The sequence below is a fragment of the Saccopteryx leptura genome, chromosome 2 (assembly GCF_036850995.1).
Source record: "Saccopteryx leptura isolate mSacLep1 chromosome 2, mSacLep1_pri_phased_curated, whole genome shotgun sequence".
Classification (NCBI taxonomy): domain Eukaryota; kingdom Metazoa; phylum Chordata; class Mammalia; order Chiroptera; family Emballonuridae; genus Saccopteryx; species Saccopteryx leptura.
Window position 1 is genome coordinate 254,827,796 of NC_089504.1, and position 141,377 is coordinate 254,969,172.

Here is a 141,377-nt window from a genome sequence, read left to right on the forward strand (position 1 = left end):
GGCCGTTCTCTCCACAAGCCTCCCTGGCCCCCACTCCTCGCCGGCCATCTGCACACCTGTGCTTCCCCCTGCCCATCCCCATGTGTCCCGACCGCAGCCTGTGCTGTGTCCTCTCAGACGATGTGGCTGAAACCAGGGACCAAGTGTCAAGCCCCTAACTCTGTGACAACAAATGACACTTCTTTCTCTTCCCCCTTAGCCTGCCCTGTGCCGGTCACAGCACAGCTGCTGTTGGGGCACAGCTGTTGGATGGCCTGGCTACCCTGAGGCCTGGGCACTGATGGGGCGCCTCCTCTCCCTGAGACACTGCGCACTGTGACACGTGGGCCTGGCAGAGGTGCCTGTCACTCCTGTCGATGTCCTGGACACTCAGGACTTTTAATAGCCGTGACCAGGGACTTCTTTTCTGAACAAGGTAAGGTACTGGCTCTGAAGCCCTCACCAGCGTTCATTGGGTGGGGGTCACTGCTGAGGGAGGGAGGGCAACTGGGACAGGTCCCTTTGTGAGTGAACCTGGCCTCTGGGCCTCCATCGCCCTCTGCCCTCCCCAGACCCTGCAGCCGGTGCTACGTCGGCACTGCTCACATCCCAGATGCCCTTGGCAGGCGGGCTGCCTGTCCCCACTGCCTGTGCACAGGGGGCCGCTGCTGCTTGTCACCAACCCCTATAGCTGGCGCCATGCTGAGCCAGCCAGCCTGCCTGCCTGCCAGGCACCCTTCCTGCACCCCCGGGCCACGCCGCCCACCCCACTGGGTGGCACAGAGCACTGAACCCCTGGCCCCCAGCATGGCCCCTGACAGCCTCCCGGTGTACAGGGAGCTAGCTGCCCTGTCCTGACAGCGGGCTGTCGTCCCGGGGACCGAGTGCCCAGCCCAGGCCTGATGGCTGACACACAGTCTGAAGCAGTGTCTACACTGAAGCTTTATTATGCAGAGAGCAAGGCTTAGCACAACAGCCTGAGTCACCCTCGCACCTCAGACGGGGTCTCACCCGGCCACTGGATCACACAGCTGGAGTTTCCCATCATGCTGCTGCCCTCCAGGGTCCGCACAGGTCCGGGTGCGGTGGGGTCTTCCCACAAGGCCTTCACGGGGAGGGGTTGGTGCTGAACTCCGTGTGACACGAACAAGAGCCTGAGACCCCGTGGCCTCGGTCCGTGCTCAGTGCCGACAGTTTATACCAGTCTGTTCCCAACATGCTTCCCCTGTAGGAGTGTGAGCCCCACGAAGGCAGGGGCGGGCGTGTCCACCCTCAGGCCCCGCAGTGTCTGGCACCCAGACTTCTGCGTGGATGGGGCGCTGGTGAAGAGGCTTGTGCTGCCCTCTGGGGCCTCCCCAAGGCTCCCACCCCTGCCCACGGCTACGCTATAGCCACCAGGGCTCTCGCCTTGGACGAGTACAAGCTACTGAGTGGTGGGGGTGGGAGACAGGGGGTGGCAAGAGAAGCCATATTTACAGCAGGAGCAAAGCCACTCAGGTACCGAGAGCAGAACAGACCATTAGGGTAGTCACTGACGTGAGGGCTCCCTCTGGGACTTTACAAACCAGACTGAACAGCTCGGCTCTAAGACATGTGCTCACGCCCCAGGTCCCCAATGGACAGAAGACCAAGGACTGGACAGACCACGGCCCCAGGGACGTACTCCCTCAAAGCATGCAGGGTGACATTCTGTACATTGAGGTTTGGGACCGGCTAGGACCAAATACGGCAATGTGGATCTCCCTGTTCCGAAAGAGGAAGACTCGGATGGTGAGTCATGTGAGCGAACTGGGTTGTAACTGCTTTTTCCTGTCTCTGACAGTCGGGGCGTCTGCAGGTCTGGCCTGTGAGTGGTGCAGTCGGTCCTGAGCGGCTAGCGAGGGGGCAGCGCCTGCATGTGCAGGGCATCATAGGTGTCCTTGGTGGCCGTGCTGAGCCCCTGGTGACAGGAAATTAAGACAGACAGTGGGTCAGGAGCCTCATCTGAGCACAGGCCCACCAGAGGTCGACAGGTGTCGTAGCATGGCCTCCGGCCATCCACCCACTTCCAGAGGCCCAGGGATGAGCCTCTTGTGCCACAGGGAGATAGGTTCTGTCCCTGCTGGGCATGGCTTGGGGGCCATTCCTTTCCTGCTGAATTCCCTGTTTCCTGGGTGCTGGGCCCACAGTGCTGGTGCCTGTCCAGCCTCCTGTCAACCACAGGGACAGTCACAGGAAGGGTTCATCTGAGACCTCGCCACTGAGGTGCCAAGCTGTCAGGGACTGGCAGGCGGTCCCAGCCTCCCTCCCGGGTCCGTCAGGCCAGTCAGCAGCAGCCACACACGGCCACACTCGGGGCCCCTGTGACATCACCGTGAACTCAGCCCGGCCGGGCGGCCCGCGTGCCGAAAGACCTGGTGAGACTGGGGACGCTTAGAGGGGCCTGTGGTCAGCCACACTGTCCCCACTGCGCCGCACACCAGGCTGCTGGCCAGCATTATCTTTTCAGACCTGTTCCTGGTCTTGGTTATTTTTTCCTTCCCTCTTCCTGCTGTCTCATTAGGGCTGAGGCTCCGGGTGGAGCGAGGCCTCTGCAGGGCCCAGAGCCATGGGGGAGAGCCGCTTGGGCTCTGCTGTGTGCCGGCCCTCAGGCCAGCGGCACAGCTCCAGGCTGCAGCCGTTCGGTGCTGAGGACAGTGCCCAGGGCTCACCCGGCCCCCTGACAGAACCCACCCTGTGCCTGGATGGTGCCCGGGCTTGTCCTGCCCCATTGTCGGCAAGACTGTGTGGGAGCCCGACCCAGCCTCTGGTCAGTGGTGGCACCAGGGAGGGGGCCTGCAGCGGAGGCTGCGCGCAGCGCCCTCTTACCTGGTAGAGGCCGTCTGTCCCCTTGCCTCTCCGGCGCTGCTTCTGTGGGTGAGACAAGAGAGGGGGACCGGTCAGGCAGTCTGCCCAGTCTTCCTGCTCCGTCAGGGCCCCCAGGAACCAGCAGAGACTGTCCCACGGCCAGTGGCCCTGCCCAGGGAGGGTAGGGGGCTGCAGGCCCTGGCCAGACCTCAGCCGCTGCAGAGTGGGGGGCCTGGCTGTGACAGGCCGATTGCTCTGACCACACAGGCCCCAGATTTCAGCTGCTGGGATGGACGGGTCTCCCTGTGGCCCCTGGACTGCCTGGCTGCTTATCGAGGCCGCTGGGGATGGCTGCCCCACTGTGACATGAGCTCCGGCCGCCGGGTCCCTTCAGAGTGTGTCTGGACTAGGGTGCCGCAGTGCTGGGCCCTGGATGCAGGGTACATACAGGAAGCAGGGGTCGTGATTGTTACTAAAGGTGACAGGTCTGAGCTGCTTTGGGAGGGCTCAGGCTAGCCCAGCATCTGGGCTTGGCTTTAACTCCTCAAAGAGCATCATCCTTCATCACTTTTTTGTGTGGCCTTGTGGGCAGGATCTGGTTGCCCTTCGCCTCCGCCAGTGCCCACGGGGCTTCTGCAGGCATGTGAGTGGATGGGATAGAGGCCCAGGTAGGTGTACGTGGGAGAGCACAAGGACCTGGGAGCAGCACTCACCTCGCCTTTCACCCCGATCTCACTGTAAGCCTCCGCCATCTTTTCTCTCTGCAGCGCCTGCAGAGGGGGCACATGGGACATATCACCAGTGAGGCAGAGCCGGCAGCTTCCCCCACAAGGAAGCTTCTTGTTGCCCAGGTAGGTGGGGCTCCAGGCTGCACATGGCCTACCCTCACCTGCAGCCCCCCAGGGCTGTCCCTGGCCTGCCAGCCCCACCTGAGCCGAGGCGCTCAGGTCAGGCACAAGAAAGCCAGATGGGCATTCCAGCCACAGGACACCAATGGTGGACAGCCCAGGGAGTGACCGGAGCCTGGAGAGCCCTCCTCTAGGCCTCTCCTTCCTCCCACCGTCTGAGGACACGCCCCCCCCCCCCCCCCCACTCACATTGTACACGCCTTCCTGTGGGTTCTTCCGCCGCTGCTGGGAGAAAAGGGAAGAGTCAGAGATGGGGCGGTAGGGTCCAGGTCAGGGAGCGGGGCACCCCTCCCCACACTCTCTGTGGGCACCTCATCGGTCTGTCCCCTCCCCCAGCTCTGCAGCCTGGCTCGGGCACACGGGGGCCCTCACAGCTGGGTGACGTGTCCTCCTCTGGGCACCCTGCACAGTGCCCTGCTCACAGGCTTCCCTCCCCACAGGACCTCAGCCCAGCAGCTTGGGACGTTGGCTGATGGCTCGTCTGGCTCCCCTGTCACCAGCTTACAGGTGAGATTTTTGCTGAGGATGAGAGGCCCTGAGGACCCTCATCTGGAGCAGGGCCAGCCTCTGCCCAAGAGGTCCTACTGCCCCTCCTAGCCCAGTTAAGGAGGGGAGAGAGGGCTCCAGGCGGGGGCAGAGAGGTTCAAGACCGATGGTCTTCACCCCCATTCACTCTCATAGCACCCCCTGCACATGTCAGAGGGCCTGGGGTTATGGGGAATGCTGCATGGACAGACGTGAGCAGGAACGCCAGGGCCGCTGGTGCGGTCAGGCAGGACAGCCCTGGCCCAGGCAGCTGCTCCCCTGGTGCAGGGTGTGGAGTCTTTAGCCAGGGGACAGCTGCCTGGCCACCATGCTCACAGAGGACCCCTCGTCCAGCAGCCTTGGGGCCTTCCTGCATGGACCTAACCAGGCCTGTCCTGGGGCCAGTAATGCCCCTGTGAGCGCCTCTCCAGCGGCCATGGGGCAGGCGGGTGGGGTGAGCTTGCACACGAGGGCCGGCCCCGTGGGGAGATGGGTGCCACAGGAAGTGGGGCCACCCCCTGTTCTCAGGGCCCAGGCCCTTCCCATGGGGGCTGTAGGGGTGAGAGCAGAGCGCTGGCCCTGCCGGGCTCACCCTGCCACTTGCACACACAGTGACAGGCAGAGAGAGGAATGTCCCACCTGTTTCCCTCCGATCTCAGGGTCACGGCCACGTCTCTTATCCAGAATGTCATACTCCTCTCTCCGTCCTAGGTTGAGCTCCTGAAACAGACAGGAAGGTGTTGGAGGACGGCCTGCTGGGCTGGGAGTTCCCCGGGGTAGCAGCTGGTCCATCAGAGACCAGCCTCTTCAAGCACACCTCTGGGGACACGTAACCACAGGGTGGGGGTAAGGATCACTCCTGTGCATAGGGAGTCCCAGGGCGAGGAACCTGCCACCCCCCCACACTTCCACCTCCCCACTCCCCCCACCCCTACCATCCTCTGTACCAGCCTCAGGCGCTTTCCAGACACCCAGTCCTGAAAGTGTGTTGGCCTCACAGCGCCCCCACCAGGCAGGTGCAGTCACTGTCCCTGAGCGACCCCTGTGCCCAGCAGGGGGCGCCCCTTCCTGGGGCTGCGAGACGGAGCCAACTTACATTGTACAGCTGGTTGGGGCCCTGCAGGTGCTCCGTGGTGTCTGCACTCCGGCTGAACTGGAAGAAGGGACAGCAGAGCGTAAGTGCCCAGGCAGGGGGCCCCCACCACCACCCACAGCCTCACTGTGCCCAATGGGGTGGCCCTGGTCTGAGCTTGACTGTGCCCTACCCCCTGGCGGGGACGCATGCAGCTCTGCGCTGGCCCAGGCAGACTTTAGGTCACTCCTAGGGCAGTGACCTCCCTGGCTCGGAGTCCAGGAGAAGATTCTCAGGCTCTTCACCAGAAGACTCTAGAACAGCGGTTCTCAACCTGTGGGTCGCGACCCCGGCGGGGGTCGAACGACCAAAACGCTTTAGGCAACCCCTGTGTTTTGGTCGTTCGACCCCCGCCAGGGTCGCGACCCACAGGTTGAGAACCGCTGCTCTAGGAGGACAACCCCAGCTTGGCAGGTGACTGCTCAAGGTCCTACTCCTACATGTCCCCCTCCCCACAGCAGGTGGCTGCCTGTGTCCTGCCCAAGGCACATACCAGCCCGCACTTTCTCGGTTCTGCTGCCTCAGCCAGAGAACCTGCCAGGCCCGACAGATCAGAGCACCAGGCTCCATCCGGGAGACCTGGGCCTGCATTCCTCGGGCCTTAAGAAGGATGGAGCATTTTCCCAGCACCCCGAGGGCGCAGGTTCGATCCCCGGTCAAGGCCCATCCAAGAAGCAGCAACTGAATGTACAACTAAGTGGAACAAACAGTTGATGCTTCTCTCTCTCCCTCTCTCAAATCAAATCAATGGAAAAATTAAAGTCAATTTTATGTGCCACATGTGAGAGAAATGGAGTTCCTAAAACTGAAACTCAGACAAGAGTATGGTGATTACTAGAGGGAAGGTGTGGGACAAAGGGGTCACATAGACCGTGACGGAAGATGGTTTGACTTTGGGTGGTGGGTGCACAATGCGATGTCAGCTCATGTATCAGAAACGTATACTTGAAACCCATATAATCCTCTTAACTGATGTCACCCCAATAAATTTAATTTAAAAAATTTTTTAAATAAAAAATGTTTGGCTTGGCTTTTTGAAGAAAATCTCTTACCAAAGTGTCAACTCCAGCACAGGCATAGGTTGAAGAGCTAAAGTGAGAGCAGAGCTGGCCAGAGCCTTGGTCCCCACCCCCTCGGTCGCCCTCGGCTCACACCAGGGCCACCCCAGCCCCTCTGAGAGACCCAGGCCCTGCAAGGCACCAACCGAAACCCTGCTCTGGCCAACTCTCCCACTTCCTGCTGGGGGACCGGCACCAGAAGCTGGGCAGTGATCTGAGGCTACCTCAGGTCCCCTTCCTCCCTGCTCCTAACTGCCTGAGGCATAAGCCTGTTTGCTGCCAGCAGTACTTCTGCCCTGGGGCACTGAGGACAGTGGCACTCATCACAGCTCCTCCTGAAAGTGCCCAACACTAGGATCCCTGTCCAGTCTGTCGGCTCAGTGCCTTCCCTCCCCTCCCACCTGCCCAGCCCCCAGTGTGCACACTGGGCTGGTCCCTGTTTTGCTCGTGGACACCAAGCCACAAGTGCCACCCGTGCTTGTGACTTTCCAAGACCAAGGCCCCTTTAACTGTCTACCGAATGGGGGACGGCACCCACCTTTGCTCTCAGGAACAGGGCAGTAATGATGACGCCGTAGATGAACAGGATCCCATCCAGCAGGTAGCAGAGTTTGGGGTCCAGCAAGCCATAGCTCTGTGCCTCTGCCAAGAGATGAGACTGGTCAGCCAGCCCAGGGTGACAGACCTGTCCCCACCACCCCAGGGTGGCCCCATGACTGGTCAAGAAAATCACTCCCCACCCCCCACCTGACCCCAACCTCCCTCGCCTTGGACCAGCTCCTGGGGAAACCTCACCCGCCCCAGGTGGGCATGATGCCTAGTGGGGCCACACAACCTGGACAGCGAGGAGGGAGGCAGAAACCAGGGCAGGGAGAGCTGTCCCCTGTGCTTGGGACAGCTGCCTCGGCCACGGGAGCCCAGTTGTGTGCGAGCCCCATGGGAACCACGCTCTCTGGAAGCCTCTGGAACATGCCCACATCTGGAGAGATGGCACCACCTGAATTCAGGTGTGTGGCTCCCGGAGTCCTCACTACGGGCACAAAACAGGATGGGTGGTGGGATGTGATCGTTCCAGTCTCTAACTTAATTAGATCTGCCAGAATTTGGGTGCCTCTTCTCCCTTCCTGACTCCTGTGTTCTTGGCGCCAGGCACCAAGCAGGGCCCCCAACCCAGGGAAGTGGGGTCTGGTACAGGCTTCACACCCCTGGACCCAACAAGTCTCACAAGCAGCAAAGGAACCCTTGGTAATCCCTCTTCCCCACCTGGCAGCCTCCTGCTCACAGTCCTGGTTCATGGCCTCAGAACACACACCCCACCCCCTGTACCACTCCCAGACTGTTGGCCTCAGTGCCTTTGCACGTGCTATACCCTCTATGTGTTCTCTCCTTGTCATTCCCTGCAACCCCGCCATCCTCTGGTGACAATTGGAAGCGGCTGCACCATGCAGCTCAGAGGTCCAGCTGTTGAAGCTCCCCCCACCTCACGTTACCAAGGGGCCTCTATCCCTTTATCCCACATTAACTTTATCTAGCAGGAGGAATGCAGACTTAGCTGGCCTGGCCCTGGAGTCCAATAAGGCCAGAGAAGGAGATACAGTGAATATTCTGCTTAAATAAAAGATGTTATTTGAAAGCTCACTGAACTGTGACTGAGAAGGCACAGATGGTAGCCTCCCTAGACTGTGTCCTTCCTACTCGGTATGTGTGTGGAGACTCACGCCACACCACTGGGCACCGTGCCTTTCTGTCCGGCCAGCCACCCTGCTGGTGTTAGCGAAGTGGAGGGGGGGGGGGGCTATGCTCCTGAGGTCAGGGCGCCCTCTGGTGGCCGCTGCGGAGGTGGCCGGTGTGCCTGTAAGGGCCACCTTAGCACTACTGACTGGGACCTGGGCAAGTTACTCACCCTCGTTCAGCTAGCTGCCTCTTTTGTGCAATGGGGTGAAAATGATAACATCTTTCAGACCCCGCTTTTCATGCAGCACCAGCGCCCCACGAACACTGAGGCACAGTGAACTTCAGGTTCACCCAGGGAGTGTGCACAGCAGGTGCGGGCTGCCCGGATACCCCCACCCACAGTGCATTCCCCTCCCCTCCCTCTCCCACACCACCCTGCCCACGGGAGCAGGAGATTCAAGGCTACCCCACCCCTGAATAGCTGTCTTCAAACCTTTCACTCCCGTCCCTAATTCAAGGCCACTCCTGGCCCAGACAGCTGATGTCCTTGTCAACTGCCCGAAGTCCCTGCTCAGAAACCATGGACCAGCCTGTTACTGTGAGCAAAGCCCAGAATCCTCCACAAGGCCACACCAGGGTGCTGACCAACCAGCCCAGGCTGGGTGCCCACCACAGCGGGCCCCTCTCTGCCCCTCTGGGAACATGACGGTCCGTTCCTCCCTGCCTGCTATAGCAAGCACCACCCCTGAGCCCAACATCTACTCAAGGGGGGCTCCTCCAGCAGCCTGTCCCCTTGAGAACATTCAGTGCAAGAGCCTGCCCCCCCCCAAAGTGCTCTACAGACACATGAATGGGGTTAGGAGGCTCCTTCCATCTGGGCTGTAGCCCTGCAGCCCAATGGCTGCATGCTCTTAGGCACTTGCCCTCCGTCCCAGCCTGAGCTCAGGCGCGGGGTAGTAGCCAGCCAGCAGGTGTTTTCAGGGGAGAAGCCCACCCCCTGCCCAAGGTCAGGCTGCTCTTTGGTCCAACGGCAACACCAAAAGCCCCCACTGACCAAAGGTGGGTGTCTGTGAAGGTCTTTAGGGGACAAGCCAGTCCTCCTCCAACCTTGCAAAGGCCCCTAAGGTGGGGTGATTTTTTTTTCCTTTTAGGACTGGAGAGGGGTCTCAGCAGCGATTTATGGGGTTGGTTGAGATTCAGGGAAAGGGTTGGGAGAAAAATCATTTGGCTGCCTGTCACATAAAATGAGAACAGAAAACGCAGTGGACAGTAAATTCAGAACAAATAAAAAGAAATATTTCTTCATGTTGTGCAGAGCCAGCGAAGTGGAGGGACGGATTTGGGTGCCTCCCCAGAGATAAGGAAGAAGGGCAGGTTCTCTTTCTTTTTCAAGAGCAGCTGGATTTTATGACCAGTGACAAGTGTGTGGTTTGGCCCAGGGCGGGGTGGGGGGGACCCTCCTGGGAGGGACCCTCCCTCCCCCTTCCTCTTTCAGTCCAGCTGTGACCATGCTGGGGGGGGAGTCTAAGGAAGGCAGGGATAGCCCAAAAGTTCCACAAGAAGCCCAGGGCCGAGTTCAAGTACACTGCTCACAAAAATCAGATCAGGGACCGTGCAGACACTCCAGTACTTTCAGCCTTTTGCACAGTGCATTTTCACCAATGAAATAAAAAGTTGGTTTTGCTTCTCATTTGCATCATCTAACAACTTTCTTTGACCTGTCCTTTGCTTTTCTGATGTTCTTATTTAATAAAAATAAAATCAAATGCTTTTTTTTTTATCACTTCCTATTCATGTTGAAGTATCCCCTAATTTTTGTGAGCAGTATACATCATTGATTACTTACTGAGCATTTCTGCTCAATGCTGGGGATATTGAAATAGAGCCCAGGACTGGGTGGCAGCTGAGTTCTGTTTCTTCCCCTCCCTCTAAGTAGCAGTGTGGTCCTGGGTGAGTCACCCCAAGTCTCTGAGCCTCAGTTTCCCCATCTGTCCAATGGAGGGCGATCCTCTCCACCCTAATAAGGGTTGTGAGAATCGACGAGACAGGGCTGTCGGTACTGGAAGCCATGCGCCCAGCTGAGCTGTAGAGCAAGGCCCGACCCCAGGAGCCTGTTCCCACCCGGCCCTGGGCCTCCACAACCATGCTGTGGGCCCTGCACTAGGCAGACTCAGCAAACCTGGGAAAGTAAGAGGATTTAGCCCAGTTTCCCGTGCCCGCCCCATCTCACCCAGGTCTAATGGGTGACGTACCCCCGGGGTGCAGCCCCATGGTCAGTGTGGGTACTGAGGCCTCACTGGGCCTCCCGCGGGTGCCCAGGCAGAATCAGGCCTCCCCCCGTGTGTTTGCAGGCCATTCGGGTTCGTCCAGGGCAGAGCACAACCCTAATGACCCTGCGGGTGAGCAGGCCTATGCCGCAGAGGGGCTGGCCCTGAACACTCAGGCTAACTGCCCCAGTGGAGCGGGATTTGCACCCTGGGGGGGAAGGGGCCCTGCCTGCACCCGCTGTGGGTTGCAGCCATGAAATCGCTGGCCAGCCTGCTCGCTGGTCCCCCTCGCAAAATTGGGGGGAGCCCCAGTGGCTGGTGCCTGGCTGACGTAGGAGCCTGAGTCTTGGTCACTGCCCAGTCCCCAGTCACTCCCACAGCCATGCACCAGGCAGGCACCGATGCAGGGGGCCAGCAGGCCGCAGCCCCCCAAGGGCCCCATCTCCCAGGAAGTGAGGGAGTCAGCTGACAACTAGCAGCCCCTCCTCTTTGAAAATCTTCCAAGTGGGGTGCAGCACAGGGCTGTGCTTGGCTCCTGTCACACCGCGAATAGAGATGACCAACAGGCGGGCAGGGGCCAGCCCGCGGGCACTGCTGCACCGGGATCTGCAGGGTCTCCTACCCCACTGCCCTCCACAAGTCCCCACCCCCTCCCTGCGGAAACCTTCCCACTGCCTGGGGTACAGACACAGTCCATTCTGCCCTTGGCCTCCCTGCCTTCAGCCCAGGGCATCACTTCCAGCCCCCCATGGTGTCACCCCAATTTTCACTTTCAGCCTAATAAGCTGGGGGACACCCAGAGGAGCCTCCAGGGGCAACAGAGACCATTAAAGTGCCTCTTAGAGCACCTCTCCAGACGGATCCTTGCATCGCATCTGGAAACGTCATGCTTTATCAGTGAGAGCGAGCCCGGCCCTCTCTGAACTACACCCTTTGGTCATCGTCCTAAAAGCCCCAAGTTCAGAAAGCTGCACAGACTGACCACCCCAGGAGGACTGTGGGGCCCACGGGCAGCCTCAGAGAGGCACTGCCCTGTGGAATCTGGGTTCTCTGGGGGGCTGTCTCTCTGTGAGCTGTGTTGTCTGTCTGGCTCCCAGCCGGACTGTGGTTTTCCAGAGCAGGGAGAACAGGTCTCACTCAGCCTGGTCCTGCTGCTGCCTGAGGCGGCAGACACAGCCCAGTGACCGTCTCCCCTCCAGCACGGACTCCCTCACACCCCACTGGAAAGGGTGCCTCTCGTTTGAACCCCAATTTGCACTTTTAAAATGACTTCCTGTGCCTGATCGAGTTTGATTTTTCTGAGAGCCCACAAAAGGCGGTGGGTTGTTGGCCTGCTGGCCTTCCTTGTTGGCTGAGAAACAGAGACCAGAGGGGCTCCCCCAGGATACCTGCCGGACGGACTCACAGGGTCTCCTGACTCCAGGTGGTCTCTTACCTCTGTGCCACAGGTGTCCCTCACCTTTGGGGACAGCACACTGAGGCTTCACCTCGCTCCAAATTCACAGACAGCTTTTGATAGTCACAACCGCTTGTGAAGTGTTTATTCAGGTATCCCCCTGTCCTCATAAGCCTGGAATGCACAAGTGAAGCATTCGGGTCTGTTTACAGAGAGAGGCCTGAGAGCCAGAAAGACTGCGGTTCAAACTCGGAATCTGCTTCTTCCTAGCTCTGTGTCTTGGGGCAACTTGCTTAACCTCTCTGAGCTTGGGTTTCCCTTCTGCAAACAAGACTGACCTCACGGGACAGTGACCCGAGGCAACATTGATTGTGGAGAAGCCACCTGGTGGCACATGCTGAGCCCACAGGTCTCAAGTGGCCCTCTTTGCCACCCTAGGGCTCTGTGGGTACAAGCAGCGGCCAGCGGGCCGAGGGATGTCTCTGTACTGTACCCCAGTGCTCTGGGGGTACTCACACCCAGACAGCAACCCACCTTTTGTAAGAATTTCTTCTCTAGCACCTCCAGTCTCTGCTTGAATACCTTGGGTGACAGAGAGCTCACCACCTATCCATCACTGATGGAGAGCTCTGATCTTCAGGGGTTTTTTTGTTTTGTTTTGTTTTTACACAGACAGAGAGACAGAGAGAGGGATAGATAGGGACAGACAGACAGGAACGGAGAGAGATGAGAAGCACCAATCATCAGTTTTTCATTGCGACACCTTAGTTGTTCATTGATTGCTTCTCATACGTGCCTTGACCGTGGGGCTATAGCAGACCAACTAACCCCTTGCTTGAGCCAGTGACCTTGGGTCCAAGCTGGTGAGCTTATGCTCAAACCAGATGAGCCCATGCTTAAGCTGGCGACCTCGGGGTATCAAACCTGGGTCCTCTGCATCCCAGTCCAACACTCTATCCACTGTGCCACCTGGCCAGGCTGATCTTCAGTTTTTAAAAAGCAACTTTGGTCCTAATTCTGCTTCCAGAAGCACCGGAGAGCACGGGTTCCCCCACTTCCGCTGGCAGCCTTTACAACTTTACAACCCCTCCCGCCCATGTCCAGTCTCCCTCCCCCTTATCAGGGAGCTCTGTGGGATCAAAGCAAGAAAAAACCCTTTGAAGGGAGAGAACCTGAGTCCCCCGCCTCCCCCCCTTGCCACTTAACTAGCCGGGTGATCATGGAGCAGCCCCTGCCCCGTGGGGCACTGTCATGGGTTGGGCTTTCTGCCCAGCATGCTCTCAGCGCACAGGCCCTGGGGGCATCAGAGCTGACCACGGAGCCCACAGCTCGGGTAGGATCAGCCACTGCCAAGCCCCTGACCCCCTCTTGCACCCCCAACCGTGAGGCCAGAGTCCTGCTGCTAGCCAGTTGCACCCTCAGGCTCAGGCACCGCTGGTGATGACACTGCCACCTAAGACTAGAAAACAGGAAGTCACATGTTCTCAGGAAGGCAGTGGCAGCCTCTACAGGTGCCCGTGCTGAGTGTGATGCCCGGCCCGCTGATCACACAGCAGAGGTGCCTGGGCCTCCCCCTCGCGGGGGGGGGGGGTGATCCACTTCATGGAGCAGCTAACTTTCTTTGCAGCGGTAAAGGCAGAGGCTAGACATGCAGGACAATGATGCCAAGCACAAGCTGAAGATTTACTCTGTGCCAGGAAGCGCTTGGGAGTTTTCTCATTCAGTCCTCACAGCGATGGTGACCTTACATCCAGGGAAGCTGGCTTCAGAGGTCAATACTCCAGGTCTGGAGCCAGGGCTGAGCCCAGACCTGTCAGGATCTGTGGTCCCAGTGTCACTGCGTCCAGAGTCCTTCCTACCCACGTTTGGTCCTCAGGGCTGGGGGAGGGGCTTCCTCACCAGGCTGTGGAGTCCTTCCTTCTCCAAGGGTCCAAGTGTCACAGCAAACAATATCCTGACTCTGCAATCAGCCTTGTTTCTTTGAGGGGGCTGGGGCAGTGTTAACAGGCTGCTGTTGCCTGTGAGGCCAAGACTCCCACTGGCCAGGGCACTCAGAGGCGGACCCACCTGGAGACCCTCATCCCCTCCACCTGCAGAACAACTCCACATAATTGCTGCTACTCAGGGAACAGTCTCCCTCCACCCCTCCTCGGTGTTGGATTCCAAACACTGGGGTTCCATTAGAGGGACGCCCATTGGGTCACAACTCCCTACAGCTCCCACAGACACGTGTGCCCCGGTAAGGACGGGAGCTGTCTGATTTCTTAGGGGAACAGAATTATGAGCAAGTATTTCCCTTCCTGTATTTTTATTTTTGTTAAACTTGTACGGTTTGTGCAATGATTTTTTAAAAACTCTCTGTGGTCACATTTTACTTACAACAACTCATTATAACTATGCAGGAAAGTTGGGGAAAAAACCCAAAATCACCCATAATACTACATTCCAACACAGCCACTGTGAACATCGGGGCGGACTGCCTTCCAAGGTGTCTCTTTATAAATCATAATCGTGCTACATAAAAAGTGTCCCTAAAAAGGCAATTTTAAAATTGATATTATAATTTAATGTTCTATTTTAGCCTTATTTCATAGTTTTACCGACAACCCCTCTCGATGCCTGCCGAATCATCCTTCCACCATTTGTTTAACCATCATCAGACATTTGTGTCCAACTTCTCACCACTGTAAATAACTTTGTGATCAATAGCTTCACTCCGAAAGCCTTTTACAGGTTAAGAGTCTGCTCAATAACACTTTGAAAAATGAAAGCTAAGATGGCGAGTCCAAGAGAAAAATCAGCCAAAGATACGAACAGGCACTTCTTAGAGGAGGGAAAACCAATTGCTTTTATAAACCTATAAAAAAGATCCTCAATCTCACTAATGGTCAGAGAACGGAAAGTACAAAATGACAGGGTGATGGGTTGCAGTGTTCATGGCTGAGCAGAAGGCCTCCACTGTGAGGATAAGTGGGAAAAGGGTAGAGAAAGAGCAGGTGCAAAGGGCCTGTGGCAGAGCCAGGCCTGGGGTCTGAACCGCAAGGAGGTAGGTGCAGCCAGCGTGGCAGAGTGAGAGACTGTGTTAGAAGATGTGGTGAGAGGGGGAATCAGAGGATGGGACATTAGTGAGTGCCTCCTCAGCCAGGGGACTGTATTCTGAATAAGATGGGTTTCAAGGGCTTCTCTTTTTACAACTAATTCATGTGACTTTTGTCATTTGAACAACATACATAAAATTTTAAAGAAAAAAATAATTTAAGCCAATTGAAATCATTTGGTTCACAGTTGCCTTGGGCCCCCTGGGTTGGCTGGAGGTGCCCGGTGAGCCGCAGAAGAAGCCTAAAGTCTGGCCACTCTGCCGGGCGTTCGCCTGCTCCTCAGGGCTCCATGCTCCGTCCGTCTGCAGTCACACGAGTACAGTGGTGTTTGTCTCTTCCTGCCCTCGCCCTAAGCCGAGCTTGGCTTCCACGCAGAAAATGCTTTTCATTTCCAACCCGTTCATCCTTCTGCTCCTGAATGAACACATATCGGTCACCGACCCTTTGTTTCAATGATGGGCTGAGCCACGCCTCGCCCTCCTAACCCTATCCCCCCATAGATTTTCATGTCATAGTTCTAACTCCCCGGACCTCAAAATGGGACTGCACTTGGAGATGGGGGATCTTTAAAGAGGCAGTTATGTTAAAACAAGGTGATTAGGGTGGGCCGTCACCCCATATCATCGCTGTCCTTACAAGAACAGGTCATGAGGACACGGACACCTAGAGTGACCACCGTGTGAGGACACAGGGAGAGGACAGTCACCTACAAGCCCAGGAGAGAGGTCTCAGGAGAAGCCAGCCCCGCCAACCCCTGATCTCAGGCTTCTGGCCACCAGGACTGTAAGAAAGTGAGCTCCTGTTTCCGCCGCGCCGTCTGCAGTCCTTTCTATGGCGGCCCTGGCACCCGGATCTCGTCTCCTTCCCTGGGAACGGCCACCAGAACCTCTACCTGGGAGGGACGGGCGTGGTCCATGGAAGGGAACGGCCACCAGAACCTCTACCTGGGAGGGACGGGCGTGGTCCACGTGAGCAGGAACCTGGCACCGTGCCCGGCGCATGGTGTGTGCCTGCAGCACAGTGGTGGCCAGTGTCACCGGCAGGAGGTGTCAGGCACCGTGCCAGGCACTGAGGAGCGAGTGAAAAATGGCTCCAGCCTCACTGTTGAGCAGGGAGGGGACACGTCAGCAGCCACCCCGACAAGAGGTGCCCCGGGGAACAGGCGGGAGACGCCGCCTGCTGCAGCCACGGTCCGGGAGGGAGCCACACTTATGCTTTAGTCCCTCGTCCTCATTCGCCTCCCGGCCGGCGGGCGGACAGCTCAAACACGTGGCCCTCGCGGCAGACCACAGGGTCTGACCCGGGAAGATTCCTGGCCGCACCCAACATTGGCTCCTCACTCTCAGTTTACAAAACGCTTTGACAGTCCCGGTTTTGTCTGATGCTGACAACAGTGCAGGGCAGAAACTTGCACGTGTCCCGTTAGCTCAGCTCCGCAGGTACAGAGACCGGAGGTCTGGGGGTGAGGGGTGAAGTGAATCTCCTGAGGTCCCGGGTGCATCTGTAGCGGGGCCTGGACGAGCAGCTGGGCCTGCCGGGCCTTTGTTCTCCCTCACACAGCACAGCCTGCAGCCCTCACCTCGGGCCGTGAACTCTATCTAGCACCATGGAAAAGAAGTCCTCTCTAGACCCAACCCCTTTGTGTAAAAATTCCAGGCAGGACGTTGCCACTTCTCTGAGACCGTATTTATTCTGCCGGTACACCCACCCTCACAGTACACAGAGATGCGGGCACAAGGATGTTTACTGCATCATTATCTGGCTCAGTGGTCGAGTGTTGGCCCAGTGTGTGGAAGTCCTGGATTCGATTCCCAGTCAGGGCACACAGGAGAAGCGCCCATCTGCTTCTCTACCCCTACCCCCTTTTCTCTCTCCCCCCCTTCTCTCTCTCCTTCTTTCTCTCTCTCCTCAGCTCCCACAGCCATGGCTCAAATGGTTCGAGCAAGTTGACCCGGACACCAAGGATGGCTCCATGGCCTTGCCTCAGGCGTTGAGATGGCTTGGTTGCTGAGCAACCGAGAAGCAGGTCCAGATGGGCAGAGCATCGCCCCCTGGTGGGCATGCCGGGTGGATCCCGGTTGGGGTACATACGGCAGTCTGTCTGTCTGCCGCCCTGCCTCTCACTTCACTAAAATAAAATATTTTTAAATAAAAAGAAAAACAACATACATTTCTACCAACTGGGCACCTGATAAGTAAGGTTTGGTATATTCCTATACAGCAGTTAAACAGACATACGCAACATAGGTAGTTCTGTACGTGCTATGATGGAAAGATCCTCAAGACACTCAAGTGAAAGCAAGCTCTACAACTGTGTGTGCAATATCTGTGTGTGAAGAGAAAGGTGTGCACACTTGTATACACAGAAAAACGTGTCTGCAGGGAGCTTGTCTGGGATGATGAGAAAGTTCTAAAACGATGGTGCGGATGGTTGTGTGACTTTGGGAATGTATTCCATGCCACCGAACTGCACACTAACTACAGGTAAAATGGTAAACATCATAGTATGTATATTTTTATCACAAAAACCCATATATGTGTGAGTATAGCTATACCTGGATGGCTACATACACAAACAGCGTCACCCACCCCGGACAGGAGCCAGGGGACAGGGAGGTTGGGAGGATTTTTCTTATTTTCCACTTTGCACATTTTCTTTACTCTCTGACACACAACGATCACCTATCACACTGGTAATTCCAAACAATGCAAACTACAACGAATGGTGTGAATCCTTCCATAGAACAAGGCGTGTGAGACACAGTTCTAGGAACGGTGGAACGTGGAGAGACAGAGACTTGTCCATCTAGCCGAGCGCCTTGAACTTGGCTGTGTCCCAGTGCCTTTCTGCTTGATGACCTGTTGGGGTCTGGAAGTATCTCAAACACGCAGAAAATGTCCCTCGAGTGCTATTACGGGAACATGATCACATCTGTGTGTGGCCACAGCTGGAGAGCACGTGCCCCGTCGGGAACGCAGCTTGTGCGCAAGCACCTCCTCCCGCCAGCCCGGACTTGCGTGCCATCCCCACCAGGCAGGAGGAATGACTCATAACAGGTTCTGACCCACAGCTTGCCCCGGCCAATGCCACAGCATGCTGGAAGTTGGGGCCTGTCCTGGCAACCCAAGGGACCCCCATGGCGTGGAAGGGAGCCACAGGCCACCTACAGCCCTCACTGGCCCTCGGGGAAACTTGTGCTTGGCCCAGGTTGTTGAGGGCGCACCTCCTGGAGGCTCCCCAGTACCTAGAGCAGAAACCTGAGCATCTACCCGCTCTCCTGATGTCCCCTCCAGCGGGACTCCCAAGCCTGGGGCCATACCTCCCACCTTGTAGGCCCCTGGGACACCCCACAGACCCCTGGACGACAGGGACAAGGGACAAGGCTCAGGGTGAGGCCCTCCCACTGCACCAGCTTCCCGAAGGTAGTAGGGGAGGAAATGCTATTTTGATGTCAAGCCAGACACAGATGTCTCACAGGGGCACGCGGTAAACAACACGCTGGGATTTTAAGAGGTGGCCTGAGGCTCCCGAGGGCACAGGGCTCCCTCCCTCATGAACAAGGGAGAGGAAGGAGACTCCTGGATTCTCAACAGGGGACGTGTTCATGGCACCCCTGGGCTCGGGCCACCCTCCATCTGACACGGGTCGAGTCCTGCCCAGCCTGTCACAGCCCCCCGAGGTGCACTGGGGTGCTGTGCTCTGCTCTGAGGCTCAGCCAATGTCCCCAAGTCACCGAGCAGATTCAGGAAGGATAGCCCTCCCCAGGAGGGAGCCAGTGGGGCCCAGAAAGGGGGCCTCAAGGCCCTTCCTCCCCATGCGGCCAGGGTGGGCTCCGGGGGTCTCACTGTCCCACGGCGCTCGGGGTGCGGTTACTGGGAGCACAGCCCCTCCCTCTGGCCCACAGCTGTCTCCCCGCTCGAGGTTTCCTGTCAGCACTGCCACCAGGGCCTGGGTTATCTGTCCCTCGAGATCTGCCATCTGCAGCACGCGCGCACACACACACTCACACACACACACTCACACACGCAAGCACACGCCCCCACGTGCGGTCCCCTTCCGCAAACCGCACGCCCCCGGCCCTCTGCCTGGGGAGGGTGGCCAGCCCAGAGCTCAAGGGCTGCATGGATCTGTGGCCAGGCTGGGAGCTTGGGCCTGGAGGGGCTTTTCCCCACGGGTCCCCCTGAGAGGCCCCAGGGCCTGCGTCGAGAAGGGACAGTGACCAGGAGCCTGCCTGTCTCTGGGCTGCGGGGTCTACACACCCGGGCCCGCAGCTGGACCACTGTAAGGACAGGTGCTGCCTCCCTGCCTGCAGGCCCAGGAAGCGTGCACTTCCAGGCTGGCTCCCCACCCCCTGCCTTGCACCCCTCCACACAGGGCACAGGGAGGAAGCACCGGGGTCTCTCTGTTCTCACACAGGGGGACCCCAAATGTCGTCAAAGCCGCCACTCTCAGAACTGCCAGCTGCTTTCGCTTTGGCGCCCGCCAGCTCGCAGTTCAGGCACCCCGGCACCCAGCATGCCAAGTTCAGGGCAGGAGGCTTCACTGCCTGCCCTCTGGGGGGAGGGCATTTCTGTGTGGCGCTCCGGGGTCACACACGGGACTGCCTGTGTGTCCGAGGCTGTGTCTCCTCCCGCCCAGCCCAGGAGTGAGGGGACACCATGGGAATGACGTGGCCGTGGAAGGGAGCCACTGCCGGCTTCTTCCGGTTTGCTCTGACTCAACGGGTCCCGTGACCAGGTGTTGATGAAAAATGCAGGTGCAGAGACTTTTGACTTAGAAGGACAGAAAAAATGGGAGGAGCTCTTTCCTGGGTGAGGAGGGTCTCTGTGCCCCTCTTGGCTGCCCACAGGACCAGTGTCCTCGGAAGGGGTTCCTGGTTTGGCCTGGGGACCAGTCTTCACCGCCCTGAGCCGCCAGATCAGCCTGTGCAGGTGGCCCGAGGCTGTTCCTTTTAACACACGCCCCGCGCTTCCATGCACACCATGCTTTGGGAACCGCTGCCACCCGGGCTGGTTGGGTCTGGAAAGTCTGTGACTGCGTCCAGCCCCACCCAGCATCTGCGGACAGGGCAGCCCCTAGTGCTGGCTCGGACAGGCCCCAGGGACTGGCACACACACGCCACCTCTTTTGTCAGAGAAATACCCAAGAGGGTCCCGATGTTGACATGAGGTCCATCCTGTGCCATTGGCATGTGTCGGCATGTTGTCATGCCGCCTCCTGCAGACATCATGCCATACCCCACGTGGCCACCTGAGGAGTGACTCTGTTTAACATACACTAGTGAGGACAGTCCTGGAACTTCTCTCCTCCTCTGGCTCCACTTTCTTCCTGTCCAATGGGACAGGAAGACCGTGGCGAGACAGACCCGCCTGTGTCTCGGGAGACTCTGAGCAGTGGGTGAGGTGCTGGAGAGGTAGGGTCCAGAGCTGGGTGAGCATCCCCTGCGGCCTCAGCACTGGCTCACAGGGTCCTTGGCTCCCGGCATGGAGCCACAAGCTGCTCTGGGCAGTGTAGGGACTTCTGTGGTTTGCTCGGGGCTGTGTGGAAATGGCACAGGGGGCCTGGGTGCTCGAAGTGTGCATTAGTCCCCCTTGCAGGGCTCAGTGACCAAAGAGAACAAGTCCAGTTCCCAAGCAGACCGGAATAGCCAGCGAAGGAGAGGAGAACAGAGAAATACTGCAGGCCCCATGAAGCTGGCATCCTGTCCCTAGTTCTTCCTGGATGGAGGAGGAGCAGAGGCACCTGCCCACCCTGGACGATGAGAACCCCTGTGCACGGAAGCCAGTGACCCTGCGAGCAAAGGAGCGAGCGTGTGCTTGCGTGTCAACTGTGCCCTTGGGTTTTCCTAACGTGGCCCCCAGTGCTCTCTCCACACATACACCCCGCTTGTCCCTTTCTACACCCCGCTTGTCCCTTTCTCTCTCCAAGCTGTCCTCAGCCCGCACTTCTCTAGGCCTCCTTCCCAGATTTCCAGCCAACACCAATTGCCATCGAACTCAACCACTTTCAGTGCCAAGGGCACTGGGTTGCTCATTGGGTCTAAGGGGCTCTCTCCTGCTTGGCTGGGCTGCGGGTTGCCTGAGGGCAAAGCCCTGCCCTGTCCAAAGCCCTAGGGCGGCAATCCTAGGACTCGTTAACCCCATAATCGCTTGGATGACTGAGGGGCTGATGGGTGGTGATTAATCAGCGGTCATAAATGGCGGAGGTGAAATAGATGAATCTGGCCCCTTGCATTCCAACTTGAATACGAGCTGGAAGAGGCCTGTGTTTATGGGAGCCTTGGCCAATGCAATCACCCAAAGCGTGCCCGTAGGGTAGTGACTTCACCCTGGTTTCTTCACCTCCAAAAATCAGGGTGACAAATAATATGAGTGTCACTGTGGTTTCTCCCAGCTGTGCCTGCTCCCATGATCCTGAGCTCAAGCTGGTCGGCAGGAAGAAAACGCCTTACGATATCTCAGTGGGCAGAGGTCACAAAGCATCAGACTCCTAAATGTGCCCCCTGCCCTGTTGTCCCGACACGCCGGTGCGTCAGGAAGACCTTCGGCTTGGCAACCTCTTTGCTCAGCTTTCGAGGCTGAGCACAGAGGTGACCTCCTCTGGGCAAACGCCTGAGCGCCCTTCAGGCTTCAGACCGAGGTCCCTTCCCCGACACTGGGCGACGGTGTCTATCCTGCAGGGTGCCCCAAAAGTCAGGGACCATCACCAGGGACCAGGTGGGATGCTTATCACGAAGAGGAATACTAGGTGCCTTGTCAAATCACACATTCAAATATGTTTCCTTCCACCTTCAATCTTTGGGTACCTGTTTGGGTGACACAACTCTAAAGAAACAGGTTCAGTTACTACCCTTGTAAAAAAAAAAAAAAAAGAAGGTCCAAAAAATACAGAACTTTCTCTGTGTTTTCAGGCTTTAGGAACACTCTGTACTGTATTTCTTGCACTTCTTTTTTTCTTCTTCATATTTTAACCATTGAACTAGTTGCTTCACATTTAGACGAACTTCCTGATAAGGTGTCCGGAGGTTGAAGAAAGCCACATGGAGCATGCTGTTCAAAAATGTAGCTCACAGTCTGTTTATAAATAAGTTCACAGTTACATTTCAGACTCTGTTTGTGGCACATCTCTCACTAATTTTTTGATGACATGTCTATCCCCGTTAGGAATTAAACCCCACAAGGTCTGGGATACATCTGATCGGTTCTTTTTTGCCTCTCCAGGCCCTAGCTAGTGCTGACCCAAAAGGGTTTGATGAGTAAATAAATGACACAGTCAGGTGGGTTGCACTCGAACCCTTGCTCTGGGGCTGATCCTAGAGTGGGCTGCCTCCCTCGTTCCCACATTGTCTTCTCTCTCTCTCCCTAGTCCCCCCAAAAGTCAGACAAGAAGCAGCAACAGTAAGACTGGGGGGCTGGACGTCTCAAGCGTAGAAGAGAAATATAAGGGGGGATCAGGAGATCTGCCCCAAGGGTGTGGGGGGGTCGCAGGAGGGTGCAGGGGGGTGCAGGGGGATGGGAGGGCACGGGAGGAGGAGGCACAGAGGGGGCGCACGGGAGGTGCGGGAGGGTGCGTGGGGGGGGGGGGGAAGACCAGCTTCCCGAGCAAGGTCGCTCTGAGCTCTTGCGTCCGGGGAAAGGCTACAGCGGGTCCCAGTGTCCCACGCAGGCCACCCTGTGCCAGTGGTGCCGCCCGCACAGTAGGGGTGGGAGCAAGCCAGCGCTGGAAGGCTTTCCTGGAGATGTTTGTCAGTTTGGCAACCCTCCATGCGCCCAGCCCACGCCTGCGAGAGCTCGCCTGTGACGTACTTGGCTCGCCGGGATCAAAGGCCCCACAAGCCTGCCACCCCTGCAGCTGCGGTGTTGGGGACGCGCTGGGGATGTGGGCACAGAGGACGGGCTGAGAGCCAGCCAGCCGGCCGGGCTGCCACCTCCAGCCTGCCAGCTCCCAGGGGAGGGAACTCGCCCTGCTGCTTCCAAAGGCAGCCTGGCCCCCTTCTCAGGAAGGGGTGACGGGGGAGCCTAGGGCAAGTCCCCTCCCCTCTCACTTATCCCACAGTGTGGTCCTCAGGACACTCAGCAGGACCCCCAGGGGTCAGTGAGGCCCACCGGGTGTCTCACCCACCCCTACTTGATTCTCAACCTCGACCCATATAGAAGCGGAGACAGACGGAGATAGTGCTATCACTCTCAGGAAGCTACCGGCAGAAAACAGCACAATGTTTACAAGTGGTTTCATCTCTCTGGCGTGTGACATTATGGGTTGATTTTTGGTCTTTTTCTTTCTTTCCTTTTCTTTCTTTTATCTTTCTGTATTTTTCCAAGTTCTGCCATGTATTATACAAACACATAAAATTTTGAATCGAGAGAAATGAGTGGAAGTATGTTTTTGACGCCTTGTATGCACCTGCTGAACCGCACCCCCTCACCCCACCCTGGCCACCCTTCAGGCCAATGACTGTTGGGTTGGTCTGCCTTCGACCGGCTCGTGGAGGCAGGTGGGATGGCAGAGTTAAAGGTTGTTCTGACTGGTCCCAGCAGAGCAGAGCCCGCAGTAGGGAGGCTGGAAGCGTAACTGGCCAGGCAGTACTGAGCCCGCTTGGAGGAGCCCAGGTCCCCTCCCCCTCCCAGGTCACTTCAAGCCCAGAGGGCAGGTGGGAGCACACGTTTCTGTCCCTCTCAGAGCTCCAAATTCCCCTCTCACATCTTAGGACAAGGACTAGGTTGTGGCTCAGGATCGCTCTGGGGTCGGGTCAGAGTCTCCTCCCAAAACGCAGCTCTGGCCCTGTGATCACAGAAGGGGGTCTGTGTGCGCCAGGCCCTGTGTCCGGCCAGACGGGCGGACCAGAAACATGGCTCAGGGACAGAGCCCTGGTGATGGGCAGGGGTGCTGGCAATGCAGCTATGCTGTAGGTGTCCTGACCAGAGGCAGCGTGACCCGGCCTGGGACCTGGGAGTGTGTCTGCCACAGACACACCCGCCCTTAGCAGTGTCTCCACCAGAGGAGGGGAGCGCTCCTCTGCCCGAGGAGGTGGCCTGCTGGGAGAGGTCTGCTGGGTCCCTCCGAGGGCAGTCTGTGCTCAGACCCATGTCCTGGCCGAGGTCCCCTCTGTGACGTCAGAAAAGTGGGGCTGGCTGTGGAAGGGGCTCCCCGAGTGTCCACCCCTGGGAAGGGCTGCCCCAGCCCCCCAGGCCTCTGCCGGCTTCCTGTCCTCAGGCTGACCAATGTACCCCTTCCCTCGGGGTTTTCTCTCCGTGACTCCTCCCCAAATTCTCCTCCCTCCTGTCTGACCAGTGTTGCATTTCTCTGCTGTCTGCTCCTGCTTCTCCCCCTGCTTTCCTCAGACGGCCTTTCCTGAGGTAGCATCACTGTCACCTCCATGGCCTTGGGGGACATGTTCTGGGCGACCCTAACACTGTGGACGCTCCTTCTTCGCCAGCTGCAGCTCTCTCTGGAGGACAGGCAGTCGCTGGCCACCCTTCCTGCCATCTGTGGCTGACTTGCCATGTTGACCACCACGTGTGAGCTGCCCTGGGCTATTTAGCACCGGGGTTACACTGTCCGCTCAGGTATATCACTCATCCTGGGAACTGCAGCCTGACCTGTGGCCTGGGGCCAGCAGGCCTTCTTATCTGGGCAGGCCAGGTGCGGGCGGCAGGCCCGCGGCCCCAGTCCCACTGGCTGTGCGTTTTGTTCTCCCACTGGGGTGCCCAATTAGCCAGACTCGTCCTGCCTCCCTACAGACTTCAAACGCCCAACGCCTTCGCATCTGGAAGCAGAGCCCTGAAAAAGTCACCGCTTATTTTTAAAAAAAAAAATGGAGACGGGAGAGGGAGGGTAACATACATACGCTTATTCACAAAAAATAAAAGCCATTCTGTGGCATTCGTCTGCTGGGGTGTTTAGAATCTAGGTTTGGGACTCACCTCTCTTTTCTCTTGAGCCTGCATTTGAGCTCCCCACGTAGTGGGAATGTGAACTACCGAGTGCTAATTTATTCGTTGAATGCCAGATCCAAAGATTCACTTTTTAAAACAAAAACTAAGCTTTCAAACTTAAAAGAAAAAAAAGTAGACCCCATTGAAATGAATGGTTGGCATATGATCTGAATCGACATGAATTTATTCCCTAAAATTATTAAACGGAGGAGCCTGTCCACCTACCCTGATTGTGACTTTAAAACTAGTGAGTCCTTTCGGCTAAAGAAGCGTCCCTCTCCTGAGACGCCTATGCTCACATGTTGAGAAGGGGGCAGTCAGGGAAACAGTGGAGAAGAGAGGAAGGCCATTTTGTTTCCAGTGTTTTGTTCGCTGACCTGAGAAAGCACCGCCGCCCTGGAGGTGCTCTCCACTCCATGAGGCCAGACGTCCCCCAAACCCTGCAACTAGCTGGTCAGACACGTGCCTTTAATGACAGCTTCAGGAAGAAGCCCCTGTGGTTGAGAGAGACACAGAGAGAGACAGAAAGAGAGAGACAGAGGTAGAAACAGAGACAGAGAGACAGAAAGAGACAGAGATAGAGAGATGAAAGAGACAGAGATGAAGATAGAAAAGAGACAGAGACAGAGATAGATGGAAAGAGAAAGAGAGAGAGAGAGAGATAGTGCGAGGTTGTGCGCTGTTTTTCTCCACAATGCGCCCCCTGTGGCCGGGAGCAGTGGCCTGGCCTGTTCATGGGGCAGTAACAGAGCTGGTTTTAACTTCCCCTCCTAGGAGAAGTTTCCTTAATAAACAGAAACACGATGTTCTAATTTCCCAGCAGTAGCTCTTTCCTTGCCCCAGACTCTATGTCTGGCTTCTTACGGCTGCTTAGCTGCCACCCCGGGTTTTCTCCAGGGCAAGAGAAACTCAGTTCTGGTCCTGGACAGCTCGAGGGGTGGCTTCCTCCAGGGACGGTGCGGTGAACCCTGGGAGCCGCTGCCCTGGGGCTCTGGCTTCAGCTGGGGCTCTGGCCGGTGGCCTCCAGTGTGGGGCCGGGGTGCTGGCTCCCCAGGCGCCCATCAGGTCTGAACGCCTTGCTTTCTGCCTCAGTGTCCCTCTCACGGGAGCGGGAAGGTGGGAGGAGGGAAGAAGAAGGCTGGGGACAAAGGGAACAGTTCTGTCTGTTGCCGTCCCAGCTCAGAAACACCGGGAAACAGAGCCAGCCACCACTGACCTGAAACCTCCATCATCTCTGTGTCTTCTAAAGGCAAAACATGGAAAGTAAAAAAAAAGAAAGAAGGGGGGGGGGGGGAAGCAAAGGGAGAGAAGAATAGAAGAAATAGAGGAAGTCCAGTTTCTAGAGAGAGCCCCGAGGAGGCTCCGAGATTGCAACATTTATCTTCAGTGTGTGCCCGGGAAGAAAGGTGTTCCTCCCTCTCCCCTTGTCTCCTCTCTCCCCCCTTCTTTTATTTCCTTTTCATCGATTTCACTGCCTCTTGCCTTTCTCTCCTGTCTCCCACCTTCAATCTCCCTCCCCATACATCTTCCTCCCTCCCCTCCCTACACAGAGAGCCAGGTGTTTACAAGCCTCGCGCACAGTTCCTGGAAGAACGACCCCCCTCTCCCCGTGTGCACCATCCCTGGAGCGGCCAGCTCTCATGCACCAGGGGTGGAGGGCGTGCAGGGCCCCAGGTGGCAAGCCTCGAGAGCCCCCCAACCTGGTATTGCTCTCCTGCTGCTCCCAGCGCGGGTTACCCCTGACCAATTTCAGGGGATTTGTGGACCCCACAACAGGAGTTACTCTTTCAGCCCAGGCTGCTGGAAGATTCTGAGCCACCACCATCATCCGGAGGTCACCGGTGACAGGCATGCCCTCATAGGCATTTCTCCAGCCACAGTTAGAGGCGCTTTCAGAGAAGCCGGCAGGGCGGTGTTGGCTCACTATTCTTCCCCTCTGCTCATCGGAGTGTTGGGATGCTACACGGCCAGGTGCAGGCTCACTCCGGACAGCAGTGCCAGGAAACACTGCTTTCCCTCGGACGCCAGCCCCAACTATGAGAGAAATTGAAGTGTTCTTTATGACAGAGAATGTCCTCACCAGAGCTCTGCTGACCATGCGTTCGATTTGTTCTGACATCAAGGGGCCCGAGACGTGGGCTCAGTGACCCCGATCTGGGGATCGGGTCGCAGCTTTGGAGCGTGGGGCTGGGCACAGCTCGCACGCGGGGTACCGACCGTGCCCTGGGGAGTCCCTCCAGGCCAACACACCAACCACAGAAAGAACCCTCTGCCTCGCCCGTGCTTCTGACCGTTTGCCAGCTTAACTTGGACTCCCTTTTAGGAAGAAAAATAAAGTGTTTGTCTTTGGACTGACCCAAGTGCCAGGCAGGTTTGTGTATTAAGGTGAAGTCCATCCTTATGTGTGGACTACCTCAGATTATTATTGTTTTTAAATAGTAGAATTTGGAACTGATGATTTTGGGGAAATTTCACGTAGACACAGAACCTATAGGATAATTAGGCCCAGCCCTGCTTTTTAACCCCCACTTTCTCCTTTGGAGACACCCAACTACTGAAACCCAATTTTAATTTGTATGGACACATACATATACACGTAGCCACATGGGGATGCGTGTACACATATATTTACACATAAGTATACATGCATGTAGGGTGTGCTGTGCAGGAATTCCCATTTTCAAAGGTGGGGACGGGGGCACCGGGGTTGGCTAGGTCGGCAGCAGAGACAATGGAGGGCCGGCCTCTCATTCCCAAAGCTCTTCATCCTTCTTGGCTTCCAGGCCTGAATGCAGCAGCCACCGGAGATTTATTCTGAATGCTCCTCGTGGTGCCTTTCCCCGTGTTAATAAAACTGACCATGGACGATGCCACACTCATTACCGATGACTGGCCATTTGCTCCTGGCTAATTTCGGGCAGCCCTGCAGGAAATGCAGTCCTAGATAGAGCCCAGAGGAGGGTCCAGCCCACGGGCCGTGTCTGGCCATCTCCACCCGTCTGCACCACCTGAAAACCCCCGTCTCCCATCAGCACTGCTCAAAGGACAGGAGTTCAATCAGGGAACTTTCCGTTCGACAACCAGTCCTGTTGCATGGGGTTGTGGCTGCCTCCAGCCTGCTTCTCAGCCTCAGTGATGCAGAGGGACAGGCAAAGAGGACCGGTGGCATTTACAACCCCTTCTCGGGGACCCTGCAGCGGGCCGGAGCTCGGTCTAGTTGTTGCCAGGGTGCAGCGCACCGACCAACTGTCTGACCAGCCTCACCTTGGCCTTGTCCGGTTTTCAGTGATAGTTCTGGCCAACCCTGCAGTCTTGCTTTATTCTGAGAGTCATGTGTCTGCCGGTACACCCCCAGCACCCCCCGCCCCCCACCCCTAACCACCCAGGGGGAACCCAGTGACCCTGGCTGGCGGGTTTAATATCTGTGCGGTAGGTACACCCGTGGGCTCTTCCCCACCCGGGCACTTCCTCATTCCAGACGTTTGGTAACAAACAGAAGTCTCAGGAGCCATATTACATGCCACTGTTCTGCACTCCCCTTAGCCAGCTCATAATTGACTTTTAAATCATTTAGGTATAAAAGCAAATAATAACGGTCCCCATTGTTTGGTAGCTAATAAATTCTAGCTCATGAAAACCGAAGGAGAAGGCTTAGACCATAAAAATTAAATATTTATATAGATACCACACCCCCATAGACATAAATGCACATGCACACACAGTGTAGGCATCCCTATTCATTTTTCATATCTTATATGATGGCCAAGAAGAAAAGGGAACCGGTGGAAGGAAAAAAAATAAATGGAAAATTTATTGCCCCCAGATTGATAGGAGAAAACACCCCTCTGATAGCTAGTCTCCTCTAACAGTCCAGGGGAAAGAAAAGAAAGGGTACACAAATATTGAACTGACAAAATTATCTTTCCTCTGCCGTGAGAAAGGTGAGTTAATATCCATAAAGAGTTTAGAGCTCCCTGGGTTGAAGGGGGCTCTATAACTACAAAGCATTATTATAATTTATTATTGAACAGAGACCATTTTTTCATCGAAACCATTTTTCAAACCTCTCCTAAGCACAGGCCTGTCTGATGGGCGCTCAGACATGGAGCCAAAACACCTCTCCTGGCATGGCACGGAGAGGCCATCAATCATGTTAATGCAAAGACTCCTCCCAGCCGGCAAGCCAGCCGGTAACCCAGCTCCTGGTAACCCAGCAGGGCTGTCTCAGAACTGCTTTTCCTTCCATTAGGTCTAGTGACTTACCCAGGGACCCCACGTTAGGGCCTGATGCTGAGCAAGGGCTAGAATTTCCACCCTCACTGCCTTGTTCCCAAGAAGGGGAAACTGAGGCTGCAGAATCCTCACTCGCCTTGCCAGCCCTGCCGTCTACTAAACCGTGACCCACCACACATCTACGCGCTGAGCACCTCTGTTTCCCGGGCGACCTCTCGCCCACCTCGCTCCTCCTCACTGTGCACGAAGGTGTCGAACAGCAACATGTCCTCTTTCCTCCCACAGAAGATACGCTTCCAGGAGCAAACTGCCCCTAAAAACAGGTGTGCCTAACACCGAGAAGATGTGGTCGTTTTTGAAGTCAGTCTTTAAAAATAAAAGTCTGGCCAACAAAATTTACACATTTTCAATCGTCTAAGTGTACTGCCTGGCCAGTTGAATTGGAAGGTGGCGAACCACCTGATTTTGGGTGTAAGAGCAAGGGGGTCCCAGAAGGAGGGGCTCCTGTCTTGCCTGTCCTCCCAGCTGGGGTGATCTCGCAGCTTGCCGAGGTGGGTGTATTATTGGTGCTGATAGACATACAGGCTTCTGAAGATGGTCACCAATGTTGAGTCAGCACTTTTGAACCAGACATTTTTTGTTATCCAAACATGATTATATTCTCAGGAATGATGTATGTCCTCCCCTCTCCCCCCCCCCTTTTCTTTAAGAAAGGAGAGGGACACCCTGGCTGGTGGTGGTGCAGTGGAGATAGAGCAGGGGTCGGGAAACTTTTTGGCTGAGAGAGCCATGAACACCACATATTTTAAAATGTAATTCCATGACAGCCATACAACGACCCGTGTACATTACGCATTATCCAATAAAAATTGGTGTTGTCCTGGAGGACAGCTGTGTTTGGCTCCAGCCACCCGCAACCATGAACATGAGCGGTAGGAAATGAATTGTAATACATGTAAATGGATTGTAATACATGAGAATGTTTTATATTTTTAACGTTATTATTTTTTTTATTAAAGATTTGTCTGCAAGCCAGATGCAGCTATCAAAAGAGCCACATCCAGCTCACAAGCCATAGGTTCCCAACCCCTGGGATAGAGTGTCAACCTGGGACGCTGAGGTCCCAGGTTCAAAACCCTGAGGTGGCCGGCTTGAGCCCAAAGGTTGCTGGCTTGAAACCCAAGGTCTCTGGCTAGAGCAAGGGGTCACTGGCTCTGCTAGAGCCCCCCAGTCTAGGCACATGTAAGAAAGCAATCAATAAACAACTAAGGAGCTGTAACTATGAGTTGATGTTTCTTATCTCCCTTCCTTCCTGTCTCTCTCTCACTAAAAAAAAAAGAAAAGAAAAAGAAAGGTGAGAAGGAGAGGGAGAGATCAAAAGATCAGGAAAGTATGCTGGCAAATGGTCTGAGGTTTCAGAATAAATCAACCCTGGTTTGTAGCCCTTGCAGACTGTTTGCCGAGTGCCTGCCGTGTGCACCGGGGTGGTTACGGGGGCACCGGTCGCTCCCTTGCTGATGCCTCTGTCTCATGGAGACACTCAGGGTCAAGCCCTGGGTCTCTTCTCTGATCTTAACTTCACTCCTCTTGTGAGCTCTTCCATTCATTCTCCGAGCTTTAAAATACTGTCCATCTGCTGCTGACCCCCAACATTCATCCCTACGGCCCCAGGTGCCCCTGGGGTTCCAGACTCGAACATCCACCGGCTCCCCAATGACCCACTGAGTGCCAGCGTGTCAATAAACAGGACTCCTTCCTTCTCCCCACCAAACCCACTTTTCTGGGGCCACTGGGCAACGTTAGGATGAACTTGATCTCTCAATTCAAAACTGAGGGGAAAGAATTTTTATATCCTATACAACTCTTCTGATTACAGGGGTAAAAATGTTATCAATAGAGAAATATAGAAAAGCATAAAAAAGAAAATAAAAATTACTCCCAATCCTGGCCCGCAAACATAATCACTGTTAATATTTTGCTATATTTTCTTTCAATGTTTTTTCTAATGCACTTTTTCCCCCAAAATTGGGCAAGTATCCTTAATGAATTGTGTGGGGATGGCTTATTTTTTTTTACTTGGGACTACCTATTCTTTTTTTTACTCTTTCTAGGTATTGCTTTATATAATTATTGAGCCCCTCCCCTTGTTAGAAATGTTGGCTATTGTTGAGTCTTACAATGGTGCAGTCAACATCCCTGAACATAGATATTTTTAGCCCTCTAATTCTTTCTTAAGAAATAAATGAAGGCACATAGAAATTCATGCTCAAAGGGAATACATGTTTTTGAGACTCTAAGACTAGGGCTGAATTACTTTCTGGAAAGATGGTGCCAATTTACCCTCAACTGTCTTTGAGAGACTCTTAATTATTGTATTCTCATCGACACTGGGTATTACCATTAAACAAACAAAAACAAAAACAAAAAACCCCAAACAACCTGCTCCTACTCAGCAAGCAAAACACAGAATCTAATTTTAAAATGTGCATTTCTCTGGTTCTGAGTGACGTGAACATTTTTCACACTACCACTTCAGCACGTGTTTCTTGCTTTGTGAATTGTGTGGGGATGACTTCTTTTTCACACTGAAAAGACAACACCTTTATCATCTTGAAAATACTATGTACAACCAAATAAATAACTAAAGAGAAAAGCCTCATGGGCACAGAGAGCAGTGTGGTGAGTACGGGGTGGGGGTGTAGTGGGGGGGGAGGGTAGAGGGGGATAAATGGTGACGGACAGAGACTTGACTGGTGGGGGTAAACACAGTACAGCGTACGGAAGATGTATTGTAGCACTGTGCACCGGAAACCTATATAATTTTGTAAGCCAGTGTCACCCCAATAAAAAATAAAAATAATAAAATTGAGCTAGCCAAAAATAAAATAAAATACATAAAATACTATGTACACTTCCAGGACAGCTATGTCTACGTCAGGTGCAAACATCCTTTGATTTTCTCAAACTGCCTGCCTTTAGTGTGGTGTGAGTGACTTCTGCTTTTTCTGTTTGTTTGGATGTGACTTCTTAAGACGTGATTTCTAGGAGCACGTTACCTACTGGGGACATTCACTCTTCCCTGTCATAGATTTTGTGAACATTTTCCAACTCTGCCACCCACCTGTCACGTAAGTAGTCAAGTTTTTGTATTTGCTCACACGCTTAGAAAATATTTCCTCATTTAGAGCGCAAATATATATTCAGTTCTATTTTGTTGGGGAGGTACTATTTTCAATGATGTCCTGAAAAGCATTCACACACAAAAAAATTAAGAGGTGTTTTAGATAGCAGCCCAGGTTAGCAAAATTATACTTATTGCTAAATGTGTGTGTCCACCCTCACACACACACTCTCACACACACTCACACACACTCACACAGTGTGCGTAGAGGGTAGTGAGTCCAGAAAAATTAATTTCATCTATTGAATTGCAGCCAAATGGAGAAGGCACCATTGTGGATTTTTTCAAGGGGATCATGACAATACAAACAAGATCCCTGTTCGTTTGTTTTTATTCTTTTAAATAATTGTTAATTTTTCGATTACAGCCATGTTAAGGACAGTATTACTGTACTTGTTAGGATTTAGCTGCCTTCAGAATCAGGTCCCCCTGGCCACTTATGTGTTTAACTTGTCACCATCGTCTTTAAAGAAATGAAAACCAGAGAAGCAGAGGCCTGTGCAGGAAACACTTGAAATGGGTCCATAATATGAGTGAGACGGCGGCCCGTCTCCTGCATGATCATGCCCTCCTCACACGTAGGGAGGGCCTGTCGGGCTTGGGTGGCCCAGTGGCCTAGTGACTTCCGTGCCTGGCCCATGCCCTCCGCAGCCAGGCGCTTGGGGTCCCGGGACACTGGCTGGTGCCCGTAAACCCTTGGCTCTGGCCTGGCCTCCCCGCAGGGCCATCTAGCCTGACCCCTTCATCCTCCAGCACCACCAATATTCTAGAGCTCAGTCCAGGTGTGGCTGGCTCAGGTGTCGGCCACCATTTGTTTGCCCAAAATTTTACAAACACACACACACTCACACACCTTACAGAGATGGCTATTTGGAGACCTGCCCTCGAAAAGCACTAGTTCTACAGTTAAGACTCACTCTTGAGCCCCTGGGTGCGTCCATTCCCCGCAGTAACCGCCCACGGCCAGGGACACACATGGCCCCTTCCTCCCTCCGCCCGCCATCTCCTGCACAGTCACCCCGCTTCCGCCCGAGAGCAGCTCGACCTGGACTTGCTTTGGAAGCAAGCGGGGCTGCTCCTTGGGATCACAGAAGAGGTGACAGGGACGCATAGTCACATTTGCATCCAGTGAGTCACAGGCTCCTCGCACCCCACAGCAATGGCGCGAGGGTGAGGTACACAACAGGGGAGGACTGCCCTGGCCAGGTTCACACAGGGTGTCACTGTGAAGCTGGGTCCTCACTGCTCTGCCACAGGGGGTCCGTGTCCCTCCGTGAGCCTGTGTCCAGTCATCACACTGGAGTGTCCACCCCTTCCCCAGCGTTCCTGACCGACATCTCCAAGGCTTTGGGAGCTCTCCCTGTGAAGGGGACAGCCCTGCTCCCTCGCGGCATCGCTGGACCCTGGATGGCCTTACTGGTCACCAGCCTCCTTGTCACACTGTCCCCAGAGTCCAGCTCTGCCCTCGGAGGTTAACCCTCAGGGATCTGTCTTCTCCCCTCTGGTCTCAACACTAAAGGGGCTTCCAGGCCGACACCCCTTTCAACTCTGTGCCCTGACTGTCCGTCCTCCGCTTGTCCCTGAGGGCTCTGCCTGCTCTGTGCCCCCACCCTCACCCGGCCCCCTTTCCCTGGCAGATCAGGTCAAGCCATGTCAAGGGAGGTAACCCTGCCCCTCCCCCAGTGCTACTCTCTGATCTTGTTTGCCCGATAAATCTGCCCAAATATAGGTGGACAGAAATACGGAGCACTGCCACTGGCCTCCCTTCCTTCTCCCTGGTTCTGAGGCTGGGGGGCTGGGGCTGGGGAGGGGAGCCAGCCTCCAGCAAGTGACTGAGGGAGCCTTTAAAGTCAGATTGTAATCTCCTTCCCCTCCACCCACCCACCAGCTCATCAACCGGCAGCAAAGACACCTGCTCCTGGGGATGGGCGTGGGGGAGGGGACAGATGGGGGGAGCGTGTGGGGGTGGGGGTAGACCTGGGCAGGGCAGAAGCACACTTGCTCGGCGGGCAGGCGGGGGTGGGACAGTTCAGCTCTGGCTGCAGCGTCTAACTGGAGCCCAGAGACCTTGTTAGGTAGCTGTGGTCAGGCACAAAGACCCTTCGTGCAGACAGCAGCCCTGCCCTAGAGAACAGCCCTGGTCCGGGTAGGAAACGCACAAGTGGGACTCTGTCACTGAAAGCAAGGACACTACCAAAGGCCGCTGGGCTCCAGTCAGAAAGAACTCAGAAGCCAACCTGAAGAGGTGCTCACTGGGGCATCAGGAAGGGAACAGCCACAGCGGACGAGAGCACTTCAACACGGTCGAGTCCACGCCGTCAGCACAACGCCAAAACCAACCGACAGCCCCTCGTGCTCCTTTGGAAGATGTTAGGGAACAAATCACTACTTAACTTTTTACTGAAAATAAAAAACAAAAAACAAAAACCTTGCTCATTGTTGTTGTTGTTGTTGTTATAAAATATGTCAACTACACACAAACGTGGCATGAACCCCACGCACCTGTCACTGGACCTCAACAACGACCAGCTCTCGGCTCTTCCGTTTGTCCACCATGTGACCTTGACCAGGCAGGTCCTTCCCTTCTGTGTACCTCACCCAGGACTTCTTTTGAATGAAATTACGGGCATCAGAGCCTTCATTTAATCTAAAAATAGCCAATCGTTGTCAATAAGGGGAAGGAACCATGCATTTATTCTGGGTATTCATCAGGTTAACCAGATAATAGATGAGGAGGTATCTCTGTATAGAGACAGTCCACCAGATAAATGGAAGAAGAGCTAACCCCTCGTTTAACAGCGGCTCTAGGCCACAAAGCCCTCGAAACATCAGCCGCCTCCTGGACCAGATACGCAAAACGTCCAGATCCAGCCGCCACGTAACAGAAAGACGAGGCAGACGAACGTGTCACACACCACCACCGGGATGCGACAGGCGAAGTCCAGACTGCGGGATACTCTTGGGGACAAGCAACCTGGCTTCCTCAACAAAAATAAGAACCGATGGGGGGGGGGGGGGCGGTAGGTGCGGGGCAGGGGGAGGGGGGAAGGAAACTTCAGATGTAAGAGACTACCAACCATGCAAACCAGTCGGCTCCTCACTCAAACACACACTGTAAAGTAAAATAAAACCAAAAAATAAAAATAAAGAGGTGATTGGAAAAATTCAGACAGGGACTAGATATTTGATGATGTTGTTAAGGGATTATTGCAAATTGTGTAGTCGGGATCATGGTATGGTGGTTGTTTTTTTAAAAAAATAAAGAGTCCCTATCTTTTATTTATTTTTTATTTTTTTCAGATTTTTATTTTTTATTTATTTTAGAGAGGAGAGAGAGAGAGTCAGAGAGAGAGAGAGGAGAGAGAGACAGGGGGGAGGAGCTGGAAGCATCAACTCCCATATGTGCCTTGACCAGGTAAGCCCAGGGTTTCGAACCAGCGACCTCAGCATTTCCAAGTCGACGCTTTATCCACTGCGCCACCACAGGTCAGGCTAAAGAGTCCCTATCTTTTAGAAACACATACTGAAATATATGTAATGTGCTTTTTGTTTTAAAATTTATTTTATAATAAATGTATATTCATTGTATTATTTCATGATATGAATTTTTTTTCTCTTCTTGAATGTGTTTGGAACAGAAAGACCCTTCCTTCGGAAGACAGGGAGTTGGTTAGAAATTAGGGTTCACGACCACTACAACACTGTAGAGTAAAATGACACATGTTGAAGGCGAACCCTGACCCTGACTCTGACCATGACTTAACTGGAAGAGCTGTCTGTGGATTGAATCACCCGGGTGCATACAGCACGCAGAGAAGGCTGACTCTGTCCCTGACTTACTGCTAAGAGCTCTGTAGGCATCACCTCATTTAATTCTCATAAGACCCTGTGAGGTGTGTGCTACCTTAGCCTCGTCTCACAGATGGGGAGGTTGAGGCACAGAGGTGTAGAGGGTACAGTGCCAGGCTTGTCGTGTTGGCTCCTGTTGCTCACAGATGGAAGAGGCTGTCGGCCACCCCTTTGTAATGGGAAGGGGCAGCAGAGAATCCCCTCTGTCGGAGATACCTTGCGACGGAGGCATTTTGGTCTCTAAGAGGCCTCCCACCCGTCACTGTCACCATGGGAACTACCCAGGCCCGAGACCACATGAAGCTTCCACACACCACTAACGCCTTAGTGTGAGATGAGCTCTCAGATTACCTGGCCTCCTCCTTCAGGACCCTGAGAGAAAGAAAATAGGACAGGTCAGGCCAGGAGACCCCCAAACGGCAGAAGGTACTAAGGACAAAGTCCACGGCCTCGGCAATTTTACCTGAAACCGGCCTTGAACTCAACCTCAAGGAGTCAGGGCCCGATGACAAGTCAACAAAGCCACCTTTCTTGGTGACAGACAGACCTAGGGATGACCCTTTCCTCGTGGACCCCTCCCACCTGTGCAGACTCTTGCAGGCTGGCCCCTGTGACTGCTGATGACTTCTCAGTGCAAACTTGGACGGTCACCTGGAGACACACAGGTGCCCCAGGGAGGGCTGCCAGCCCTGCTGTCAGATTGGGTCCCTACCAGGGTGTCATGGAAGTTCTCAGCCCAGCCACGCTAACTAAGGCCTGGAAACTAAGAACTTCCCATCTACAGGCTGCGCTCTGCAGGACCAGGCAAAGAATCAAAGTCATCAAAGTCTGGACAGGCCAGGCCGGGAGCTGTGAGGGCTGGAGCCATGTGGGGAAGGCTCTTATAAGCCAATGGCAGGCTGACAGGTGCCAACAGCCCAGAGCACACAGGGGGAGAGGCTGGCGTCAACCATCCTGGGGCACGTTTCCTCACAGTGGGCTTCTAGCTGCTCAGTTAAAGAACCAGACCAGCCTGGGTGTAGGTCAGCATGGCCAAGGGGCTTCGGGCCATGAAGAACGGCTGAGATGAGGTGTTAAGCCTGGGAAAGGCAAGACTCAGGGACCTCAGAGGTGCTCAGTATTGGAAAGGCTGTCTCAGGGAAAAGAGCTTGAGTGTGTGTGTGTGTACTTGAGATCAGCGGAAGCTTCGCTAAGACCTGGCCGGAGAAGCAGCGTGGTGGATGGCAGGGCAGGTTCCAGAGTCAGAATGTCTAGCTTCAAATCCCCCCTTCTCTGACTCAGTTATCTTGTCTGTGATGTGGGAATAAAAAAGAGTGCCGATAACACAGTACAGTGTACAGAGATGTGTTGTAGAACTGGGCACCAAAAATGTTAACCAGTGTCACCCCAATAAATTCAATTTTTAAAAACAGTAGTGCTTACATCCGAGGGAGGGCTGTTGTGAAGAGCGAATGAGTTCACATATGTAAGATGCTTTGCATGGCTTGGTTCATGCTAAGGGCTCGGTAAATGTTAACACAATGGTCACAGCTGCCAGAGGAAATGGAAATGTCTAGGCTATGGTAAACCAAAGACAGCAAGCTCCAAATTGTACAATGTGCGATTATAATTTTTGTTGATAAAGTGCATGTTATTTCGGAAGACTACTAGAAGAGATTAGGAAACATGCCAACAATAGACTAGATGGTTTCAGGACAGTCGGGTTCGAATGTTTTTTATTTTTACATTTTAAAGTATTGCATATTTTTTAGATGAGTGTGTTATTTCATTAACGGGAAAACATTTTACCTAGGTTGTTTTTTTTTTTAAATATGTGTCTAATGCTATCTCTATTTTTAGAAAGCATAGTATGCCTAAAAGTGTGGTGAGATCCCGATCACTACAGGGATTTAAACCACTCTGCCACTAAATGTCAGTCACACCCACGTGGCTAATGGACAGTCGGGTTATTTCTACTGTTCAATCCCAGTCACGTAAGGAGGCCGGCACCCCAAAGTCCAGACAGGGAGGGAGCAGGGGACAAGGCAAAGGGGTCACTCTACAGAGATGGACGATGAAGAGGGTTGGTTGGTTTCTTTGTTCTTCTCAGCACTTTTTAAATTTTCTAAATTAAATATTTTTATGTATGACTTTGAAAGTGGGGGAGTGTGAGATTAACTGGAAATGCAAACTAACTTGAACAAAAAAAAGCTGAAGGAAAAGGAGGCAGGTCGAGGCTAGCTCGATGGCCCCCACAGACCTGCGGCCACAGTGCTGTGACCATACGACGGTGGCAATTACATGATCTGATACATCCGCTATGAGGCACAGTGCTGCACCCCAAGGTGGTCACACCGTCCCCTGCTGCCCCTCCCTTCAAAGCCAGCCTGGGAGCTCCAGCAGGTTTTGCATCACATTGCAAACCCTCCCCACCACCATGTGGCTTCTGCATCTCCTATTCTGGTCACCCAACTTTCCACCGAGGCCCCGTCCACATCTTTCCCACCCCGCCAGGTGCGCCTTCGTGCGGCCTTGCTAACACCAGCCCTCCCCACGCCTGGACGGCCGCTGATTTCTTACCTGGGACCCACCACCCTCTTGTCAACCCACACCCAACCCACTGACCAAGGCCTCCCCTTCCCCGCCAGGTGCACGGAGCTCCCCCTGCAAATGCTGTCTCTTTCCCTCCACGACCATTTATCACGGCGGCACTCGACTCTGCTTCTTGACCCCGTGTCCTGTCTCTCTCACTTGGGTGTGAGCTTCTTGACTATGGAGCCTCTTTCTGCTACTTCTCTCTGCTCATGCCCCAAACCACACGGTCTAGCTCCACGCCCAGGGGTCCGCAGGGTGCAGAATACCACCGGCTGGACCACGTTTTGCAATGGCCGCTGCCCATCGTCTGACACCCAGGCCCAGCTGAGGCCGAGACCCAGCGAGGCAGATAGTCAAGGGGTCAGAAAGGACAGTAGACCTGCAGGTCGAAGGCGATCTGTCAGAGCAGGCCTATAGGGGCCATGCAGCGCTGCCCGGAGTGAGAGAAACACGGCTTTGCTGTTCTTTCCCTGGGCAGGCCGTGTCTGGTTTACAGCTGCCCACATGAGCCAGCGGGAGGCGGACCGGGCAGGTCTCGGTAGGTTGTGGGAATGGGAACTGGCTTAGAAAGTGGAACAGGAAGTCAAGGAAAAAGAGTTGCCAGGAGCCCACACTAGTGTTTATATACAAATAGAGACTGTGGCAGCCACATCATCTTCCAGAGACCGCCCCTGTCCCCAACTCAGTCTGCGACACCCCAGAAGGGCTCTTCCTACCCAACTGGCCCTTGAGTCAGCACTGCCTTCTCTCCCAGTTCTGAAAGTTCTGTCCAGAGACTCTGAACCCTCAGACCACAGGCTTGGAGCCTGGGCACACAGGGTCACTGGGGAATAGGCTTCTCAGGGTGATTTTAAAGAAAACAGAGACATAGTTCAGAGGGTGGTTATGCAGAACCTTTGTAAACCATTCAACGCTTCTGGATCAAACGGGAACACACACGCACATTCCACTTAATATACTGTTGTTTATAAAAGACACACAAGTTTCTTTATAATTTTGCTTCTGAGATTATTCAGTTAGGAATGACCTATTTAATTTGAGATTGGCTATGATTTCTTGGATTTTATAGGACTCATTCCTATAAATTATTTCCACTCATTCGCTTTCCAAACGCTTTCGTGACTGGGGTGGGGGAAGGCTGGGAGCAGCGTGAGCGTGGGGCTTTGTGGTCACAGGGGACGCACACATTTTGGCTCCATCCACAGTGCGGGTTGAAGCTGAAGGGAAAATTCAGAGTGACTGCTCTAATCATTTTGTGGGAAATGTCCTATTTCTTTTAAAAAAACATACATTTCTCGAGAATACAGATGAAATACGTTTGTGATACAATCCAGGCCTGAGACCCAGGGCCTTGAGTTGTTGATACTGAACACTTCCGGTGGAGCCACATTGTAAATGACACCACTGTCCCAGCTTCCTCCAGGAAGAGCAGGGGGATCATAGCAGCATCACTTCAGGGAGTCCCGTGAGAGAGTGGCTGGGAGTTCCTGTTTGCCCCATTCACAGGGGACACAGTGAGGCACAGGGCAGGCGGGGACAAAACCCAGTGAGGGTGTGCGGGGGACCCCCAGCCTCTGCTGAAGTTGGTTGTGGGTCTTGTGCGGCCGGCTGTCTGTCCCTTTCCTTGGGTGTGACACCTGCCTAAGTTGCCTGTTCTCTCCCTTCCCTGCCTCTCAACCAAGACTTCCTGGGGACCTGTTCTTGTCACCCCCTGGACAACTCTTCTAAGGAGTCTCAACTCTCTGAAACTATCTCATAAGGAATCAGACAGCACTGTCTCCCGCCACTCTGAGATAAAGGGGTCCAATGATATCTCCTTCGCTTTCTTGCGACCTTCCAGAGCCCAGTGCTCACAAAACACTGAGCTCCTACGGGTGCTGATGACACAGAATGGCCAGTAGGTCTTCCCACCCGACTTCTTCTTGCTGATGCCAACAGGCTGCAAGACAGTTGAGGCATCAACTTTTGGTATGTGCCGGTGTGTGTGTGTGAGAGAGAGAAGAAGAAGAAAAAGGGAAAGAGAGAAGCATCAACTTGTAGTCACATCACTTTAGTTGTTCATTGATTGCTTTCTCATATGTGCCTTGACCAGGGGGTTCCAACCAAGCCAGTGACCCCTTGCTCTTGCCAGAGACCTTGGGCTCAAGCCAGCGACCATGGGGTCATGTCAATGCTCCCATACTCAAGCCGGCGACCCCATGCTCGAGCTAACAAGCCTGCGCTTGAAGCTGGTGACATTGGGGTTTCGAACCTGGGACCTCAGCGTCCCAGATCGACTCCCTACCCACTGCACCACCACCAGTCAGGCTGCGCCCAAGGTTTGTTTTGAACTTCATCGCACCTCTCTTCTGTCCAGTGTCTCCCAGACGACTTCTGCACCAGGGGTTGGCATTCCCTTCCCCTCCACTGTCCACATCCCCCTCCTACCTCTTGCCCTCACCAGAAGCAAAGACCTACAGGCTGGGCCAGGTGTGATCTCTAAGAGCACGGAGCTGTGACCAGACAGAATATGAACGCAGCAGCCCTGGGGAGGCCCACGCCTTGTCCCCCAGCAATGTAGACAACTGGACTCTCCTGTCTCAGGAGAGAGCCTGAAGCTGCTCTGCCTTGGCAAAGGGCTAGTGCCTCCTGCTTACTCTCCCCAGCCCACTAGGACAGAGCCCAAGGGTGCTGAGGAGCTAACATGGGGGCACGAGAGGCCTGGGCGCACACTTGTTCAGCTCCAGGCTTTGGCCCTTTCTGAGCTGCCCGACCTGACCCAGTGACCTGGTGCTGTACCCACAGAGCGCCCAACTTGAGCTTACAAATTACAGTGCCCAGGAGAGAGTCAAGCCCAGCCCTGGGATTTGGAACCTAGACCCTAAAACTAGCCCCTCCCTCCTCCTCCTCCTCTGCTTCGTGCATGTCCTCACACCCTTTAACCACCCATCCGCGCTGGTTTCTCCCCACCAGGAGATTTACTAGCATTTATTACAATCCTCTATGTTCCTGGCACTGGTTAGAAATATTTATCTCATTTAATTCTCAGAGCCCACTCAGGCAGATGGGTCATACTCTCCCATTGTATAGATAGGAGGCAGAGGCTCAGAGAGGTTAAGTTACTTGCCCAAGGTCACACAGCTACCAGGGAGGCAACCTTCTGTGAGGTGGCAAAACCCACGTCACCCATAGTGTAGCACCCAATGCTGGAGACCAGCTTGGGGGGACACAGTTATGACAATGAGACAGTTCATATTTGCACAGCACTCGGCAGCCACGCTCCGGGGCTCTGAATTTGGGGCATGAACTGAGGCTGAGCAGAAGTGCCATCCCCTTCCCTCCTCCAGCACAGAGTTACCTCCACCACCTCCTGAGGGGTGTGAGACATCGCTTCTCCACTGGGCTGGCCATAGCGACGGCAGGTTTTCAGGACAGAGGCTGCCCAGACAGATAGCGGTGTCCAGGCCACTGCCGACCGCTGTTGTGAGTCGGGGCTGGGGACAGGAGACCCTCACGTCCTAGTTCTGCCTGAGTGGTGGGATTGGGAGGCAGAGTTCAGGATGTGACACAGAAGGTCAGCATGCAGGCCACAGCCCCTGTCATCCTCACACGTCACTCCTCGTGCTCTGGCACAGAAGCAGTGACCCCTTCTTGTTTCCCTGGGAGTAACTGGGCTATCAGAGACCGACTCCTTTGCCGGCGATCGTCAGACAGATCCCCCTGCCCACCTTCGGTCCTGCCCCCTTCCCTGCGGGCTGCCTGGGCTCATGGAGCAGCTCAAGGCTCCCCCTCAGACCCAGGACATCCCTGGCTCGCCCAGCCGTCTTCCGTGGCTCAGAGGCCAAGGTAGACTTCCTGGAGGAGGAGGTACCGTCTGCAGCAGCCCTCTGGCCAGAGCCCACTGCCAGCCTGTCCTGCATCTGGGTCCATCTTTACCACTTTGTGGAAACAGAGGCAAGCAGAGTGCTGAAGGGAGGCTGTCCTGCCTGAGCCCCTGCATGGTGAGGTGGGGGCCGGGGCCCCAGGGTGCTGTTGCGGGCCCCGCCCCTTCCCACCTGCTGCCAGCCCCTCACCTGACAGCTCCCAGCAGCAGCAGCAGGGGCTGAGTCCAGGGTGAGAACCTCTGGGGACAGGAGCTGTCCATACACCTGCTTCCCCGTGTCCCTGCGCACCCCCGTGGTCCGGGCCCGTCTCACTCCTATAGTACTCGGTGGGCTGGGACAGGAAGGGGGGGCAGAGCTTGAGTCTCTCTCCAGCCCCAAATCCCCAAGGACCCTGTGGGTGTGGGGTGGCTCCTCTTAGCGATTTCTCTCCCAGGACAAGAGGAATTGTACACCTGTTGCCCTCTGCTGAGCCCCAGAGGGGCCCAGTGTGGCCGGAGGGCAGGGGTGGGGGTGCGGGGGTGGGGAGGAAGCCATGTGCTGACTAGAAGGTTGCACAACCAGGTCACTAACCCCAAAAGAAAATGACAAGAGGGCTGTAGGGGAGAGGAGGGACAAGAGTTGTCCTTGGCCAACTTATTTCCCCCTTGGCCTCCTCCCCTTTCTGTTTCCCCTGTCCTACACCCCCCCCCCCCCCCCCGCCAGGACACACCTGAGCTCCTCCTAGGGCAGCGGCCTCAGTTCTGCAGCTCCAAGGCTCAGCAAGAACAGAGGCACCTCAGGGGAGAGTCAGTGGGAAGAAAACACGTTTTCAGCACCGCAAGGTCAAGAGGCTGGCTCGGTTCTCTCACCAGCCCCCTCGCCATGTGTACTAGAAAACAGATTCAGAAGGGACACCTGTCCCAGTCACCGCGGCTCCAGAGAGAGAACTTGGGGAGGCAGAAAGTTAGGGACCCCTTTGCTTCTCTGAGGATCAGAGCAACACAGGCCAGGCCGGCTCCAGAGGGTCACGCTGGGGGCCCACGGAGATGGACTGGGTGAACCTACTTGTCAACCAGGAAACCGACATAAAACGATAGGAGTCAGTGGCAGGACTGAGATCCGAGCCCAGACCTCCCCGGGCACAAGCCCCCTCCAGCACCCACGCGGGCTGGGCGCTGAGCGTCCGATGTGGCAGGCACGCCCCACGGCACAACTGAGCTCCACCGCACGACAAGGCTGGGCTCAGCGACCACTTCCTCTCCTTCTGGCCACGGAGTCAGAGAAACACCCCCTCGCACCCTGTGAAGGGCTCTGACCACGGACTCCAGGCACTGCGAGCCACCCTGGTGCCCCTGTGGGAACCAGAGGAAGGTGTCTCTGCCCCCACCCCCTCCAGCTGGGTGCTCTGGGCCCCAGCGTCAGGACCACAGTGGGGCAGCCTCAGCCTGGCCACCACACCGGGAGGTGCTGACCCACATGGTTGCTAAGCTCACTTAATGTTTTAACCGGTGTCTTTTTAAAGATATTTATTGATTTTAGAGAGAGGAGAGAGGGAAAGAAGAGGGGAGGAGCAGGAAGCATCAACTCCCATATGCGCCTTGACTGGGCAAGCTTGGGGATTTGAACCAGCGACCTCAGCGTTCCAGGTCGACACTTTATTTACTGCACCACCATAGGTTAGGCTAGCCAGTGTCTTTCTGCGACAGGCAGCATGGCCAAACAAGGGGGGACGTTCAGACTGGAAGTTAGAAGATGTGGTCCTAGTCCCACAATATTATGTTCTAGCTGTGGTCCCTTGAGGAACTCACTTGGCCTCCCAGAACCTCAGTGTCCCTATCTGTCAAATGGGAACACAATCGCTTTCTGAGGGAGGGTGCCTGCTGTGGCGCAGACCAGGGGGCACGGTGAGGGCACTCAGTGAGGGGCGGATGGGAACCCGGCCATGAGACGCTCTTCCCAGGCAGCCTGAAGGGCAGGTTGGGAAGCACAGAATGGATTTGTGAGGTTTGGATACCCAACAGCCTGCAAGAGCCTAGTAAAAAACCCCACGACCGGGTTTTCCTAAGGGGGATGTGTCACTGCGGAATAATAAAAAAGAAGAGATAGAGGGAAGTTTCTAGAAGGACACCCCCTCACCCAATACTCTGTGTTTGAAGGGACAGGTTTTGTTGTTCCTGTATGATAGGTTAAAACCTATCTACCGGGTGTTAGGTTAGTATCCCAGTAACAAAAATAAAAGGGCTCCCCCCTCACCTTCTTTGAAAATGTGTATTCAAATGGGAGGGAATGTTCTCATGGGCTTTTGTGTCCGGGGAAACAGGGTTAATTAAAGATTTCCTGCCTGCTTTGGGAATGGTCCCCATTGGCATTGAGATGCCAGCATGCTGGGTGTGCTTAGTGGGCTCTGTTCATTTTCTTCCTGTCATCGGTTTGGCCGCGGAAGTCCATCAAGGTCTAACCTCATTCAGGGATGAGAGGAGCAAGATGCTACCCTTCACCTCCAGGCTGGGTTTCCCGGGAACCACGTCCATCAGGGATGCTGGGGCGCAAGCCCCCAGCGACGCAGGACAGGCATTTGGGTGTCCCACTCCAAGACCTGTAAAATGGGTTGTGACCGGCCTGCAGGGAGGGGCGGGAGAGGGGGCCTCCTGGGCCCCAGGGCTCCACAGGGCCAGAGCCCAGCTGCTAAGGAGAGGTCTGAGCCCAGGGTGGCCCCTTTGGGATCCCCCTTTCACACAGGAGGTTTTCCCCAAAAGAAAGAACTGAGATGCATTTGCTTCTTTAAAAGGAGATTTTTAAATGCACGCAACAGTGCTGAATGCTCCCAGCCCCCCGCCTCTGACCCGCCAGGCCCAGAGAAAGTGAACTTTCCTGCTGGTTTAGCTGCCGAATGTCCCCCTGTCTCCACCCCTTGCTCCAACCTTCTGTCCCAAGTCAGGAACAGGGGCTTTTTCCTCTTTGTGTCCCCTCAGCCCAGGATACACTGTAGGGAGCGGTCAGTGTCCTGTGACCACACAGACACACAGGACCTATGGCTGGGGTATCGGGGCATCAGGCCAGCAGCCGCCAGATTCCAAAAAGTTATCCTTGATGCCGCCTTCCAAGTTTTCATGTTTTGTATTTTTTGTTTGTTTGTTTTCATTTTGTCCCATTCCATTTAATTATTCTTCCCCCATTCTTTCTATTTCCCCCTCTCCTTCTCTCTCTCTTCCCTCTGAGCTCTCTGAAGAAACTTCGATGAGCAGTTATACATATATGTTTATGTGTGCACCAAAATCACGAATTTGTTAAATATTAACTTTTCACATTCAAAAGAGTATGTTTTATTCTCTATGTATAAATTCTGAGATCCTAGTTTGGTTGTTTCTTCCTCTTAAAAATTTTAAATGACAGCATGATCAAAAAAACAGAAAATAAGTCTCGGGGAGGGTGGAGGGATGGGACCCCGCGGTTGTGGAAGGGGCACGGTGGAAATGGGCGGGAGCGGTGGGAAACACTCAGAAACTACAGTCAGCACGGGGCCCAGCAGCTCTGTTTCTACATCTAGACCCCAAAGAACTGCAGGCAGGGGCTTGAAGAAAAATGTGTCTCCTACTGTTCCCAGCAGCATAGTCCCAACAGCCAAAACGTAGGGGGAGCAGCCACCCAAGTGTCCGTCGCAGACAAAGGCATCAACAAACTGATCTGTCCATACAATGCCATATTACTCAGCTTTTAAGGAAAAGGAGGAAGTCCTGACACATGCTACAAGCATCATGGATGGACCCGGAGGATACTATGCTGAGTAAAATAAGCACATACCAAAAGACCCATACGGTATGATTCCACTTAGGTGAGGTCCCTAGAGGAGTCAAGTTCACAGAGACAAAAGCTAGAACAGTGGTTGGGGGGGGGGGGCGTGGGGAGGGGGCGGGCGTTAGTGTTTGACAGGGACGTCTCAGCTTTGCAAGCTGAGAAGAGGTCTGGAGACGGATGGTGGTGATGGGATCACGACCGTGTGGACGTACTTTTGCCACTAAGAGTGATTTACAGATGGTTACTGTATGGCCAGTAGCCGTGGCCGTCGTGGCCATGCACATGCAGGTTCCCATTAGATTCGGGTAGATGGTAAAGAAACAGTGGAGCCAAAGAATGGCGGGCCGTTCCTTTATTCAAGTTTCATACCAGCCGACGAGCAAACACACAGGGAAAACACTTCCCTTTCACTCAGGGCTCCCAAAGCCCTGACACATTCTCCGGTTCCACAACCAGGAAAATCTTCTCCAGTTTTTCCTAGAATCAAAGGCCCCACCAGTCTCAGCAGAGCTCACAGAAGCCCCTCAGCTCTGGTTCCCCATCTCCTTCTCTCTGTCCAAACTCTGCAAACACATGGCTCCCCACTCTCTGCAAAACTGCCTTCTTCCTCTCCCTTCCTGCCCTTTTGGCTGCTTCTCCTTCTCCTCCTTCCTCTCCTTTCTTTTTAAAACTTTGCAGGCGCAAAAAAACCCTCCTCCAGCAACTACTAGCATAACAATGGCCCTTCCCAAGCAGGAAGGTAATGAGCAATTTCACAGATCACATATACCTCCCATTGCTCGGTGCCATTTTTAACAATAAAAGTGAGCAAACTCAAAAATCATATTTTACAAAGTCATTTGCTCAACAGTTACCATGGTCCATTTTATGTGTATTTTACCATGATAACAAATTGTGTGCCCGGAGGTGGGGGGGTGGATTTAGAAGCACATACTAATAAAATTGTCTTACATATTTAACACTGTGTTGTCTGCAGGTTCACGCTGAGCATGGTGGAGGAGGAGGAGGAGGGGCTGAGAGGGGCGGGGCTGGGAGAGGCCGAACCTTGGAGCACACGGTAAGGAAGGAGACCTGGCCTCTAAGTATTATTCTATCATTTTTCCGCTGGCCTTTACTTGTTTCTGTGAGTCCAACATTTTCCCACTGGTTTCAGAGGATCAGGGTAAGCAGCAGCTTGTAAGATCTAGAAGCTGATGTGTACAAAGGGGAAAAAAAAAGACAACAAGAGGCTGGTGGGTGTCTGTGAAGCCTCCAAGCAAGCAGGGAGGGGAGTTTCCTCTGCTGGGCGTAGGCCGTTGTCTTCAGCTTCACATCATAAGCAACCTCGCCGGCCAGGGGGCGTTCCGGGAGGGGGACCCTCCGTTCCCCCAAACCTCCTTCTTGAGCTGACAGCTCATCCCTCGGGGGAGGGGGGAAACCACTCAGATCCATCTCAAAGGGACCCCTCCAGGGGTTGGGTGTGTGGGATGGAGGCTTTAACGAGGTGGCCTTGTCCAGCCAGCCCCACTGTTCTAGAAGGCTCTGTTCTTGAGGTGCCTGGGTCTGTGGGGGCAGAGAGGGAGGCTGTGGGGGAGGGGTGAGAAATTTTCAGAGTCCATAGGTGTCATTCAGCCTCTGGGCAGGGGAAAATGATTCCACCGCCACCCTCAAACCTTTCTTGCCCCCTCCCCACCTTCTTCATTAATTTCCTCTTCTCCTCCCCTCTCTCCCTTCTCTTTTCTCTCTTCCCCCTCTCTCTGTCCCCCAGAGGAGGTGTCAGCACGTTAGAAACAGCTGCTACCCAGCTGTTCCTCAGGGTCGCCTGTGATGGGGTGACCGTGGCCTATCTCTTTGGGTCCTCACAACAGCCACCTGAGGTCAGTGTCAGTGTGCCCATTTTACAGGTGGGGAGGCTGAAGCTGAGAGAGGTTAAATAATGTGTCCCAGGTCACACAGCCAGACCACGGGCAGAGCAGGAATTTGAACCTCGGCCGTCGGCCTTCAGAGCCCAGGCCTGTGATTGCATTGCTGTAATTTTTGCAAGTTCTCTTCCCACCTCCTTCTCTCAGTCCTCTCCCACAGTTCCTTCTTTTCCTTCCTTCAGCTAAGGCGGGGTCTGATTACAGTGTGTCAGCAGGGAACAGGGAGACGGGTGACTGATAACGAGGAAGAAGGGTCTGATCACAACAGGAATGTAGGGTTATTTCCAGAATGGCTGAGCTCCGGTGTGAGATGGGCCCTCACTGATCACTTCTGTCCCAACTTCGTATAACATGGAGAAGGAACAGAGACCTCAAGTGCTGTGCCCAATTAAGGACTGGTTCCATTCTTCCAAAAGGGTCAGGTGTTCTCTTGCAACATGGGGGATGGCTAGGTGTTTGGAATATTCTAGAGACGGCGTTGGGTTGGCTTGAGGATTTGGAGTTCAATAAACATACAGGCTTCTCTACACAGGTGTGGGCAGGATTTTGGGAGAAATCACATCGCTTGCTGGACTGCACTTGGGCCATGTAGGACATGGGAGTGATTTCCTCACCCCTTCGACCTCTCGGGTCTGCTGGGAGGGTCACATGAGAAAATGTGTGGGGCGACAGTGATCAGTGGGGAGCGCTGGTCACGGAAATGGAGGTCTTGTTGCATTGTCTCAGTGTTATTATGGACTATGGCTTAACCCTGCTCCTGTCATTGGATTGTTTGAGGATCAGGTAAGGCCAGCAATGACTTACATGTCCGTCGGAAGGCAGGGGCGTCACCCTGCAGAGAAACAGTTACTAAAGCAATGGGTGCTGAGTGTGAAGGTCTCGTCAAAACCCAGCCGAGGAGGGCAAGGCCATGAGCAGGTCAGATCACCTGCTGGACGGTGAGGTGGGAGAGAGGCCTGTCTACAGCAGGGACAGCTGGCGTCCATAGTGCTCCAATGGCTTGTCCCCATGGGGCCAGAACTTAGTTCTTTCCCGTTGGGTTTTTGTGTCCTCAGAGCAGCGTGGGGACCTGCCATTCAGGACAGATCCTGAGGAGAGAGGACAGGGCTCCGGTGGCCACTTGAAAGACTTCAGTGGACTTCCCATGCTCAGAGGAACTGTCCAAGTCCAGTGTAAGGAAGTTTCTCCAGCAACACAGTGGTCAGGTTCGCAGGCTTTGGTGTAAGACAGTGCCGGTTTAAACCCAGGTTGGCCACTTACTAGCTGTGTGGCCTCTCTGAGCCTCAGTGTCTGTTTGTAAAATGGGGACATCACTGGGGTTGTTGCCTACTGGGTTTTTGAGAGGAATGATTGTGATCGTGGGTGAGGTGTGCTCAGCCTGGGTGACGGAGGTGGGGGAGTCGGCGCACTGACCCTAGAACTGTTCCTGGCGTGGAATAGATACTCGATGAATACTTGTTGAATAAATGAATTCATAAATAGCATCGCTGGTAGGTATTTTGTTTGTTTGTTTGTTTGTTTGTTTGTTTTTCTGGCAAGAATGGTGCAATAAAGCAGAAAGTAGTTAGGCAGTGAGCTGTTCATCGTGGAAGAATTCCTGGCAGTCTGGGTTTCCACCCATCTGTGACACTACCGAGCAAGAGCTGCGTTAGAAACGTGTGGCCTTTGTGACCTTGACGTTAGTTACCTCCAACGCTCTGACTGCTGCCCCTGGGCTCAGCCTGCACCAGCTGTGGCGGGATCACAGGGGCCCTGTGCACCCCCCAAGCCGCCTGGGCATCTGTCCATCACAGTCAGTACAGGTCTTCTCAAAAGCAATCAATTGCCACCAAATCCTAAAGTGACAAGGGTTTGACACCACTTTGGCCCTGAATCAGTGCCATCCTGCGGCGGGTCCGACTCTCTCTGCCGAGTAGGGACCTGGGAGGAGGCTGTGGGTCTCAGAGGCGCTGGGCAGAGAGAGATGGTCATGAGGCCAGCTGACAAGCAGGGGCGTCCTGGGAGGACCGAGAAGTGGACAAGAGGTGGGAGGAGGAAGAAGGACAAGCAGGGACACCGCGAGGCAGGGCACGAGTCCAACCAGGGACTGGGCCGCTCAGGGGGTTGACCTTTGGGGACTGTTCCTAAACATTTCCCTGGCTTCCTGAGATGAGAACCCTGTGCCCACTGTGGTCCACTGTCACCATCATAAATGCCAGGGAGAAACGACATCAGAAATCCTGCTCTGTCTTGACCACCACGGCTACCAACGGCCATCAGCCCTGTCCTCTGGAGAGCAGCCATCATCACAGGGAGGTGGCCCCGGAGTTCAGGAAGGTCCTCGAGGAAGATGGGGGTGCGAAGCTTGGGCCACACGGGCACTGGAGGTCGGACCCAGGGATCAGGGGCTGACTGGGACAGGGAGGGCAGACCTAGCAATTCTCCTGGCAGGAATTCATTCCAAGGAAATAACCCTAATGTGGACACAGATTTATGCATGGGGACATCCACCACGGCCCTTATGCATAATGTGCCACAGCGTGAAGCCGTCTAAATATCCCACAACAGGCAGCGGTGGGATGAAATACGGCACTCCCTCGGCACAAAAATTGATGTGGAGACGTATTTAACAACAGGCAGAGATGGCCATGGTAAATCGCTGTGTGAAAAGCACAGGCCTGGAATTGAATGCACATATTCAAACCCAGAAGAAGAGTTATCGACATGCCAATGACTCTTGGTGGCCAAAGTTTTAAGAATAATTTGTTTTCTCTCTTTTGTTTTTTAAATATACTCCAAGTTTTCCACAAGAAGCATGCTCTGACCTTGCAATCATTAAAATATGAAAGGTGGTATTGTCTTAAAGTGCGTGTTTTCAGTTAGAAAAGCAGAAAATGCACCCCATCTAAGAGTTTGGAACCGGGTGCAGTGGAATTGCTGACGTTGGGGCAATCTTTTGCTCATTTCTTACTTTCTTTGGTATTCGCGGGCAGGGGAACCATCCTTAGTGGTAAATTACCATATTTTGCCATGTGTAAGACAATCCCATGTATAAGATGCACATTAATTTGGGGGGCCCGAAATTTGAAAAAAAATATGTATTACATAAAGTTATTGAACTCAAGTTTTTTTCAACATAAAGTTCATACAACTCCTCATCACTGTTAAAACTCCCATCCATTAGTTTATCCTCATCTGTATCTGATAACAAATCACTGTCTTCAACTATGAGTGCAAAAACAAGTGCAAAAAAGCAGGAAATGCAAGTAAAAAAACTACAACCACTATATAAGACGCACCCAGTTTTTAGACCCCAAATTTTTCAAAAAACGTTGCATCTTATACATGGCAAAATACGGTGCTAGTTTTAGGGGCAGCATTAAATAAGTTAGGACACACAGGTTGTAAAGGTTGCCAGTATTTGATCTGGAAATAGCACTGGTCTCCGAATGCCTGTCATCCTTGAACTTAGAGTTAAAATACCACAGAGTGAGCGGTGCCCGGCCCTGGCAGAAAGAGCCCGGGGCTGAGAGCCAGGCCTGGGGTGCAGACTGGAATTACCAGCTCTCAGCACAGCCAGCTGAGATCCCCCCACTGAAGAGGCACCCGGCCCCACCCGAGGCCTGAATGCCACCAGCACGTCTTCTGGCTCAGCCCCTGGCCGCGTGGGTTTGCCACCTCCTTTCTCAGAGCCAGAAAAATCAAGGGATTGGGACCAAAGCGATCACCTAGGTCCTTTACCAAGCACAGGCCCACACTGCCAAAAACGCCGCCTTCTTCTTTCTTCCCAGGCTGCCTTGGCCAAGCAGTGCACCGAGGTCTGGCCCCCTCGTCTTCGTGTCTGGTGTAGACCCTGCTGCAGACGGGCAGCGGGTGACAGCAGAGTCAGGCGATGGGCACGAGCACAGATGGGCAGCGGGTGCCCAGGACTTATTCCTGCTTGTCCTGGGCTGTGGCAGCTCTCTGCCACCCTCCTGTCCTTCCCCCTGTCCCTGCCCTTGCCGAGGGAGTGGCTCCCGCACCACTCAGATCAAGGACTGCCTCCCTATCCCATCCCCCGTTGGTTCATATTTCTAGCTCTCCATGGCTCGGTGACCTTGGTGTTCTTCACACCCCAGATCCGCTGCTAAAAGCAACCATGCTTTGGCATCTTCCTCCATGAGCTCATGTATTTCCAACCTTCTGTCTGGAAGACTCGGGTCCCTTAAGAGTCAGAGGAGCGGGGACATCAGGGTGAGGTCAGGTGCAGAGGACCTCGAGGGAGGTGGAGATGAGCGCATGCTTCAGGGATCAACAGAAGGCCCGAGACCGGCCGCAGAGGGACATGGTCACTGGCGTCTCCCATGGAGACGCCTCAGGCAATCCGTTCTTCTTTATTCATAGTAACTGAAGACATTTACCGCAGGCTAACCCATGCTTAGCCCCAGCTGGCTCTTCACACACATCCTCATTCATTCTCCCAGCTCTTCAAAAAGGGTAGAGCTACCTCTATTTTATAAAGGAGATGAGCATGTCAGGGAGGCCTACTCCCTTGCACAGGGGACATAGCTAGGTGGTGGTAAAGCCAGAATCTCACTTTAGGTCTGGTCGCCTCGTCCGTCTACGCTCTTTCTGTTTCCAGTGGAAACTGACCTACCTCAATCCCACCATCCAGATGCACATGCAGATGGGAGACAGGAGGAGGCAGTTGTCACGACCACGGACACCCAGAGTCCAGCGGCTGTCTTCCGTGGTAACGGCAATTCCCCCTGGGAAGAGCCACTCCAAAAGCCATGTAGCCCCAAGGCCGCCATTTCAAATAATATTGGGGAACGTGATTAGCAACGGATTGATTGCGTGCCAGTCAGTCAGCTTAACGACCAAAATGAAGTCGGACAGGAGAGTCCATTGTGGCCTAGCCCATTACTCAGCAGTTGACCAACAAAAATCCTGACTTCAATTCCCTGGCTCTCAACTACGGGTACACTTTGACCCCTGTGATTTTTGCAATGTCTAAAGACACTTTGGGTGGTCATAACTTGGAAGCGCTATGAGGATCTAATGGGTGGAGGTCAGGGAAGCTGAACTTCCTATAGTGCACAGGACACCCCCCATCCCACAGCAAAGAATCATCCAACCCAATATTATAGTGCAGAGTTGAAAAACCCTACTTCATAGCCCTGGCCAGTTGGTTTAGTGATAGAGCATCGACCTGGCGTGTGGAAGTCCCGGGTTTGATTCCCAGTCAGGGCACACAGGAGAGGTGACCATCTGCTTCTCCACTCCTCCCCCTTTCACCTCTCTCTTTCTTTCTCTCTCTCTCTCTCTTCCCCTCTTGCAGTCATGGCTCCATTGGAGAGAGCTGGCCCTAGACACTGAGGATGGTTTCATGTCTTCTGCCTCAGGTGCTAGGAAGAGCTATGTTGCTGAGCAACAAAGCAATGCCCCAGATGGGCAGAGCACCCCCACCATAGGGGGTTTGCCAGGTAGATCCCAGTTGGGGTGCATGCGAGAGTTTGTCTCTGCCTCCCCTCAATAAAAAAAGAAAAGAAAAGAAAAACTCTGCTCCAAGCACTCAATGCAAAGTTATTTGACATGACTAGAGACTAAACAAATACCAGAGAGAGCCACCATTATTCCTGGAACATGGTCCCTGGGCTGAAACCGTGCAAGAGTTGGCTGTGACCAAAGGCGGGCGCATCCTGTTGAGCTAGTCTGTGGACGTTGTATATATTTTTTTCGATTTGCCTTACTGGAGAGTGGCCCCTGGAATTTATTTAGCCTTTCTTTGGTTTAACATCAGGAATGGAACATTTAACCTCTAAGTGGAAACCAAACAGAAAATGAGAAAGGTGTGTGTAATAGTGGAAGCTCATGGGCAGATTTTAGTTGAGTGTCTTTTTTCTGTAAGGCTACTCACACCCCCGCACGGCCCCCCTCCGGGCCACAGGAATGTACGTGACCTACCCACATGTGACGGGAGGAGCCGTGCTTAGATTGAGATCCTGAAGGACGGAATTAGAAGTCCAGCTCTACCAATCACCACCCTTGAGTGAGCCACTGACCTGTAAACTTTCCCTTGTCCACCAGAAAATGGGGGGGGAGACAGTTACACCTCCCTGAGGACTATGGATTTTCAAAGAGTGATTTACGTAAAAGCCCCCAGCAAGATTGCCAAGTGTGGTCTAACTGCTCCCACTACGTAGGTCCCACATGCTCAGGGCTTCTCCCCCATGCAGCACGTGGGTCCCCTGTCTTAGGTGGTCCCACATCATTGCTGCCTCTTTAACAATCTGTAGCTTATGCTGCCCTGGAGAAAGGCTCTGTCTCATGAAGTGGAAACGTGGGCTCCAACTTATTCTACTCATGACCCAAAAAGAAGATGACTGAGAAGACAACACTTCCCATTGCCACAGTTGAGCAGACAACATTCAGGACAAAGCTGCTTCCCTCTCAACAGGTGATGAAATTGTGACGTCACCCAGTGCTTTCTGGTCCCACAATGATTCTTGACACTTTGAGCCAGACTCTCACGGCTCTTGAAGGCTCATGTTTTTGTCCTTCCTCAACTATCAGGGTGTTGCTGGGTTTTTATTTTCAAAATCAACAAAATTTCAAGGGTGATTTAAAAACACAAACAAACAAGAAAAGCTTAAAATAGAAAATGCCACCATCTTGTTACGACCTGTGTGAGTGAGAATGTCCAGCTACCGGGGCTGTTCGTTTACTGTTACCTGCTGATCTCAAAGCTCTGGGAGCAATGCTGACGTGAGGCTTCTCATAATCGCCGCCTCTTGCCTGTAAGGGCTTGTTGTGAGAGCAGTTCTCTTCTGAGGGTGAGAGAGCGACCTGTTGTGATGTGCTGTGAGTTCCCGAGAACAGAAACTTCTATGACTAAACTCTCCATTAACAAGAGCAAGTCAGAACAATAACAAAGGCTTGTATTGACCGGGCCAGCCAACGCACACTGGGTTTTCCATTTCTCTTTAGCGAGGGGGTTCTACCCTTGAAGGTGCTCCCCCAACAAAGGTGTCGTTTTTGTTTTAGGCTTGACACCTGTGATGTCTGCTCACTGAAGCCAAGCCCCCACTCCAGCCCCGCAGCTGCTAAGGAGGGTGCGGCAGGTGTCGCCCGGGGGCTGTGGATGGGAACAGGCCCTCAAACACAGAAATAGAAAACTGGGCGTAAGAGTCGTGGAAAGGCCTGACCCGTGGTGGCGCAGTGGACCAAGGGCTGATCTGGAATGCTGAGGTCACTGGTTCAAAACCCTGGGCTTGCCTGGTCAAGGCACATAGGGGAGTTAATGCTTCCTGCTCCTCTCTCTTCTCTCTCTCTCTGCCTCTCTCTCTCCCCTCTCTCTAAAAATGAATAAATAACACCTAAAAAAAAAAAAGGAGTTGTGGAGATAGAGTTGGACCCAAGCATCTGACATCTGACCCTGTTGCTCTTAACCAGGGGTTGGCAGCTGCCTGTTTTATAAATAAAGTTTTATTGGCACGTCACCGTGCTCCCTGGTTGCACGTCACCCAGAGCAGTTTTTGAGCTACATGGGCAACATTGGGTAGTTGCAAAGGAGACCGCATGGCCTGGAAAGACTGAGATGTTTACTGTTTGTCCCTCTGGAGAAGAAGGTTGCTGACCACTGCCAGCCCCTGGGTTTTGTTGGAGGGGGCGCGGTGGTGAACACTTCAGGCACAGAGAGCACAAGAAACAAATGTCAGGAACACTTGCATAGGAAAAGCAGAGTATAACTACACACAAAGTTAATGATGCAGGAGTTGGATAATGACAGCACACGGTGATGTCATGAGCCTGCGCAGACCAGGCACATCTGTGCTGGGTACCAAGCCAAACCCTTCCCGAGCATTTGAGGTGATCATTCCCCGCATTCAGCTGATGAACAGCCCAAACCCCAGAGCGCCTCTGTTTGCCCCAAGGACGGACGCACAAGCTCGGGTACTGAAGGGAGGAACCCAGTATGTGCGACCCTGGAACCATGTTCTCACCATTGGTTGAGAGGGCCAATGGTGAACGGCTCAGGGGCTCAGTGAAGGGGGCATCATGGTGGGCTGGGCTGGGCGGTGAAGACATCCACGCAGTGTGTGTGTGTGTGGGGGGGGGGGGGAGTCTGAGCAATGCCAAGAAGGGAAGAGAAGAGTCTGAGAAGCCATCCTCCCGTGGGAGTCATGACCAGCTACCCCTGGGGAGGGGGCGTGGCCCAAGGACTGGTCTGTCCTAGGACTAACCCCTCCCAGACCAATTCAGAGCCCCCCGTAAGTGTTTCCAGACAGTCACCAGACATCAGTGGTGCAAGCAGGCGATGCTGGCTGTGGGTGGCTTGGCGGTGATCCCTGTGTCACTGGGGAGTGGGGGTGGCCTGAGGCCATCTGTTGGAGACCCTGTCAGGGAGACATGTGGTCAGGAACACCTGAGTCCCCCGGAGAAGAGACCCAGATCCAGTCTTAGCATCCGGCGCCAGCGCCGACCCCTCTGACAGTCCCTCTTCCTGCAGCCATCTGAGTGGCGGGGCTCAGCACGGCCAGGCCCCCGGGAGAGACAGACCTCAGAGGCTCTCGGCCCAAACCTGGACTGCCCTACTTCCCGGTGACACATCCTGAGGCAGACCTCCTAGCTGCTGAGAGCTTAGGTTTTTCCACCCAAAACATGGAGTCCTGATGCTGACCTCGCTGGGTCGTCATGAGAGTGAACGAGCTCTGAGATGTGTGTGGCAAGGCCAGGTGGCCTTCTGCCAGAAAAGAAGGGGCCATTTCCTAGCAGTGGACAAAAGCAGTGTCCCTGCTGGTCAGCACAACCTCCCTCACCTGCAGGCCAGAGCTCAGCTGAGTGAGCAAAGTCATCAGAGAAATGATATTCTTTCCCAGGGATACATCTTCCTGTTCCTTCTCTCTCTCTCTCTCTCTCTCTCTCTCTCTCTCTCTCTCTCTCTCACACACACACACACACACACACACACACACACACACGTGCAGTGTGCAATGGCAGAGGAAAATCAAGGTCATCTCTAGTCCCGGCTTATACATCTGTTTTGTAAACAAGCAGGTCCCACTAGAATTAAACTCTATTCTTAACTCAAAGGGGCACACACACAGTCTTTCTCCACAAATGCAGGCTGGAACCTTGTCCAGCGTCTCAAAGGCTCCCTGACCGCAGAAAGTTCCAGAGGGAAATGGTCAGTTCCTGGTGCCCCGTCCCACAGAGGACATGTCTGGCGCACTCAGCCAGAGCTGAGCTGCGACCACCCCTCCTCATCGCTGCAGCTGTGACCTGGAAACCTAGCTTTGTTCTTCGTCACCAGCCAAGAAGACCGGCAGGAGTCAGGAGGGGCCAGCAGGTGTCACTTGGTCCCCCTGTAGGGTCCCTCTGCCGGGGCAGACCTGCTGGGTGGGCTGCAGCAGAGGGAAAGGGGACCGGGAGCAGGCAGGGGGAACCTTCTAAAATCCAGAACCAGCCCCGCTGAGCAAATCACCACTCAGATTCATTTCGAGATTGCAGAATGTGCTGGTGATGTTTTTCTAAAGGGCAACCCTGGTGTTCCCGAGCTGCGGGGCCCCTCCCTTCTGACATACTTATTCCATCTTCCGCAGGCAGGGAGGGGACCGGGTTGGTTCAGCACATCTGCGCCTAGGCCACTCAGGCTCTGGGTAATGATGCCTCTGCCTCAGCCGGAAGTGCCCTCCCCTCAGTGACACCAGGCAGTAAAGACCCCTGTGCACTTATTTATACTAACATGCCTCTTCCCTTTCTTTGCTGAGCCACGTCACGTGGACCGGCAGTGTGCAGAACAAACACACTGAGCCACCATGGAAGAGACTTTGCCAAATGGTGTTAGGAAAATGGAGAAGTATGTTCTTCCACAACAAATGAACAGGGTGACTTAAATCACGGTTTCTGCGAGAAACCCGTTGCAGGGTACTGGGACACCTGGCACAGTCTCTCTGTCCCTCTGGGGGACCCTCTTTGACAGGGTGTCTCGGTGCAGGCTCTCCCAGAAGTGGACCTCCTGAGACAAAGGGAGGCTGATTCATAAGATGGCCCCAAGGAGCATCAGTGGGTGTTGTGGGCTGAACAGTGCCCCATAAAAAGATACTGGAGTCCTGAGCCCCAGGACCTAGCAAGGGGGACTTGTCTGGAAATAGGGTGTGTGCTGGTGATCAAGTTGAGATGAGGTCATTAGAGTGCGCCCTAATCTGATCTGTGTCCTTAGAAAATGGAGAAATTTGGACACAGAGATGGATACACATACAGGGGAGGGCCACATGAGGGTGAAGGCAGAGATTGGGGTGATGCATCTAAGAGTCAAGGGGTGCTGAAATGGCCAGCAAACAAACCACCAGAGGCTGGGAAATGCCTGGAGCAGATGCTCCTTAGACCTGTGGAAACCTTGACTTTGGGCCTCTGGCCTTCAGAATGGCCAGCCAATAATTATCCATATCCACACCTCCTGGGCAGTGTCACATGCACAGAGCAAGCCGCCAGGGTAGGCACCAAGCTGCTCTCGAATTCTGCTCCTGGTGTCTGCCCCTGCGCTCCAGCCTGCAGGTCCACAGGGCAGAGCCAGCTGCAGGGCCAGAGGCAGGCCACGGGCACGGACAAGCCATGACGGCCTCAGATGGACAGCACACGCTAAATCCTCCCCAGGCTGCTGGGAGGCGTGGTGGCAGAGTTTAACACATGGGTTACCTGAGAAGGATAAAATATCATTAACCCCTCTCCTTGTGGGGACAATTCTGCCCATCGGTGCCCCTGAAAGAACCCTCAATTGTGAGCCATCCTGACTGCATGGGCACATGAGGGGATCTACCAGCATGAGGCACACAGTTCAGAAGGCCGTGCTCCAGGGCAGATGGCTGTCACTGTCCTAGGGCAGATGGCCGTTACCTGGACCTGTGCACACACACGGCTGCCACGCCTCTGCTCATAGAGCATCCCCTCCCCGGGTGTCCCCCTCTCCTCTTTGCATGAAATCCTGCTCATTCTAATCTCTCTCCCATGATGCACCCACCCATCACCCCTCCAGCCTGCCTGCTTAGGGTCCTCCTAGAGGTTTTCTATGGGACCCCTTCGTATAGTTCTCCACCAAGCCTCCTTCTCAAACTGCATCCTGCAGGCCATTTAATAAGGGTTTTCCCAAGAAAAACAAATGCCAGATGGGACTGAATAAATCTGCACGGCACCGCCATAGAGAGAAGGTTCTGACAAGTCCTGCAAGGAATGACAAACAAAACCTTCTTTAAGCCAGTGTTCCCCAATACGCGTCCCCTCCTCTTGCGGAACGGTATTCCCATTTTGCAGAACCGTGTGGGGACCAGTGCCTTTGTTATCGACAGCAGTGAGCAAGTCCTTGGGGAGTCAGCTGTCTAGACAGGGAAGGGCGGATCATGTGAGCAGCTGGCCCATGGAGGCAGGGCAGGACCAGGCCTGGATGAGGTGAGTGGGAAAGGGGGGAAGGGCTCCATGTCAGGGACCGAGGACCATGGTGGGAGGTGCCTCCCGCCTCTCCATCCCAGAACTCCCCTGAAGGCAGGAAGTGAGGTTCCAAGGATGAGGTGGGGAACTCCCAAGAGCCCTAGCTGGTGTTCTATGGTTTCCTGAGGTTAGACACCCCATTCCCTCCACCCGATCTGCCCTTTTCCAACCCCCTTCTCCACGTGGCACACAAACCTCCACCCCTTCCCCAAATTTATGACCACTGTCAGGCCCTTATCTCCACCCAGAAGCAATGTGGTTCACGGTGGGGGCCAGGATGCCTGGGGTCAAAGCCCGGCTCTGGTTCCTGCTGGTACATGCCCCAAGGGCTCAGTCCCCCATCTGCAGAATGAGGACGCCAACCCCAGTGCCCCAGGATGAGTCAGCATAATGCCTGTAAACAGCGTACAGAACAGGCTCCTCTCAACAGGTGGTAGCTGTCCCTGCTGCTTGGGTCACTAGCCCAGACCAGCCAGATACCCATGGGCCCTCAGAGCATGGCTTCTCTGAGCACAGCCCCTGCCACACTGAGGAGCCCGCTCAGAAAATGCACAGAGGACAAGCAAAGGCGTGGCTATGCTCTAAATTCCATTCCTCTCTTGGATGATGTTTCTGACAATGACGTATATCGTCGAGACGTACTCTCTCCACCAATAGGAAAATGCCTTGCTTTTTCTCTCATTGGTTCTAGCCTTCTCTCCCCAGCTAGATGAATCTAACAGATGCCCGCCATTATGAGAGGCAACTTTGGCTGCCAGGGACTTGGATCAGTAGGTCACTGTCCTTGTGGTCAATGTGGTCCTGGATAGTCACAGCAGGCACATCAGAGATGCCATTGATTTATCTGTCTGCCTGAGTCATGGACAAAATGCCAGGCAGGAGGGAGTCAGGGGCCCAGGTGGGATTTCATCACAGAAAGGCCTTAAGAGGAAACTCTTCCAAATCTCAGGGGTCACCCCTGCCTACCCGAGGGAGGTCATCTACCTGTGAACCACCGACGGGAAAATAGGGGCAAGTCTCTCTTTAAGAAAAGTCACCGTGTCTGTCCATTCTATGAAAATCTGATCACTGAAACTGACTCTCATGAAAATCGCTAAATTAGAAACCAAATCCTTGTATCACCAAACGATTTAACATTCTCCTACGTATATTTTCTGCACATGGACGTGGCTGGTCTGCCACCGGCAGGACCTCACGGGCAGGCTGAGCTAATGTGGCCCAGCCCCTGAGCCATCTGTAGTTGCCGTTTCAACGTGAGGCCTCTTCACGTGCCCCTGAGACCCAAGTGACCAGCTCAGAAAGCGTCACTTACAACAGGGCAACCTGGTGGCCCAGAGGGCAGATGGCTATACAGCAAGAATCCAAAGTCCCGAGTTCAAGTGCTGACTCTGCGTTTGTTTGCTCCATGACACGCAGCCGGCTGAGTGATTTCTTGGAACCCCCCGCCCCCACCGCCTGCTTCATCCCTGGGTGAATCTGGAAGTAGAATTTGAAATGATCTGATCCTTGCCAGATCAAATCTCCTACGATTCCATCACATCCGGCCAGCCCCACTTTGACCAGCAAACACCCCCCACCAAAGAGGCTCTATCTACAATACCTATCCTCGAAGGTAAAATTCACTGGGAGTAGCCCCAGCCCTCAGCCAACCTAATCAGGATGCTAATATCACAGCCACTCGTGAGGACAAATCAGGTACATGACCTGAGAGGTATGTTCCCGATGACTTGGCAAAATTCAAGTTTCTCATAGGAATAAGCGCGAACTAAGAGTCACAGTAGTGCAAGTAAATAGTGCATGTCAATTGAGACCCCGTTAACTTTTTGTATGGCATTATTTTGGATTGGCATAACTGAAGGGCACATTAAAGGTGACTCGTCTATTCCTTCTGAAAGGCCTTTTTTTTTGGAAACCTGCAAAGAGAAGGAATGGAGGTGACAGGAGAGAGAGCTGAGGACATGGCGTCAGACTTGGAGAAAGACCATGGGGTTGAAGGAGCTCCACAGAGGGCGCACCTGGGGCCACTGAGGGGACCCCACAGCAAACCCCGTCTCCCTTGGGTGATTGCTCTACACTGAATTGGAGATCATTGCCAATTTGGAGGTTAGATTTCTTTTTTTTTTCCAGTTGAAATCACTCCAGGCTTAAAAGCTACTAGAAAATGTTCAGCCCCTGATTTTAAAATGTCCTAAAATAACCACACCCTCTCTTGATCCTATTTCTTGTTCTTCAAAACGGATGGTGGGAATTTTCTGGGGGATGGATCTTTGGCTGGAAACCAAATCAGGAATCCGATCAAGTTCAGGTCGATGTTTCGAGCCCTAAGCAGCGACGAGCAGACATGTTTTTTTTCCCTGCCCCTCTGTGCCCCCAAACCAACCAAATCAAGACACGGCCATCAAAATCAAAAACTGCTCTCTCAACCATCCCTCTGTGTCTTCCTCCCCACGGGCCCCTTCCGACAGCGAGAGCGCACTCGTGATTATAACTTGACTTGCCACCCATTCCTGGTTTCTAAGTAGCTCCCTCTCCAAGACGAGATGACAAAGCTTTGAAAATTAGATGCAACCTCCACCCCGCCCCACCCCCTCCGCCGTCACCCCAACGAGCTGTTCCCGACGTGGCCCCATTGAGATGGAAGGAATTTTCTTCAGAGCAGCAGCCCCCGTGGAACTGTGGACAGGAATGTAGAACAATGCATTCCCCTGTGCTGGGCAGGGGGGAGCTGGGCAGGTTTGTTAGAGAGGATTTCATAGGCTGGGTCAGCAGAGAGAGGGACGGGTGAGCCGCAGTGGGTGCAATTATTTGACTTCCCGAGCTGTTCTTTTTGAAGCCTCTAGACTTCACAGAAAGAAAAAGAATAATCCTCTTTGCCAACCTTTTTTGTAGCTCAGTCTTTATTGTTCCCACCCAAATCCAAAGAAAACAGACAAGATTCATTGTGTCCAGAAAGCATTTGTGTATTTTGGGTAGTTCTGGGCTTTGAAGCATTGATAGCTAAGTGGGCGAAAAGACTAAAATTTCTCTCTAGTCTTAGGAAGTCTGGGGGGGGGGGGGGTTTCTGAAGCCTCTCGCCAAACGCAACAGTCCCAGGTGGTATCCCCCGATATAGAACTCCTTTGTTACTAAACTCAGCGTGGAAATTAGGCTTAAAAAAATGATGATGAAAATTAGGCCAAACCCTAAAGAAGCAAGCCTCTAGGCAAATTGCAACTTTTTCATAAAACCCAAGAACATAAACTACAAGACCAGGGAGGCCTTTCTTGTCTTCTGGGCTCTCAGTCACATGACGTCCCTCTCCCAAGAGAGTAGCCTCGTCCTTGGGCTGGTGGGCCAACCTTCGGCAGAATTGTGCGTTCAACTTGGGACATGTGACAGGTGCATGATTAACTTCCTCACGGATGTGTTGAGTGCCTGACCAGAGATGCTTTGAACATATTAAAAACAACTCTTGGTCTGGTGATACCAACCCCTGATGCCAAAGTAGGTCTCCAGGAGCCAGGTGATTGGATGGCTTGCCGATCTGTCCTGTGGGCAGAGAGAAAGACGTGCATGCACCAGCACGCATTTTACCCATGTTGGTCAAAACCCATAGGGTGGCCCCTGTGGGAGGAGCTGGTGAGACTTTGGGGAGCTGGTAATATTTCCTGGTGGCGGGTGAGTGTTCCTATACCTCCAGGTGCTGGGGCCTCCGCCCGGAGAAGGCCTCGCCGTGGGGAACTGTTTGCATTGGGGTTTTAGCCCTGAATTCTGAGAACAATAATTTTCCACTGTCTTTTGTCACCTTAACTGGTAACCATGTCAATAGTGGGTTTGGGAGATTCCCACACATCTGGACTTGAATTTAAGGGGTAAGCAGGGCTTCCACCAGAGGGGTGGGGACAGAGTCACAGGCTACGGAGAGGGACCCAAAAGGAAGAAAGGTGCAGAGGAGGGAGGCCAGCGGCGACTCAGGGTGGGGGAGAGTTCTGATGGGGGGGGGGTCTGGCTTCCCCAACCTGGGAAATCTCTGCATCTACGGAGAAGATGTCCCCACTTCTCTGGATGCTTGAGATTCAAGTTTGGACAGAGGTTTCCTTGTCTCCCTTCCACACAGAATTCCTAGAATGTGCCCAGTGGCATTCCGGCCCCACTGGGTACCCACCCAGAGTGTCAGCTCTGAGTGGAAGCAACATTGGCCCTTCTCTAGAGCTAGCTGTTGCCACCAACCTCCTGTTAAGACACACAGGCCGCTTACCGGTGACACAAAAGCACATGTCTGCAGAAGTGGACGCATCTGATGGTATATAGGCGAGCACAGGCATGCACCAGGCACACTGGTGCGGACACACGCAGAACACACCAGGACATGCGCACTGGGGCACGGACCCCTGCACGCCCATGGGCGCACACGGGGAAACACGCACTGATGCACCTGTTTGCGTGCACACCCTCCCTGAGCTGGGACCACAGGACAGGTGGAGCACAGGCTCTTCCCACAATAGGACCCCCAGCTCCTTCCGGGAGCAGGTCCCTCTGACAACCTGCCTCCTGTGACAACAAGCTGTCTTTTCTCTTCTGCCCCCTGGGACACCTCTGGTCTCCCGATTTCCCATCATCCCTCTCAGCCCACATGCCAAAGGGCCTTGCTGCCTCAGGACAGTTGTTCGGGTCTTGTCTCAGAGCCAACACAGTAATGGGGGGTGACAACAGGGAAAATGCAGGAACCCACGGCTGCCTTTCCAGTAGCTACTACAGCAACAGAGAAGCAGGGGTGTCTTCACTCCTCAGTAGGGGTGCTGGTCTATATTCCAAGTCATCTTCCCAGTCCCAAGGTTCAGCAAAGGCGATGCACCTATATCTAGGCCAGTGTCCCTGCCGATGTCCTTCTGAAGCTTCCGACTGCCTCCTCCAGCTGGCCCTGGCCCTGGCCCTGGGAGAGGCCACCCCTAGCCACGGACAGTCACAGACAGGGTGGGGCAAATGGAGGTTTACAGCTGGGAGTATGCCAGACACAGAGTTTATCCTTGTGTTATTATGTATCAATTATTTTCTTGTTTTCCAGGAGACACAGAGCTTATCCTTGTGTTATTATGTATCAATTATTATTGTTTTCCTGTGAACCTGCTTTTGCCTCGCCCTGGATTCAGCTCTTTTCACACTCCATGCATTTTGCTCCATGTCCAATTTCTAAGCTCAGCTGACTTTGCTCCTACCGAGGCCTGAGGTCACTCCCGGAGCTCAGCCCAGGCAGGCAGAGCAAGGGGACGCAGGGCTGCAATCTGACATAAATACCGAGACTCAATTATAGACATCTGTCCTTCAACGGCCATTCTCCGCTGCATGAGGGTTTCGTTAAAAACCAAATCCCAAGCTCAGAGCCTGCGGTGCATGATGAGTGTGCTCTTATTTTAAAAAATCTCACCCATGGCAAAACTTGACACACTGTCTGAAGATACAGTCCTATCAAACAGACTGATCACAGACTGTCCTTTAGAACCAATGCCTCTGAAATATGATTTCAGTTCATTTGGATTGACCTAAATAATTATGATTATTTCCACCTAATCACAAGGTGGGGGGGGGAATACTTGCTCATGGAAACAGGTTTAAGTACAAACTGTGGCTATTCCTCCCCAGGGGGGAGAAAAAATACCTCCAAAATTGACATATTTATTAAAAGTAAAACAGAAAATACGGGTTTTTACCAGATTTAGGGGAAATGTGAGTTCAGAACTATACCACCATGCCAGAGAACATCAGCTCTATATGAACAACCACGTATTTCATCCTCAGCAGAAGCTTTCTATTACATGAGAATAAGCAGCATCAAAATAATTATTATTTCTTACTTTTAAAAAAATGAGGAGGAAAATAGTAATGGGCACTCACAAGGGGAACATCTTCAAAAGTCTGCTTCAGCGCTCAGTCCTCGGGGACATCAAATTGCACAATGACAAAGACCGGCTGACAGGGAGGGTTGGTGAGGAGTGGGCACGAAGATTCGAGGGCACGTGCCCTGAACACAGACGGGAGAAGCTGGCTTGGGGCTGCGATCCCCACACCTCCGAGCCTCATTTTCTTCGTATATGAAAAGAGAACCCTACCGCCATTCTGCTACTTGCCATCGGAGGGCTACGTGGAGCAAGGGGTTCAGGAGCACTTCGCACACAGTAAGGGGTGGCCGTGCCAAGAAAGCGACGGGCTGGCCTGGGCAGGGACCCTGCCTGTCCTTGTTCAAATGCTTTCTGTTTGTTTATTTTTGTCTCCCCCACACTGGCCCCTTGAGCCTGAAAATGTGTCGCTGGGTAGCACAAATCCTAACAGGCAAGCGAAGTGGGCGGTGGATGCCCCCCATGTTCCCACCACGGCCGTTTGGCGGCTTTCAGACCACAGTTTGCTTCCTCTCCAAGTCAGGTCTCTCGCCAACAAAGTCCTTGCAGCCTCAATTCAATCTGCAGCCGGTGCCGGAGCCAGAAAACCTTGGGCTTCATGCTTGGGGTTTCTCCCCACAGAGGCTCCCGCTAGAGAGGTAGAACCCTGGTGATAAGGTGGAAGCCCAGGTTTAGAGAGTACTGGGAGCTTCAGGAAAGAAGGTACTACATTGGGTGGGGGGGCGCTAGGTCACTGAATGTCCTTTAAAACTTTGTCATTTCCAGACCAGCCATGATTCAGTTGGTAGCTGCCAGGGATGGTCAGCCCTCTCCTTTGTCCCCTCCCAGATGAGAAATCTAAAGCCCAGAGGGAGATTTCTGCCCAATTCCCACTGTACTTTCGTAACAAAGGAAGATAAGGAAGCCGGGTAGGACTGGGGCTGCCACTTCATTGCATGGGGAAAGCGACAGTGTTTCTCTTTTGCAGGTTGGGAAACTGAGGCTCAGGTGGTAATGGTTGTCGCTTTTCGAGCACTGGGGGGAGGCAATTCCATAAGCCGCTTCAGCCCACCACACTCGCCTGAGCTGCCTGCGCAGTGTGGCCGCCCCCTCAGAGAGGATGGCCGAGCTCTGCAGGGGGCAGCTCGCGGCAGTGACAGGCTGGGGACGCACCCAGGCCTTGGACCCAGATTTCTCTCTGGTTCCGTGGCCTCCCGTCTCCCTCCACCATGTCCCAGCTCCAGAGAAGATAGAGACAGGTGCAGATAGATGGGCCCAGAGATTTAGAAACAGACTCTCTGTCCTCAACGGGATTGCTCCCTGCAGACGTCTAACGCACTCTGTAAAATGGGCTTTGAGTGCAGCCTTTTCACGGCCCATCCTGGAGAAAGAAGGTCAAGGAAGGACTTGAGAAGAAATTTGCAAAGCCACCTATGTAAAGATCTGTCTTGCAGGATTAGCCATAAGAAGAAAAATGAGAAACAGCCCAAATGTTCAACAACAAGGAAATAAGCGGAGAAACACGATGCAAGAATTATTTATGGAAGTTCTCATAGCAACTGGACTCGATCATGAAGGCTCAGCATGAAATAAAGAGAAATAAAAACTCAGAATATAAAGAAAAAAAAAGGTGAAACCATTTTCATAACAGCAACTATATAAAGATATGTATATACTTGTTAAAAAATTTTTGGAATGGAAAATAAAGAAGTGAAACTGAAAAGTTATTGGGCTAGCTTGGTAAGATTATGAAATTTTTTAAAATGCACAACTTCCTCTAATAATTTTATGGCATTTTTGTTAAAAACAAAAAAGCCTCAAATTAAGACGGGGGGGGGGGGAGGCAATAGTTACATGGAACACTTATTTAGTAACTCAGACCAACCTGAACATGATAGTTAAATATCCCTTCCCCTCTTCCCCTCCTATTTTGAGGCAGTTGGGCAAGTGGATGAAATTGAATAATGGGATTTAGGCTATAATCCAGAAACTCTCATTTTCCTCTTTCGTTCCTTTCATCAGCTTATTAGTTCGTTAATCAACGGCCTCAATGGTGACAGCCTTCTTTATTTCCTGCGTTGCCCCCAAAGTTAAAGCCAAGTCAGAAAAAAAAAAAAATGAGCGTTTTCATTAATGTTTGTTTTCGAGATCTGTTAGTTGGAATCCTATGAAGCAACGGTGTCTGTAGGGCCAAAATCAATGAAGAATGGAAACTGCACATGATCCAGACAGAACATTTTGACGGCGGGACGATTTGACCTTAAACCAGGGGTCCCCAAACTTTTTTTTTACACAGGGGCCCAGTTCACTGTCCCTCAGACTGTTGGAGGGCCGGACTATAAAAAAAAACTATGAACAAATCCCTATGCACACTGCACATATCTTATTTTAAAGTAAAAAAACAAAACGGAAACAAATACAATATTTAAAATAAAGAACAAGTAAATTTCAATCAACAAACTGACCAGTATTTCAATGGGAACTATGCTCCTCTCACTGACCACCAATGAAACAGGTGCCCCTTCCGGAAGTGTGACGGGCCGGATAAATGGCCTCAGGGGGCCACATGTGGCCCGCGGGCCGTAGTTTGGGGACCCCTGCCTTAAACCATCCTTACAACTGCTTCGACTCACGCTAGTCATTCAAGCTGCTCTGTCCCCTCCACCACTTTAATTCCTCTTAAAAAACAAAACTTTAATATGACATTCTCTAGAAAAAAGGTCCAAATAATACCACGCCAATATACACCCTCCTCCCCCCACAAATAAACCATTCAAGTTCATTTAATCACACAGAAACATAGAGATTTCCTTCATTCGCCCAGTTTTGAATTCAGTCCACAGATATCTGTGGCCTGTGGGCTCTGCTCCAGGCGCTGGGCTAAGGGTTGGGATACACATAATAGTCAGAGGGAGGTGTTTCTCTCCCCCCACCGGGAAACAGAGTCTCGGGTTTTCAGGCCGGAAGAAATGACTGTGTACCGTGCACTGACTCATGTAGCCATTTTGTTTCAACCAACAGGTCAAATGACCGGTTTGATTATTTTTTTAACCAAACTGACTTGAATGTTGGCTCCAACGGCCGTCACGTCACGTTAGTGCTGGTAAGAACTAGCCTTGGCCCAAGCAGAGAGGAAGCTTATTTTGAACCATCCCTTCTATGTATCTAAGTCAATGAACTGACCCCCAGGTGAGCAGGCTCAGGAGAGCTGGGGTGCCCCAGGGGTGCGTCCAGATGGGTCTCATGCAAGGCGGCTCCCAAAGTGTCTGCATCTTCCAGATAAAACACCAGACACGGTGCCTAGGGACTCTTGAAAGTACCAGTGAACATCCCATCAAAATTAAATCTATTTTTCTTTTTAAAGACAAAGGCAAAAATGGAAAGGATGTTAAAATAAATACATCCATGGCCATTCACTCCCCAAGACTGCTCCTGGGGCGGGGGCGCGTTTGGGGGCGGCCGATGTGCAGTCTGCAGGCCAGCAAATCGGAGAATAAAGGCACGGCAGAAAACCGAGCAGCTCACCTGGGTGAGCAGGGCCCGAGCGGAGGTCGAAACAAACCACTGGTGAAAAGGAAAGGCCATCGAGGAGAAACTGGTCCCGGCCTCACTTAAAAAGCGTCTCTCAGGTCCAGCTCCAAGTCGTTTCGGCAGAGAGCTGCTGTTCGAGAAGTTTGCACCTGAACACAGTGCGTGCGCACCGACTGCCGCTTCAAAATCCGGGTGGCCACCCTGACCGAGGGTGGCCAGATGGCTCTGTCTCTCATGCCCTCCCCTTCACTACTCAGAGGATGTATTTTTCAAGCATGTTTTCAGTTTGGGGGGCCATCCCTACTGAATAGGTGTCTTAAAAGATAACAATGGGAGGGTCACCCTGAGACCCACCGAAGCTTTGTTCTTCGTGCTCTGTTGGACCTGGACAGACCTCTGCCACGGGCCTGTGCTGTTGTGGCCATGCTCAGAAATCCAGAGAAGGAGATGGAGAAAATGCCCAGGGTTGCTTCACAACCCTACCAAGAGCAAATTAACCATCCCGACCGTGGGCTTCCGCTTCCTGTTTCTGGGTACCGAGGACCAAGAAACAGGCCAAAAGGAAATAATAGTGATCATTAGCACAAGTTCCACTCCCTGGCCGTCTATTATGCACCAGGCAAGATAGTCACTCCTCAAGTCACAATGCTGCGATGAAGGTTACCCTTCCTCTCGAGGTGAGAAAGCTGAGGCCCAGAGAGGTTAAGTAACTTGCCTAAGGTTGCACAGCTGTGATTGGCCTGACCCTTCCCACCAATCCCAGCTGCCTCCCTAAGAGCAGAGCTGATCACAAGCCCAGGAGGCCTGCGTTTCCTGAGGTTTTGTGTCATAGCTGCATGCCTTCACTGGACAAAGGATAAAGGACACGCAGACCGCAAAGTGTGACCTTGGCCGCTGTGAGACAGATAGGGGCCAAGAAGGGACCAAGGAGCCGAGAGCTGTGCAAGCAAACGGGTGTGCCTGGCATCAGGGACATCACCATAGTCTCTGCCAGCCTCAAGCCCCAGGGAAGGGTGACTTCCCTAGTGAACTTTCACCCGGGAAGGGAGACTTCCCGTAGACAGACAAGGTCATTATCTGCTTGGATCTCAATGATCAAGGGCATTTCCAAGGAAATGCCAACAGAACAGTCTTTAGTGGAAGGTAGATGTTTTAAAAGGGTTTGGGGGGCATTGAGCAAGAAGAGGGGGAAGACCTGCAGTCAAACCGCAGAGGGAGGGAGAGGCCTGTCTGGGTCTCCCGTCCCCTCACCATGGCACGGTCATTGGGCTGGGACCCCTGGGAAGACTTCTGTCTAGCAGCCGTGTTGCTGGGGGGGCTGAAGTGACCCCCACACTGGCCAAGCGCATGGGGAAGTGAATGTGAATGTTTTCCTCCTGCTCATTGGGGGTGGAAACGGGCCACGGCCCCATCTTGCGTGCTGGGCGGGGTTTTAGTTTCTGTTCTTGGAAGTCAGCAGCTCCCGGACAGCTGCTCTCTAAGTCCCCTCTAAGTCCACTCTGCCCCGACCTTGGCCCCCCATGAACCTGTGAGGAGGGTCCACATGGTGATTTCATTCCCAAGTGCCAGCTCCTGCACCCAAGGTCCAGGGTCAGAACCTACTAGGCCAGCGGAGAACCGAATTCCCAGGCTGCTGTGGTGCTACATGGGTCCTCTGGTCCCCTGCACACCCGGGTGGGGTGCCCTGGGCTCGCCCTGGCGTCCTCATCCCACTGCACTGTGTGAATCATACCCAACCAGATCTTTCTGAGAAGAGAGCTGTGTTCTTACAGAAAACCCGCCACCTCTCAGACCTTGAAACCGCCTCCCCCCCCCCACGCCGCACCGGGCCAGGGCCGTGCCAGGTACCCAGGCAGAGCGGACGTGCTGGTAGCCAACCCTGCCTCCCACTGCTGTCTTCCAATTCCATCCACGTTGAGCGGAGGTAGCACATTTGTGACAACCCTCTAGGTTTCTCTAGGTTCAAGCACAGCTGGTCCTGTCCTTGTATACACGCACGACGCCAGTACCCAGAGACGGCCATTCTGTATGGTCACCCCTCCTCCTTCCTGGACAAGAGGGCCCAGCAGTGGTGGAAAGAGGCTCGTAAAGCGTCACCCCCGTGAACCGGCATGGGGTGGGGAGGAAGTGCTCTGCTGGTCTGTCTGTCGCCTGTGGAAGGCCACCTCCCTCCCTTTGTGAACCCCACTTAGTCAGACCCTGGACTGTTCTGGTCAGTGCTTCAAGTCAGCCACGGCCACAGCCGGGACCCGGCCTGGCCTGACCGTGAGTGAGATGTTCTCTGTCGGGGGCGGGCGGAAGGCGAGGAACCCAGCGATGGAGCCGGCAGCGGGAGTGAAAGAAGAGGCAGAACCGGGAACAATGCCGCAGCTCAAAGCCTGGCCCAGCTTACGTGTCCTGGTCCCAGCCAGCCGCTGTTACCCACAGGGCCTGCCTCGGGCACCCGTCTGCCTCCCTACCGCCCTCTGACCAAGGGAGTGTTTCGAAGCCACTGCCTCTGAAAGAACAGATGGCCGACCTTCTATGTGGCGCTGGGACCATCCCTGCTCCACTGCCCGTTGGTCCTGGAAGGACTGCGGGCGTTGGGAGGAGACGCCAGGTCCTCACCAGCCCTCCATGCCCCCCCCACATATACACACACACATACACAGAAGAGCCTCCAAAGGTTCTTCGCCGTCGATGCTCCGGCCTTACCTGCAACTGGGACCTGAGCCTGCAGGACAGCCGCGAGGACCAGCACCTTCCACTTCATGTCGGCCTTTCCCATGGGGCAGTGCTGGCACGCAGAGGCCGCGGCAGCCGGGACGGACGGAGACGGGCCAGGGAGTGTGTGCAGGCTGTGCTCCGGGTGGCCTCCCCAGGAAGTGGAGGACTTGAGAGGCAAGCACCTGCCGGGGCCAAGGACCTCACACCGCCCCCCTCGGTTCACAGGCAGGAAGCTCGGGAGGTTTGAGGGTTTGGGGTGTGTGTGTCTGCCTGCCTGCCTGAACTTTGCTTTTTCTCTCATTTAAGCATTGTTTCATTTTCCTTCGCCCCCGCCCCCAATTTCGGTCCCCTCTTAATCGAATCCTGACCTTGACAGATGACTCGGTCCCTAACACACGTTAAGGACTCTCACCATTTTCCTAGACTCAGATGTTTTACAGCGGTTTGGTGAGGTGACAGAGCTCTGGCTCAGAGTCAGGCCAAACATAAAGACAGACAAACAACCTGGGCGTTCACACCATCTCTGCCACCTGCTTGCCGGGTGGCCGTGAGCAGGTCACTCAATACCCATAGACCTCCGCGCCTTTACCTACAGAGCAAATTGATGGAGGGAGACCTGGTCTTGCAGTTCTGAGCATGGCCTGAATGTGGAACACGGGATAGTTTGAAATACCACCTCAAACACTTCTGCTAGGTGTCAGCACTTAAACATGGGTCTCATTCACAATAACAACAACAACAAAAAAAAAACACCTAGAAATAAACCTAATATAAAGTATAAAACCTATGCAAAACAAACTTTAAAACATCCCTGAACAATACAACGAGGACTTGGATAAACGGAAAGATATCTCCCTGATCTTTGATAAAAAATTCCCTCTTAAGGAGACCATGATTCTACTTAAATGAATCCATCCATCCCACTAAAAGTACCAACAAAGCTTTAGAACAAGGTAAGGTGATGCCGACGTTAACATGAAGAAAACAACGTGTGATACTGGCCAAGACACTGAAAGCACAGCAATCAAAGAAAAACTAGGTAAATTGGACTCCATCAAAATTTTAAAAAAACTTTTAAACCATAAATGGTACCTATCAAGACAGTGAGAAAGCAATCTATCGACAGGAGAAAATATTTGCAAATCAGACTGGCAAAGGTCTAGTCTTTGGAATTACATAAAAAACTCCTACAACTCAACAAGAAAAAAGAAAAATAACCCAATTAAAAATCAGCCAAAGATCTGAACAGACATTTCTCCAAAGATACACCAATAGCCAATAAGCACGTGAAAAGTCGCTCAACATTGTCAGCCATAAGGGAAATGGCGATCAAAACGACAGCAAACTATTGTTTCATGCTCATGCTACAGTAGCTCAAATAAAAGACAGGCATTGGCGGGGACATGCAGAGATCGGAACTCTTGTACGTTGCCGGTGGGAATGGGAAATCATCGTGAAGCCCCTGAAGGAAATAGTTTGGCATTTCCTCAAGAAGTCAAGCGGAGTGATTACGTGACCCAGCAATTCCACTCCTAGGCATATACCCAAGGGAACTGAAAACATATGTCCACATAAATCTTGTAGATGCATGTTCATAGCTACATTATTCATAACAGCCCCAGAGGGGAAATAACCCAAATGTCCACCAAGCAAGGAATGGGGTCTACGCAAACAACGGGATACGATCCCACCACAAAAAGGAAGCATCGTTGTGTCTTGCAACACAGATGGACTTTGCAAACATTCTATGAAGTGAAAGAAGCCAGACACAAAAGACCACATACTATACGATATTATTAATTTGACATGTCCAGAATAGGCACATCCACGACAACAGAAAGCAAGTTCGTGGTCTCCAGAGGGCAGGGAGAGGGGGAAATTGGGACCAACCGCTCACAGGTACAAAGTTTCTTTGGGGAGTGATGGAAGAGTTCTAGAGTCAGGCCATGGTGACGGGGCACGACACAGTGAACATGCCGAGAACAACTTCAAAATGGTGACTTTTATGTGATGTGAATTATATCTCAGTACGGAAATAATGCTGCTACAGACACAGCCAAGATCAGCTAGGAAAACGGTACAGGAGTTAAGGAGCGTGAAGCGGTCCTGGCAGACATCAAACATCACCAAGCAGCACAATTACCATATAGATCGCACCGGACTGCCAACTCCGACAGGTGTGGTGAACTGGTTTTTGACAAAGGCGCAAGGAAAAGTTAATGGAGAAATGATAGTCCTTTTTTTTAACAGATGGTGCTAGACCGACCAGATATCTGTAAGGGGGGGAATATATATATATATATATATATATATATACACACACACACACACACACACACACATGTATATGTATATGTATATATGGACCCTTATTTTACACTATACACAAGAATTAGCTAAAATAGTTCAGAGACCTAAATGTAAAACTATAAAACTTCTGAAATGAAACATAGGAGAAAAAGCCTTATGATAAAACATAGGAAGCACAAAACCATAAAAGAAAATAATCAGTTTGACTGCATCAAAATTAAAAACTTTTGTTCATTGAAAAGCAACATTAAGAAAATGAGAAAGCAAGTCATAGACTGAGGGAAATTACTACTTGCAAGTACATATATCAGAGGACTTAGACCCAGAACATAAAACACCCTTTCAACTCAATAATAAGATAATTAACTCACTAAGAAAAGGGGCAAAACATTTGAATAGAAAAGTCCCAAAAGGTGATAAAGAAATGACCAGTCCATCTCATCATTAGTAATTAAGAAATTCAACACAGTGAGATACCTCTCCACACCTCTCCACACACTGAAATTAAACAACTGGCCACGTCGAGTGTTGACAAGAACATGGAGGAACTGGAACGTCCATGCGCTGATGGTGGGAGTATCGAATGACACAGCCATTTGGGAGAACAGTCTGGCAGTTTCTTAGAAAGTTAGACATACATTTACCACAGGACCCAACCATCCCACTACTGAGGTTTCTACCCGAGACAGAAGGAAATGCATGTCCACAGAAGGACCTGGCATGAATACCCACAGCAGCTTTATTTGTAATAGCCCCAAACTGGAAACCACCAAAATATTCATCAACACATGGATAAACAAGCCGTGGTATAGTCGTTCAATGATCTAATACTCGGTAATAAGGACATACATACTGCTAGTAACACAACAACATGGTTGAGCTTCACCACCATTATCCCAGAAGAAAGAAGCCAGGCAGAGTGGACAATGGAACGCTTCTGCGTCTACAAAATCCTAGCGTGGTGACAGAAGGCTTAGTGCCATTATGCCCGAAGAGCGTCTAAACCTGATTCAGTTACAACAAATGCTTTCTGAGTGCCCACCATGAGCCGAGCACTGTACTTTAGGCTGCAGATACCACTGAGGGGAAAACAAACCAAGAATCCTCCCCTTGAGAAAATTACACGCTCGTAATTTCTTAGAAACAAATGAGAAGTGGAAGTCTTAGAAACAAATGAGAAGGAAAAAAAATGGGCAAAGGACTGGAATAGAAAATTCATGGAAAAGGAAGTAACAAATGGCTTTTATAAACAAATGAAAATTTCTCAACATCATCCATAGTAAGATAAATCAACATGAAAACCACATGAATATATTTTCTTTTTCTTTAACTTAAGATTGGTATCTACCCCTCCCCTGGGTTCTGTCCCCTCTTACCTGCAAAGGACATTGTTCCAGAAGGATTTTTTTTTTGTAATATTACTTTTTTTGTCTAAATTGGGTTATGGTGGGGTTTTTTGAATATTACTTTTTTTCATCTAAATTGGGTTATTCTTATCAGTACAGGAGCATGTTATTCCTCCCATCTTTAAAACACCCTTGAAGATCTGAAAAGCTGGGACTGGGCCCCCACAGTTCAGGGGAGGACACAGACAGGGGCAGGAGCTGGTAGAAGGTCCAGGTAGAGCAAGATATAACCAGCAGCTGGGAGTTCCTTGTGGGAAAGGTCTGGCTATTCCTCATAATTGAGGCTCTAGCTCCTCGTACATTTAGGATGAGTAAGTGAATGGGTGAATGAATGGATGGGTGGATGGGTGGGTGCGTGGATGGGTGAGTGGATGGGTGGGTGCGTGGATGGGTGAGTGGATGGGTGGGTGGGGGGATGGGTGGATGGTAACATCCAGGAGGGCAGGGAGTCCGACACTGAGTAGGAAATGCCTCAGTATTGAGCAGAGCAGGGGAACTCAGAAGCTGGTGAATGGAGCTCCCAGCTGGGAAAGTTGTCGTCAGAGAGAAGGGCCCTGCCGCTGGAGGGCTGACTGGGGATCCGGCAGCACGGAGACAACGTAAAGACCAGGCACATGGAGACACTGGGGCTCCAGACGAGGGCCCAGCGGGCACAGGGCAAAGGGCTACAGCTGCTGGCAGGGAGCACGACGTACGGGGCCAACCAAACGAAACACGCGGTGAGAAAGCGGTGCGGACACTAAACGAAATCTCACAATGCTTCAAAGCAGTAAGTCTGCTTAAATAATTAGCTCGACCTACCCCTTTCCTGGAAATCTGCAACCTCGTTCACGTTTCCGGTCTCTCCCTGGCCCGCAGGTTCTGACGGGCTTTCTGGGCGCGCTCACCAGCCGTCCGCCCACACTTGCTGTCACTGTCACCATCACCACCGCCATCAGGAGCACACAGGGAGCCAGGTGTGATGAGGAGGCGCTCCGAGTGCTCAGGTGGCCAGTCCATGGACCGACAGGCAGGGCCTCCTCAACGGCTCACAGTTGGTCTCCTTGGTGGAGCCCTTGGCAGGACCTACACCCTGATGCCCTCCAAACCCCAGCCTCCAGTGTCCCAGCCTCTGCCTGTCCCCAACCCCAGCCACGGAGCTCGCGCCTGGCACTCTGGGTGGAAGGAGGGAGAAACGGGCCCCTATGCAACATCCCGCACAGCTGGGGAACCGCGCTCACGTAGCCTCGCTTTCCCACAAGAGGAGTGATCTCAGCTGGGAACAGCTCCCAGGTGGAGGCGGGGTTCTGCAGGGAAAGTGAAGCCGTTCCTCTCGCCAGCTCCCGTGCACACAGCCTCTGGTCCTCTCACCAGCTCCAGTGCACATGGCCTCTGGTGGTTTGCTCCAGTGCACACGGCCTCTGGTCCTCTCACCTGCTCCAGTGCACATGGCCTCTGGTGGTTTGCTCCAGTGCACACGGCCTCTGGTCCTCTCACCAGCTCCAGTGCATACGGCCTCTGGTGGTTTGCTCCAGTGCACACGGCCTCTGGTCCTCTCACCCACTCCAGTGCACACGGCCTCCGGTCCTCTCACCTGCTCCAGTGCACACGGCCTCTGGTGGTTTGCTCCAGTGCACACGGCCTCCAGTCCTCTCACCCACTTCAGTGCACACGGCCTCTGGTCCTCTCACCAGCTCCAGTGCACACGGCCTCTGGTCCTCTCACCAGCTCCAGTGCACATGGCCTCTGGTGGTTTGCTCCAGTGCACACGGCCTCCGGTCCTCTCACCCACTCCAGTGCACACGGCCTCTGGTCCTCTCACCCACTCCAGTGCACACGGCCTCTGGTCCTCTCACCAGCTCCAGTGCACATGGCCTCTGGTGGTTTGGTCCAGTAGGACGCCGGACCTCCCTGGCACCTGGGCCTCCATGGGGCTCTCTCGTTTGTGGGTATTCAGAGTGTTTTCCAGAGGCTCCCAGACCGTGGCTGAGGAGCTGGAGCAGGCTCATGGGCCACCATTGGGTCCACAGCTGGGCTTGAGGGCTGGGTGCTTATCCTCCAGTGAATGGGGTGGACAAGACTCCTCCTGGGCTCCCAGGCCTATGGTGCTGGGTCCCACGGCTCCCACAAAGGCACTTTTGTCCCTGGGTGGATGCCAAGTTGTCATTGTTGAGGGTGGGACATGAACAAGGGACATCTTATTGAGATTGAGTGTTGCTGTCATCACTGTCATCAATTTTGCTGGTTCTTCGATCTTGGTGAGGCTTTGTCCCCTGAATTGAGATCTTGGAAGACAAGTGAGACAAGACCTGGAAATACCCCTGCTGACTGGCTCCTGCTTGGGCCTGCCCCAGGCACTGCTCATGTCCTGTGGCCCTGTGAGCACTGTTCCAGAAACTTCCTTTCTGCCGTCTATGCTACAGCCCTTGAATACAAGCAACCAGATGTTTCTTCAAAGTCCCCGTGTGTCACCAGCAGCTCTCGGCTGGTCACTGGGTTCTTGGAGACAGAGACAGATTTAGGGACCAGGTCTGCCATGCAACTCTGGAATTCCCCCCATCTGGGGCCATTTGGGGACCATCTGGGACCCCAACCTCCTCCCTGGGATAAGGAGAGTAGTGTATGAACATATTTTTTAAAATCAAGTCCTACTACAATTATGACTTTTATTGTTCAGAAAACTCAACCTGTAGGTTACCACTGATATTGGAAGCAAAGGAAAGAAAAGCAGCTGGTATTTGCTGGGTTATTAGGTGCCCCAAGTTACCAGTAACCTAAAGTTAGTACCATCCTTACCCATCAGATTCGGGACACAGGTGAGCACTTCGCACCCTGCTTGCAGGACCAAGTGACAGAAATTTTCTGGAGTGGTTGGTCACATGCACCACCAGCTTTTTTCTGCTGCTGGGGATCTCTCTCAGGACATAAGCACAGATGGAGAAAATACACTGCTCACAAAATTTAGGGGATATTTCAAAAATTAACATAAAGCTATAAAATATCCCCTAATTTTTGTGAGCAGTGTACTTTATGTATATGAAAAAGGTCAGTCTCTTCTAATAGGGAAAACTTGGAAGTCACGTACATGTTTAAACCCCGGAGAGCATGGTGACAGCTCTCACTCCGCCGGGCCAGTGTCCTTTCCGTTACCAGAGCTTCTCCAGTTACCCCAGTCCCTATGGTTTTGATGGGGGCTGAGCTGAACCCCCAGCTGCAGGGAAGGACCCATGACCCAGGCTGGGCTAATGACCCTCCCTAGTCACGGCCACTCGGGATGGCTTCCCTGACTTGGAAGGAGACCGCCTCTTCACTCTGAGATCGCTCTCTGCCGTTAAAGCCAACATGGCAGAAGGATGGCGCAGGGGGCGGAGATGAGGACTGAAGGAATAGTTTTAAGGTTAATAAATACCTCTTTTTGTTTTTTTGGTTTTTGTGACAGGGACAGAGAGAGACAGGGAGAGGGACAGACAGACAGGAAGGGAGAGAGATGAGAAGCATCAATTCTTCGTTGCGGCTCTTTAGTTGTTCATTGATTGCTTTCTTATAGGTGCCTTGACCGGGGAGGGGACTAAAGGAGAGTGAGTGACCCCTTGCTCAAGCCAGCGTCCTTGGGCTCAAGCTGGCGACCTCGGGGTTTCGAACTTGGGTCCTCCGTGTCCCAATCCGACTCTATCCACTGCGCCACTGCCTGGTCAGGCATGAATTCCTCTTTTTGATTAACCAACTTAGACTAGGGTTTCTGTCACTGGCAACAGGGCGCAAACACAGGCCCTGGTTCAGAAGCCAGAGAATATCACATGGTGAAATGTCCTGTGGCCACCCTAAGCCATCCTTACTTCTAGTGACAGAAGCTCACGATGGAGTGAAGGAGGCATGATACACAGTCCACACGCCGTGTGATCTCACTGCTCCATGTTATGCTGTTTAAACGTTTCTTGGAAGCAAAGATCAGAAGAAAACCCATCAGGACGTTAGCAGCTGTGCTGGCTAAGATCATACAATTTTAACTTTTTTCATTTTCCATATTTCCCACACATCTTGCAATCAAGACCAAGGGAAAGAAAACGAAGACAAAGATGAAGTTTTACCGGTTGGTTTCTACCTCCCCTTAGTTCCCCAAAGGACTTAGGTTCTCATTGTCGCCTCAGACGAAAATGAACAGAGAGCACCAGGTTCAGAAGTGACGGTTTGGAATTTCCCTTTTAAAAGGGATTGACCTACCAGCTTTACAGAGTCAACTTTTGTGTTTTTCTCTTTTTTTTTTCAGTAGTGAAACTGAAAACACACCCAGTGACAGGAAAGGAGAGCCTCCTGTTCGATCAGTCACCTTGTGTCTCCCATCTAAACATTACGAAGGAGGAAAACTTGACGTGAACCACGGGGAGTCAGGACGTTTCGGGGGTGATCTCACTGAGCCCCGCCTCTTCGCGTAGAGACTCTTCTCCTCCTCGCCCTCGCTGACCTGCGAGGAATTTGACCCTGGCCTGGAAGGCAGGAGAAGCTGTGGTCATTGGCTGTGGTCCGGCAGAGACAACGGCCTTGACTGGTCAGCACAGGCCCAAGGCCAGCATGGTTTCCACCAGATGCGGCCACCTGTGCTCGGGAGCTTTTGGGCTCCTCGGTCACCCTCTCTTTCTACTTTTTTTTTCTTTTCTTGATCAGAACCTGCCTTGCCCTGTGGGCCAGCATCAGCCAGTCCCCTTCCGAGACGTTCATGCCCTTGTCAGTTCAGGCCAGGACTTGGCCCACCCTTCTGCAGGAGGTGGGGTGCAGGGGGACCCAAAGTAGGTGACATGGAGTGAGCATGAGACCGGGCTTCTGTGTCTCCTCCTGTCCCTGTGGAGCTGTCCTTGCTCCCATGTCATCACACCTGGGCCATCCAACCCCTAACCCTGCCCACAGAGTCACTCTTAGGGGCTTGATATCTGCTCTGCTGTCGAGGGACCGGGCATCCACTCAAAAAGTAGTCCACAGTGCCCTCTGGTGGTCAATCAGAACCTAACAGGAACCTATTCTGCCCATTCAATTCCATCAAGGAATCCATACCACCTGCTATTACAGAGGGCTTGACTTTTCTTCTGTGATAACTGAATATAGATATGCTTTTATAAGGCACCAAGCAGTGAAGACAAACCTCACACTAACTGGGTAAAGGGAGAAAAACAGATGGGTGCCCTCAACCTAACTCCAACACAAGGCGCTTCAGGCACGGAAGCCCCGAGAGCTGCATTCTGGCCGTGCCCCACATTTTAGGACGTGATGAGCTGTGACCAAAGGGAGAGAGTCGATTATTCACTCGAAGCTTTGAAACCGCCAGTGTTTGAGCTGACAGCACACTAAAATAAAAACACGAGGGTTGTGGCGGCGGCCGGCTACAGAGATCGCGATGGACATGAACATCTGTGTTTAACAAAATGAATCCAACTCACGGCATTCAAATAATGCTTTTAATTATGGAGGCATTGAAAAAGAAAGCTAGGTTACCAAGTTTGCTGTAAATCATTTTTCTCAGTTGGAAACTGTTTGCTGGACTTCGGGTAAGTTCGTCTTGTTTTCAAACACAATGACGCATACCAGCTCCTTTCTCTGAGCCACTGGAGGGTCTATAAGTGGGTCAGTTCCTGACATAGCTCTTCACAAGTGATCTTATCTCGTCTTCTGAAACCATGTCTATAGGTAATGAAACTGTAACTTTATAAAATTTAGTGACCTCGTCTTCCAAGAAACCCAGTAACAGCCCAGCTTGATTCTGTAAGCAAAGCAAGAACACCAGCCCTGCGGGGAAGCAGACGGGCTGATCTGCGACCCTTTCCACCGAGAAGCCCGAGTCCTCCAAGTCTGTGTGAAACGTCCTGAAAACGTCACCCGTGAGGTGATATTCGCCCAATTTGGCTTCACCTGGAGAGGAGGAGAGAGAGGAAGGAGAATTGTTTTCATTGACATCGCGTTGACAGATCTTAAAAGTTAACTCATTCTGGGGAAGGACTAGAGGGACTTCTGAGCAAACAGTTTTAAGATTCTGAGTTCATCTCCGGGATGTCCGTGAGCCGAAGCATAGCCTGAGAGTCCCAAGTTCTCAGGTCCACGTGGCTCGAAGCCTCCCTGTGAGCCAGCATCCCTCCTGTCCCGGGATGCTGCCGCCCCCGCCGCCCTCCCCCCTCCACCAGTAAGCACGATGAGACGGACACAGCATTCTCCAGGCTGTGTGCTTCTCATTTGAGACTATGCGAGGGTTTAAAAGGCAAAAAAACCAAAACAAAACAAAAAAAAACCCTGTTGAGAACAGAAGGCATCCTGAACATTAGGGTAAAACAGTGTTAATCGGCTGGTGCCCAACGATGTTGACCCCAGCCAGGGAGGTGACCTTGAGCCGTCTTCCTGTTGCAGCCTTGACCACCCACGGCTGTCGGGAACTTTGTCTCCCGGTGTGGGAGACCAGGCAAGTTGTACAAGTTTGTCATCTGTGACCTCGCCTCACCCCTGTCCTTACTAGAGAATAGGCGGGCACACCAGAGGAGCTGGGACGAGGTTTGGGGCTCAGACGGAAGCGTGAGAGAAGGCAACTGCCTATTTGTATGAGAACTGCCCCCTCCAGGGGTGGGCAAACACTTCTGTAGACACTGAAACCTTTGGTCCATGCACAGAGATGCCCTCGCGGACCTGACCCGACAGTCCAGTGGGGCAGACGGCATCCATTTAGCCCCTTATTTGCCCTGCCCAGTGGTTATGTGTGCTGGAGCGTTCACAAGACGCCTCTGAGGGCAGCAGAGTCCGGGGTGCAGATGGCTTTACTTGGTGGAGAAGTAACATCCTCCTGCTCTGGGCAAGCCCCACAAGGTGGCTGCCACCTGGAGAAGTTCCAGCAGCTACAAGGCCACCGGGAGGGGTTCCCCAGGACTGTGCTGGCACCCGGCCCCTACAGATAGTACTGTCCGCTTCCCGGACTACTGGACAGTCCTGGTGGTGATCCGGGTAAGCAGGAGGGTGGAAGGGCCACTCCAGATTCTGAAATGACCACTGATAGTCAGACCTGGTCAGAGAGGTCAGCTTTGAGGCACTGCCCGTCCCCTGGATTCTGGCATCCTGCCTCAGAAGGGGCCACACCCTACTGTGGTCTTTGGTCAAAAGGACAAGGAGATGCTTCCTCTGTCTCTGAGCTGCAGAAAAGGCCATGTGCACACGTCCATGCAATAAAGTGGGAACCTCCCATTTATTTTACTCGCTTACTCAGCATGAAGACTTATGAGAAAACACATTTTTATTTTGTTATTCGAGCAAGCGTTGCCCTTGGGCACGTTATTTATACAAACAGAACTGCGCTTCGGAGATTGCTACGTCCTATAAAAGTCAACTTTAACCTTGAGGAGCGAGCCTGTCATTTTACTGGCTGTCCTCCATGGTGATCTGTCGGCTGGCCATCATGTTGTAATTGCCACCTCTTATGTTCCTATAAAGTCAGATGGCTCTGCCAGCTCAGAGGACAATCACTGGCCTGTACCCCTTCTCCTGCATGCTGGTGGCTTCTTCATTCAAACAAGAAGCTAAGGATCTCTGTATCAAACAACTGGGCTGGCGAGCCGCTGGGATTTACAAAACATCTGCTTTGTACCATGTGTTGTCCTAGGCTGTGTTTAGGATTTAAATAATAATAATAATAATCAAAAGAAAGGCTGAACTTTGCTCTGAAGAAGTTTACAATTATGGTGGGAAGGCAGCAGGTCACGGGATCTGGTCTACTGCGGAGTGAGACACACAGGTGAGTGCCGGGAACACGCAGAATGAGACACAGGGCACGTGAGTGCCGGGAACACGCGGAGTGAGACACAGGGCACTGAGTGCCGGGAACACGCGGAGTGAGACACAGGGCACTGAGTGCCGGGAACACGCGGAATGAGACACAGGGCACGTGAGTGCCGGGAACACGCGGAGTGAGACACAGGGCATGTGAGTGTCGGAAACAGGAGTGAGACACAGGGCACGTGAGTGCCGGGAACACGCGGAGTGAGACACAGGGCACTGAGTGCCGGGAACACGCGGAGTGAGACACAGGGCACTGAGTGCCGGGAACACGCGGAGTGAGACACAGGGCACTGAGTGCCGGGAACACGCGGAGTGAGACACAGGGCACGTGAGTGCCGGGAACACGAGGAGTGAGACACAGGGCACTGAGTGCCGGGAACACGCGGAGTGAGACACAGGGCACGTGAGTGCCGGGAACACGCGGAGTGAGACACAGGGCACGTGAGTGCCGGGAACACGCGGAGTGAGACACAGGGCATGTGAGTGTCGGAAACAGGAGTGAGACACAGGGCACGTGAGTGCCGGGAACACGCGGAGTGAGACACAGGGCACTGAGTGCCGGGAACACGCGGAGTGAGACACAGGGCACGTGAGTGCCGGGAACACGCGGAGTGAGACACAGAGCACGTGAGTGCCGGGAACACGAGGAGTGAGACACAGGGCACTGAGTGCCGGGAACACGCGGAGTGAGACACAGGGCACTGAGTGCCGGGAACACGCGGAGTGAGACACAGGGCACTGAGTGCCGGGAACACGTGGAGTGAGACACAGGGCACTGAGTGCCCGGAACACGCGGAGTGAGACACAGGGCACGTGAGTGCCGGGAACATGAGGAGTGAGACACAGGGCACTGAGTGCCCGGAACACGCGGAGTGAGACACAGGGCACGTGAGTGTCGGAAACAGGAGTGAGACACAGGGCACGTGAGTGCCGGGAACACGCGGAGTGAGACACGGGGCACGTGAGTGCTGGAAGGAACAGAAGTCCAAACGTGAGCTACAACACGCATGTCCAGCTTAGCAGCCTCACCTCTGCCAACTGCAATCACAGCAAGGAGACCGTGCACATGAGTGACACTGCCCGGCCAGCCCCACGGGTGACCTGAAGGACAGCGCAGCAGCCTGGTTGGAAGCGAGGCTGAAGGCCAGCACACCTCTTACAGGCTGCTCTCCATCTCTCCATCTCACAGACGAGGAGCAGCGTCACTGAACTCACAGGGCTGTGCTGAGCGGTCAGTGAGCTCATCCGTACAAAGCAGCTCGCCCTGCTGCCCTGTGCCCGGCTGGGGAGGATAGATCAGCCTACACTAGGTGCTGCTGCCCCTGTTTCTGTGACTGTCAGCACCGTCCATCAGGCCGTGAGGGTGTCAGGTGTGCCAGAGTTACCTGTGGCCCCTGGGGAGGACATCGACCCCTTGTATTCCTGCCCTTGACCCCTGACTTAAGTGCAAAGCATCCGACCAGACCTCCTCTCCTGTCCTTTCAGGAAATGATGCTTTTGGGCCGTGTTCTCCTCCTTCCTTCTCTCCTGCAGCCCCAGGGTCTCAGCCTCCTCCCCTCTGGTGTCCACTTCCTGCTGGAATAAGCCACGCAGCCCCACGGGCACTACTAGGACTGGGGGCCGCCGGGGACGGGTGACATGCTCAGACCTGGGTGTGCGCCATTCAGCCCAGACGCACCTAACTCTGAGACCCATGAGAAAACGCCTTCCTGGCTCCAAATGGGGCTCCATCCAGAGCCCCAGAGCATGGCCTTAAAACCAGGTCTCCGCCTAGGGTCTAGCCTGTAGATAGAGTCCAGGGCATCTGTGAACTTGGGTGGGGAAAAAAAAGTTTTTATTTTCATTAAGCTCGAACTGAAATTTATAATTTCCTTCAATGAGAACTGTAGGCCACAGACCACACACGGTGATAGTGTACCTGTGATGATCACCACAGAAATACAGAAATCGCAGACACTTTTGTATTCCATTTGAGCTAGTGCTGTTGTCTTAAAATACTGTTTCTTCCTGCTCACTGCTCTGGTCCTATTTAATGAGTTCATTAAAAAGCCAACATACTACTATACCACAATTACAAGACATATTTTTATGACTATATTTCAATATAGTAGTTTCCTTTGTAAGCCTGTGTGTTTTATGCATTAGAAAAATATACAATTGTGGCCCTGGCTAGTTGGCTCAGTGGTAGAGCATCAACCTGGCATGTGGATGTCCCAGGTAAGATTCCCAGTCAGGGCACACAGGAGAGGCAACCATTTGCTTCTCGGCCCCTCCCCCTTTCCCTTCTCTCTCTCTCTCTCTCTCTTCCCCTCCCACAGCCATGACTCAATTGATTTGAGCACATTGGCCCCTGGCGCTAAGGATGGCTCCTTAAAGCCTCTATCTCAGGTGCTTAAAATAGCTCAGTTGCAAGCATGGCCCCAGATGGGCAGAGGATCAGCCCCAGACGGAGGTTGCTGGGTGGATCCCAGTCAAAGTACATGTAAGAGTCTGTTTCTGTATCTCCCCTCATCTTACAAAAAAGAAAAAAAAAATACAATTGCAAGGGTGGTCATAGGCTATGCCAGCCGGCCAAGGGAGTCTGTGCCACATGAAATGGTTGACACCTCCCTGGCTTAAGCACCTCTGATAAGAGCCTCAAAGTAAGGTGAATGGTATATCAATAAATACTTACTGGAATGTGACATTATAATATTCCTCGGGCGTCACTATTTTGGGTCCACCAAAGTAGTCCAGGACCCAGATGTTGGTTATATTTAATTTAGCAAAGAACCAGTTGTGGCTAGAAGGCCAAGACTTCATCTCCGGGTGTCGAACAAACAGTGACTGCTTCGCAATGTCCATTTCTGTCTCATTCACCTAAAAGACACATGTGAAATGAATGTTCTCACAGCAGGGACCTTCTGCCTTCACATCTGTTAACAGTGTGCGATTCTAGCCTTCTACACATCCTAAAGCATTTATTTAGTTACAGATCCTAATTTTTTAAAACCTTTATTTAAAAAAATAGGATATAACTGACATATAACATTGTGTACTTGTCTTTGGTGTACAACACAATGATCTGATATATGTTCAGGGGTGGGCAAAGGTAGGTTTATGGTTTTTTGTATGGAATACAATAATTAAAAAATAATGATACTAGAATAAACTCTGTGTTGTGCATACTCACAACTATAAGCCTCCTTTTGGCTGCCCCTGCATGAACTGTGAAATAATTACCGCAGTAAGTTTGGTTAACATCTATCACCACATATATTTACAAAAATGTTTTCTTCTTTTTTTTCTCTTATGATGAGAACTTTTAAGCTTCACTATACATCTACATCCTGATCATACCTTTAAGGAACCAAGAGGAAATAAAGGAAGCTTGGAGAAACGCACAGACAGGAGTTCAGACATTGGTGGGAACAGACGTGGCGACATGAGAAACCATCCTGAGTCCCGGTTTCCATTGCTGAACAGTAACTTGGAGCTATCAGAGTGACCGGCATAAGGAACCGTAACAAAATGTCCCCGGGGCCCATGACATGTAACATTAGCACGTGTTCCCAGGACGAGCACAGATGACCCACAAGACATGTGCACACCAAGGGTAACCATCTTTAGAAGACATACAGTGGCTCTCAGGAGCATGTGCCGCCCCTCCCTTCCCTCCTGCCCGTGAAGGACGCCCAAGTACAGACCTGCCTCCACACAGAATTCTGAGACCATACACAGAACTTGCCTGCAGTACCCTCATTGACAAGTCAAGAAGCAGGTCCGCTGGCTCAGACATCAGCTCAGTGCACGTGACATCTTGCCCTCGGCCATTCCCGTGGTTTTACTGAACCCCTTCCCTCCAGCACTCACCCCAAACTGTCTGGATGCACACCCAGTACTTAGCAATGGGTTCTCCCCTTCTTACCTACCTAGACTGCTCTCTGCTCTAAGCCACTGTCACACTACAGGGACAGGAACCCTGGCGTGGCAGATGTTGTCCAGTGTACAGTGCGGTCTTACTGAACACCCTATGTGAAAGCAACCTATCACATCCGTTTTATCTTACTTCTGAACTATCTCTTCCTTCACTGTTAACAAGCTGATGGCTCTCCTAAAGCCAGTCTGTTTCCGCAGGTGACTGCGTACCTTGGTGACAGTCCCAGCCAGAATGATGTGAGCGCAGAGGGGACTCTGGGGATCAAATCCATGTTTCCTGCAGAAGTTAGTCTGTGCCAAAGACATGGTCAGCGTGGCGTACGGATTCTCCTGTAGAGAGAACACAAAGACCCTCTTGTGAGACCCTGTCTCTGGGGAGGTAATGAATTTCACAAGTCGTATACACACCGTTCCCAGAGCTTGACCGCACTAGCATAAAACAATGAATTGTAAAACACCGCCTTCCACTTGGGATAACTGCTCTTTGGATAGGGCACAATCTTGACCTTCTCTCCAAAAACGGGGAAGGGCATTGATATTTTAAATTAACCGGCTCAGTAAGAATTATTTTTAACACTTCTCAAACTCTTAACTTGTCCCCTTACCCCAGAGAAATTGTAATTACAGGGCCACCCAAGTACAAGGCCGGCAGATATCTTCACTGACAGATCTCAAGGGTTGGAGGCTAACAAGAAGCTACTGCACAAAAAACACCAGTTGCTCAACTGGCTAATTGCACCATGTCAGCAAAGAAAGCGGCTGAGTCATGCTTCCTGGTTATCTCATGCAGGCAGAAGCAGTCACGGGATTCCAAAAGAGGAGACGTTGTTCATTCTTTCTCTGACAACAAGAGAAGAATGCTTTGGTTCGGAAAGGGAAGCAAGCAAAATTCCTACTTCTTTCTTATTCCGAAGTCAGCTTCACCAAAGAAAGGCAATGCTGACAGATCATAGCAGAATTCACACGTTGCATTGTAGACTGCTCAGCTCTTGAAACTCAAAGGGCCTTATGTGGGGAATTATGCCATCTCACGGTGACCCATCAAAATAGTGAGTCAGCAAGAGACCTCCTTGAAACCAGTTAGCCACTATCTTTGCTGTCTGTACATTATTAGGCAAGGCAGAGAAAGAGGGGGCAGGGGACAATGGGGACAAGGTCCCTCCCTTCTGTGAGTTTATAGTCTGGCTGAAAAGTCAGACATAAACAAAACTTAAGTAATGCAAAACAAAGACAAAGAAGACATCAAAAGGCGGCACATAACTCATGACCAAGTGACCAGTACAGTTCAGAGGTTTCTAAGTTCAGAGCAAAGAACCATCAGCATAGCCTGGGGTGACCGAGAAGCTGTAGGGAGCCTTGTAAGGTGTTCAAGCCAGGGTATTTAAAAGGGAGGGACCCGTGACCACAAAAACACAGGCGTGGGAAGGTGTAAGTCATGATGGGGCGCAGTGAGAAAGCCAGTTTGGCTGAAGGAGGGGCTTTCTGAGGAAAGGGCGGCTCCAATCCAGGCTCAGGAGTCAAGGTGGTTATTTCTTAGGCTGACACCGCTGCTTTCCAAGAACCATCGGTCTGGAGAGCCTGTTAGAATGCTGGCTTCCGGCTCCCTTCCCAACCCGAGCACCCGCATCTTAACCAAACACCCCAGGTGGATCTCACTCTTCAGATATTCTAAAGGTTTCTGAGCAGAGGGCAGTACTGAGTGATGCTTTGTTAATGTCACTCTGTGGACAGGGTGGACAGGAGCCGATGGAGGTCAGAAGGAGGAGGAAAAGCAGCAGTTGTAAACCAGCAACGGAACTGGCAATGGAAGGAATCAGAGTCAAGCTAATTCCGATGTGGCCACCATGGCTTTATGCTTGATTATGGAAAGCTGAAATCTGGGGCAGGGCCCTCCCCACTGTCTCCTCCTGGATTAGTCTGACCTGGGCTGGAGTCCTACCTGACAGCCATCAGCAGGCTGGTCACAGCTAACCCCCTCCCCCTCTGAGTGCGTTATCATTGCAAGTTTAAGCATATTGTATACTGCAGTGGTTCCCAATCACCTCCCCTCATTAGAAGCATCAGGGAGGGTCTGGCAGGGACAGTTAGTAAAATGTATTTTAACAAAGTCCCTTGGCATTGTATTTTTTCCCAAGTCTTCCCAAATATAGTCTTGGTGACTATGGTTGCAGCCAAGTTTGAGTCCCACTGACACAGTGGACAGAGCCTGCTCAGAGCACACACTCAGGGAGTGGAGCAGGTTGGGAATATGAAGATGGAGAATGGGGTGGGTGTGCCTGGGCTAACAGGGCAGCCGCTTCCATTTCTGCTCAGTGTGGGCCCCGACTATCACAAGAGCTTCCAAATCTTCAAAAAGTTACACATTTAGGTTTTTAATTAAAATCTCAATTTTTAAATGATGGCAACTAATTCAAATTTAGGGAAGGAAGGAAGGAAAGATGGAATAAAAGAAGCGAGGGAGGGAGGAAGGGAGGGAGAGGGAGGGAAAGAAAGAACAAGAAAGAATTTGTGTGGGCCGAAGAAAACTGGTTGGTGGACATATTCAGCTCATGAGCCACCAGTCTGTGACCTGTGTTTTAAAGGCGGATGGACCTGGGGTGAAATTCCAGTTTGGCCACTGGCTTCGGGAAAGTTCCTTAACCTACCTAAGCCTTAGAATGAGGATAGTAAAACCTCCTCAAAGGGTTGTCAAAAGAGACAATGATTGGAAAGTGACAGTCTGTCCACCTGGCACATGGTAGGTGCTTAATCAGGTATCACCTTCTAACATCTTCTCTTTATTCAACACGTTGTACTTTTCCCAGTTAACCTCAGAACTGGGATCTCTGTCCAAAAGACCCTCCTCCACCAAATTAGGCTAAAACCTAAGACTCTGTGTGGCTCTAGCCTCCCAAGCTGCCTGTCTGTGACACGGCTTTTGGAACAGCAGTGGTCCACCACAGTGGTGAACCTGGCCTTGCCCCTAAAAGGTGGGCAAAAGGGTGAGGAGGGAGATGAATTTCCCATCAGTTCTGTCTCCTACGGAGGTGTCCCGTGTGCACGGGAGGCCTCAAGCCTGCACCCATCTCCGGAATCGCCTGCGTTGTTGAGCAGCAGCTTCTTAGTGCAGAAGGGAGAGCCCTTAATTTAGAAGGAGCGACAAGAAGGAGAAAGCCTTAAGACACAAGTACACAAAGTGCTTCACTTCCCAACAATCTCTGGAAAGCTTTCCCGGGGATTCAGCCGCCCGACGCTTGGGGCGTTGCAGTGCCCAGCGGCCAGCAGCGGAGCGCACTAAGTATGCGCGCCCGGGGCCCTGCCCCGCAGGTGCCGCGACGTGGAGAGGCCAGCCCCGCGGCCCCGGCGCCCCGCGCTCACCTGCAGGTTGCCCACCGACTGCTGCAGGGGGCTCAGGTAGAAGTAGGGCACACCGCTGCCTGCACCCGGGAGCCCGTCGCTGAGCGACAGCACGTCGGCGAAGGGCCAGCCGCTCACCCCCTCCTGCGTGGCGATGGTAGCCAGCGCGCCCCAGTCGCACATGTGCGTCACGAAACGGGCCACGCGCGCCGCGTCCTCGCGGGGCGGCAGCGGCGGCAAGCGCGCGGCGGCATCCCAGTCCCCGTGGTCCCGACCGCCCCGGCCCCGCGCCGCCGGGGCCACCAGCAGCGCGACCAGCGCCGGCGCCAGCAGGCCGGCGAGCAGCGCGCGCGCGGACCCGCGGGCAGGCCCGGCCATAGCCGACGACAGTCTAGGCTCCGCGACCTCCGGCGGCCGCCCTGTGTTTAGCCAAACACCCGGGTTCCGCCCACCACGGGGCAAGCCCCGCCCCCTCCAAAAGGAGCCAATAGAAGCTGTGATCGGAGGGGGCGGCCCTTGGTCGCCCCGCAACCTGTGGGCTTGGTCTGTCTGTCTTGCGCAATGGTGCTCAGTGGGACGTTGTCTTGCTTGACACGGGGAAACGGAGGCTCAGAGAAACTCAACAACTTGCCTAAGCCTTCCTTCTGGGAAAGGACCGGCCTCTGCGCGCGCACGCACACACACACACACACACACACACACACACACACACACACACACACAGGTGCCTTCCTTGAATACCTTTGGAGATGGGTCTCTGGCATCGGAGATGAAATGCTGCATTTTCTACAGAAGTTCCCCTTTTCTGTTTGCTTCACTGTCCACACCAAAAAGCAGCAAGGGTCGTCGTCACACACACACACACACACACACACACACACACACACACCCCGCTCAGGGGTAAGGGCCAGAAGCCCCAAAGTTTAGGGTGTGTACATGAATCCTCACCCAGGACTCCCTCGGAGAGGGACCCCAAGGGGCTGTAAAGTCTTCCCTATTCCGTGCACGAATTTGAACTCATCGAAACCATTTGGGGACCTGTTAAGTCATCAGGTTTGGGATCAATGGTTGCACAGACTGATGCTCCTCTCCCCATGTAAGGAGCACTTCCATTTGCTCCTCCCAACAAGGTTCCTTGCGTCCAGGGGTGCCTCCTCATTCCAGTATTCCGGGAATTGGTCAATGAGCTCATACCACATGACCTATACACATCCTTTGTCACATTTACTCAGTGAGCCCTAATCTTTTGGGCCTGGCCTCAGGTGCCCACTGTTCATTGTTGTGACAAAGGCGGACTGTGTGTGTCCATGCAGGAGTTTGTCAGCTTGTAAGTCTGACTCTGGCTGACACCTGGCCCTCTGAGGCTGTTGTTCAACAAAGGTGAGGTCATTTCACTCAGCAGCTGGGGGCCGGTCATATGAGCAGGTGTGGGCTACAGGTGTCTGAGCCAAAGTCTCTACTTCCCGTCTGAAACTCAGCTCCCCATATGCAGCCAAGATTCCCAGGTTCCTCGGTCAGAACTTGGGCCTGGAAACAAGACCGTTTACTCTGGGGTCTTGGATGTTACCCCCACGACTTTCACACTCAGGTAAGGGGACTGTGAACAACCCTCACTCAAGGTTGGTTTCCTTTTTAACAGCTGAAATTGGAAGACCTTCAAGCTTGATGGAAAACTACATGGGAGAAATTTAAGAGGAGAACTTAAGAAGAAGAAAATCAATAGCATCATTTTCAAAACAAATACTTAATCCAAATAGCGTGAGTGCCTGCCAACGACAAATAGTTCATCCTAAACCTGTTCAGGCAAGAGCACACCCATAATTTCAAAGTTGAAGTTCTAACCTATCAAGCCCTGTGGTCATGGGACTTCTGTCTCACCTTTTTTGGGGCCTCAGTTTCCTCATCTGAAATGAGAAGCTGGGTGAGATGATCTGACGCCTCTTCTGGCTTTCTAGTCTATTTTTCTATGGACATGCTTTTTGTAAGTTTCATAGTGAGAATCATTTTTCTGCAAGAAGATAAAAATTATTATTTTTTGTTTGTTTACTGCTGCACCACTTACTTAGTGCTGGTGTACAAAATCACAAGGGGCCCTAATATGGCCACATCACAAAGCAAGTGCCTAGGGCTCGGTCTCCTGCATCAGAGCAGGACAATGGGTTCTACAAACCCTCCAGCTTGAAGCGCCTCCCCTCAGAGTCTGTCTTTGCACTGGCTGTTCCCCATGCCCAAAATGCTGTTCCCTCAGCTATGGATGTGGCCACCTGATGTCCACCCAGATCTCCATTTGGGTGTCTCTCCTCAGAGGTGGTCCCTTGACCACTCTTTCCAAGAGGCCTCCCTTTCCAGGGAAAACCCTGCCTATCTCTGTCAGAGCAATCATCACACAGTGGGATCACCATATGTAGGTATGTATTTATTTACTTACCTGTCCATTGTGTTCCTGACTAGAATGCAGGCTCCGGAGGAGCAGGAATGTCATCGGTCTGGTCCACTTCCACGCTCTATCCCCAGCGGACAGCGTAGGCACTCAACGAATGTTTACTGAATGACTTCCTGACTTAATAACTATCTGATGAAATTCTTATAACATCAACAATAGGAAGTAAGGGTGGCAGAATGGAGACACCCAAGAATAACAGTGGGGTGCTTCTGGCTCTTAATTAGCAAACCCTCCTCATTAGAGAATTGGGGAAAGCTCCCAGCCGGGAGTGTCTGCCTCAGCCAATCAGATGCTTCTGCTTCTCATCTGGACTTGCTGTCTGTATTTGAACAGCCTGACTGGGGCCCCATCCCCATAACGCCCCCCACCCCCGCTGGGGAAGAATAATCTTCTCCTTATATTTGGGTTCAGTCCTGGTCAAGAACCTGACCCGCATGCTCCCGTCACTTGGTGTGACCCTTGTTTGTCTGTCTGGGTTCCTACCAGTCCTAGTTTCATCGAAGTCAGGAGCAGTGGCTTCATCATGTCCATACCCCAGGTATCTAGCAGGAACCCAGGACATGTCACTGACAAAGTGAATTGTTTCAGGATGGCCACACCTATTATCTACGGTTCTCCGGCTGCCCGCTGTGGCTCGGGAACTTTCCACTCTGCGGTGTGCTTCAAATAGCAGGTAGCCTCCGAGTAGTAAGGAGTGAGTAGCTTTGGCATCGGCCACTTAACCCATGACCTTGAGAGAATGAATTCCTCATCGTTCAAAAGCGAGAAATAATAGCTCCAACCTCACTGGATTTTTCTGGGGATTAAATGAGAAAATGCAATTTAAATGCCGGGCACAGTTCCTGGAACATAGCTCAGTAACTGCTCGCGAGGGTGTTAGTGACCGTCAGCTTTGGTTTCGCTCTTTCTGTTCCCACTTACATCGCTTCACTTAAACTCTTTTTGAGAGTGGATGCATTCCACGGAGAGCTCTGTAAAAACAAAACAGAACAAAAACACCTCCGGAGGAAAAAAAATTACAAAATATCTAGGAATTTTCCTATTCCCCTAAGCAGCTGCTGGGGAAGAAGTTTCACAGCCCACCCTGCTTTGAAGAAGAAAATGCCTGAGTGTGTTATTCTTCATTTAACAAATGCCCTTTCCCCGAGATTTCTTAGCAACAACACTCACTTTGATCAAATGTTCCCAGATTCTTAAAAGTGTCAGCAAAAACCTGCCCTTTTGTTGAGGACCGTGGGTTTTGTATTTTCCTCACTCACGCACAGGGACATACGACTAACAACTATTCTCCAGGTATTTGGGGAACAATGTCGACTCCTCTAAAAAGAGGACATGTTCTCCACATTCCTGGGTCATGCATGGCACATAAAACAACACTGTGGCAAATATCATTTGGATTACCTATTTGCCAACAAAAACATAGACACTCGGCTTTGGAGGAGCAGTTTTCTAATGTGTCAATGATTCAGTAATACCAAACAGGAAAAGGAAGTTATCTGTGCGCCAGAGGGATGGTTTTATTAGAAAGCGTGCTAAAAGCCAAGCTTTCACATTGGGAGCAAAAATGAGGGCTGTAGAGAAACCCAACAAGGTGTGTCACCTGTAGCCCCCATGGGGACAGGACTTCCTGCCTCCTGGACCCGTCTTCCTTGTTGATCTCTAGCTTTGATTATTTCCTTTAATTTTGCCACCGATTTGAAAGAGAGAGAGAGAAAGGGGGAGTGAGAGGCAAAGGGGGAGAGAGAGAGAGATTCAACTTGTTCCACTTAGTTGTGCACTCATTGGTTGCTTCTCGTGTGTGCCCTGACCAGGGATCAAACCTGCGACCTCAGCACACTGGGACAACCTGAGCCACCCTGAGTCACCTGGCCAGGGCCTTGATTATATCCTTTACAAAAAAACAACAACTGGTAAACAAAAATGTTTCCCTGAGTTCTGTGACCTGATGTAAGCAATGATCAAACTTGAGGATGGGGTCATGGGAACCCCTGATTTGTAGCCAAGTTGGACAGAAGAGTGGGTAACCAGGAGACTCATTACTTTTGATTGGCATCTGAAATGGGGGTCAGTCTTGTGGGAATGAGCCCTTAACCTGGGGAGGGTTGTGTGCTAACTCCAGGGGCTGCTGTCAGAATTGAACTGTGGATGCCCCGCTGTGCTGGAAAATTGGGTGATGTGGAGGAAATCTCCCCACATTTGGTGTCAGAAATGTTGTGAGTAGAAGAAAGTTTTTCTTTGCTATTGATGGGGGGTGCAGGGTGTGTGTGAGTGTGTATCAGTGTGTGTGTGTGTGTGTGAGAGAGAGAGAGAGAGAGAGAAGCAGAGCAGACAGGGGCACATTGACTCAATCTGATATAACTACGACACCCCATTGACCACTCACTGTCTCCCCCTTCTCCTGCTGGAACCCCTCTGCTGGGACCTCCTCCAGACACCACTGCCCTTGCAGGGACCTCTCTGCTTCTTCTGATCCCTTCAGGTGCCTCTGTGGGTCAGGGGCCCTGTGGCAGACCCCCTGATTCCTGGCTGGGGCTACTGCCATCTTCTGTGACACTGAAGACCCGTTTGTTTCATATTCTTTTATATGGTCACCTGTGAGGGCATGGTACCACGAGCCAGTAAACTTACCCTCACACGGACCGTGAAGCACACACAGCAAAGGGGATGTAAGTGTGGTTGGTACTGGAGGTCCCGAGGGAGGCTCTACCTGTCAGCCTGGCTGCTGGGCTGCAGTGATGTCCTCTGGCTTGTTTCCCTCCCACCCCTCTCCCGAGGAGAGGGTGGACCAGGAAGATGGCCGGGCCTGAGAACCGAGCTGCAGGTCATGTGATTAAGGCCGGGCCGGGCACGGGGAGAGGATAGTGGAAGGCATGTTCCATCATTTCTCCCCTGCAGGTGTCAAAGACATAGGAAGCAAACACTAAAGTGTTTCACAGTTTAAGGTTGTTGAATATGTGTCCTTCTTCGGAGTTCAGGTGTGTGTGTCGTACTCCGGACACACGAGGGCACTGTTCCTACAGTTTCTGATCTTCGTGGCAAGGACTTTCTCTTGGAAACCAGGTCTGTGGAGCTCGTGGCAGGGAGCATGAGAAGGGTCTGCTCTGCGTTCTAGGCTGTCAGGATTCTCTGGAGTGTTCTAATGGACCAAAGCAACAATGACAAGGGGGTCAGAGCCTGCAAGCTGGCCTCCTGGCTGCAGGGCTGCTGGTTGGAAACTCAGGGACAGAATCAGCTGATGGAAACACCAGCTCTGCAGTCTGACCCAGAATCAGACATACGACAGGAGGGAGCAAGTTGCTTAAACTTAGTCAAAAATAGAAGCACTGTCTCCTCAGACTGTGGGGAGGGTAAATGGGTTGTTCTATCCAAAGCATCTAACACAGCATGTGACAGGTAGTAGGGACTCAATAAACAGCTAGCTAACACTGTTGGTGACTTCGCAGGGTTGACAGATAGTGGTGCCTGCCCAGTACACCTTTAAGTGAATGAATGAATGAATGAATGAACGAACGAACGAACGAATGAGGTGTGTGGAATAGACAGGATGGTTAAGACTTTCCAGGGTGGAGGCGGCTAGCTGAATTGCCCGGGGACACAGTGTCCAGTCCATGCGCAGTAGGCACTCTCTAGGTCTGTCTGTCTTTCCTCCTCTTCATCTAACCTATGAGGAAGCCAAGGTCAGAGGAGGAAGAAGTGTGGTGCCCAAGGCTTCAGCGCTGAGACTCGAGTCAGGCAGAGACCCGGGTCTCCAGAGGGCCAGTGTGAGGTTGGACCGTTAGGAGCCCACCTGCGGAGCTCGGGCCAAATGGGGTGGGAGGGGGAGAGACGGGGCTGGGGGCACCTCCGAGGACAGAACAAGTTGGCTTTTGGCCTGGTCTGATGGTGCTTGTGCAGGGTCACGCTTACCCAGAAGTGACCCCACCCGGGTGTGGAAAAAAACAGAACCACAAAAGAGCCTCTTGGCTTGCTCCGGGCCCACCCGTGGTTGGCCTTGAAGCTGAACGGATCTGCAGGGAGAGGTCTCACTTCCCCAAATATGCCTCTTCCGGTGTCACAAGGCGTTTTGGGTCACCTCCTTCCTTTGCACAAGGAGAGCAAAGCGTAGCCTCTGCCCCGGTTCCCTGTCTCCTTGTCCTTCCTGTCCCCGCTTTGCCCCATCGTTTCCGGGACCCCATTCTCAGGACGTGGCCGTACTCTGCCCCACGGTCGGCTTTCTGTGTCAGCAACTTCCCTGGCTTCCCGACCTGAACGCCTAAGCCCCAAGGACCCTCCCTCTCCCTGGATGGTGCAGTCTGTTCTGGGCCAGCCCAGGCCCCTGCTGTGGAACCACCAACAGGAAGCAATAAAGGGCACTGTCCACGTGCCACGTGCCTGCTGGAACCGTAGTTTCCAAATCTGAAAGCAGGACTCATTGCCCCACGGGGACACATGCCTTTCTAAGGGTTTTCAGACAAAAGGCGTGAAGCCGGACCGTGCCAGGGTGGATGGCTGCCAGGCACATGCCACATGGGAAATTCTCTCCTCTGGGGGGGGTGTGCCGGGGTGCTGCCTGCGTTTGCCATGGATTCATGGCTGTAATCGAGGCTCAGACACCAGCCGCAGGGCCTTGGTTGTCTCCTGCTCAGGTTTGGCCAGGGAGCCGGGCAGATCTTCTTCATCTCTTGTGACGTCTCCATGAGGACCCTACTCCAAGTCCAACACCTTTGAAATTTTTTTTTTAAAGAAATATGAGCCTTTTATAAATATCCATCTAACAATTTAAGTAGATCCAATAAATACGGTAACGACCTGTTTCACACGGCGGGGACTGTGCTGTGTTCCGCCAGAGATAAAAACAAGGAGAAATGGCCCTCACTCTCATGCTTTTGAAAAACCCCTCATGTGGGCGTGAAATTATGAGGGTGCTCAGGGGAGAGGAGGGGAGCCAACGACTGAACACGCCCAACGATAATAAAAGCAATTGTGGTTTTGTGGAGAGCCAGCCTGGTATCAGAGATCTTAGGTTCCAGTCTTGCCTCCTCCCCTTGATGGTTGTGTGGCACCAAGCAAGGTTGTTTGACAACCTCCCACCCCTCGTCTACCGCTAAGGAAATCATCGTCATACCTGCTGGCGAGGCTAGGAGAGGGATCAATGCTAGCAGGTTGTTGAGAGATTTTCCTTCCTTCCTTTCTCCCTTAAGGAGCTTAGAGGCTGGTAGATAAGAACAGGTTCTGCCATAACTAACACACTGAAGAATGCCACACGGGCTTACCCAGGGGTGCAAAGCATGCCAAAGCCGCCTTTGTGGTCTGCTGCATACGGGCGGGCGGAACAGCTCTGATTGGCATCACTGGGGGCCACTGGCCAGTTTCCTTCCTGTGGGTCCTTCCTGGGCTCCACCCAACCCACTTTTCGAGGAGTAGGTTTCAGGACCTTCCTTCATCAGCCACACGTGATGAGAACTCGGACAGATCCAGAGGGCGGGTTGCCGGTGACCTCCCTCAGACCCCCGAGGAGCCCGGGGACAGGTGCTTGATCACCACCGCAGATAGGCTGACCAGGGGAAGAGATTAGACTCACCAAAAGGATCCCCTTGTGAGTGGACATGCTACAGAGACATTTCAGGTACATGGTGTTCACTCTAACCCAAGTGGGGGAGCCAGAACCCAGTGTTCACAATTTTAAAACATTTTTTTAAAAAAAAAGAAAAAAAAACACCTCTGCTGAGCTTGGCACCTCCCCTGGGCTCTCAAAGACAAAGTTTGGGCCAACATGAGATATAAATAGAACTGATACGTGCACTTTTCCAGGTCAGTTCATAGGAAGGTGTGTGCTCGCCTTCATGACACCAGGGATACAGAATGTGATGGCAGGAGCTCTGGAAGCCGCTTTGAGGTGGACAGCCTCTGAACTGCTTGCTCGGAATTTTTTTTTAATTTTTTTATTTTTTTGCTTGCTCAGAATTTTATGTGAGAGAGAAATAAACTTAAGTTTAAGCTATTATATTTTGGGTCTGTTTGTTACACCAACCTAACATTTACTCTAACTAATGTGGGTATATGTATCTGGTAATAGCCATGAAAAAAAAAAAGATTAAAAAGCACAGATGGATGTCAAAGGAGAAGAACATTCTTAGACAATGTTACCGGTGGGTTTTGTCTGATGCAAGAGGACCTCACCCTTAGGCACACAGAACGTGCCCCCAAATTCCTAATGCACTGAAACTGAGACAGTGCTTGCCCGTCCCCTCAAAAGGATTTCAAGTGGCATCATCCGAAGAGCACCGGACTTAAGGTCAGAGGCCCGAAGTCTAATTCTAGCTCTGCTTTTTCTGCCTTATGTGAGTTATGTAATCTCTCTGAGCTTAAATGTCCTATTCCAGATGCTGGGACTGGCCTCCAGGATCGATGTGAGGCCTGGCTTAGCACATGGCTTGGCACGTAAGAGGCATTCATTCACTACACCACCTCCTGCCCAACCCCTCCCGGAACAGCCTTGTGACTCTGGAGCAATGGACAGAGTGCCTGCCCCATCCCTGCGGTCTGTCTCACTGGCCCTCTAAAGCAAAGCACACAGGCATCCATCGGCCCGTACGGAAGGGCCTGAAATTTGGTGAGCGCACAGAGAAAGGGCCCAGAGGAACGCAGGCACAGTCCAGGGGCTTTTTTTTTTTACAAGCAGGCACACTGGTGAAACCCACCGGGAGCGGAGCCAGGCGACATTGCGGAACACAACAGTGGGCCAGTGTGTGGCTGAGGTGCTGAAACCGTGATCAGAACCGCCAGGCTCTTGGCACGACCTTTGGGGTCAGAGGTGTCTGGGCAAGACTGGCTGGGTGGTTTGAGTTCAGGGCACCTCCATTCTAAAGGCTCCGGTCTACACCAAGAACCTGGGAAAATCTTCTTCCCTGTTGGGCAGCCCAAGGGCTGACATCAACCTGAACCCTGACCAGGTATTAGGGAAGCTTTCTGAACAAACCAGGAACAAGGAGACATTGTACTGCAGGGAGATAACAGTCCAGGTCTAAATCCCACAACAAGCATTCCTGGGTGTCAGCTTACAGCCCCTGGGGTGAGATGTTGCTCCCCTGGGAGGTAAACACCCCAACCCAACCTCCAGCCAACTTCTTGACTCCGACCCATCCCCATACAGCTTGTCCCCACACAGCTCCTCTTGGGCAGTGAGGTCCCAACCACATGCGTGCCCCTGCTGCGCTGGGCCCTGCTGGACTCTTAGAGGCTGAGCTCTACCCCCACCCGACCCCACCCCACCCTCTTGCTCCTTCCCAACCAATACCACAGCCCAGGGACAACAATTATTCTGATGTCTGTCACCCTCCATAAGGTGTGCCTGCTCTCTGAATGTCAGAGCAAGAGCCTGGCTTCTGTTCAGCATTCTGGTTTTGAAATTCATCTATGCCGTTGGGCGCGTTAGTGGTTTGCTCCTTTTCATTGCTGAGTCATCTCTTCTTGTACGAATAAGCCACAATTCATCTGTACGTTGGTATTTGGGTTCCTTCTCGTTCTGTGCTCTTATGCATCAAGCTAATGTGAGCATTTGTGTCCATGTCCTTGGGTAGATTCTATCCACTCATTTCTCTTGCAGGCGTATGTAGGCGTGGGGTTACTGGGTCTGGAAGCTGACTCTCAGAGTTTTAAGGGAAAGATTAAATAAGTCTCCCAACCACCATGTGAAAGAGGACAGCCTTTAAGCAAACCTATGAAGTAGATAAAGGTGTATTTATTAATCTCATAGTCGTTGGTGCCCCTCTCCTGAGTACCCAATCACCCTGAGTCTTTTCCCTGTTTTTCCATTAGTGTGGACATGGAAAAGAACACACACACCCGTGGAGACCAGCGCTCTGAATTCCCACAGGCCCACACTCAGTTTCAACAACCCCCAGTATGTGACCATCCTCGCCACATCTACCCCCCCTAACCGGTTTTTCTTCCCAAAATATTTAAGAGCAAATCCCAGATCTCACACAATTCCAGTACGTCCCTCCGACAGATAAGAACTCTCAGGTTTAAATACAGCCATAGCATCACCACCGCATGTAAGAAAAGGAATGTGGAAGTCTCGCCATCCTCTGTGTTCCAGTTTTCCCAGCTGTCTCAAAACATCGGTGTTTGCATGAGGCCCCAACACAGATCTGCACGTGGAATTCTGTCACCATGTTTCATAAGTCCCTTTCAATGTAGGACGCTTCCTTCTTTCTCCTTCATTTTTCTAAATGTCAGGGTTTTTTTTGTTGTTGTTGTTGTTGAAGAAACCAGCTCATTTGATCCATAGAAACTTTCCACCTCCCAGGCTTTGCTGATGAAATAAATCCTCACGGGTCAGACGGGAGGCTGTTAGTCAAATAAGTTTGTAAATATGATATATAGGATTGCAAGTTTATTGTTTGCATTGGGTGTGGGGGATAGGCTGTAAACAGGCAGGGTTGTTATACCCTAAGGCTTAGTTTTAAGACTAAGTCTTTCCCACCCTAAGTGACTTTGTATCAGAGACTTCCTTGTTTGTATATTGGATTAAAGGTTTTGATTTCTACATTATAAAATGGGGCAGACCGGGAGCTTGCTCTCTCTCTCTCTCTCTCTCTCTCTCTGTTCCTGAGATTAGCATTAGAGAGGAGAGCACAGAAAGGCCACGTGGAGGAGAGGAGAAGCAGCCAAGACAGCAGAGTGCTGAAGGAGAAGCCAGTTTGTGCAGAGCTTGTGCAGGGAGAAGGAGATGGGGAACAGAGGTGAATAAGGCTGGTGAGGTAGACACCTTTGATTCTAGGAAACTCGGATAAGTCAGTGGCTTTGGGAGCCCTGAATGGAAAGGGAAGTGTTTTCCCACTGTGTGTATTTCTTGCCCGCCGGGTGCAAGCTAGGATTAAAGGTAATGACCCACCTGTTCTTGGCTCCGTTGTTTCATTACCATCTGTCCGAATCAAATGTGAACCTGCACGGGCCAGGCGGCTGTGATAGTGGCCGCGGCTACTGGCTTTACAGGGGCGTACGCCATTGTTTCCTGTAATCTGGGAGTTAGAATGAGAGGCCTGATTAGACTCTGGTTTAATTTATCTTTTTTTTTTTTATTTTAACTTTTGCCAGTATCACAACACAGGCAGGCCCTGAGTACTCCTTGCAATATCACATCAGGAGGTGCCAGGAAGTACGGAATGTCCTGCTTCCCACTTTGAAAGACGCTGACATGGGCAATCTGCCTTCCCCTCTGGCTGCTACCCCCCCAAACCCTACCCCCCCACACACACGCTCCCTGGGGGCTCTGCTTGCTTCCTGCTCTGTCCCCTCCCCTCCCCCAACCCCCACCCGACCTTCTAGACATCCACGGTAAAAGCACTCCTGTGCCTTCTCCACACAAACGGGGCTCCCATCAGAGGGCATCCTAGGCTCTGTTTATCTCGTGGCTCAATCGCAGAGAGCGAGATAAAGGGCCTCTGCCTCTCCTATCACCACTCCTCAGCCCAATTTTGCGGTTTATAATCTTAGGATCTCCATCTTGAAAGTCAAGCAGTTCGACTCCGGCAGACCACGGATGCTTCTGTCCCATCCCGGTAAATAAGTCACGGCCCGCGACGGGCCTGGGCTGTCCTCTGCAGAGCACACTCCAGGCGACCAGAAGTGTTCTCTCTGTTGATGCCAAATGGGCTTTCTGGGCAATGTTCGCTTCCAATCATTGGCCTGGCCTTTGAAGGAAACACATAGAGGCACAGTGGAGGTCACTGAGGGTTTGGCATATTCAAGGGTCCGTATTTTTACTATTTTTTTCCCTTCCATTTTTAGTTTTAATTGTAGTAAAACACACACACGCGCATGCTATAAAAATGCCCCTCTTCACCGCTTTTAAGTGCGCAGATCTCAGTCGTGTGGACTGGAGGCTCACGGTTGTGTAACAGACCTCTAGAACGTTTTTCAGTTGCCCCCCCTCCCCCAGTGACAATTCTCCTTTCCCTTCCCCACAGCCCGGCAACCTGATGCTGCTTCCTGTTCCTATGAACTGCACAACTCTAGATATCTCATGGAAGTGGAAGCACGCAGGAGCTGTCCTTTTAGGATGGGCTTATTTTACTTAGCACATGATGTGGCACGTGGCAGGGCTGCCTCCTTTTTTCAGACTGAATAATATTCCATCATAGCCATGTGCCACATTTTCTTTACTCGTTCATTTGTCAGTGGGCATTCGGACTGTTTTATTCTAGGAGTGTTATAGTTTTTTAAAAAAATTTGTTTGAAAGAGAGAGAAACATTGATTTGTTGTTCCACTTATTTATGCATTCATTGCTTGACTCTTGCATGTGCCCTGACTGGGGATCAAACCTGAAACCTTGGCATATCAGGACGACGTTCTAACCAACGGAGTTATAGGGCCCAGGTTAGGAGTTTTAAAGTTTTAAGTCTTATGTTTAGGTCTTTCATCCATTTTGAGTTATCTGTATACATGTGTAAGGTTCAGGTCTAACTTCAATCTTTTGCATGGGATAGCCAGTTTCCAATACTGTTGAAGAGAATATCCTTTGCCCATTGCGTGGTCTCGGATCTCCGTGGAAGACCATTTTACCATGTACACAGAACTCCCTGTTCTGTCCTATTATCTGTCTGTATGTCTGTTTGTCTTTATGCTAGAACCATACTGATTAGATTACTACAGTGTTGTAATAGGCTTTGAATCCAGGAAGTATGAAGCCTCCAACTTCATTCTTCTTTTTCAAGATTTTTTTTTTTTTGGCTAATTTTGAGTCCCTTGAAATTTCGTATGAATTTTAGAACTTTTTTCTGTTTCTGAAAAGTGAAAAAAAAAAACACCCCACCATCAGGATTTTTGAAGTGATTGCACTGACTCTGTAGACAGCTTTGGGTAATATGGACATTTTAACTATATATATATATTTTTTTGTATTTTTCTGAAGCTGGAAACGGGGAGAGACAGTCAGACAGACTTCCGTATGCGCCCGACCGGGATCCACCCGGCACGCCCACCAGGGGCGACCCGCTCTGCCCACCAGGGGGCGATGCTCTGCCCCTCTGGGGGGTCGCTCTGCCGGCAACCAGAGCCACTCTAGCGCCTGAGGCAGAGGCCAAGGAGCCATCCCCAGCGCCCGGGCCATCTTTGCTCCAATGGAGCCTTGGCTGCGGGAGGGGAAGAGAGAGACAGAGAGGAAGGGAGGGTGGAGAAGCAAATGGGCACTTCTTCTATGTGCCCTGGCCGGGAATCGAACCCGGGTCCCCCGCACGCTAGGCCGACGCTCTACCGCTGAGCCAACCGGCCAGGGCCCATTTTAACAATATTAAGTCTTCTAATACACGAACACTTGATGTCTTCCCACTTATTTGTGTCTTTTTTAGTTTCTTTTAGTGAAGTTCTGTAGTTTTGTAGCTGTCAGTGTATTGGTCTCCCACCTCGTCAGTCAAGTTTACTCCTACGTATTTCATTCTTCCTAATACTACTGTAAATGAGATTGTTGTCTTATTTCCCACCTTGGATTGTTCATGGTTAGTGTTTGCAAATACAACTGACTCTTGTGTGTTGATTTTGTTTCCGTGTTTGTTTGGTTTTTTTTTGTTTTTTTATTTATTCTTTTTTTTTTTAGAGAGAGGAGAGTGAGAAGAAGGGAGAGAGACAGAGAGAGAGAGAGAGAGAGAGAGAGACAGGGGGGAGGAGCTGGAAGCATCAACTCCCATATGTGCCTTGACCAGGCAAGCCCAGGGTTTCGAACCGGCGACCTCAGCATTTCCAGGTCGACACTTTATCCACTGCGCCACCACAGGTCAGGCCGTGTGTTGATTTTGCATCCTGCCATGTGGCTGAATTGTGCATTAGTTTATTAGTTTGGACAGTTGCGCATATGGAGGAGATCTTTACAGCTTTAAACTTATCTGATATCTCACCTGCAGAGGTCATTTTACTTCTTCTTTTCCAAGTTGGATGTCTTTTATTTCTTTTTTCCTGCCTCGTTGCTCTGGCTAGAATTTTCAGTGCCATGTTGAAAACGCATGGCGAGAGCGGGCAAACCTGCCTTGCTCCTGATCTCGAAGGAAAGGCTTTATGTTTCTCATCATTGAGTATGCTGTTCACTGGGGGCTTTATATGTTATCTTTTCAAATATATAGGATTCTGGGACTAAGTCTGCAGTATAAAAGGTGGGCAGACACAAGCAGGTGTTTGAAACGAGAGCCCAGGATTGTCAACGGGCCACAGAAGATCTGCGTGTGGATTTTCTAGGTGTGTCTTCACGGAGACATATGGGACCATGCCCCTCTTGAGAGATAATGCTAGCTTGGACCCAGGTCTCAAACAAAGTGATTGAAACGCATAGCCGACCCGTGAAGGCCTCCCATGGACCTTCAGAACCAACCTGGCTGTCCACAGCTGTGATTTCAACGGAGCAGCTGCTGTCATGGACGGGGGACATGCTTTTTGGGTTTGTCAAGGCAGAAGAATTTGGAAAGAGAAGGATCACCACTTTCTTTCTAGTCTTGGGGGTCCCTAAATTTGGAGATCTTTTCCTTCTAGACTCTCAAGCGAGAGACAGTGGAAGGAGGAGCCCCTGAGACAGAACCATGTGCCGTGAGTGGGAGCCAGACCAGCAGCAGCAAGCAACTCACATCGCAGCTGCAAAGGCTGAGACGTGTCACTCTGACCAGGGCCAAGTGGCACTGGAGCTGTGCATTGGCTTTTTAAGTGAAAAGCTGACTTGGGATAAAAGAAAGGGGAGTAGCTTCATGCATGCTTTTACCGACTGCTTCCTGAGTGAGAATACGGACCTGCTGAGCGGGCACTGGGGGTTCCGGTGTGCGAAAGGGCGGGGCGGGGGGCAAACTCACACATCAATGTGACATGCGGTCGAGATGAGCGCCAGAAGGGGTGAGAAGGGATAGCAGTGGCCAGTGCACAGTGTTCAGGATTCAGGAACTGTCCCCGGCATTCCCCTTAGTGACAAGTCCTGAGCTCAGAAACAGCTAGTCTTGACAGCCCTAAACCTCCTTCTCATCAACCAGGGTCTCCTTCTGGTCTGCTGGCCTCTCACGGTCCCCATGACTTGGTCCATGGGTGTGAGGAGAAAGCACCGGGCACGCAGACAGCCCTGAAGACACAGAGCCGGGGAGATAATTCGTGAACCCTCCAACACAGCTACAGAACTAGAACAAGAATGTCAAGGGAACAGACTGTTCCCCGGAGAACTTGACTTCCTGTTGATAAATCTCCGGGGAGGAGGGTGAGGGCTGGAGTCCTCAAATTGGGGCAGAGGGAGGGTGGGGGGCCTGATGGGGTGAAGGCTGACCGCCCAGGCAGGCAGGGCCACTTAGGAGTTGAGTTCCCATTTGTGAGGCTGCTGCCACTACTCACTTCCTAAGGCTGGCCCTGGTCAGGGGCCACTTTTCTGTCACTGATGTGCCCAACGTACAGAAAAACAGGATGTTAGCTCTCAGATCCGACTGAGCCATGAGATGCAAATCCCTTCCCCACCCCGCTCCCCACCACTGCCACCCACATGGTTTCCCTGTCCCCAGCACAGACGCATTCATCTCCCGGCTGACCTCCGTTCCGTTGTCGGGGGGGGGGGGGGGGGGGGCTCAGCGGTGTCCTCTGTGTCTCTGCCAACTGGCCTGGACCTCACCCGTTTCATCGTGGTTTTAGATTTATGGTCATTTTGATTAGGAGTTCCTCACCACATCCCCGGGCGATTGATGAGAATCAGCGACTAATAAGGAAACTAGAACAGTAAAGCAACTTGACTCTGCCCTTTAGAAAGCACAGCTGTGGAAGGTCCGGGAGTCCCCAGTCCTCAGCCGGGCCCCTTTGCCTATAGGGTCTCCTCAGGTAAGTGGCTATCTTGTCCTGTCTCTGCTTGCTCCCACCTCATCTCTTCCTTTCTTCAAAGCCCCACCATGTGTGATGAAGGAAACAGAAAAAGAAAATACAAACCAGAAGCCACTCTGCTCAAGTTCAATCACCTTCAAAATGCAAATATCATCTATTTTTGTAAGAGGCGAAGACCAAACATGAAGTATTCCCAAAACAACACTCCAGGAATAAGGGGGAGCCAGGGTGGACCCCAAACTTACTGCCCATGCCGCAGGCTAATGGGTGTCCTGTTGGGGCAGGCGCTGCACCCCTGAGCAGGACAGTCGGGACTGGCCTTGGACAAACCCTGGAGTCCCTCCCCACCCTGTCCTCAGGCCCCCCAGAAGCCCTCCGATTGGTAACATGGTTCTTCTAGCCAGGCCCCACCAGCCTGTCTCCCAAAAGCACACCTGGCTCAGCTGCTGCCTCTCCCCCCCCCCCCCCCCATCCCCAGCCCTTCTGTGAACCCTCCCTCCGTCCTGGTCACCACACGTCTTTTTTTTTTTTTTGTATTTTTCTGAAGCTGGAAACAGGGAAAGACAGTCAGACAGACTCCTGCATGCGCCCGTCCCGGGATCCACCCGGCACGCCCACCAGGGGCGACGCTCTACCCACCAGAGGGCGATGCTCTGCTCCTCCGGGGCGTCGCTCTGTTGCAACCAGAGCCACTCGAGCTCCTGGGGCAGAGGCCAAGGAGCCATCCCCAGCGCCTGGGCCATCTTTGCTCCAATGGAGCCTCGCTGCGGGAGGGGAAGAGAGAGACAGAGAGGAAGGAGAGGGGGAGGGGTGGAGAAGCAGATGGGCGCCTTTCCTGTGTGCCCTGGCCGGGAATCGAACCCGGGACTTCTGCACGCCAGGCCAACACTCTACCACTGAGCCAACCGGCCAGGGCCACCACACATCATGTCTTACACCAACCACTTGGGGATGTTTAGCACTTAGCGCGTGTTCTGACTTATATGCTCACGGGTCTATAATTTATTGCTGCCTCAGATAAATGACACTCTTATAAGATAGAGACCCCTTTCTTTGTGGGTCCATCAAGAAAAGGAAAATATAAAATAAAATAAAAATTCTTAAATTCAATTATAGGTCAGAAAGCAGAAAAGGGGAATGAAGAGATATGGGTGGACATTTTACTCCAAAACAGTAAAACCGTGGGAGACACTTCATCACCCAGAAGTGGAATGGAGGCTGTGAGGCCACCCAGTGAGGGAAGGGCAATTAAACTGCTGATAAGCGGCAACATTTAAGAGAGGAACCCAAAACCTTCACTGCGCCAGAAAAACTCATAGCGTCTATACATTAAATGCACGCATTATTTAAGCCAGAGCAATTTAAAACTGGTTTCTAAGATTAAAAAAAAAAAAATCAACATCCAAGAAAGTGGAATTTATTCAGAATTGAGATATGAAAAGCCCCTGCTATCCCTTTCTATTTGGCATGTGTAAGCAAAAAGTGCAGACTCAAATTTGAACTCCGAGTATTCAAGGACCATTAAAGTGCAGGCAGGGACTAGACCAGAGGTCCCCAAACTACGGCCTGTGGGCCGCATGCGGCCCCCTGAGGCCATTTATCCGGCCCCCACCGCACTTCCGGAAGAGGCACCTCTTTCATTGGTGGTCAGTGAGAGGAGCATAGTTTCCATTGAAATACTGGTCAGTGTGTTTATTTAAATTTACTTGTTCTTTATTTTAAATATTGTATTTGTTCCCATTTTGTTTTTCTACTTTAAAATAAAATATGTGCAGTGTGCATAGGGATTTGTTCATAGTTTTTTTATAGTCCGGCCCTCCAACGGTCTGAGGGACAGTGAACTGGCCCCCTGTGTAAAAAGTTTGGGGACCCCTGGACTAGACTCTCCTTCACCGGGAGGCTGCAGCCAAGCAGACAAAGGTATAGAAAGTGGGCGGGGAAACGTGGCAGACAGTTTAGGCGTGAGAGGCAAATATGGGATTGTGCTGTGGAGGAAGCCACGTTTGCTACCTGGACTTGTGACAATCACCTCTTTGTGACAAAGAGCCCGGCTCTCTGTGGCAGCTGTGATCCAGCCTTTATCACACTCACTATTCATTAGCACCATCCTGAGCACATCCCATGCATTCACCCATTTAATCCTGACAACCCCATGTTGGAAGCGCTCACCCCCATCTCACAGATGGAGAAACTGAGGAGCAAAATGGTTACGTTCACTTAGCCCAGGGTCGCACTAGGACCCAGGAAGCCCGGTTTCGGTGCTCATCTCTAAGCCTCTGTGCTGTCCTTTGATGTGACGAGTCTATGTTCTCACTGCATGTAGGTGAGAGCATTTGAGAAGTGGGGTGCAAAAGGGGATTATTATCTGTGTGTTCTGCACAGAGTCAGGGTCCACTCATCCATCCACGTGTTTTACCAAACTTGAACCAGGCGGTGGGCATAGAACACTGACCAAGACAGAACGGCATGTGGCCTCATCACGCTTAATGTTTTGTGGGAGGATCAGGACAGTAGAGGGGCAGCTATCATGTAACCTCCGCAGTGACTGAGATCATGCAGGTGCAGGCACAGGCGCACCTGGGACCTTGGGCAGGGTAACACTCCGTCTCTGCAGGGCATATCTGTGTGTTTCTTTATCCAAAGGGATGAAGGTTTCCTCTCTGGTCTCATGGGCCAGAATTCCCTCACTTCTCTGTACCTCCCTAAACCAGTTTTGGGCAAGGGGAATAGTATCTCCACCATGGCTCAGACTAGCGTGTATTTACCACTTTCCTGAAGCTAAGAGAAAGCAGACACCAGGGCCTGGGCGCCCCGCCCCCTTGGGCTGGGGCGGGGCCCAGGCAGGGATATTCTTGTTAGCGCTCCTGGGGTCACTGTAATCCATAGCAGGATTGAGGCGTGCTCAGGTACTCTGTGCGATACACTTTTCAGGTTGGAAAAGGTTTGAGTTCCCTTGTGGCTCTGACTAATTTCACTCCTAAATCTGGAATATGCCTCAGAGGAGAAGGATATCTCTGGGCCATCCCCTTTGTCTTTTTTCATCAACACTGTCCCTTATCCACAGCGACTGACCAGGGTCTTCATCACCAAGATTCCCCCACTGCCAGCCCCAGCCCAGGGAATGCCTGGTTGGCCCGTCTCTCAGCTGTAGGCACTAGCCCCTTCCACGGGGCATCTGGCTGAGTACAGTCTCTTTCTGTTTCCTTCCTTCCTTCCTCCCTCCCTCCCTCCCTTCTTCTTTCCTTCCTTCTTCTCTTCCTTCCTCCCTCCAGTCCTCTCTTTCATTCTTTCTTTTTTTCTTTCTAAATTAAAACCCTCCTCCAAAATTATGAAAACACGTGGGTTTACTGTAACAACAGACAACCCAAAGATATTTGTACAAAGTGAGATTTGAATACTCTCCTCTTCCTGTCTGCATTCTCTCTCCTCTCAGAAGACTGAGCTCTCCCTCCCTCTGCCTGCTATCCCTCCGATCACCAGCATCATCAGGCCTCTGCCCATCCCTTGGGTCCCCGGGGTGCAGGTGGGGTGGGAGGAACAGGCGATGAGGGGACTGGGGAAGGGGGGGGTCAGTCCGGAATCAAAGAAGTGGAGAATTCAATTTTTTTAGAATTGATTTGAGAGAGAGAGAAAGGGAGAGAGAGAAAGAGAGAGAGAGAGAGACCATAAGCGCTTTCTGTTCCTGGATGTGCCCTGACTGGGGATCAAACCGGTAACCTTTGCATATCAGAACAACGCTCTAACCAACTGAGCTATATCCTTCCAGGACTGAAGAGCTCCGTCTTACCCCACCACCTTTCCCCTTCACTTTTTAGTTTGAAATCATTTTAAACGTTGAGAAAAAAGTAAGATTCTTATAAAGAACTTTCACGCACCCTTCACCCAGGAATCCTGACAGTTTTGCCAATTACACTCATAATTTATTCCCCCCCCCCAGCTTTATTGAAATATAGCTAAAAAAGGAACATGTGAGATGACTTGATAGATGTACATAGACTGCTCACAACAATGAGGGGATATTTCAGAATGAACACAAAGTGATAAGATAGCCCCTCATTGTTGTGAGACATATATAATAATTCCTTTAATGTAACTTAGCATCAAAGAAGTGTACCTGGACCACACATTGAATCGTCATCACATGGCTCTATTCTAATCTACAACCCTTCCCCAGCCTGTGTTTGACCCTTTCCGATATTAAATGCTTTTGGAGATCACAGACCCGTCACTTTGAGGAATGTCATCCTCTGGGGCTTGTCCAAAGTCCCCTCATGACCAGGTGCAGGTTGTGCACTTGACCAGACTATCACGGAAGTGCCCTCCATGGCTATTTCTTAAACACAAGAAACCCTAAGCCTGGTGGCTTCCATTTCAGGCTATTCAACTCTGTTCCTCAGTGACAGTCACTTGCGGCAGAAGGAGTTGTTTTATTTTGCTGTTACCACATTCCCAGGATTTAGGGCTGACGTGCTGTTATATATTTTAAACCTAGTATGTGCAGTCATGAAAGAATATGTGCTTCTTGCTCTTAATTTTATCAATGGACAATCAGCAACAGTGTGAATGAACACTTACCAAGAGCTCTTGGCCATTCTGCTCAAAAACCAATCAAGTTCCCGCCTAATGCCTGCTGGGTCATTTTCCCCATTAGAAAGTCTCTGCCTTTGACTGAGAAGGAAAACTCCTAACAATGTGCTTCATTCATTCATTCATCATCCATCCACTCATCCATTCAGCCAACACTTATCGAAGGCCTGCTACATGTCAGGGGCTGTTTGGGGCACTGTGGTCCCTCCTGTTTGGGAGGTGTGTCTGCCTCAGGCTCTGCACTGGTCTTTATTTACTGAGTGGCTGGTTCTGACTATCAGGGGTCTAAAGGGGGATAGTGGAGGAAGTGGGTCCTGGTGAGCCAACCAGTCCCCCCCCCCCAGAGAGGGGGACCTCCCCAGAGGCACTTTCCCTTCCCCTTGGCTTGTCAGCTCCTCCCGGCTCTGTGGGCAGTGAGTCACAATACCAGGTGACCCAGCAAAACCAGTGTGTTTACTAGCAGCCTTATCTCCACAGTGGCCTCCGGGGATCTTCTGGAGGGGCAGGAGAGGGAGAAAGGCGACCATGACTCCCCCACACACACACACACCTCCTTGTGGCTGCCGAAACTGAGCTCTAGGCCGAGGTCCTCTCTCCCCATTTCCGCTCCTCCCTTCCATGAAGGTCTCTCTGCCTACGGCCCAAACAGCTCCGAAAGAGACAGGAGCAGGGCAGAAGCCGAGCTGGGGTGCACCGTGGGTCATGGGTACTTGCTGACCAAGGAAGGGCCAGAGCAGGGCGTGGAACGCAGCTGCAAGTCACCTTGGGTGACTGACGGCAACGCTATCTGGGTCTAACGGTTTCCTCCTGGCAGGCACTTCCGCCCTCCTGTTGGTGAAGCCAGAAACCTGTGCTGGGGCAGCCCCAACCTGAGCAGAAAGGAGGTCTCCATGGAGGCAGAAAGGGAAAGGCCCATGAGTCAGAGTTAGGAGACGGGGTGAGAGAACAGAGTCCCACATTAACTCAGCACCCCTACGTTTATGAAGAAAGGGGGAAAAAAATCACAAGCACAAGCATGCGCTGCAAACAAGGTTCCAGGAAAGGTCCTTTCCTGCTACCAAGTCTGCCCTATCGTCCTCCCCCTGCTGCTGTGTGGCTGGAATGGAAGGGGACTCACAGTCACTTCCTGGGGGCGGGGGTCCCTCGGAATGCCCCACTCTAAATGAAAGAAATATTGGGTCCCTACTCATTGGAGCTTGTCCCTAGGACTAAGAATTTATATCAAGTTACTCTTTGCAGCGTCGCTACTAAACTGTACAGGAGGGATAAATGAGGATCAGAGAAGTTGAGAGGCTCATCCAAGGAAACACAGCTAGAAAGTAAAAGAGCTGGAAAACAACTCTCAATCTGCTTCCAAAATCAAGGGTCTTGTCCCCGTGCTCAGCTGAGTTCCCCAGCCTCAGGAAACACTTTGGCGTTAGGGTTGCCAGTGTTTTAGAAGGTCAGGCCTCAGGAGGTTGTGTGAGAAGGAGGCCATGTGTCTGAGACTGGTATCCCAGAACAGCAGTCAGAGCCTGAAAGTCCACGGGTGGTGTCTTCACGGGGAGCAGAATCCGGGCAGTTCTTTGTCACATGAGCAACTCTCTGCTCAGCGCTCACCATCACACCGGCCCATGCACTGTCCACCTCTAGGACGGCTCTCCCTTTGGGGAGGGGGGTGGGGGCACACCGAGAGGCAGCCCCCTTCCTCTTCCCTCTCTCTTTTTGCCGGAGGGCTCCCCGCCCTGCAAGCTGGCAGCAGAGGCAGCTGCTGCTCCAGATTTCAGGCCTGACCCCCTCCTCAGGGCAGCCTGTTCTTCAGCCTCTCTGCTGCCCAGGGGCGGATGGCCCTGGGGGAGGGAGGCTATGCCGGGCCTTATGGGAATCCGAGGATGAGGGGCAGGATCTCACCCTTTCCTCTGCTTAGCAGGGACAGAGGAGAGGCCCAGAGGAGAGGCCCTCTGGACCGCAGCTCCGTGGGAGCAGACATTCCCTCAGAACCGAATGCATCAGTCAAGTCCAGGGAGATGTGGGAGAGGAGACGGACTGCTGCCTGAGCTTAGAAAGCTTTGCTTGGATACCTTGTTTTTCTCCTCGTCTTCTTCCTCCTCTCCCTCCTCCTCTCCCTCCTCCTCCTCCTCCTCCTCCTCCTGCTGCTGCCGCTGACAGGCAGATGAGGGCTGGACAGGTTGATGTGAAAATGGGAGGCTGCGAGGCGGATAGGTACTGCTCTGCAAGGGGAAAAGGCCTGTCACTTCGGCACCCAGCTGACTGACCAGGGGCAAGGCTGTCTTCCAGGTCCAGCTCTCCAGCCAGGACAGCCCAGAAAACCAGGTAGGAAAGAGCTGTGATTGCAGGGAGGGAAGGAGGGAGGGAGAGAGAGAGGGGAGGGGGAGAGCAGTAAGGATGTCTATAAAAGAGGGGATATCAAACGAATGAAAGAACAACTCTTAACTTTTTGGGCGAGAAAAAGAAAGACAGCATCGTAAAGGAGGGCGAGGCTGGGAAGGGCTGAAACCGTGCCAGAGACCAGGGTCTGGGACCCACCGCTCCAGACAGGCTCCGGGCAGCCGTCCCCTCCCATGTTTGGGCACATTAATGGAGCGAGGTGGCTCCCTTACCCGCGTCCTGCCCTGGGAGGGGACAGTATCTGTTTAGATTTGCGTCTAAATTTAAACCCTGATGGCTGGCCTCCCTCCCCCGCTCCTCCCCCTCCCTCCCCTCTCCCTCCCTCGCCACCTCCTCCTCCTCCCTTTCCCCCTCCCCCTCCCTCCTGTCCTCGCTGGAGGCCGGAGGCCGGCAGGCTGTCCCGCCGCCACAAGCCGGCCGCCCACTTGCCCTGCGCCGCAGCAGCCGCAGCCGGACCAGGCTGGGAGCGAGGACAGCGGGACCGTGAGCCCGAGTGGAGGAGTACAGTGGCACCTGGAGGACATGGAGGTAACGCCTGGCTGGCGCGGTGGGCGGGAGCGCAGCCCGGGCAGCTGCCTCTCGGAGCGCCGCCGGCAGCGGAGCAGGGTGCACGGGCGGGCCCCGCCGCTGTCCCGGAGAAGGGCGATGCCCCGCTGCTCGGCCAGCCCGGAGCACGCCTGGGTCCCTTCTAGGGGACCCCTAGGGGGGCAAGCGGGAGGGGGGGAAGAGGCGGGGGGGGGGGGGGCGACCTGCGGGAGAACCGCAAAGGGACGGGGGTGGGGCGGCCTTCCAAGGTCCAGGTACTTTGGAGAGGGATGTACACACTCGGGACAAAACAGTTGGGCTGGGTGCAGCTGACTCCAGGAACAGTCAGGCGATCTGGGAGCCCAGACCTCCCGAAAGCAGGAGCCCCTGGCATCTGGAGCCTGGCACCGACTGAGAAACAGGGCTGGCAGCTAGGTACGCCTTTTCCAGGGCAGGGACTTCTCTTCCACTGAAGGCTGGCCCCCTGAGACGGTCTGGTGGTCCTCTTCCTTCTCCAGCGGGACTGTCTCTCACGTCTCTCAGAACTTTCCGCAGGGCTCCCCTCGTGGGCAGACAGCAGTACTTCTGCTCAAACTGGAGACTCCCTGTCCCTGGGTGGATGGGGTGTGCTGGCTTCATCTGGGGTGGGAGTGGGGGGCTGAGGTCCACTCCCTGGGCCTGGGAATTTCCCTGTCCTTTCCAACCTCAGGGAGTCTGGGAACACCGGCCGCGGAGGCATGGCTGGGTGCATCCCCCTGTCTTCCTCCCCCACATCTTGGCACTTCCATAGACTTCTCCCTTGAGGCCCAGACTTGACACTGATTTAGCTCTAAGTCCATCTTAGCAAGACCTGGGGCTTTTGCAAAAAAAAAAGAAAGAAAAAGAAAAAAACAAAGAGGTTCATGTGTTAGATGGCATCTAAGGTGACTACACCCTTTTCAAAGGGAACAGCTCCTCCGAGGCTGTGGTCCTCCCCAGCACGCTCAGTAACTTCCTCTCTGTCCCCCATTCCCAGCGCAGTGACCCCTGCTGTGTGGCCTTTGCAGAAGCCACAGGTCTGTCCCTGCATTCAGGCATCCAGAGTTCAGGCATCCAGCCCAACCAGTTGTCTTCAAAGGACAGGCAGTGCCTTCAGGGAGGCTTTGTAAAGTGTTGGGGACCATGGGATCTGCCAGAGTCTGAGGTGGACCCTCCATAGGCACTTTGATACATCAGGGAAACTGAGGCAGATCAGGGCTGGGGATGGAGTTGGGGGTTCCAAACAGCCAGGCTCAGCGTGGGGTGTTCAGAGGTCTGCAGCACAGAGCTTTGGACTTCCCTCCGGTTTTCTCCAGCTTCAGGGCAGAAGACAGAGATGGCCCTGGGATGCCCACCCTGTTGAGCTCAGGAAGGCTCCTCCAGAGATTGCTCTGGAGGTTGGCTTCCCTCCTCTGGGAGAGCACAGGGAGCCCCAGGCCCTGGGCTGGAGGTTCAGTCTGATTTAGCCCCTGTCCAATCTCTTGCAGAAACAGATTAGGGGTGAGAGCAAAGCCAGTCTTAGGCTTCAAAGCAGGCTGCTAGTTGAGGGCCGAATGCAAGTTTGAGCCTTGCTCTAGGAAGACACAGAGGGACTCCTTCCACGGGGGCAGTTCCTCCCCCCCCCCCTTAGTCAAGGAAGGGAACATGAGTGGCAGAAACCCTGAAACTGTCACCCGAGCTACTTCCGGTGTGTCTCACGTGGCCATGAAAAGAGAAGGCCGTTCAACCTCCACAACGAGAAGTGTAGTAACCGACGGGGGCTGCAACAGCTCTGTCTCTCCGGAAGTCCGTCGTCGTCGGGGCGCCCTGAGTCCACAAAGAGGCACAGAGCCGCGGGTTGGCAGGGACTGCTTTTGAAGTTTCTTTGTCAGAAGGCCTGACTGTAGAGCAGCCGCAGCTAGCACAGGTCAAGGAAGTCAGGAGGAAACCAGGAGGCCCGGGAAGTGACGATTCTCAGCCAGGAAGTGAACGTTTTATGGTGGGACATGATACGGGGGAGTGGGATTTGGGGATTCCTGAAACCCACTTTTCAGACATGAAGGGACCACACTATCTGAGGAGAAACTGAGTCACATTAGTTCCCAGTATTGAGAACCCAAACCAGAACAACAGGCACACTCCACATTCCTTCTCAGGAGCCCACGTCACCACTGGGCGTCTTTGGGAAATCTTTTTTTTATTTTTAAGTCACTGTGACCATGATCAACAATGTCAATCATGACTTCAGCCCCCAATACGCTCTGAAATACACAAGGTAAAGATGTTTTTAAAGGCTCACGGTCCCACAGGGGAAATGAGACTCACTATCTCATGTAGGTAGTTTTCCAGGGTGTAAGTGCCAAGTGACAGGCTGGTACAGACCCCGAGTCCTACAGTCAGGCAGAATCTGGAGAAAGGAGGCTGGCAAGGGAGGTGGGTGGTCAGGAGGAGGCGCCGTGGGGGGGGGGCAGGGAGAACACGCCGGCTGTGCTCCGAAGAGACAGCCAGAGGGCTGGGGAGGCAGGTGGGCAGCAGCAAGAGGGATCGAAACCACAGGGTCCCCGAGTTGAGTGGATGCTGGCCGCAGGGGTGAGTGGGAGAGGTTTGCTGCGCCAGCAGGAGGAAGGGGCTCCTTTTCCTTTGTGCAAGGTCTCCTTGGCTAACTGTGCCCCTGAGGGGGTGTGCCTTTCCTAATTCAGACAGAGGCCAGCCGTAGCCCTCCGAGGCCAGACAGTGGATGACCCTGGGCTCAGGTCCCTAAACAGTGGGAAACGCTGGGAGGTGTTAAGACAGGACCCTGATGTAGCAAGAATGCCAGGGAGCCAGGCTAGGAGGTTTCTCGGGCATTTTCCGACGAGAGAGAGAGAGAGAGAGAGAAAATGGGGAAGACGGAAGAGGAAAGCCCAGGGTTATAGGAGGGCACAGAAATGGCCTCTGTATCCAGCTCCCAGGGAGCTCTCCCCCAGGATGCTACGGAGGAGGACAGGGCTGCTTTGACGCCACCGTAAGCCTCTTGCAGGCAGGGACTGTCTCCTTGGTGTTTCAGTCTCCAGACCTCAGCACAGTGCCCAGACTATCACCGTATTACGCCTCAAGACAGGTTTGCCTGACAAAGGAATTAGCAAAACGGGGGCTCCTTCCCCTCTCCGTCTGCAGCTCGAGTGTCTCCACCTGGGGAGGCCTTGCCAGACGCCCTCCTCCTACTTGACAGCACTTTCTTCAAACCCAGTTAGCGAGGGAGCATCCCTGGAAGGTCCCCTGAGGGTAGGAGCCTTACCTTATATCTATCTCTATGGCCTGAGGGGCACTCAGACACATGCCGGCTGAGTGAGTAAATAAGTGATTGGAGGTGGGAGGAAGATCAGATTTGTTGTTGGTGGTGGTGGTGGTTAGATATGTCATTCTAGGTAGAAATGTCCAGCAGTCTATGAGAAATGCAGACCCCTTAGGAGGTAACTATGATGTCTTCCGGTTGCTATGAGACAGGAACTGGAAGAGAGAAGTGTGCGGTTAAGAGCCAGAGATTTAGCGCGCCAACATTAAAACATTACTCAGTTACTTGCACGTGAATTGTAGACAGCTCCCTACGAGCAGAGAGCACTTGTAAAAAAATGTCTAATTCTTGTGGACCCGTAGTAGACATGTGAACTAGTCTACTATTGAGGCAAACAAATGCAGGACCTAGTGGGGGGGGGGGGGGCGTAAAACTTTGTTGCTAGTTGTTGCCATTGATTAAGCCAAGCATCTCTAATTTAGGTGGAGACAGTGAGCCCTTTTCTGGGAGGCAACTCCAAGTCCTTTGCCGATAGCATCATTCCTCCATTTATTCAGTATGTACTGAGCACTGATGACATGATGTGTTTAAAGGTCACTAAAAAATTATTGGGCTATCATACCTTTTTATTCGCACAGTCAGTATTACTGAGGAGACGGCGAGAGAGGATATATTTCGGGATACAGAATGTGTTCAGTTTTACTTCATTAAATATTTTTTCTACCATGATCTTGCCAACAGCGTTTGCTGTTTGGGGACCCACCCTCTCACTAAGCCACGTGCTAGCTACTGGCCGGAGTTTGTGGGTCCTAATTAGGGATCGCATGTCCCGTGTAAGCTGGAGCCCGTGGGGCATGGCCAAGTATCCCCATGTTCCTATCTGGCTCCCAGGCACTCTGTGGGGACCCTCAAAGTGACATGGGCTTCCCCTTAGCAGACACCTCCCATTGGCTGCACGCAATGACAGGGGAGTTTGGTGGAGTCAGACCGGAGGCCTGAGCATGCATTTCTGGGAGGGAGTCGGGTTTCAGAGCCTGAGCCCCGGGCCTGGGGCCTGGCGCCTCCCAAGCGGGCTGCCAACACCTGCCCGGTGCGGTTGATTCCGTGGGAAACCTGAACATGGGCTGCTCAGCAGCCCCATAATCTTATCGGGGCCACGTGAGGAGGCATGTTGATTCCAGAGATGTTTGGAGGCAGCTCTGCCTTCCTCTGGTAAATAGTTGTAGGTCTGCGGAGCCGGCTTGACCGACGCTATCCAACCCCCCCCTCCCAACAAGTAAACAGCTCACGGCTGTGCTCTGGGGGGTGGGGGGGATGAAGCAAGGCCGCCAGAGACACGAGGCCACCTGGGGGTCTGGGTACCGGTGGAACCCTTGCAAAGCCAACAGCCTACCGTGTGTCTGTCATCTGGGGAACAGTGAAGCCTAAGCTCCGCAGAAGTCAGATTTTCAGTTTCGTCACAAAAGCAACATTCACCTCTGTGTGGCCTTCAGGGTGTCCTATGGACACGTTTATCTCTCCGTGCACAGAAGGATACAGCGCTATCTCTGAGCAAGGAAACATAGTTGCTACTGGCCCAGGGCCCTCCCGAGCGAGACCAGAGGGGACACCGCCTTTGTGCCCCGTCTTCTGGGCCGCGAACTCCCCGTACTTTCCCTTTGGGAGTTCCCAAATACCTGTCTCCCCAGAATTGTGGGGGTCACTGCTGAGCCCATGAGGCTCACCTGTAGAGTCTCATGTGGCTGGGGCAAACCCTATTCTGAGGGGGGAGGTGGACGTGCAGGCCCCTCCCCTCCGCGAGAGGCCCTCTCGAGGTGCCCTCAGAGCATCAGGGCCCATCCCTGATGGAAAGCATGCCCCCTGCCACCTCCCCCCCGCCCCAGGCTGGAATCACTGAGGAATTCCAGACACTGGGGCTGGGCAGGCCCTCCAGCCAAGAAGCACAGTGTCTTCAGATGTGTCCCTAGCCCCTGGTTTTGAACCTGCTTCCACCACATCACAGCCTTCCTCCCAGAACAATCCTCCGTGTCACAGTCACAACTCTTCCCCAGGCCGGATCCTCTACAGTGAATCAGGGACAATTCACGGGACACCACACGCTAGTGTGCAGGTCCTACAGACAGGCAGTGAGGGCCCCAGGCACTGGGGACACAAAGATGAACGTAATGTGTCACCCTGCTGGTCCCTGAAGAACTTGAGTTAGCAGGCAAGGGCAGCACAGGGGTTTGCGCTCACCTGGACAGAGGAGAGGACTTGTACCCAGCTGGGGTTCAGGGAGGGCTTCCTGGTGGAGGTAGTTTCTAAGTGGAGTCTTGAGGGGTGAGTAAGAGTTGGCCGAGCACAGAAAGGCAGGGAGAGCATTCCAGTCCGAGATGACAAGAGCTGAGCCACTGGTGCCAGAAGCGACCTGTGTGGGGAGCTGTGCACAATTCATTCCTGGGAGATAAAGAAAGATAAAGGCATTTAAAGTGCGGAGGCCAGACACGTACGGAGAAATAGACGCAACAGCCCTACCGTCAAAGGAGCTCCTTCCCAGTGGGGGAAACCAGATAGTCGCACACAGGACAGGACACACGAAAACACAAAAGAGTATCTTGATAAGCTCTCAGACATGCGGGCATTCAAAGTCAGCTTCTCTAATGGGAGCCAGAGAAAACTCGCTTCCTCTGCTGGGGACTCCCCCACATGGTGGCTCCCGGTGGCCTCCTGGCAGCCCCAGGGGGGGCACAACCTTAACCTCAGCCCAGTTTCAGCCCGGTGATGGGGCACTCTGCCCGGGGCTGGCCCCTGACAGCCGCTGCTGAGGGAAGCCATTTGAAGCAGGCTCCAGGTTCCAAGGGAGGACCTGTGGTCAAGCTCAACGAAAGCCACCCCAAGGCCCTCTTACCTGCCCCGCCTCCCCTGCCTGGAGAGAGGCCCCCAGGAGTGAGCCAAGCAGACCCACTCGCTCACAGGCCCTGTGCGGCTGCCAGACGAGAACAGGGCTCGGGACCCCTCTCCGATCCATCCACCTGGGGTGAGGAGGGACAGACGCGGAAGGAATGGGGACAGAACAGGGTGGCTGGGTCACTTGAGGAGGGGGGGAGGAGGAGGAGGAGAGCAATCTGTCCCATCGCTCAAACAAGGACAGGCGACCGTAACAGGTCAGGGGAGTGTGCCGCCGTGAAACACTGTCCCACCATCTTGGTGGCTGAAGCAGCGGAGGGCGATTTCTCTCTCGGGTGGCCCGTCCTCCCACGGAGGGCTGGTTGGGGGCTCTGCACCGCGTCACTGTGCTCCTGCTCCTGGGGCCCAGCTGCTGGGAGAGGGAAGGAAAGTTCAGGGGGACTTGCCCTGGCTGTGGCTCTGGCCGGGGAAGGCTGGAGCTGGCCACACGCTCCGCTCAACCACTGGGATGAGGAAGTCCACCCTGTGCCCGTGTCCCCTGATGACAGCTAGGGCGCCGCTCTGTGAGCGCCGCTGGGGTCCTGGTGCGGCCTCAGGAGACCCCGCAGTGCAGACGGTCTGGGAGCCAGGTCTGGGGGTGAGGCCGGGTCTCTCAGGGGTGACCGCGGGCAGACGGAGAGCCTGTGCCTGGTCCACTCAGGCTGCCTCACTGGAGATGTGCACCTTCTCGTGGCTGGAGGTGTTTGGCTGCTAATGCAATGTTTTCAATGGCTTCCATCGTTCTTTGTGTTTTGGAGCATGATGAGGACAGGCAGGAAGATTTGAGGAGAAGACGGGGGTGCAAATGCTTCCAGTTTTTATAGGAAAGGTATCTGTAAAACAAACATAAGCCATCAGGTGTAGCTATTGGACAGCCAATTCCAGGGATCAAGCTATCCAGAGGGACAGCTTGCAGCCATCCTGTGATTCAGACATGCTCCCGTAGTGACCAGGGAGTCTGTGCCTTTTTCTTTTTTTAAATTTAATTTTTTTTTATTTTTTATTTTTATTTTTTTTTGTATTTTTCTTAACTTGGAAATGGGGAGGCAGTCAGACAGATTCCCGCATGCGCCCGACTGGGATCCACCCAGCATGCCCTCCCAGGGCGATGCTCTGCTCATCTGGGGTGTTGCTCTGTTGCAACCAGAGCCATTCTAGTGTCTGAGGCAGAGGCCATGGAGCCATCCTCAGAGCCCGGGCCAACTTTGCTCCAATGGAGCCTTGGCTGTGGGAGGAAAAGAGAGAGACAGAGAGGAAGAAGAGGGGGAGGGGTGGAGAAGCAGATGGGCGCTTCTCCTGTGTGCCCTGACCGGGAATCGAACCTGGGACTCCTGCACGCCAGGCCGATGCTCTACCACTGAACCAACCGGCCAGGGCCGAGTCTGTGCCTTTTTCTGCATGTAGTTACAAAACACTTAGAATAAGCCTTGTATACACGCCCAGCCTTTTGTGGAAGGGGTTAGGGAAAGAGCTAGTGCAGGTAACATTGGAATTAGGATTTGAAGAATATGGTAACAACCAGCTGCCCTCTGTCCCTTTGGGGTTTTGTCTGATTATCGCCTTTGGGTCAGGTGAAGGGGGAATGTGCAGAGAGACAAATGCCAAGTCCTGCCAGCCAGGTCCAGCGTCAGTCACGAGCCACAGGGGCCGGGCTGGTCCCTCCACATGTAAAGCCGGTTCCTGCTTAGAAGACTCTTCCGAGAAGCAAGTGAGATCACGCAGGATACAGAACTGATGGAAGCACCTTGGAAAGTTTAAAGATCCCAAAAAGTCGCAGTGGTGGAGACTGTTGAAAAACTGTCACAACCCGAGTGTGTCTTGTGTAAGCAAGTGCCAGGGGTTCTCTCCGCCTCACGGAAGGTGGCAGAGGGCGTGCCAAGAAGGTGACGCTGGTGACAAGGAGCAAAAGCTAAGGCTTCCGTTTGGGACCAAAGAGGATGCATAGAAGGGCTCTGATGGGTGTGATGGTGAGGAGGAAAGTACTCTACAATTCTACACCTTCTTTTTGAAGCACTTTCCTTTCTTTCTTTCTTTCTTTATTTATTTATTTATTTTTTACAGAGACAGAGAGAGTCAGAGAGAGGGATAGACAGGGACAGACAGACAGGAACAGAGAGAGATGAGAAGCATCAATCATTAGTTTTTCGTTGTGACACCTTAGTTGTTCATTGCTTTCTCATATGTGCCTTGACCGCGGGCCTTCAGCAGACTGAGCAACCCCTTACTTGAGCCAGCGACCTTGGTCTCAAGCTGGTGAGCTTTTTTTGCTCAATCCAAATGAGCCCACGCTCAAGCTGGCAACCTCAGCGACCTCGGGGTCTTGAACCTGGGTCCTCCGCATCCCAGTCCGAAGCTCTATCCACTGCACCACCGCCTGGTCAGCCTTTCCCTTATTTCTTAAACTAAGCAGCAAGCTCTGAAAAGCCTCATCGTTGGTCACCATCTTCTGCGATGAGCATGATACGTATTCAGCACACCCTTTGAGTGAAGGCTCCGTTTTGTATCCCGGAGAAGCGGCAGGACGTGGGAGTCAAGAGCACAGACCCGGTAGCCGGGCAGCTGGCTGTGTGTCCTGATTTTGCAGAGAACAAGCCTGTGACCTCTCCGGGCCTTGGTTTTCCTATCTGTAAAATGGAAATAATAACCATCCCTCCCTGATTGGATTGTTACGAGGGTTCAATGAGTTCATATTCGTTTAAAGTGCTTCAGACAATAGGTGCGATGTGGTTGTCTGTGGACTAAGTGGGTTTGGTCCTCATCTAGATGAGAACGACTTCCTTTGCTTTGGGAGCCGCTTTGACTGGGACCTGGGGGTGGATGAGGGGCTAGCTGAAGTTTTCTGGCCTGGGAGTGTGGGGACAGGGGCGGTTGGTGCGCACGGCGTGCAGATCTCTGCCGGGGAAGCCCTGGTATGCTCCAGGAGGCTGGTCCCTGGGGGCAGCGCTGAAGCAGGTCCCACCCAAGTCCAGGCCAGAACCCGGGGAACAGAGCCACCTCAGACATGGAATAGCATATCCCAGCCGTTGGCTCCCAGGCAGACAGCGCCTGGCTCTATCAATGCATTTCTAAGAAAGGGAAGGAGGAGACGAGGGGCCAGTGTGGTGTGGCTTCTCCTTGGCGGAGCCGTGATGTGACGTGACGTGACGTGACGTGAGCAGGAGGGAAATGGGAAGCAAAACACTCCTGCGGACCTGACCCTGGCAAAGCACTTCTCTTCTCTCTCCCAACCTGGATGGCCTCTTCCCTGAGTGGTCCCCCTGGACCCTTCCCACCTGCAGGGGAGGCCCAGGACAGGTGGGATTCTGAGACAGCTGCCAGACCAAGAGCGAGAAGCTAGGAATGCAAACCAGACCCCTCTCAGCTGACATCCATCCTGAGCCCTGGCTGGGCTCGTGAGCAGAGCGCTTTCAGACGCCACCAACAAGGCTGTTCCAATGATTTCTCCCGTCACTTTCCTTGTGTGACAAAGGACTTTTTTGGCAAGATGAATTCGGCAGGTTGAGCCGCCCTGCCCACCAGGTAGCTTTGCCCCTGGGATCCCGGGTCTTTTCCCAGGGGGCATCTCCAGGGGTAGACCACAGGGCTGTCCCTGGCCCTGGCTTGCCAAACATGTCTGTTAATGACTTGGTTGCAAAATAGAAAACACTCCAGATGAGCCCCAGCTGGGACAGTGAATACGTGACATGACATATTCAAGTTCAAGTGACTTATCGCTGGGCCAAAACCAACATCACCAAATGAAGCAGGATGGATGTCAAGCCCGCTGCTCGGCTGGAAGGAAATGCCGTGCGCCTGGGTAGGCAGACCTGGCCCCTTGTCTGGTGGTCAGCGGAAACTTGTCTGGTGGTCGTTCCGCAAATGTTTACGGGGCTTACACGATGGATTCTCGGGGGAAGTCAGACAGGAAGATGATCTCTCCTTACGCTGAGGGTGTCTCAGCGGTGATGGAAGTGATCCGATGTCTCCAAATAAACGCAGGGCACAGTGGGGCATCCTGAGTGGAATCCAGGCAACTGTGGAGAGGCTGCCATGCAGGGGCGGGGACAAAAGTGAGACTGAATTTTCAGCCTGGAGGGGGACGGGCTTTGCTGGTTTGGGATCAGGTGGGGCTGAGTTCTGGTCGAGGCTTTGGCAGGGCATTGAGAATGGGGAGTGCAGACCTGGAGACCGGAGGGCGGAGGGCATCGGGCTGAAATCCAGTCTGCGCGACAGGGGTGGCGAGTGAGAGGCGGTGGCGGAGAGGCGCGGGCCAGGGACAACGCGGCGACGTCCATTCCCATTGAGAAACTCCAGGACAGCGAAGTGCGCTTCAGTTTGTTTGCAAAAGGCTGAGCATTCAGCTGATCACAAACTTCACGTAAACTAACACCTTTCTAAAAAATTTCCAAAAAAAAGAAAGAAGACTCAATCTCACGCTTTATCTCTATATCCCACAGATGTGGGAGCTGGAATTTTTCTCCTGCCTGCCCACACGCCCGCCCCAGGCCTCCCCCGTGTGGGTCCCCGTGTTCCTGTCCCCTGACTCTCTCCCAAGCTCTAGGAACGGAGGCCTGGAGGGGTGGGGGTGGGATGGGCCTGACCCCTGGGCTGTGACCCGGAGGCTGGGACTGCAGCTCAGAGGGAGAGAACGGAGAAAAGGGGGCAGAATTCTTTCTCCAATAGGCAAAGATCTCTTGACTGCTTTTCGTGGCCATCGGGCCACAGGTCCCCCGTCAAATTGTTGATAGACCCACAGCCACACTCACTGGGAATGGTCCGAATGAGGCACATTGTTGTTGTTTAAAACCCAAACCAACAAATAATCCTTTCAGAAAACCCTAGGACTTTGTTTCTGGATATTCTCTATCGTTTTAAAATATTAATCTATGATTCAGCTAATATAAGCATTTTCTTTTTTTTTTAATTTCCATTGATCAGGAGGGAGAGAGAGAGAAGCATCAACTTGTAGTTCCAGTTAGTTGTGCATTCATCTGTCATTTCTCGTACTTGCCCTGACCTGGGATCGAACCCATGACTTAGGTAGGCTGGGACTGCGCTTAATCTACTAAGCCCATCCAGCCAGGGTCAAATAGTAAACATTTTAAGGTACAATTGTAAAAATGTATCATCTTAACATGTAACTGTTTTCTTTCTTGCTTACTTCTGGTCCTTGATTTTATCCTCTTCATTGTTTAAAAAAAAAGAAAGAAAAAAAAAACCTGAGAGAAAAGGACAATTCTTTATGCAACTAACCTCTAATTTTGTGTGTCCTTATTTGTAGCCACATACCTAATTGTTACAAAAGTGTAATCATAATGTATCAGTCCCTCTGCACGGAATGCTAAAGACCGCCTTCTCCTCACTGTGTATGGTCCTAGCTACGCTGAAGTTTCACGTTAAATGTCTGCATGATACTCTGTTACACAAATACACCACCATATTTACTCCATCCGCTTTCTATTTGGGAGCATGGCATTGTTTCCACTTTCTCCTTATTATAAATAACATAGCTATAAACAGTTCTTGGTTGTTTTTTTTTTTTTTTTTCCTTTTTCTTCTCCTTTTGAATTATTCCTTTGGAAGCAATTCCCAGGGGTGGAATTATTAGGCCAAAGGATCTGGCTGTTTTTATGGTTCTCAGTGAAGGCTGCCAAATTGGCCTTGGCCTTCCTGCCTTCCTTCCGCAGGGCGCACTGTACCCGGTGTTAACAGACTGCAGACATGCCTGGGAGGGAAATGTGAGGTGACAGGGACCACGACCATGGGGCTCCAGTTCAGCACAACAGCCTGATCCTCCCAGGGCCCTGCTGTGGGTCCCCTCTACCAGCAGGGAGGGGGAGGGGGAGGGGGAAGGGCAGGAAAGGGGTGTGGACACCCTGGGAAATGAAGCAATCATCATGTACTTCCTGCGGGAGCAGATGCAGATAAAGGGAAATGACATATGGGGGGTGGGCAGGGGCAGGGCAGAGCAAGCCCGGGGACACCAGGAGCCCCCCCACACCAGTTGCAGATGGAGGATGGAGGCAGAACCCCTGGGGTGTTGGCCATGGTCTCTTGGGTGGGTGAGGAAAGGAGCCATGTCCCCCTTGGGCAACCCTCCCCCAGTCATGGGCAAGAGCAGTCTGGGTTAGGAAGAAGTGTGCCCTCCCTCACCTGCTCGCTGAATACCTAGTCAACGAGTGCCCACTGCGTCCTGTTCTGCACTAGGAGTCCTGGGCATGACACGGGATAAAACTCGGCCCCTGCCCTGAGGGAGCTTGCAGCCCCAGAAGGGAGTCAGGAGGATGACTGGTGATGACCACAGTCCCAACAAGCAGTCTAATTAACCTGTGCTCGGGACCCAGGTCGGGCGGCACCCCGGCGGGGGCAAGGCTTTCCAGAGGAGGAGGCGCCTGAGCTCAGCAAGGCTTTCCAGAGGAGGAGGAGGATGTGGAGAGTTGAAGGGCAGGGGGGCGGGCAGGAGAGAGGAGAGTGTTGGGGAGCACTGGATCCACTGGCAGACCACTCACAACCCTGAGAGCCTGGTGAAGGACTTGATCTTGGAAGCGCTGAGGGGCTCGGTCTTACTGCAGGGGTCACCTAAAGGGCTGGCCTCGAAGCCATGTCTGTCCAGCAAGGACACGTTCCAGCTTACACTGGAGACGCACCCGGCGCAGCCAGTGAGATGACGGGGAAGCCAGAGCTCTTGAATGCCACCTCTCTGTGTCACCACTCACTCTGCTCTCCAAGTCATGGGGGTGGGAAGGGGGGAGGGAGTCATGTGATCAGACTTCCATTTTAGAAAGTTCAAGTGGGTTCAGAGACTGGGTTGGAGAGACATGCGGAGACTTGAGGGGCTGTTCAGTCGCCCGGGCTAGAGACCGGGAAGCTGGCTGCAGAAGGGACCGTGAATGCAGAGTCAGGGAGGAGGGGGAGAGAGGGGCCCTTCCCCAGATGGCTGAGGACTTGCTGCTGAATGCCTAGCCGAGGACTAAGGGAAGGGGCAGCAGTGATTCCACGGGTCCTGTGCTCAGCAGGACGCCGAGGTGTGGCCATTGCATCTACAGGGCAGGCAGACCTGGGCCTGGGTTCCTCACGGCCACAGTGAAAAGCATCCCACTGGTGCCGCCTGGGTACCCGTGCAGGTGCACCGCGTGGGTGGGTGCGTGCTGTGTGCTGCGGGAAAACCAGGAGAGCGATCAAGTCTCGCTGGAAGCAGCCAGGCTGGGCGGTGCCGGAGGGCAGGGCTCTGGACCAAATTCCATCGCTCAATGGCTGTGGGATCTTGAATTGAAGGCACCGCATTTGGGGCCCTCACTTGGATGGTAATTCATCTGTGCCTGGCTTCTTGGGAGGATTAAATGAGCTAACGTTCAGTCGAGGGCTTGGAAAAGGAAGAAAGGACTCTACAGATGCGAGGTGTTGTCACCTCTGTGTTTTGGAAAATATCTGGAAATGACTTGGTCGCTCAGAAAAGAGCCTGGGTGTCTGTACTGGTGGACAGGGGTGGGGGGCTGTGGGGCGGGAGCTCTGTGGGGCCTCTGCTTCCTCCTCGCGGCGTGGCTGCCCTTTGAAGTTCGGAGCAGCTGCTGCAGAGGCCGGGCCAGGTTGGGCAGGGCTCAGGCCACTCTGCTCAGAGGCAGAGGCTGTGTTTGAAGCCACAGAGAGGAAACGGGTGGTGGGCGGGCAGGACTTCCTGACTCTCTAGTGCTCAGTCTGGCCTGATCCACTCCCACCCCAGGGGCCCACCAGGAGGCCCCAGGTAGTGAGGAGAGACCCGCTGTCCATACCAGGGGGACCACCGCCCTGCCCGTCCAGCCTGGACTGTTCTGGCCCTAGGCAAGGACAAAGTTCAGGAGCCAGAGGGACTCCCATCTGACAGGTGAAGTGTTTGGAGTTTCAGAAACAAAGCGCTGATGAGGGACAGAGCAGGGGGGAGAGGCCAGCGCTCCGGCCCAGCCGGTGGCTCCGCGGTGACCGTGGGCAGTGTTAATCGAGGAGGGGAGAAGGATGCAGGAGCTTTTACCTGGACACCATGCCATGAGCAGGAGCGCACCTGGTACGACGGGGTGAAGGGACCGGGGAACAGCCCCAGAGGGAGCTTCTGCAGGCCAGGTTCGAGTCCCATATCGCGGTGCTCAAGCTGCCGTGACAAAGCCCCACAGACGGGAGCCTGAACAGACAGACATGCATCGCTCATGGTGCTGGGGGCTAGAAATCCGAGCTCAGGCTGTCAGTGGGGTTGGCGTCTCCACAGGGTCTTCCTTCTTCAGTGTCTGTGTCCTTATCTCCTCTTCCTGTAAGAACACAGTCAGGCACATAGGATCAGGGTCCACTCGAGGACCTCACCTGATCTCCAAACACAGGCTCAGAGGCGCTGGGAGTTAGGACATCAGCCTATTTGGGGGACACAGTTCAGCGTATCGCAACTCCCCACCTCCCAGGCCCAGAGCCTCACTTCCAGCTGGGGGTGAGGACAGAAAGAGCCCACTTCTCACTCCACATCGGGCTGCTTCTGCCACGCCTGTCCCCAGGCCACATCCTAGACGGAGCACCTGGGCACATGCTGTCTGTGGGGGCGACTTCCTGCAGGGCTCTCCTCACTGTCCCCGTCCCCCCGCCCCCCACCCCAGGCACAGCTTCCATCCCTGACTTCTTCGTGGATGACCGCATGTCACCTGTCCTGCCCACCTGGAGTGCCCAGAGCGGCACAGGGATTGCGACCAGGGTGTCCCCAGACATCCTGAGCTCCTTCCAGCCTCTGTCTTAGAGGCCCTTGCACCTGGCCTGAAGCTGCCCTTTCTTCCCCGTCGTCCCGTGGGTAGTTTGTCACTGTCCCATTGGGGGGGGCGTGTTTACCCAGCCAAGATGAAGGGGGAAGGCCGGGCAGGGACCAGCCCACCCTCATCTGCCCTCGGTCAAGGGGGCGGCATGGACACCGTGGTCCAGCAGAAGGAGGCTGAGCCTATGACAGGCCTCCCCCCAGTTATTCCTGAGAGGAACTGCTCTCCTCCCCCCACTCTTTATCTGGGGGGGGGGGTGGCCCCAGACACTTCCTCTCGCCCAGACGCCACCTTTTCCCCAGGCGGGCGGTGCCCGGCGACCAGGCCCTGGGAGCGTTCCCAGCCCGGCTCCTATCTCCCGGACTCACCATACCCCTTGGAGCCTGGGATTCCCATCTTATCAGCGGAACAGGAACGGGGCCCCTCTAAAGCTGAAACCTGCCCGTGCCCAGATACCGGGGTGTATTTTCAGCTGAGAGGCCTCGGTAAAAATACAAGCAGTCTTCAGACTGGAGCCAGGCCTGCCCTGCAGAGAGACAGGCCGGCGGTTGCCACCCAGCAGGGGACACACATTGTCTGATTACGAAAACTCTGACCAACTTCGGGGCCGACGAACCATCCAACGAAGCTCTGTCCTTCAACGTGTATTTCTCTCTCTGTGCGCCCCCCATCCGTCACCATGTCCACCTTTTCTCCGTCTGTTCCCTACACATCTCCGTGTGCGAGACACGCGGGCGCTGACCGGTTTCTCACAGGAAGAGAGCATTTATCGCTTTCTTTCTCTGTCATTGACCCCCAACCCTTCTCTAAACTTCCATGGTCAGATGGTTCCTAATTTTTCACCCTTTATGTGAATAGTGATGCTATAGATAGCTTTGTATAAACTGCATTTTTCTTCTTTGTTTCCTCGGCATATATTCTAAAAATAGAGCAGAGCGTTTTCAAATGCCTGTGACGCAGCCCTAGATGGTCATCTCATTCATCAATGTGCAAATGCCAGCAGCGGTCTTTAAGGGGGCAACTCCCCCTCATCCTAGCAACTCTTTTTTTTTTCTCACGATAACCCATTCCGTGCTGTGTTATCTTACAGTCAGTTGTTGCATTTGATTATTATTGACTGTGAAGGTCCTGTGTCTTCCCAAATCATAGCTCTGAGTCAGCATTTCCTTTCTCCCCTCGCTCTGGAGGTTGATCTGCGTTCGTGGCTTCCTGGGGCTTACTGTGCATGGAGGTTCTAGGTGTAAACAGGCTGTGTGTGTTCCCTTAGCAAGCTTCTCCCCAATCAGAACCCTGGGTGCATGTTAGAGTCACATGGGGAGCATTTCTTAAAGATGACCCCTGGGTCTCATGGGACAGGAGGGAGCTGAGCAGATTGCTGGCCTCAGCTAACAGATGGAGATCCCGAGGCCCAGAGACTGGGTCCAGAAACCACAGTCTTGCTCTTTATCCATTGGCTAACGTCTTTAAACCAATAAACATTTATGGCATACCTGCTAGGTGTTGGCCACTGTGCTCAGACTAGGGGAACACTGAGGTAAAAACCTATGGCCAGTGCCTTTAAGGGGGACACTGTCTGGTGAGGGGGACAGACAGCTCCGTGTAGCAAGTGAAGGGTTGTGAGAAAGGCTGCACGGGTAGCTACAATGGCACCACTCGGGGGGGGGAGGGGAGAGAAGTCCAGGAAGTCTTCCTGGAGGAGGCAGCAAGGAGCTGGGTCTTGGATGATGAAGAGCTATCCAGGTGGAGTGACTAAGGGCCAAGCATTTCAGGCAGGGGAAGAACATATGCAGAGGCAGAGAGGCATAGATGTGCAGAGTGTGTTCGAAGGGCTGCAAGAGGCTCGTGGTGGGAAGAGCGGGGGTGGGGTGAGCGGGGGTGGGCAGGGGTTGGACAGCAGGGCTGGAATCCCAGCTCCACCACAGCTCTGTCACCAAGGGCAAGTCGTTTAGGTCTAAGCTCTGCTTCCGCCATCCATGCAGGCTCACCGTACTTGGCTGGCTGGTGCCTAGGACATGGCATCCTCTTGACTACGTGCTGAGCGTAGCTCTGGGCACACGGTACATGTTCAGTGAGTCCTGGCTGATGTTACTGAGAAAGCATGAGCTTTAGGAAGGAGAGATGGACAGGGGCCCCGAATTCTGTACTAAATGGCTTGATTGTATGGTAGGTCCCGTCTAGAACAGATAAACCAAGCAAAGACGTGACCAGACAGAGACGGGGGGCCTTCGCGTGTAGGGACCACGGTGAGGATGGAGGGGCCAGGCTGGAAACACGCGGAGGAGACAGAATGACTGGGCATGGTGGCCCATCAGATGTCAGAAGGCAGCGGAGTGCAGAATCTGATGGCACCGCACCCACCACCTTCAAACCCACTCCTGTGCTCAGCCAGCACCTGCAGGCCGGCAACTGCACCCATCCCCGAGGTGCCTGGCGTCCCTGAGCTTGGTGGCTCCTGTGCCTGACCTCCTGGGACTGGGAGGGTGTGAAGACAGAGCTCAAGGACCCTTTGTATCCAAAACCAGAGGGAAGCTACACCGCTCCCCAAGGAGGTGAGCTCGGCCTCCTCACACCCTCCCTCCTGCAAGAGACATGTCGAGTGCGGAGACTGGGACCCTGCTCAAGACCCCAACTGACCACCACCTCGGGCATCCAGACATCTGGGGCTGTCGGGGCGTGTGGTCTGGCCCGTCTCTTCCCTGGAGGAGGCTGGCCCACAGGAGGGATGTATGTTTGCAGAGAGGAAATGGCTCAAACCAAATGTCACCTTGTTTTCCCTGAGAAGAAAAAAAAAAAGACCATTTCACTTATTTTTTAGGGATCGGGCAGATATTTTTAATTCCTCTAGTTTCCTGCTGGTTGCAGGTGTTTCCTACGGTGTCGCTATCAGAAAGCACACGAGCTGTGACATGATCAGCTTTGTCCCTGAGAATGCCAAAAAGTGTCCTGTGTGCCTCGGGTCCCTTTTGCACAAGGTGAGGTGAACACACGACCCTTCTATAACCTGCCCTGTGGTGCCCAATGGGGCTCGCTCCTAATACCAGGTGGCAAGAGGTGCCAGTGGGGAGAGCGGAGAGGAAGAAGGCATTGGTCTCCAGCCAGAATTCTCTGGTGGTCGAGTCCCCAGCTACCTGATGTGGTAACAAGGTTGCTGGATAGCTCCCATGTATGTATTCCTTAATTCTCACGTGCTGGACCCTCCTCTCAACTGGGTATGACAGACAGCCTTGTGGAACAGGTGAGGTAGGCCTTGGCTATTCGAAAGGCAGAATACCTGTTTATTTTCACCCCAGAAAGTGACCCATCAGCTAAAAACTTTGGAGGAGCGTCCCATTTGGCATGCCCCAGAGGAGCCCCTGATGGGAGATCCTTCTATGGAGGGAAGAAACTATCACTGAAGCAATTTATCTATTCGATGACCCACGTGCATTCATGGACACTTGCATCTGTCTTTTCGAAGGAACGGGACAAATATTTACCGAATGTTGTTATTACACAGACTACCCTTTAAACTCTCAAGCCATTTATTCTGTGATTTGGGAATTACTGATCCATGTTACAGGATAGGAGATGAAGGCTCAGGGCAGGGAAGGGGTCCAGCATCTGCTGGGGGGGGGGCAGAGCTGAGCTTCCACCCAGGACTTCCCATCCTGTCTGGAGCTCTGCTCCGTAATCTCCATTAGAATTCAGCCAAACTGGTCGCGGCAGAGCGACGCCCCGGAGGGGCAGAGCATCGCCCCCTGGTGGGCAGAGCGTCGCCCCTGGTGGGCGTGCCGGGTGGATCCCGGTCGGGCGCATGCGGGAGTCTGTCTGACTGTCTCTCCCTGTTTCCAGCTTCAGAAAAATGAAAAAAAAAAAAAAAAAGAATTCAGCGAAGGAGGCAATAATACTGTTGATAGTATTTAATATTCAGAACAATGATCTAGTGATGTACCTATAATAGTTAAAAATATATCGCCAAAAGATATCGCCTGGGATTACCCAGGAAAACACGTAGAATAGAATAGAAAACATTCTTTGCCTAACTCACAAATTAGCCAGCGCACCAAATCCTGTAGGCAGACCTCAGCCGTGCTAAGGTTTGCCTTTAAACCAAAGAAACAAAAAACTGAGTTGGTGTTGCAAACAAAATCAACAGATTATACTTAAACATCTGCATTTTAATCTTCTCTCAAAAGACCAGCTCACTTGGTGATGCTGGGCCTCGAGTGACCTTTTGAAAAATAACTCCACGTGACCCACACACAAGCAGCAGGCTGGGGCTGAGTGACCGCGGCCCCTCTCCTTTGGGTGGGTAGGGGTTTCTCCCACACCCGCCTAACATCGCCTGCCTGGCCTCTGAAGGAAGTTTGCAACGCCTGCCCTCCATGATGAAGCCAAGGGGCATGAACACGGGGTGCGAGGGACCCCCAGGATCGGAGTTTGGCACACGGGGAAAGTCTCCACTTCCCGTCTGGGCTCTGAAAGAGAAGGCATTGCTCCTGGGTGCCAAGCTACGCCCTCAGAATGGCGCTGCTGCTCCGAGGCTGCAGCACTGACATACAGGGTGGAAGCAGATTTCGCAGAAGGGAAAATGGCTCTGTCTTGTCACGGAGTCAGACCAGCCGGGTTCTGAACCCAACTTCACGACTCCGGCACATGACTGTGACCAAGCAGCTTTGCCTGCATGCTTCCTCGTCGAACAGGACTAGTCACATACAGTGCCACCTTCTCAGGACCGCTGAGAGAGTGAGTGAATGAGCTGCATCTGTCTTGTGCCTTGCCCAAGGCGAACACTCACTCAATACTGCTGCCTGTCCACTTTTTCCCTTTCCAAAACGGAGACAGGACTCCTCTGGGGACACCGTCTGCTCATCACCAGGGATGTGAGAGGACCAGGCTGAGTTGTCTAAGACCTATAGACAGGGCGCAGGGCCTCATGGAAATCACCTGTTTGTTTTTTGTTTTTTCTCCTTCCTCTTGTCTCATAATTTGCTTTTTCTGAGAGTCTGTGCTGAGAAGAGAGGGAACATGTTGGCTCTGAATTGATCGTTTCCACATAGATCAGGTTTTGGGGAGTTAGAGCTCGAAACCTCTCGTTTCAGTATTTTTTTTCTGTCTTTTTTTTTTTTTTTTACAGAGACAGAGAGTCAGAGAGAAGGATAGATAGGGACAGACAGGAATGGAGAGAGATGAGAAGCATCAATCATTAGTTTTTCATCGTGACACCTTAGTTGTTCATTGATTGCTTTCTCATATGTGCCTTGACCGTGGGGCTACAGCAGCCCGAGTAACCTCTTGTTCGAGCCAGTGACCTTGGGTCCAAGCTGGTGAGCTTTTGCTCAAACCAGATGAGCCTGGCGACCTCAGGGTCTCGAACCTGGGTCCTCCGCATCCCAGTCCGACGCTCTATCCACTGCGCCACCGCCTGGTCAGGCTCATTTCAGTATTTTTTAAAAGTTTTCTTTATTTGATGTTTTTCATGTGTCTTGGCAACTTGCTCTTCCCCTTGAAACTGTGTCATGGACAACCCTGCATGTCAGTCCTAATGTACTCACATAAATGCACACACACAATTTTACATACCCGAGGGTCAGAGCAGGCATGCTAGGCTCTTACAGGCACATAAAAGCTGTAGGTTTGATCCCTCCAAGTCAGCTCCCCTCCCCACCGTTACTTACCCTTCATATATGCCCTTCTGTATATATGTCGTATTCTTGAACTACAGACATTATACACGTTCTACACATGTACATATACACACATACACACACTTCTCTGCATCTTGCTATTCTAACATTACAAGTTTTCATGAAAATCTGGAGTGCTCTAATTCACTCTTTAACTTTTTAATTTGTTGATTTTAGAGGGGGAGGGGGAGGAAGAAAGAGAGATAGAGAAAGAAAGAAAGAAAGAGTGACTTGTTTGTTGTTCCACATATTCATGCATTCATTAGTTGATTCTTCCATGTGCCCTGACAGGGGATTGAACCTGCAACTCTGGTGTGTCGGAATGACACGCTCACCAACTGAGCTAGGCAGCCGGGATCTTTCATTCTTTTTACTGGTTTCATCATAGCCCATTACGTAGATGGACCATGAAACCTCTCCCTTTTGCTGGGTACTCTTGTGTTTCCAGGGTTTTGGTGTTCACGGGGCTGCCTCCAGCCTCCATGTCCTTGTGTGCTGGGGCTGTTGACTGGCTTTTTTAATCTGCTTTTCTATGAATCGCCTATGTGTCTATTGCAGATGTTATCTCCTTTTCCTCTGCATTACAAATAATTTCTCAGATGTCTTGTTTCCACTTTCCTTCATTTATAGCATTCTTTTTCGATAAGAAAATTTTTACTTTATTTTTTTTAGGTAGAGGGTTTTTTTTTAAAAAAAAGAAAATACATACAGCAGTCTGGGATTTCTCTCTTAGTTAGAAGGGAAACATTTCATTGTTAACACTCTTTTATCCTGTACTCTGCTGGGACATTTATGTTTCGGCTAATCTCAGTTTGCCTTCAAAAATGTCATGAACCCAGAGCCAGACGTGGGAATTCTGCAAAGCATGCTGGGACCTGCTATCACAGGCTTCCCTCAGACCATGTGTCCTTTCTCTCCCAGATCCTGGAGCTGATACCAGCCTGGAATTTTTCCATCTCCCGCTCTCCGCCTCTGGCCTCTGTCTTTCCTTCCCTCCCCCGCCTACCCCCTCCTCTATTTGTTCCTTAAATGGAAGTTTTCCTCCCATTTTCCCAGCTTTCCTCTCTGCTTGGGTCTTCCTTTCTAACTGGATAGATGCAGAATGTCCTTGAACACTCCATGTCCCGTCTCCAGGGCCTCCCAGGGTCACACCCCCCTTTCCTGCCGTCTGTGCTGGGTCGGCCGCCCCTACCCTGAACACCCAACCCTCTCCCCAAAAGGACACATGCATCACTATGGGACGGTCTCAGTGCCTCTTTGCATGGACAGATCTCAGGACAAATGTTTCCCTTTAAACTCCTTGCTGGATGTACCCCTTCAGGGCAAAGTCTCAATGCCCTGGCTTCCTGTTTAACCATCACCTGCATTTACTGAGCACTTCCCAGGTGCCCCATGTGGCACCCTGTCACTTGAATCTCACACAAGCCTGTTCTGTAAATGTCACCGTCCTCATTTTATAGACGAGGCCCCGGAAATGTACAGACGGATGGACGTTAAGCTACTTGCCCACGGCTGGCTAAGGAGCAGAGGAGGGAGACAAACATTGTCTCCGGAGCACAGTCCACAACCCCTTTCCGAGCCACCCATACCCCATCCTGAACCCACGGCTTCTCTTCCCGGGGTCCTCAGACACAGCCACACATCAGCCGTGCTGCTCCTGGGGCCGTTCACCACGCCCCACGCGGACACGCCGCCCTGTGCCACTGAATTCTCAACTCACACCTGAAGCTAGTCTCCTACCACACCCCTTCTGTGAACTTAACTGACTGGACTGTCCGTTCAGCAGAGCAGGGGCCACAACTTCATTTCCCTATAGCCGCCCCCCCCCCCCAAAAGTTGCTGGTTGATTTTATTTTTTAGCAACTTCCTCCGTCACTAAAATGTTTAGCCAAGACTTCTGTAGGAACACTGAATCTTCCCAAACTTCGCTTGGCTTTAAGACGCCTGCAACGCTGCACCTGCTCAGTGTAAGGTCTGGACTATCAAACAGATGTAACCCCAGCGTGGGCCAGTTCTTGGCCGTATTGAGTAAAATCAGTAGAAAGTAGGAGCGAGCGAGTGAGTGAGTGAGAGAGAATTGGCTGTGAGGACACTTGCCCCACATATGTCTTAGTTATGACAGTGACTGTGTAGGAGGTGCCATCCCCACCTTACAGAGGAGGCAGTGACGTCCAGAGGACACAGGTCTGGGATAGACTAGTTTAAATCCTGAGTCCTCCCCTCGCACTGTGTTGGGGCGATGGGCAGACTGCAGATGGGCCAGTGTGGGCCAGTCTGACCCTTACCAGCCCATGCTGCCCCTGGGATGGAAATGAGCACCATGTCTCCTCTCCACGGCGGTGAAGGACCTGTCGCGACCTGAGGCCCTCTCTGCGTGCAGTGGCCCTGGAAGCAGGGAAGCGTGGCACCCCCTCTCCTGGGGGAGGCCCCCATAGCCACACCCCCTCGGGGGCGCCCGGAGGTGTGTGAGGAGCGATGGGAACAACTCCAGGCTGCGCTGAACGGGGCTCCGCAGTTGATAAGGAGACCAAACCACCTTGTGAGTCATCTGTCAAACATCTCTGTGGGGGCCGGCTGGCTGGTGTCCAGAGAGACAGTTCTCGTGTGGGCAGCAATGCTAACGGGAGGGCCGTGAGGTGGGGCTGGGCTATTTGTGTCTCGGACCTTGTCCTCGAGGCCTCTTGGGCCAGGGCCCAGGGTCTTTCTGGGCTCGCCCCTGGGAGGAGAGGACCTGTCTTGGGTTTCCTGTGAGGAACATCTGCTCAGAACCTGGGAGTCCCCGCCCCTGCCCCACCCACCACCAGGGCCCCCTAGAGTCCGCACCCAGGGTGGGAGAGCGGCCCTGACTGTCCCTCAAGGCCTGTTCTGGTCTTAGAGGCCCTGGTTCCCCCAGGTCCGTCCTGCTCCGGGACCACAACGCTCTCCAGCTGGCCCACAGGCTGAGCCTGTCCCCTCGGTGACCCTCCTGTGCCTTCCTGAATCAGACAGCAAAAAGGTGACATGCCCAAGGGTATGAACAAAAGAACAATCTCCTTCTGTGCATGACCTTCCCGAGAAAACCGGAGTGAGGGGCACCCACCCCAGTTTACTTCCCCTGTCACTCCCCTTCCGCCTTGAACCCCTGAACCGGAGTGGTCCTGGTCCTTTTCTTGGTCCTCTTGTAAGTAGGGCTGGCACATAGTATTCTGTGGTACCTTCAGGTGTGCAATGAAGCGTTTCGGCCTTTACCTTCCTTCCCATGGGACCGCCCCCCACTGAGCCCGGCCCCCACCTGCCACTGACGCAGGCTCAGCCCAACGCTTCCGGCCCGCCATCTAGTCCTCGGCCGCTGGCTCTCCCGCCGCTGGCACCTGGGCGATGCCACCGGTGCTGGTGCCGTCTCCCCACCCGAAATGCTTGTCCGAAAGCATGGTGGACCTCCGGTTGCTCGTTCGAAACAAATGCTCATTTGACTCGGGTTTAAGAATGGGCCAGGGCTCCGCTCCGTGAACCTTCTCTGGAAGGAGGAAGAGGAGGAGGAGGAGGACCAGGGGTCTATCCCTTGACGAGCTGTGTGTGAAGATGTTGGGGGTGTATGTAGGGCCGCACTTCCCTGGGGTTCCCTGGTTCTGCCTGAACTTAAGCTATCCGCCTCCATTTGCATCTACATGAGCAAGAGGACCTAAGCATTCTTCACTGTGACGTTAAAGTAAAAACATAGAGTGAGCTGGCTGGAGGGGGTGGGGTGGAGGCTTGGGAGGCATCTTTGTAGCCCCGAACTTGAGGAAAGGGAAGGCTGAGAGGGCCGGGAAATTCACACAGTTCCCCGACTGCTGGGTCAGTGGCCTCCCAACCCCCTCCAGCAGGCCGCTCAGCTCTTGAAATAACTCATCTGGATCTTCCCTCCTGACTCTGCAGAACCGAGCACATTTGCCCGGGAACTTCACTCCTTGTTTCCACTGCCTGGACCCACACATGCTCCCTGGAGAGTGGCTTAAACCAAGCGCTTACTGTTGCCCCCCACCAAGGGCTCTTGCTCCCATTTGAGACATGAATCTGGTCAAGCTTGGGTGGCAGGGACAGGCATAACCCTCAGACTGGCCACGGAGCTATCCTTTTATGGCCCCTTCATGGTCCAGGGAGGGCCCTGGGCGGAAGCACATCTCTGGAAGCCACCAGTGGTCCTCCCTCTGCTGGCCGGTTCTGTCCCCACTACTCACCCAGCAGCGGACAAACATGCAAATGCAGGAATGGTCCCGCCCCGAGTCAGGAAACTGTGACCAGGAATGCTTGTCGCGTGCTGGGGCTGTATGTGTGTCACCTCATGTGGTCCTAATAATCAGAGGAGATAAGTGCTATCTTTTCCAAGGGGGGAGAAACTGAGGCACGGCGGAGTTGAGCGTCTTGACTGAGGTCATGCAGCTAGTAAGAGGCAGGGTTTGGATTTGAACCTGAAGTGTCTGATCAAACACTCTCTTTGAGCAGCGCCGTAACCTTCTGGGGGTGTTACTGGCCACATCTGACAGATGGGGCTCTGAGCAGGTTAAGTCCACTGCCCGAGGTCCCACAACCGGTTGATCATAGCGTGGGGTTCAAACCTGGGCTTATCCAGCTCCAAATTCTGTGCCGTCTTCATGGTCTTTGCTTCACGGTAACTGATGGCTGATTGCCTGGAGTTGGACAGAAAAGGCTGTCTATGACCTGATCCTAGCAGCTGTCAACCCCCTGTGGCCACAGCACCCTCTGCCCAGGCTGTGGGGCCCCATGGTGCTGGCTTCCAGGGACCAAGCCAGGTGCCCCGGTCCCAGGGCAAATGGAAGGAGACCTCACACAGAGGAAGCATACCTCCACCTTAAAAACAAACCACAAAAAACTATTATGAGCACTTCTTTAAAACCTAAAACATTTAGATCCCGTCTATGAGAAAATGTACTTACAATATAATTCACCTTAACACAAGTGTACGATTTGATGAGTGTTGACAGCTATCTACCGTCATGAAACAAGATAGCGATCACAATAAAATAGAAGATGTTTCCATCACCTCAAAGTTTCCTCGGACCCTCCACAGTCATTCCCCGGCCCCTACCCCTGGACCCAGGGGACCAGCGGTCTGCTGCTTCCTATCACTATAGCTTTGCCTTTTTAAGAATGGTAAGAATCAGGCCCGGTGGTCTTCTGTGTCTGACCTTTTCACTTGGCGAAACGCTTTCGAGACCCATCATGTGGTGTGCATCCCGAGTCCGTTCTTCCTTGCTGCTTAGGATGTGTGCTCTCTGAGGATGTGTCTTCCTTGTTCTCTGATGTGAGCCACACAACGTGCTCATCCACTCAGCGGCTGAGGGCTGTTGGGGTCGTTGCGCTGCCTGGACTATTCATAAATGCTTCTCTAACAATTTGCCTACAACTCTTTATGGAGACAGGTGTTTCATCTCTTGAACAGATACCCAAGAATGGGATTGTTGGGCCTTGTGGTTGGTGTGTATTTAACCTGATGAGATGCTGCCAAAATATTTTTCCCAGTGGCTGGTCCACTAACCACATTCCAGTGGCCCTGTGGACTCACCAACACCTGGAGCTGTCAGTTTATTTCATTGTGGCCATCCTTGTGGGTGTGAAGTGGTGTCTCTTTGCAGACTTACTTAATCTGCATTCACCTAACGAGTCTTGTGCTTACTAGTGGTTCCTTGGTCCTCTTTGGTGGAGCGCCTGTTGGAATCCTTTGCTCATTTTCTCTTGGGTTGTTTATCTTCCTGTTGCTGAATTTGATGGGTACTTTTTAACCCCGAAAATGTGATCTCCCAAGTGTTTTGGCTCTCGTGGGCAGCGTGGTGCTGGGGTTAGGGACGCAGGCTTTGGGACACCATCTGAGCGTGGATTCCCGGGAGGGTAGGGGTGGGGATAGGAGGGAGGGGAGCCATTGTAACAGGAGAGGCAGCAGCTGACTCAGAGGCCCACTCGGGTCCTTGGGCAACTTGTTCTAATCTTAGAAGTTACGCCTTAGCTTAGTGCTGTGGCCTGAAGGACGAATGTCCCGGAACTCAGAGCAGTCACTGCCACTCCGGGAGCAGAAATGGCCCCTAGTGACAGGGATTCTCGGGGGACCCCCGGGTGGCCTCCTGCAGCCCCCAGACTCCGGCATAGTGGCTCCCAGGGGGGCCTGGCCCTCCCCTTGGACTCAGAAGGGCTCTCGGTGACATAGGTTTCTTATGGGACTGACCGTGGAGAGAGGAGCCCGTGAACTTACCCTGAAGAGCGAGGGATGGTAGGTTTACTGGCTGGCCCCAGCAGTGAACCCATTTGCGTCACTGTCACCCGCGGTGGGAGGAGGGAGGAGGGTGGAAACGTGGGGGTGCACGGCCCCGGCCTGGACGGGGAGGCAGCTCACCACGGCATGCACCAAAGCTCCTGCACAGCCGCCTCGCTCACCTGCCCGTCCTCTCGCTCGGCCTTCTCAGGAGCCAGGTTTCTGTCCCAGGCCAGTGCCACCGGGTCTGTCTGGGCCCTGGGCTCTGTCCACTCACCCATCCTGAGCACTTTCCCCTCCGTGCCACCTGCCCCCTCTGCCTCCCAGCCCTGCTCTCC

At 53.0% G+C, this 141,377-nt stretch overlaps 3 protein-coding genes and 1 long non-coding RNA gene across 9 annotated transcripts in view; 2 read left to right on the forward strand and 2 right to left on the reverse strand.

The window, feature by feature from the left end:
* Positions 1-903: 903 nt before the first annotated feature.
* Positions 904-71,899, reverse strand: CD247 (CD247 molecule). Of its 2 annotated transcripts, none has more exons than XM_066371409.1 (8): positions 71,697-71,899; positions 6,967-7,070; positions 5,335-5,391; positions 4,878-4,958; positions 3,903-3,938; positions 3,519-3,575; positions 2,827-2,868; positions 904-1,918 (listed from the first exon to the last, which is right to left on the reverse strand). In XM_066371409.1, exons 1-8 carry the CDS (start codon positions 71,767-71,769, stop codon positions 1,853-1,855), a joined length of 516 nt encoding a protein of 171 aa, XP_066227506.1. In that variant the 5' UTR covers positions 71,770-71,899; the 3' UTR covers positions 904-1,852. The 2 variants fall into 2 exon arrangements, with proteins under 2 accessions (XP_066227506.1, XP_066227507.1); XM_066371410.1 differs by having other exon boundaries at positions 3,903-3,935; positions 71,697-71,897.
* LOC136395898 (uncharacterized) lies at positions 3,273-5,110 on the forward strand. Its single transcript, XR_010749402.1, has 4 exons — positions 3,273-3,473; positions 3,573-3,660; positions 4,154-4,220; positions 4,950-5,110. It is a non-coding gene; the product is annotated as an uncharacterized lncRNA (long non-coding RNA).
* Positions 71,900-80,836: 8,937 nt separating the features above from the next.
* Positions 80,837-90,900, reverse strand: CREG1 (cellular repressor of E1A stimulated genes 1). 2 transcript variants are annotated; one of them, XM_066366017.1, is made up of 4 exons: positions 90,479-90,898; positions 87,332-87,451; positions 85,878-86,062; positions 80,837-81,301 (listed from the first exon to the last, which is right to left on the reverse strand). In XM_066366017.1, exons 1-4 carry the CDS (start codon positions 90,833-90,835, stop codon positions 81,298-81,300), a joined length of 666 nt encoding a protein of 221 aa, XP_066222114.1. In that variant the 5' UTR covers positions 90,836-90,898; the 3' UTR covers positions 80,837-81,297. The 2 variants fall into 2 exon arrangements, with proteins under 2 accessions (XP_066222114.1, XP_066222115.1); XM_066366018.1 differs by lacking the exon at positions 80,837-81,301 and having other exon boundaries at positions 85,874-86,062; positions 90,479-90,900.
* A 22,198-nt stretch (positions 90,901-113,098) lies between these two features.
* Positions 113,099-141,377, forward strand: part of RCSD1 (RCSD domain containing 1) — a 53,266-nt gene continuing 24,987 nt past the window's right edge. For 2 of the 4 annotated variants that reach the window (XM_066371412.1, XM_066371413.1), the window contains exon 1: positions 114,049-114,213. In XM_066371412.1, the coding sequence (XP_066227509.1) occupies positions 114,208-114,213 (6 nt within the window). In that variant the 5' untranslated portion in view covers positions 114,049-114,207. Of the gene's footprint in view, positions 113,611-114,048; positions 114,214-141,377 lie in introns of those variants that run through there. The other 2 variants (XM_066371411.1, XM_066371414.1) reach the window with 2 other exon arrangements.

What these genes read in the sequence shown, in the direction of transcription:
- CD247 (XM_066371409.1), bottom strand. Translation starts at nt 71,769, where the DNA reads ATGGGAAAGGCCGACATGAAGTGGAAGGTGCTGGTCCTCGCGGCTGTC. An exon ending in AGATCGGGGTGAAAGGCGAG is followed by an intron (nt 2,869 to 3,518) that starts GTGAGTGCTGCT and finishes TCTCACCCACAG; the next exon opens with AAGCAGCGCCGGAGAGGCAA. An exon ending in GGACAGACGGCCTCTACCAG is followed by an intron (nt 1,919 to 2,826) that starts GTAAGAGGGCGC and finishes TCCTGTCACCAG; the next exon opens with GGGCTCAGCACGGCCACCAA.
- CREG1 (XM_066366017.1), bottom strand. Translation starts at nt 90,835, where the DNA reads ATGGCCGGGCCTGCCCGCGGGTCCGCGCGCGCGCTGCTCGCCGGCCTG. An exon ending in AGTCGGTGGGCAACCTGCAG is followed by an intron (nt 87,452 to 90,478) that starts GTGAGCGCGGGG and finishes TTCTCTCTACAG; the next exon opens with GAGAATCCGTACGCCACGCT. An exon ending in TGGCTGGGACTGTCACCAAG is followed by an intron (nt 86,063 to 87,331) that starts GTACGCAGTCAC and finishes TGTGTCTTTTAG; the next exon opens with GTGAATGAGACAGAAATGGA.